The 144,179-nt window shown below is 38.8% G+C and overlaps 1 long non-coding RNA gene across 1 annotated transcript; it reads right to left on the reverse strand.

The window, feature by feature from the left end:
* Positions 1–12,974: 12,974 nt before the first annotated feature.
* Positions 12,975–54,753, reverse strand: LOC132769966 (uncharacterized). The gene is made up of 4 exons (XR_010909572.1): positions 54,674–54,753; positions 30,041–30,086; positions 18,467–18,609; positions 12,975–15,045 (listed from the first exon to the last, which is right to left on the reverse strand). It is a non-coding gene; the product is annotated as an uncharacterized lncRNA (long non-coding RNA).
* Between the last annotated feature and the right edge of the window lie 89,426 nt (positions 54,754–144,179).

The raw sequence follows: 144,179 nt of genomic DNA on the forward strand, positions 1-144,179 counted from the left end.
AAGAATCCCTGTGCATCTGCAAAGTGTTTAGCTTTTTCACTAGGTGTAAATCTTTTTTCTTAGCAGCACAGTTGGGATCTCTTTACCATATTTGGAAGGCTTTCCATTTCTTATCAATTAATTGTTGGATCTCATTATCATTTTCATCAGACCAGTCTTGATGTTTCTTAGTTTGGTATCTAATGGTTTCTTCACAGGCTGTAATTAACCTGTTGTCTCTCCAGCAGTTACCACCGTTTGCCATGACGTGAGAAACACATCATGGTGGTCTCTGGCATGTATAATTACATAAGCTAAGATGTGCCAGTGCTTTGACTGGGGGAGCATCCATGATGTTTTAAGCTTATTTTTCTGGTGGAAGAGCATGTTGGTGATTACAAAGTAGGATGCTATTCACATTGCTGTTTCCAACCTCATCCTTTCCTTTAGTCCCTGGCCACAGGTCAAAATCTCATCCAACTCTTGCATTAAAATCACCCAGGATGATGATCTTGTCCTCCTCAAGTATCTCCACTAGGATGGTATCCAGCTGACAGTGAAAGTTTACCTTGATATATTCACCAGCATCTAGTGTTGGTGCATAGGTACTTATGATAGTTGCCTGCTAATTTTTTGGCAAGATTGATTTGCCATTAATGCCAATGGGTGCTTCGGACAGATGCTTCACAAGGTCATTTCTGATAGCAAAGTCAACTCTGTGTGTTCTCTGTTCTTGTTCAGGGAGTCCCTTCCAGAAGAAGGTATAGCCTCCTTTTTGTTCCTTCAGCTGTTCCTCTTCTGCTATCTGGGTCTCTTGGAGCGCTGCTATATTGATGTTAAATCGCCTTGGCTCCCTTGCAATAATAGCAGTCCTGTGTTCAGGGCATTCATTGTCTGTGTTATCCATGTTCCAAAGTTCATTTTTCTTTTTTGACTCCTCTGGACATGGCAGTCCAGTCAGGAATAAGAGAGACAGACTACATTTAGGGCACCTTTTCTAGTCCCCTCCTCATATGGGGTGAGCATTCAATTAAAAAAACCCTATATTTATATTATTTCTTGGTTGCAGCTTTCTACAATAGCTGTAACCAAAGGCACCACATAACACTTTGAAAGCCATTTTTATTATAAAGCATCATATATGGTAATAAACAAATCAATGTATATGTACTCGATCAGTTCATAGCAGTCTACACTATTTATTGAGAAGTCCCAATAAACAGTGATAATGGGTTTAAACAAACCAGTAAGACTTTGTGTCACTATGCCAACCTAGCTGTTTGAAAACATGCAAGTGTGAGTAGATCAATAGGTACTGCTCTGGTGGGAAGGTAACGGCGCTCCATGCAGTCATGCCAGCCACATGACATTGGAGGTGTCTGCGGACAACGCCAGCTCTTCAGCTTAGAAATGGAGATGAGAACCAACCCCCCGAGTCGGGCATGACTGGATTTAAGTCAGGGGAAAAACTTTATGTTTACCTACCCGAAAACTCAAGAAGGAAAGAGCAAAATGATAGGGGGATTTTTTTCAGATATTGAAAGGAAAGGGTGAAATTAAGGTCCCATGGGGGAGCTTTCTCTCCCCCAGATAGCACTGATATGAACAATTTGTGGCCCTGTCTGATCTCATGTGATAGGTTAATTTGCAAAGCCATCTGACAGCAACCTGTTGAGAGGTCTGCAGGTGCAGTCTCCTCTTTTTGAGCTTCCCACTAGATGAGAAGGAATAGGGAGGGAGAGAGAAAGAAACAACGGAGAAGGAAAGGGAGCTGGCTTGCTTAATTTTGGCTCTGGACCCACCAATCATTGACATAAGCCCAATGGGACCTGTTGATTCTAATGTAAGTGGAGCTAGGTGTTCGTTTCATGCTTTGATCTAGACTTTGAAGGAGCTAGCTGTGGAGTTAAATGTATTTTTTTGGTTTTTTTTTTCATGTCAGGAGCAACTTGAGAAACTGCAAGCCACTTCTGGTGTTTTGGGGGAAAATGTTGAATATTTTGATTAGCTTATTGAGCATTTAGATTGAAACCCAAATAAAGATCTACCTTTCCTCTGAAATGGAAGCCAGCAGACACCACTGTTTGAACTCTGGCATGTGATCGCTAATAGATTGCACACACCCCAAATATGTGGTCTGCAGAGGAGGGAAAGGATGTCCATGCCTTCTTTGGCATTTGCCAGGCATTTCCCACTATCAGATTCCACTAACAAGGAGAGAGAACCAAGATAACAAGTGTTCTAGCTGGGTTGAGTTGTGAAACTGACAAGATTGGGTTATCTGATTAGATGAGATTATGAAACTGACTAGAGATCAAACTTTCCCAGGTGAAATTATGACACCTCCATGTACAAATCTGTTTACTTAGACATTGTTTTATAACCATGCTTGCTTGAAACTCAACTCAACTGAAACCCTCTTTCTATATGCTGTAGGTACTTGTTGCTATTTTAAAGTCAGCATTAAATTATTTATATTGCAGCTAAACTGCTACAAAAGTTTGTTGTTGTTCATTCATTCAGTCGTCTCCGACTCTTCGTGACCTCATGGACCAGCCCACGCCAGAGCTCCCTGTCAGCTGTCACCACCCCCAGCTCCTTCAAGGTCAGTCCAGTCACTTCAAGGATGTCATCCACCCATCTTGCCCTTGGTCAGCCCCTCTTCCTTTTACCTTCTACTTTCCCCAGCATAATTGTCTTCTCTAGGCTTTGCTGTCTCCTCATGATGTGGCCAAAGTACTTCAACTTTGTCTCTAGTATCCTTCCTTCCAATGAGCAGCCGGGCTTTATTTTCTGGAGGATGGACTGGTTGGATCTTCTCGCAGTCCAAGGCACTCTCAGAACTTTCCTCCAACACCACAGTTCAAAAGCATCTATCTTCCTTCTCTCAGCCTTCCCTAGGGTCCAGCTCTCACATCCGTAGGTTACTACAGGGAATATCATGGCTTTGACTAGGCGGATCTTTGTTGCCAGTCTGATGTCTCTACTCTTTACTATTTTATCGAGACTGGACATTGCTCTCCTCCCAAGAAGTAAGCGTCTTCTGATTTCCTGGCCACAGTCTGCATCTGCAGTAATCTTTGCACCTAGAAATACAAAGTCTGTCACAGCCTCCACATTTTCTCCCTCTATTTTCCAGTTGTCAATCATTCTTGTTGCCATGCTACAAAAGTGCCAACTGTATAATGGAAGGAGGATATGCATTTTTTTTAAACTCTAAAGTGAATGAGAGGCAGAGAAAGAAGAGAAAAGAACACTTTCCACATATGTAACCATTATGGAGACAAGATACAGCAAGCTGCACAATCCTATCTATATGTCCTTTCACCCACCTGTCTGTCTCTTGATCTATAAATATCATGTTAGATATCTGTGATGTGCCCCCAGTGGTGCAGCAGCTTAAACTGCTGAGCTGCTGAACTTGCTGACCAAAAGGTTGGTGGATCAAATCTGGGGAGCAGGGTGAGCTCCTGCTGTTAGCCCCAGCTTCTGCCAACTTAGCAGTTCGAAAACATGCAAATGTGAGTAGATTAATCGGTATTGCTTTGGTGGGAAGGTAACGGCGCTCCATGCCATCATGCCAGCCACATGACCTTGGAGTTGTCTAAGGACAACACCTGCTCTTCAGCTTAGAAATGGAGATGAGCCCCACGCCCCAGAGTTGGACATGACTAGACTTAATGTCATGGGGAAATCTTTACCTTTAACTTTATCTATGTTGTGTCTCATCAGCTATCATTCTTTCTGAAATGTATTCATGTCAAAGAACAACACCTCCATTTGAAAGCCACCTAAGATGAACCACTGGCTATGTGTTTAAACTATTTCCTCGGCTTCAACATATATGATATCTGAGGCCACAGACTGAAGAAACTGGCCGCGGTTCCTACTTGCAAAGATTACAGTGTAAATATCAAAATAAAGACATTTGCTACAAATATTTCTGCCCCAACTCCCTACGTTTCCAGCCTGATGTTGTTCCTGCGGGAGGGATATTATTATTTTATACACAGGAACCAGAACAAGACAATGTGCACTGGATACATTAATCTCCTGTTTGTGTAAATTCTTGGATCACAGTGTGCCAGGAGTTGCTTTAAACTGGTTCCGCTGCTTTTGTTTTGTGTCTGCTGTCCACAGAAAATTGAAGTTGTCTTCTTGTCCATATTTCACAGATGCTTTATATTTGTAGGGGGCAAAAGCATCAAAAAGAAATAGCTATGTTATTTTTGGACCCCCCTCCCCAAGACAATGGCACCATGCTCCCTCTGCTGGCTCAACAGTAACAACAAATCAATGAAACCTCGGTTCTCACAATAGATATTGAATATGCTTGTTTTGGAAGCAATCCTTTTAGTATTGAAACCTTTAACTGATTTAACAAATCTGTGAAGAATCCCCTTTGGATTCTTCATATAAGGCAGTGTTTCTCAACCTTCCTGATGCCACAAGCCCTTAATACAGTTCCTCATGTTGTGGTGATCCCCAAACATAAAATTATTTTCGTTGCTACTTCATAGCTGTAATTTTGCTACTGTTCTGAATTGTAATGTAAACATCTGATATGCAGGTTGTATTTTCATTGACTGGACCAAATTTGGGATAGATTTTGTCATTTGGGAGTTAACGTTGCTGGGATTTTTAGTTCACCTACAATTAAGAGCATTCTGAACCCCATCAGTGATAGAATTGGACCAAACTTCCCACACAGAACCCTTATGACCAAGAGAATATACTGGAAGGGTTTGCTGGGCAGTGACCTTGAATTTTGGAGTTGTAGTTCACCTATATCCAGAGAGCATTGTGGACTCAAACAGTGGTTGGTTTGGACCAAACTTGGCACAAATACTCAATATGCCCAAATGTGAACACTCATGGAGTTTGGGGAAAATAAACTTGATATTTGGGAGTTGTAGTTGGGTGAAACCTCTTCTCAATGAACACTTGTTGAGTCATCAAAAGTCAACCGTCCATATGCACAGATTCTGCATTTATGGAGTCTATCATCCAAGGTTTGAGAATATTAAAAAGAATCCAACTTGCAAACCTTAATTTTGCCATATAAGGGCAAAATTTATATAAGGGACAACATTTTACTATGCCATTGTACATTAGATACAAGGGCCTATTCTACAGACACCATTTAAATACAAAGAGAGTATGACCTCTTCTCCTCTAAAAGGAAAAACCGTGTATGCAGATTTTGATAATTATTGGGGCAAGTCTAATTTGGCTAATCACTATGATTTTTTAAATCAGGTGATAGTCTGAATACCTGAAACGATGGAATACCATAGCAGTTTAAAAGGTACACACAGTGTGTTGTTAGCTTTTGACTAGGTTAGAAGCAGGTTTACCTCTTTTAATAAAGTATGTTCCTGTTCATTTATAGGGGATATGCTTAAATTAATCTGGTGAAGAATTCCTCAGCACCTAGCTTTACTGTGTGCATATGTTTGTGGAGATTATCTGTAACTCCTTAATGGCTTTTTATCAAGCTATGTCTGTTAGAAGGCAAGAAAAGGGATTGTCAAGGACATTGTAACCTGAGCAGAATACATGAATGATAAAAAATGACATATTCCCATTATGCTCAAATGATGGGCAAAGGGAACCCCCCCCCCCCCAAGTATTTGTCCCCATTTACCCATTACCCTTTTTCTAGCAAAAATAGGTGAATTGCATTTAGTGGAAGGGGGACAAACTCATCTTTTAAAGGGATCTCTGCAGGCTATGGGGTGAGGGAAACACACTGTCAATATTGTCCCCCAATAAGAATTCTCTTTCCAATAATACCAATAATATTTCCCATCAGTCCCCAAACTTCCAACAATGCAAGGAGTGAGAAACTGAACATCATTCATACTTCTTATATCTGCTGTATTTGCATTCCCTTAGTAGTGTTTCCTGCCCCTTTTTATTTAGATGGCTATAATAAGTTTCCAAAGGGGGTAGACAGATTCAGTCAAGGTAGCTATGACACTAGAAGCCCCTGGTGGTGCAATAGGCTAAACCCTTTTGCTGACAGGACTGAAGACTGACAGGTCGGAGGTTCGAATCCAGGGAGAGCACAGATGAGCTCCCTCTGTCAGCTCCAGCTCTCCATGTGGGGACATGAGAGAAGCCTCCAATAAGGGTGACAAAACATGAAAACATCTGGGCATCCCCTGGACAACATCTTTGCAGATGGCCAATTCTCTCACACCAGAAGCGACTTGCAGTTTCTCAAGTTGCTCCTGACATGAAAAAAAAAAGAAAGCTATGGCACTGACTTTTCAACATTTGAACATGACTGTTGATAATGTGCCTTGACAATCTCTTGCTGGGATGGGGCTTGTAGGCACTGTTTTACAGAGCATTCCTTCCTGGAGGGATTAACGCAGAAGGTAGTGCTGGGGAACTCTTATTTGAACTCTTGGCCATTGGCCTGTGGCATCCTTCAGGGCTTTATCTTGTCCCTCCTTTAACATTTTCATGAAACCACTGGGAGAGGTCATCCAGAGTTTTGGAGTGTGGTGCCATCTATATGCAGGTAAAACCCAACTCTAGTACTCCTTCTCACCTAAAGCTAAAGAAGCTGTCCTGGTCTTAAACCAGTGTCTGTCATCAGCAATGGACTGGATGAGGGCAAACAAATCGAACCTTAATCCAGACAAGACAGAAGTGCTCCCAGTCAGTCAGTAGGTAAATCAGGGAATAGGAATCCAGCCTGTGTTAGATAGGGTTACACTTCTCTTGGAGACAGGTTCACAATTTGAGGGTACTCCTGGACTTGGTATCTTAGAGCCAAAAGAAATACTATGTATTCCACCATCAACAATGTCTATGTCCCCAGCATTTTGCCATAAAGTGGTCAGAATGATCAGTTGCAAATTGGTTTCCATTTATCTTTCTGTTCATAATTTCCTTTTATGCAATGATAATGTTAAAGAAATAAAGTTATATTTAATTTGTTATTTAAATGATTTTATTTTTACTTAATTAGCATTCTCTCCAAAGGAACATATAACAAAATTAGGTTTATGGTGGATAATTTTATTCCTTTTAAAATATAGTTGAAGCTTTTAGTTACTTTGATCGTTATGGCAATATAGCCTCACTGAGTTGTGGGAAAGATCATACTGTTCAAATGCTGGTTTGTGTTGTATCTTGAGTAGTAATATTTTGATATTTAAAAAGTAACTAAAAGGTAATTGGGTTGCTTTAAGTTTTTCGGACTGTATGGCCATGTTCCAGAAGCATTATCTCCTAACATTGTGATGTCCTCACAACCTCTGAGGATGCCTGCCATAGATGCAGGTGAGATGTCAGGAGACAATGCCTCTGGAACATGGCCATACAGCCCGAAGAACTTATAGCAGCCCAGTGATTTTGGCCATTAAAGCCTTCGACAATACGTTAAATATTTTGATTACTTTTTCAAAATAGAAAAGTACAGTGGTATGCACTGGGATTTGCTTCCATCCCCCCGTAGATACCAAAATCCATGTATTCTCAAGTCCCATTATATATGACAGTGTAGCAAAATGGTATCCTAATATCCTATAGCAAAATTAAGGTTCACTTTTTTTTGGTGTAAAATACAGTTTCAAGCTGTGGATGGTTGTATTCATGGATGCAGGGTCCATGGATATGGTGAGCCAATTGTAAACCAAAATTGTAGCTAGCTATTTTTGTGCTTTGGAAACATAATTGCAAGCACTTTTAAGAAGGAACTTTTCAAGCTTGCATAAAAGGTTTCTAAATAATTTCCTTCCTCCCTTCAAAAGATAAACATCCTCTTCCAAATGCTTTTTGTTTGATGGACATCTAAAATCTATATAATATACTCAGCTTGAAACTCCTGAAAGCAATTAGAGGGATAGTCTCCCATTACATCTCTTTGATCATAGAGATTAGTTGAAATGCCTCGTGGGTACCTTTTGCTCATCTTCCTGCCAATGGAACACTGTTAGTAAAGACAAACAGTAAACATCTTGCTCCTGTCTGTATTATTCAAGTTAAGTGTTTATGGGAATCAGCTGCTGTTTTGAGTCTGTTAACTCCTGCTGCCTGTTCCAATGATTTGCAAACATTTGGGCAAAGCATACAGATATCTTTTAGGGGTCAGAATCATACATCACTTCAGATATTGTTGACCCACATGTCCCAGCAAGTCTACCTAGCATGGTCAGTGTTGAGGCATACTGGGAACTGGATTCCACCAACATCTTGAAGATCACATGATTGCCATTGCTCTTACACCTATTGGAGTTCCCATACTTTGAAATTTGCTGCTAGTATCTATCTGAAAGTGCTCCCTGGTGGTGCAGTGGGTTAACTGCTCAGCTGCTGAACTTGCTGACTGAAAGGTTGGTGGTTCAAATCCGGGGAGCAGGGTGAGCTCCAGCTGTTAGCCCCAGCTTCTGCCAAACTAGCAGTTCAAAAACAGGCAAATGTGAGTAGATTAATAGGTACTGCTTCTGCAGGAAGGTAACGGCTCTCCATGTGGCCACATGACCTTGGAGGTGTCTATGGACAACACCAGCTCTTTGGCTTAGAAATGGATATGAGCACCACCCCCTACCAGAGTTGGCCATGGCTAGACTTAATGTCAGGGGAAAACTTTACCTTTACTTTATTTATCTCAAATAAAGACAAGTTAGATTTGCGACTTTGGTGAACCAACCTGCAGTTTCGCCTGTATGATAATGTTTGACATTTCTTTACATTCAGTTCATGAATAGATTTATGACCCCCTACCAAAAAAAAAAAAGGAACCAAGTCAAATTCCTTAACATAATGGTATCTACAGGGTAAATTATAGTTATTTCAATGTGAATATGTGGGCCCTGTTGTTTCTGCTTTTACTGTAGGCATTAAAGGTTAAGAGCACCTCAGAACAAAGCTGTGGAAATTCTGCTACATAACAGCAAACGTGGTAAAATATATAGGAATTCAAAGCCACACTTTTTTTTTAATCAGCTGCACACTTTAACATTTTTATATAGGCAAGTTGTAACACCCTTTTAATGAAAAAGCTGTCAATAATAGATAATTTCACTAAAAATTGAAAATAAAATTCTCAACTGTTCCTAGTTATGATATTTAATGGATTGGTTACACTCACTAAAAGAAGGAAGGGAGGATGATGGGGAAAAAGGAAGACAATAGCACAAAATCAATAATTTATAGTTAGGCGGAAATTCATTCCCACCTTTAACTCTTCTAAATTTTTGTTCACATTTAAAATGGATTAAAATGAATAAAGGCTCTGAGAGATGGAGACTTGAAGTCATTTATTTTTTTCAGGTCTCAGTTTGTCTTGAGAAAAAGTTCTCAATATCTTTCTTTTTTGTTAATTCAAAGCATTATATTCTACATCAGACTTGTCCATTTGCAATTATTTATTTATTTATTTATTTATTTATTTATTTACTGCATTTGTTGACCGCCGTTCTCAGCCCTAGGGCGACTCACGGCGGTGTATAACATATAAAAACAGTTTACAATAAGGGAATATCACAACAATAATATCAACATAACAATCAATAGTACAATTACACTAAATCATCCACGCCATCTCATCGTAGAATCATAAACCAATCTCGTTATCCATATTCCGTTCCAGTCATCATTGCTAATTGTTGTAGCACTTAGTCGAACGCCTTCTCAAATAACCATGTCTTTAGTCTTTTGCGGAATGTCATAAGGGAGGGCGCCTGTCTGATGTCTACAGGGAGGGTGTTCCACAGCCGGGGGGCCACCACCGAGAAGGCCCTATCCCTCGTCCCCGCCAGGCGTGCCTGAGAGGCAGGCAGGATCGAGAGAAGGGCCTCCCCAGATGATCTCAAGGTCCTCGTGGGCTCATAGGCCGAGATGCGGTCAGAAAGGTATTTTGGGCCGGAACCGTTTAGGGCTTTATAGGCCAAGACCAGCACCTTAAATTGGGCCGGGTAGCAAATCGGCAGCCAGTGGAGCTGGAACAACAAGGGCGTTGTGTGCTCCCTGCGTCCCGCTCCTGTTAGTAACATGGCTGCCGCGCGCTGGACTAGCTGAAGCTTTCGGGTTGTCTTCAAGGGCAGCCCCACGTAGAGAGCGTTGCAGTAGTCAAGGCGGGATGTGACCAGAGCGTGTACTACCGTGGCCAAGTCAGACTTCCCGATGTCTAGTGAATTACTCATTCACTAGACATCTAGCAAAAAGTCAGAGAGTAAATTTAAAGTAGTAACCTAAATTCCTTGACTTGGTCACTCCACATTGCTGTCCAAAGCAATTGCATGGGGATTCTCCAGAAAAGAAGACTCCACCACAGTTCAAGGAAGTGCATTCCACTGTCTATAGTTCTCAGTTGTCAAGTCAGATGCTGAATTCCCTTGAGTTCTGCAGAATTCACTCTCAGATAGTGGATATGAGACTGCAGTTACAAAGAAAATGCTGAAATCCTATTTGACTGAGGTCGGAGGCTTCTGATGGCTCTGTGTCATGTCTAAATGACGTGACGGAGTTTTGGAGCAGGGAGTGGGGAATTTCCCCTCCAGAGCTGCGTGCATAATTTAGATCAATAGTCCCCAACCCCTTAATACATTCCTCATGTTGTGGTGACCCCCAACCATAAAATTATTTCCATTGCTACTTCACAACTGTAATTTTGCTACTGTTATGAATCATACTGTAAATATCTGATATGCAGGATGCATTTTCATTCACTGGACCAAATCTAGCACAAATTTGTTTAAACTAGAAGACTGGTGAGATTGATTTTGTCATTTGGGAGTTGTAGTTACTGGGATTTATAGTTGACCTACAATCAAAGAGCATTCTGAACTCCACCAACGATGAAACTGAACCAAGCTTGGCACACAGAACTCCCATGACCAACAGAAAATACTGGAAGGGTTCAGTCGGCATTGACCTTGAGTTTTGGAGTTGTAGTTCATTTACACCCAGAGAGCACTGTGGACTAAAACAATGATGGATCTGGATCAAACTTGGCATGAATACTCAATATGCCCAAATGTGTACACTGCTGGAGTTGGGGAAAATAGACCTTGCCATTTGGGAGTTGTTGCTGGAATTTATAGTTCACCTACAATCAAAGAGCCTTCTGAACCCCACCAATGATAGAATTGGGCCAAACTTCCCACACAAACCCCCCATGACCAACAGATGTTCTGATGGTCTTTGGTGACCCCTCTGACACCCCCTTGCAACCCCCCAGGGGCCCTGACCCCCAGGGTGAGAAACACTGATTTAGATAATTTAGATCAGTGGTTCTCAACCTGTGGGTCCCCAGGTGTTTTGGCCTACAACTACCAGAAATCTCAGCCAGTTTACCAGCTGTTAGAATTTCTGGGAGTTGAAGGCCAAAAATATCTGGGGACCCCACGTTGAGAATCACTGATTTAGATCATTCATTAGGGAAGTTCCTTTGCTTTTCGCATAGGAAAACTGCATCTAGGAATAGGAAGATGGTCCTTCTATCCTTCCTCCACAGGCTGCTTGAGCCTGCAGAAGCAGAATGTCTGTGAACACTACTCCTGGAATTGTACATGGCGATCCCAGGAGCAGTCTCAATAGGTTCCACACTGCCAATGATCTGAACCTTACTGAAACTTCTGGATCTTTGCAAATGTTTCTAAAATCAGGTTAAGGTGTATTATCATAAAGTATTGTTTTAAGGATGGCTCATGATAATGCACCTCTACACTACAATAAATGGTAGTGTAGGCCTTGGGTAGCAAGATGTAGCGAATGGTGACTGGTGCTTCTCTCCTCACTGAAAGTCACAGTGCTGCTGGTGCTGTAGTTGTCTCAGTTCCAACCCTTATCAGGCTTCTAAATACACTTTACTGTTGTGCCCATACTCTGTCCCCAGAGGCGGCTCAACACGGTAGGCAAATTACGCTTTTGCGTATAGCGTGCGTCTCGGGGGGGTGCACTCTTGAGGAGCTCTTGAGGTGCCCCTGCCCCGAAGAACACCAAGAGGCAGCTCGCTCTCCCTCCCTCCTTCCCTCACAAGTGCCCATTGGGCCTCTCCTCCTCCTCCTCACAGGACAAGGGAGACAAAAACGCCAGTGTGCGTCCCTGTCCAGGTGTTAGGAAGTGCGTGGAGAAGGAGGGGCGATGCAGGGTGCGCACTTCCTAATGCCGGGAAAGGGACGTGCAGCAGTGTTGCCGAGCACGCAGGAAAAGAGGCATGCACGAGGCCTCTTTTCCTGCATGCCCAGCAACGCCGCTGCGCATCCCTTTCCTGGCGTTAGGAAGTGCACGCCCTGCATTGCCCCTCCTTCTCCGCGCACTTCTTAACACTGGGAGAAGGACGCACGCTGGCATTTTTTCCTCCCTTGGCCTGTGGGACTTGCTGCGCACGCCTCCCATTGGGCCGAGCCCTGCTGGCCCTGCCCCCTTTCACCCTGTGAGCCTCCAGAGGTAAGCAGAACGCGCTCGGACCCAAAATGGCCGTGGCGGGGCTTTGCCTTTTGCACAGCTCTCAGGCCGGGATAACAAGGGCTTGCTCTTTCAGGACCGAATTTCCCTTCTGAGTGGTCAATTTCTCTCACTTCCTGCTGTCTCACCCCTGTTCCTAACTAGGAATTGGATGTTTTGGACTGCCTGTAGTCTTTTTTAATGGGTGGGTTGTTGATTTGATCTTCGAGATGTGAAATAAGAGGGATTTGGGCAGTGTTGGCCCTTTTGCAATTGGCTGGTCACTATCTGAAACCATAGTGTTTTTTGAATGGATTGGAATATTGGGTTGCTGTGAGTTTGGCCATGTTCTAGAAGCATTCTCTCCTGATGTTTCACCCATATCTGTGGCAGGCATCCTCAGAGGTATACACATGCCCCTATATATATATATATGGTGGGGAGGGGGGCGCCAAAATACTGTTTGCTTACCATTGAAAATTACCTAGGGCTGCCTCTGCCTGTCCCACCAAGTCCCTCCTTCCTCCTCCTCCTCCTCCTCCTCCTCCTCCTCCTCCTCCTCCTCCTCCTTTCTAGGGCTGCTCATTTTTTTTTATACTTACTTTTGCTGTTTGTCTCCTGAAGTAAACATAGCCAGTGCATTCTTACACAAAGTCAAAACTTTTGGAAAGAGCAACAAAGTCACTATGCACAGAGAATGGATAGTGGTAGATTGGAGTGGAAGCTGGAGACTGCAAGCAGCTCATGACCAGGGAGCTACAAAGATGGGGATACAATGGAACTTATCTGCTTAGGTCACCTTGCTAACCTTTTAAAAAAGGTTTCATAAAATATGCTCTTTCTATAGCTGACCATCCTTCAGCATACAACAACGTCCACCCCTCCCTCAACTTTACATTCTCCTCTATTACTGGAATGCAATACAATCCTCATATCTATGGGGGATACATAGCTGGGCAAACTATGGAAATGAGAAACTGCAGATAATAGTGAATCTTATTTTAAGAAATGACTTTTGGTAGAAGCATACCATAGAATCGCACTGGATAACCTAGAAAATGCCTAGAGAGTACACCTCTAGCATTTTTAGATATCCCAGAGCAACCCCATGGTCAATATCCAGCAGAAGCATATCATGAAATCCTGCTGAAAGACCTAGAAAATTTCTAGAGATAACTTTTTAAAATTCAATTAAGTAAAATTACAGGCACTAGTTCCACAAATACATTTATAGTGAGGGTCAAGTTAACATATCTGTCTATGCCCCTTCCTTCTTATTTTTTTGATAGTGCAGAATTGAGCTATTAGTCTAGGCAATTTTTCCTTGTTATTCTAGAAATCTTCATTGAGGTCAGCATCAGTATAAAGTATGTTACCATTCAATACCATTTCCACTTGTTACTTATTACAGTTATGAGCTCGGGTGTTTGCGTGTGTTTAATCCAACTGCCTCAGAACTACTTCAGCTTCTGTCTTAATTTAATTGTTGGAAAAGCATAACAGATGATTTAAGTAAGTGAAAGTTCTCCACTTCCCTTCCTCCCAGCTTTAAAAGCCTGCCTAACAGGCTTTGCCAGTTTTTACCCTCAAAGGCTGGCAATCTCTCCACTTAAGTGGAGACAGCCTAATCCAAATAGTTGGCTCCCCTAGCAGAAGGCGTTCTACTGATCTGTGAATTTGAAACTCTCCTGTCTCTTCTATCAGATCATCGACTGGTTCATTTCCAGTATCTCTCTTTTCCTTTCTTCACCCGTGTTTGGCAGTGGCAAAATATCTGAAGAAATCACATGCTGTGTTTCCAGTTCAGTTGTTTCTAGCTTGCTGAAGTAATCCTTGATTGATTATACAACCTTTCTTCACTAGTGTGCAAGATTTCTACCTAGAATGCAACTGGGAAAAGGAATCTTTCCCTTGGAATTGATAAGGGGAAGAGGTAACCTGTTTGTACATGTTATTTGCACACTTGATTTGAGGAACATGTACTATTTAGATGATTTCAGCAGTCTTGAATGCTAGAGTGAGACCACTTAGGTGTAAAACATATAGGACATCAGAAACAAATCATGACCATTGGTGTAATGGAATCAGGGTCATAGGGTCCAAGTGCTAGTGCTTTTGCTTAGCAGGATCACTAGAAACATACCCCCACCACCCCAAGCCTTACTATAACTTGAGCCTTCACTGTAGCTGGAGGTATTTTCCCAGCAACACTGTATTCTTTGTTGTTGTTCATTCGTTCAGTCATCTCCGACTCTTCATGACCTCATGGACCAGCCCACGCCAGAGCTCCCTGTCGGCCGTCACCACCCCCAGCTCCTTCAAGGTCAGACCAGTCACTTCAAGGATGCCATCCATCCATCTTGCCATCCATCCATCTGTATTCTTATGGGCTATTTATTCATCTAGTAGCACAAAATATTTTGGAGGTTGTTTGGTTATGAATGGACTGTAAGACTCATTAATTTTATTAATGGATTATAGGACTCATTAACTTTATAAGATAATTGCTTCTGCTAGAACTAATTTGGTAATATGGATCAATGAAGGTTGTTGCATCTTTGGACTCTTCAAGTGGCTTTGCTGTGACAGGTATTATGAGGGCCTTCCCCTCAAAATTCACCATTGTACTAGGGCTCAAGGCAGATTTGTAGCCTGTGCCTGTAATAGGACAAAAGAACAAAGTTGATTTCTTTTTGTATATGGTTACTCCTTTGTTGAAGGAGATTATGTGGCCCTCCAGATGTGGTTGAACCACAACTCCATTCCTAGCATTTAGAAAATTGTAAGGAATGCTGGAAGTTGAAATTCTACGCCATCTGGATGACTGCACAGTTCCTACACCTGCATCATAAAATATGCTCAAAAAGTTTCACAATTACAAAAACTTCAAACTCAAACAGCTTCACATAAAAAGATTTATTTATTTATTTATTTCGTGTCAAAAGCATGGCAAAAATAAACAAGTATAAAATGGATAAAATAGAGGGAACACAAGCAGCTAAATAATTTTAGACTAAAAATGGGTAACAGCAACCACATTATCTATTGCTTTAAATAGTTCTTCCTCTTGCATGAGGCAAGGCATTGTGGACAAGCATACAGATGTGGAGTTTTTTGTTCTGTTCCACAGTCTCACAAGGTGGAGGATTCTTCTAGATAGTGCCATTTTGCCAGGTTATCTTTTGAACTGCCCACTTAACTTCCGAGTCTATTCAGTAACTTCTACATTGCCCATTCTTGGTTTGCCCCTAGAGGAAGGCCCTTGTGGGGCTCATCCAGTTGGAATTGCCTGATTTTGCTGCCCACAGGGATACTCTTTCTGTTGCTGGAGGGACATTAAGAGGGGTGGTGATTCTCAAGAAACTTTTCCTTGATTTAAGTCTACTGGGAGGAGGATGGTAGCCATGCAGTGGGTGGCTTTCACAGTGGTCTGCATAATGAAAATTATTAGACTTTTTTTTGTACAGTATTAAAACTATGGTGTTATATAGGGATTTGAGGTGGAGTTCTAGGTTTTAGTCCACAATGAACTATAAAGCTCTCTGTGTGACTTTAAACCAGACAATGTTTCTCAAATTCGACCTATGCAGGGGTGGGAAGGGAAACCAGGCTGTTTTTCTGTACCAGGGGCCCACCAGGGGAAGCACAATCTGCAAAAAATGCCCCAAACAGAGAACAAAGCAAAGCAAAACTAGAAATGATCATAAGACTTGTTTTTGAAACAACAGGAATTATTTTTAACATGTTAAACAATTGCTGCAAACACTGTAATTAGGTGTGTGCAATTTGGCTAAAGGGCAACCCATTTTTAGGATCTGAATTTCGTTGGATACCCAGATCGGTTTTCTGGGAGTCTCCTGAAAATTGGCTAATAGGGAAATATGTTTTTGGCTATGCAACCGAAAAATCTGAGAAGATCTGGCCCACTGGCAGGAATGGAGAACTCATGAGGCTCCCCTTTCTATTCCTGGGATTGTTTCCTTTCTTCCTTACAAGGGTTTGAAGAACATGGTTAAAGAAGCACCCCTCCTGGGACCCTTTCCTATCTTTCTTTCAAGGGAGTCTGGGTTTGAAGAATGGGGTTAAGAAAGCATGCACCACATGCTCCTGAACAGAAGGGAAGAAGCCATGTCTGGTGGCCACGTGGACCATTTTGGGGGAAAAAAAGTGGCAGGTGACCTTTTACAATCCCAGCCATCCGAACATGCTGAACAAGCCGGATTGGCTGAAGAGAACCATCCAATTTGAATCCGTGCACAAGCCTAACTGTAATGTATATAAAAGGTGAATTGATTTTCAAGAAAAGGACGTTCACCTTTTTAGACCATGAAAAGAGCTGCCTGAGGTGTCTGGAGTAAGGCTGCCATTTTCCTTGGTTAGTCAGATTTTATCTAGATCCTAGGCATTTTATTTGGTACCCTGTTTGGGTTACAACTTAGCCCAGATTTTAAAGGTAATTCTATAGCCCTTCTCTGAGCCAAGAAATAAGGGGGAAATACAGTACTGTCATTTAGCAAGGTTTCTAGTGCTGCCTTTTAATATTTACTTAATGAGTAAAATGTCACAGAATCTCTGAGATGTAAACTGACCCACTCATGGGTGAACATTGTAGTTTGCAAGGAAGGGCTAGTCTGTTTGCAGAGAGCAAAAGTCAGTTTTTAAAGAACTGTCAGAATAGTCAAACAGTAAGAAGCTTGTCAAGATAAGGTAAATGCTTGCTATGGAACTGAGATTTCTGTAAGTAGGTTCATGCAGAAATAGTTTAATTTCCAAAAGGAAATGAAGTTCTTTCTTCCAGTGACCTCAGAGCAGTATCTTACTTATTTCTTCTCCTCCCCACAACAATACAGCAACACAATTCCGCATTTCCTTGTCTCAGGTATGATATAGTCTTTTGAATTGTTTTATTGAGATGGACAATCAACTAAGTTAAAAGAGCCTATTTATATTTAGATCTGTTAAGATTTTATTCCACTTTCTACTGCAGTGTAGTGCATCATGCTCAACATGATATCACCACATTATAATAGCCGGTTTAGTCATACTGGTTTCTAGGTTTTGTTCAGGCTTGACTTGCTCTTGGATCCATTTATTTGTCTTTTGAGCAGTCCATAGTAACTACAGAACTCTTTTCCTGCACCACATATCCAACAAGTTGAATTCTTCCCTATCAGCTTTTTTCGCTGTCCATCTTTCACAATATTTATAGAAACTAGAAATACCATGGCATGGACAATTCTTTCTTTAGTATTCAATTATACATCTTTACACATCAGAACTAGGTTTTTATATGTCTGTGTAGAGAGGGCCTGAGGTAGATTTAATGCAGTTTGACACCATGTTTACTCCCATGCCTGAATGATATGAAATCATGGGAAATGTAGTTTTACAGTCTTTAGCCTCCTCTGCCAAAGTGTGCTGATGCCTCACCAAAATACAATTCAGCCATGGTATTTAAAATGGTATCACACTGCATTGATTCTATAGTGTAGATGCCCTTAAGCCAAGTCGGTTCTTTTTATGTTTTTAAACTGCATTGAAATCAAAGAGATGAATGTGCTTCACTTTGATTTGCAGGAGGCAGTGTCTCCCAAAATTTGGTGTTTATAGGACACTACTGAACCTGTTCCCAGAGATGATTTGCAGCAGTGAAAAGACTGTGCGTTTGAAATGGAGTGCTGAATTATGTCTTCACTCTTGGCTGGTGAGATGTGCCAGCACGGATGGAAAATTTGCAGTTGGCCCTGTGCCTGCAAGTCATATGAACTAGCTTTAAGACTCAACTCTACCAAGGCTTAACCAACCAAATATATTTTCCTGGTTCTTAAGCAGTCATCTTCCCTAGTTATCCTGTGTTTCTTAATTTCCATAGTGTTTAAATCACCCTTCTCTAGTCGGTGCTTGCCAGATATGCTGTTTTGAGATGATGGGAGTTGCAACCCACCACAATAGGAGAGATGTCAGGTGGAGAAAAATCTGAGATAGCATTCCTATTCCTTGTCATCTTCTTTTCAAATAGCTGAAAATCATGTTTTTAAAAGTTGCATTTAAAACTCAATTCCACTCCAAAAATGCTCACCTTCGCATGAGTGTATATTTCTGCAGTGATGCAAAACTTCCTTCCCATCTCACTGTGTGGACTGCTCCAGCGCATATGCACATTTAAAAAGCCCCCAAAAGCTAACTGGGCTGTCAAAAATGTAACCATGGACACATAGGTAGCTAAAGGGAAGCAGAATTGGAAAGCAATTAGAATTCTCTGTAACCATTCCTTTCTTTAGATCTTTATAATATTAAACAGAGCTTGAATTTAGAGTTGGGTGAAGAGAATAAGAAACCTGCTTGTGTAGATCTCTGCATGAGTGCATATGAGATCCAGCCACATCTTGGAGACATATATTTATTTATTTATTTATTTATTTATTTAAAAAACTTCCACCAGATGTCCTCCATCCACCCTCCATCTTGATCCACTTCAAAAGAAGTTGTGAGGATGGTGGGGAAGCATTTCTTGAGACTGACAGGTCTGTATGTGGACTTGCTGTCAGGTCCTGGGATTTTTTGCCCCACTTTTAAAACCTGCATGTTGATGCTATCTGAAAGTGCCCAATATAATATAATTAATTTTAGTTAATTACAATTTCAGGGCTGTGGCCTCACTCAGGCTGAGAATGACAATCACCTGATTCAGTGGGATTTGTACTGTGCCTCATGCTGTAGAATTAAAAAAATACTACTGTTTGTAAAATAATAGTAACAAAAATAACTATTATTATAAATAGCAATTTTTTTATAGAAGTGATAAAGAATTGCTTTGCAAACATTATTTCATTTATGAATTCAAATGTAGTATTTATACCCCTAGATCGAAAAGCAAGTTGAACCATTTAAAACAACGAAATAAAATAAAATAAAATAAAAGACATAACCTAAAATGTATCTGCCAAATAGTGCCGGAGCCTCCCCAAACTACAATTCCCATGACTCCATAGCAGTAACCCATGGCAGTTAAAGTGGTGTCAAACTGTGTTAATTCTATAGTGTAGATGCATCCTAGATTTACTTTAAGAACTCTTTATTGTGGTTTCTGCCCTTTAACAGTTTTTTCTCTTTGTTCCACAAGGACTAGAAATAAAAAAAAATCACAGAAAGAAAAAAAATCCAGGTTGCAAAGAATATCCTGCAGAAGTGTTTGGGTCTTTGGGGTGCATATTTAAGGAGAACTACAGCATATGGTTTTCCTCTTCTGCTGCTTAATAGTTTGGTCTCTGGTGAATCTGCATACAAAAAATGTCTTCCTCTTGCTGGAGTTCACAAATGAAAGGCTTTTCATTCTCTGATTGCAGGCTAGTTTGCCAAGAAACAAATTTGCACTGGAGAACATCAGTTTAATTTATATATGGGACACAGATGTCATGGAAGCCCGTCCTCTTCTCAGGCTTTTTTGGAAAGCACTAGGGCTGACCCAGCCCAGGAGAGTTCACATGGCAGAGGCAAACTTGGCCAGGAAGCAAAGCCAATAGTCACTGCAAACCCCTGAACCAAAACATTCCTTTGGTGCTTGAATTTCCCTATAATTTGTGCGGATTCCCTTTTTGTCAATGAAGCTAGCAGTGGATAACTGGCTTAGTGCAGTCAGACAAAACAACTGTTCTATTCATTCAGTAATTAGATGATAGCAGTAATGCATGCTTTATGGTTTCCGTTCTTCATTCTTTCCTTGCTTTGAAAGTCTTTGGAGACAAATGCTGGGGTGTTTGGCAAAAGGGAGTCTGTTGTTGAAAAATATCCTGCCCTTACAAAAAAACCTATTTAGGGTTGCTAATACATTCTGTTCTATAAAGCTAAACATTAGCTCAGCGTAGAAGGGGGGGAAAGAGAGAAAGAAATCAGACGAAGGAGAAAAACAATCTGCAACCTTTATGTGTATGAATCTTTGCTTCTCCTTGATTAAATTATGGGAGCAAGCTCTTATTCTTTTCCTTTAAAAATCATCAGCATATGCCCTAATTTAGAAAACATCTAAATTAGGATATGCTAAATGTAAATAATTCAGAATGAAGCTAAGCCAAACCAGTCTTACTATACATGGCAAGGGGATGCGGAAAGGAGTGGAGTGGGGTTGAATGGATTGCCTTACACGATAATCCTATACATGTCTCTTTAGAATTATGTTCCCTTGAATTTCATTGGAAGTGGGTATAGAATAGTCGTTTTCACACTCCACATTCCATTGAGCTTTTATCACAGGAAAGAATGACACTGAAAATGATTCTTGATATGCAAGATTTCAGGTTGAAACCGCTGTTTGTTTACTTTTAAAATATATAGAAAAATGAAATGGAAATAGAAAACGTGAGATGAGGACATTCTCTTTGACAATTATATATTTCTATGCATGCATATAGATTATTTTTATGCATGTACACTGAACATATTTCTATGCATTCCAACCAATATATGACAGTCAGGAACACAAATGGTCACCCTTGGCCAACTTGTACACTGCCATATAATCCAGATTATCAAAGCAGAAAATTCACATTATCGGTTTAGAACTGGATTATATGAATACATTGCCAGATAATCTAGTTCAAATCAGATAATCTGGATTTAATATGGCAGTGTAGAAGTGGCCTTTGTTTTCTTATAGCACCATCCCAACTTTTTGTGCACTGCAGATGTTTTGAACTACAATACCATTGGCCCCAGTTTCATATGACCTGGGATTGGCAAATATGACAACTAAATTTTGAAAGATTTGGTGGATACTAGTTTGGGGAATCATGGTTAATGGAGAATTATATCTGGAAAGGACTAGGAAAAATGAAAATTGTGATATGTAGGAGAGCTGGAGAGTGTCTGCCCTTGCAGATATTGCTGTATTCTAATTCTAGTAAGACTAAGCATCTGGCCAATAGTAAGGTATGATAAGAGTCAAAGTTCAGCAAAACCTGGAAGGCCACAGCTTCCTTATCCCTCAGAGAGGCTGAATAAAAGGAAATTGAGGAGACATCCTTGAATATGAAACTATAATTTATAGATCTGGAATTCTCTTATTGGCAACAGGCAGGACCTAACATTCTGAGAAGGGAGTAGGACATTGGTTAGATGAATTATCCTTTTAGCAATCATGAATGTAAAGATTGCAGATCATTTGCAAAACCAAACTGGCTTTATTAAACAATCTGTTTCTATAGTTGTAGAAGAGTAGATTTGCACATTACATTATTTATTCTCCTGTGGAAGATACCTGCTGTGAAGAGACTGAAGCTGAATGAGCTCCAAAAGGAAAAATATCTTCTTGGAAGGAAACACATTATCAGGAAACGGTATCCCTCCATTCCTCCATGGGATACGTTCATCCTCTGCTACTATGAATAATTATAAGTCTTTAGCAAATTTCCTTTTAGAGGAAGGAGAAAAGAATGATATAAGACTTACTATCATTCTACAGTGTGCTGCTGAACTGAAATTTGATTGGAGTCTCAATTGAAATGTTAACTTTTTTATGAACTGGGGATCTTGGAAATTCTTCTGAAGCAGGCTTTTATTTATAATATTGTCACCAGCATTTCCATGATATCGTCCAATGTTTTCCTGAGATTTATAACTTAGCTATAAAGGTACATTCTGGACTGAAATTTGGCACCTTTGTGCTTCTTGTAACCAAAGTAAGAAATCTTATGGCAAATGCAAAAGCAAATATATCTGAAGGCAAAAAAATCTAGACACTGTTATAGATCAGTCGTAGGCTGGACCTAGGTGCTCCATCGGGTCCACAAGGGTATCCCATCCTGCATTGCATGTCAGAGACTTTGTCCAGTGTGACCAGAGATGCTGGCAAATGGGTAAACAATATCCTTGCAGAGCAGATCGCAACAGTTATCCACATATATCTGCTCTTTATTCCTATATTGCAGGGCAGAGGAAGCTGTGGCTAGCCAGATATTGTTGGACTTTACTGCCTACCAGCCCCAGCAAGCTGGAGAAATCATAAGACATGATGATAATTCAGGAACAACTGGATATGCCTATGCTACATAGTAGGCCTGGGTAACAACGCAAAAATTTGTTTCTAAAATCGATTTGTATTTGGGGGTTTTTTTTGTTTCGATATTTAAAATAATTACAAAATTTTCCCTTAAAAAAGTTTGGTATTTACGAAATTTCGTTAATATTTACAAAACATTTTGTAAAGATGGCGCCCTTTTTTTCCCAATATTTTTTAAATATTTTTTAAATTTAATTATTAATTTAGTAGAATAGGGAGGAGAAATTATTATTGAGGGAAGGCAGGCACTCACTCTGGCGGGCCCTCTCGCTCGCCGCTCGCTCGCCGCTCGCCCTCTCGCTTGCCCTCTCGCCCTTTCGCTAGGATGGGTTCCTTCCAGGAGGGGCTCTTTTTCCCAGGCTGCCAAACTACAACTCCCAGGATGCTACAGCATTGAGCCAATGTGGTGCCAAACCTCATCCAGGCTGCAGTGTAGATGGCTGCAGGATGGAGGGGTTTCCTTCCTCGAATTGAGAGAGAGAGAGAGAGAGAGAGAGAGAGAGAAGAGGAAGCAAGTGAGACGTTTCCAAGGCTCTGCTGATCTGCTTCTGCCATGGCTGAGAAAGAAGGGCACAATGGGGGCTGCCTTTCCAACCAGGAGGGAAAGAAAGGGGAGCCTTCTTTGGAAGAGAGCTCAGAACCCCCCTGCGAAAGGTGAGAGAGAGAGAAAGAAGAGAAAAGGAAAGAAAGAGAAGGAGACCTCCCTCTCGCCCTCTCGCTCGCCCTCTCGCTCGCCCTCTCGCTCGCTTGCTCAGCCGGCGCTGAGAGAGGAGAGCTCCCAGCAAGCATCGCCAGGCGGCCATCTTACGTATTTACGAAATGGACGGAAATACAAAATTTTTTGGCGCCTGCCGTTTCGATATTTAAAAACACTTCCAGGTTTAAAAATAAGTTTTGTAATCGTTTTGTAATTCAAAAATTAACGAATTTTTTAACGAATTACGAATTAACGAAACGAATTGCCCAGCCCTACTACATAGTATGGAAATGGTATTTCTTAGAAATCAGCTATTTACACAAAAGGAAGAGCAGACATATTCAATGGAAGCCAATGATCTTCTTTTTCATTTTTGCATATTATGAAGCCCAGGAGATGCCGTCTTCATAACTGTTAAAAGAAACACTGTGGTTATTGAAAATTGGTGTTTTCCTTTCTTGCATATCCTAAATCTATATGGAGATTCCCATATTTAGGCTTTATTTCCTCCATTCTTTGATTTATTCTTTGTGTTCTTTCTTTTATTTATTTCCCTCACATATTTATTTCGGATGGAGGAAAGTAGCACATACACTCCCCTGAGTCCTACAAGCCAGCTTTAGGGACTTCTGTGAACACGGTTAGGGCTTCTGTGCTATCTAGGATGAAGTCCCAAGATAACATTTTCCCTTATTTCTCTTTAAAAGGGTCAATCCTCTTATTCCCAAAATTCTACTCAATATGTCTCTTTTCTCACCTACTGCAACAAAGAAGTCTGGAATTTTCCTGTCAAATGAGACATAACTCATTTCGTATCATATGCAAGGGAAGAAGTTTGCTCAATGCAAGGTGAGGGAAAAATAGACATGCTTTATAGAGAATATCTCAATGTAGAAAAGGGGGAAAGAGAACACAAAATATTTTCTAGTGTAAAATTTTAAGAAAATATGGATTAAATATTCTTATGTAGGGAAGGTCAATTTGTGGTTGCCCATATATGATGTTGGCAGGAAGGGAACTGTACTTAATCAATAGTGTGTGTGTGTGTGTGTGTCTGTGTGTGGAGTGGACAGTCTGGATAAAGATTCAGAGAAAATCTGTCTCCAATTACTAATTCTGAAAAATTCCCAAGCCATGGATAATGGATAACAAGAGTAAAAAAAAAAAATTATCTCCATTTTCATTCATGAAATGTTTGCTGTGGGTGATGTCACAAGTATCTACCAGTTCAAAATCCCCTTCTGTGAAAATCTTAAAGTTGTAACAGATTTGTTGGGTTCTAGGCATTATAATAAGGAAATGTATTTCCCCCCAGCTGTATGGTTTACAGGCTGCTCTTAGCCCCTTGACTTCCTGTTCTACTTGCCTGTTCACTTCCTTGCTGCCAATGCTCCACAGCACTTTCTGGCTTCAGGCTGAAAGTGAGCTCATACTTTCATCTTGGAGCCTTCTTTTTTCAACTCAATGTTTTCATCATCCGCTGTTTCCTCAGATCTTTCGTTTGCAGCTGACTGCCTGTTTCACTAAGTTTCCACCAGTGCTGCCAACATTTCCAGTTCCTTTCTGATCTTAAACACTGCACTGTTTTCTTCTTTAGTTCCTTCTTTCCTCACCTTTAGGATTTCTTCTCCTCTTCCCTCGTGTTTTTGTACTTAATATTTCTCTGGATTCTTTGTTCTAAGATCATGCATAGAATGTACCCATTTGCCTTGCTTTCTCAACTCACTGTACCCAAGTTTCTCTCTTTTTGATGTCTTTCTTGCAACCTTATCCCATGAGCAAGAGGAAAGTGGGGGGAAGCGTCCTTAATAGTGGAGATGCAACATACCCCAGCAAGATCCATCTTCGGGAATAGCCAGCCATGCTACAATATTTTCCTGCTTTCCTCTGCTTCTGAATGCTTCCTTCAATCAGGAGTTGTGGGAACACCTGACTCTTGAAAAGGGTCTTTTCTCTGTCTTCACACACTGGTGAGATGGATTGTGTGTCGTGGGAAGACATCCATTGGATTCTGTTACACCAGCATTAGCAAATGGAGAAAATTTAGTGTGGTATAAGATCCTTGCTCTGTTATTTCCTCATCTAAATTTCATGTGATGCCTTCACTTTAGTGAACATGATACTCTCTTTCTCCCAACAGAAATGTATTACTTTTATTGTTTTCTGAACAATTCAAACATTTGCAAACATGGTACATTGACTCCTTCTGACCAAGAAGCCAAGTTAAAGCTACCTTGGTATAAACACCATACTTTCCATGATTGATTATCTGGTTTAAAAAAGGGCAACATTCAATCCATACAGTACATAGCATGAGTGGGTTCCTGAAGTTGGTGTTCTCTCTTTGAAGAAAGTTCCTCAAACAGAATGGGACTGAATAATGGAAATGCAGCTGGAGACTTTTTTAATTCCACAAATTCATTCATTCAGGTAGAATATCAGAAGTAGAGAGATTGATATTAACCTAGAAAATAGTTTGTTGTTTTGCATTAATCAATTCATTACTATATGTCTTAGATCCAGATTATCTTAGAGATTATACAAACCTGCTAGAGCTTTAAGATCTTCAGGGGAATGTTTCTGCCACATCCTTCCACCATAACAGGCTTGTTTTTTTTTGGGGGGGGGGGGGGAGGGAGAGAGAGAGGCTGCTTCAGTCCTCTAAAATCCCCTTCCATTGGAAGCTGGCTTGTCCTTTTCCCTGCTTTCCTTTTGCTGGTAGGCAAAGACCTTTATTTGAAGCAGACCTTTAATATGTAATCACTTTCAGGGAGATTTCATATTGGGGCTATGTACTTCATTCCTATTTTTCATTTTGTATTCCTTTTAAATGATTTTAATATGATGATTTTTATTGTTTTAAATTTTATTGGTTTATTTATTTATTTGTGTGTGAGCTGCCTTGAGCCCCACTCCACAAGAAAGATAGCAAATAAATGAGACTACTAGAATTACTACCAGATTAATTAATTTTGAAACACATTTACCGAGAATGGCATGAAAACTGTCAGCATTGACCCCTAGTGGTAAGTTTTGTTATTGAACCCCTCAAAAACCTTAATGTATTTTTGGAATTGTCTTCCCTAGTCTGGCCTTTTCCAGATTTCTTGGACTACATATACCTGACTATAGATTTTATAGGGCAGTTTATTTAGAAACGGCATGGCCACAGAAGACTCAATTATTTGTACAGTTTTAAGGCTCTGGTAATATGCATCTTGATTTATTTATTTTTTCAAAAAGCACTTTGTAATGTAAATACTTTTGATATTGTGCTAATTCAACAATTGTGAGATACATTTCAAAGCTTTTTTGCTTCTGTAATGAGTCAAAGGCATGCACCAGTGGGAAGTTCTGGAAAATATTATTGCCTTGATTAAAACGAAATGTTCAATTAATAGGAAAATGGCTTGTTGCAGGTAAGGGGTATCACAGGAAGTGAGCAGGAGGATCAGGGGAAGAAAGGGTCACATTTTTCTGTCCTCAATGTCGCTAAGCATATAAAAATATTTTTGGCACTATAAAATAATTGTGCTCCTATCACTCTTTTCAGAACCAAGAGAGCAACATCTACACCGCATGTATTGTCTGCAAGGGTTCAAGATCCCAAGTTCAGTCTTTGCCATTTCCAGTTTTCAGCGATGCTCTTCAACCATGGAAAATGCAAAATCTTGTATTTGTTGTTCTGCAAGATTAGTGAGTGTTGCTAATCAGCATATGTATTTGCTAGATGTAAACCAGTTATTCCCATCTCTGCCAGTAAGAGCCTGATAACAAAACAAAAAAAAATCCTTTAGGCTTCTTTTTGGGAAAGGGCAACGAATTAGCACATAAAACCACTTGTTCCCAAGCTCTGTATGAATGTATGAATAAAATACAAGATAAAATACTCCCATGGAAGATGCTAAAGACTTTGTTTCTGTCTGGGGAAAATACAAGAAACATTGTTGGGTAGGTTGGAACTCATTTCTCTCCCCACTCCCTCAAGTCATCAAAATACCAGATAGTTTTATTTTCTCCAAACATAGTCTTCAAACTTGTTTAGTTTGAAAACCATTAAGATGCTAAGAAGGTCAATAAAGTTACTGCAGAAGATGGCACATTATAGTATAGGGGTTTCCCCCCAGTCTTTCTCCATTTCCAAGGGTGCATGAAATGCTATGGAGTCACAGGAGGTGTAATTTTAGAAGCTTTTTCTGTTAAAGCATGCTGGTTCCTCACAAAATTATGACTCCCATGATTTCATAGTACTGATCCAAAATAGCTAACCTGGTGTCAAACTGCATTCATTTTACAGTGTAGATTCATCCCTGAACAGAAAACAATTTAATTGTTATCACCTCTTCCATCCACTTCCATTTGTTTCATTCTTCATCTTTTCTAACCGAATGCAATCTTTTAGCTGAACTTTCCTTAATGACTCAAAATTGCATGGAGAAGAGCTGACTTTTAAAAGAATTATTTTCCACCCATTTTTCTTAGAGACTTCAGGTTTGTGTGTGTGTGTGTGTTCACTTACTAAATTAAATGTTTTTTCCATGTTGCACCAGTGCAGAGGAAGCCGCATGGTGATGCTTCCCCACGTGTGATGGGGAAGCTTCATTGCAGGAGAGGATGTGGGACTGCCCCGTTGCCCTGCAGATTTGTCAAAGAGCCTGGTAAATCACCCTGCTGCCCTTCATCAATGTGATGAGGTCCTTAAGGTGCATCTATATTGTAGAGTTAATGCAGTTTGACACACCTTTAACTGCCTTGGCTGAATGCTATGAAATTATGGGAGTTATCATTTTACAAGTTCTTTAGCTTCCTCTTCATTAATTCTACAGTGTAGATTAGATGCTCCCCTGCTTCTAAATATCCAGGATCCTTCCCCCTTCCCCTCTTTTCTTGTGTCCCCAGCACAATGGATATCATTTCTATGTACCAAGGAAAGTCTGATGCTATTTGGTGTCCACCAGGCATCACTAGGATATGAGGGGGGCAAGGTGTAGGTGGCAGGTGAGCAGCAGTGAATTGGTTTTTTGTGCCAGTCATCAATGCAGCCTCCATGTAGCTACTAGGCCAGGTCAGGGGCTGTTGCTGTAACTGCCATGCAACTCCTGAGCCAGATTGTGGGATGACTATGTAGATACCCCCAAAGCATCATGATAACTGCCTTGTCTAGTGCTGAGGTCCAGGTTTTAATACGCTCTAGCATAGTAAGACAAGAATTATATGACTCTGGAGACAAGGTTTGATTTGTCAGGCTGGATCTACACTGGTCTATACCCCATGATCTGATACCAGATTATCTAGCAGTGTCGTTTCAGATAATCCAGTTCAAATCAGATAATCAGAGATCAGATCCTAGAATATAAGGCAGTGTAGATCCAGCCTTAGAGCTTGGTCCTAGTGGTTGAAAGTCCAAATAGAAGACCGGTAACAAAGGAAATAAAATGCTGGAACTTTGTTAAAAATTCCAGTCTCAGATCTTTCCCAACCTACCAAAGTAAAGAATCATTCCACACCATTCCACTTTTTCTATTATGGCATTGGGGCTTTTAAAATTCCATCTCTCTTGCTTTCACTCCTTCTATGGTCTCCCTCCTCAAAGTGGCTTTATTTTTGTTTGTTTTTGACTTCTCAATAGTGCCAAGGCTTTGTTATCCATCTTTCTATGTAACCCATATTCAGACCCTAATGTTGTCTGGGCTACAGCTCAGTTTCTCTAATCAGAATATACCAAAGTGTACTTGTTGGTATCTTCCCTGGTTCCTTCCCAGATTGTTCCCATTTAGTGGAACTAAAAAGTCTGAGTTCCTGCCTTGAAGCACTGTCTTAAACTGCAGTCAGATGTACAATCTTCCTAATCAGGCCTGGGAACCAGGCTGCAATTAAGCCTGCCTGGAAAAGAGCAGAAGAGCAAACAAAAATTATTAAACCATCACTCAGAAATCCTGTTTCTAATTTGAAAAAGGAAACGATGCATTAATCAAACCCAAGCTCTCAGCTCAGAGGCACATTTTAAAAATATCCTGAAACAACAAGAGGAAATCTTAGCAGTATTTAGAGAAAACATCTCCTGATTGGTTCGGATGTGTAGAGAAGTGAATTTGGACATGAAATGAGGTTTGGTGTTGTATTCTTAGCTTTAGTTGCCTCCAAGCAAAATAAAGTGAATGCCACTTGCAATCGAGGCACATGACAACAATCAAGGAGATGCCTGGGTTTTATTAAAGGAAAAGCAGCTTTCCTCCTTGATTCGAAACTGATGTGTAGCTTTTTCAAAGAGGAAAATGCACTGGGTTGAGTCCAAACTAAGGCCGTGTCTATATGAGCCTATTAAATGCTGTGGGAGCCCACATGACATACAGCTAGATACGCAGCAGAAGTGCTGCATTCAACTGTTAATTCAGTGCAAGGAGAAACTCCAAAACATCCAGTAAGCCCCAGAACGGTTTTGGTATTTTGGAGACAGTGCAATCCAGTGTCCATACATGAAATAAGACTCACTGTTGTGTCATCAGCCACAATAGGCTCTCCCAAAGATTGTCACCAGCAAGCTTCTGTGAGGGAGCTGTTGTGGCCAGTAACACATGGCAGTGGCCTCAATGTGCTCTCCTCTTGGTGAGTCATCTGGATGCCCAACGGTCTTCAAGCACACTACTGGGCTTCATCAGGGCAGGTCAGGAGCAGTTTATCAAAGAATGGGCAGGTGTAGGTCAAGCATCCTCATTGTTCCAAATGTGGAACAAACCAGATTCAGAATGCCAGTTCATGCTGTGTGTGTGTGTGTGTGGGTGGGTGGGTGGGGGGACCTCATTGGAAGCTTGCATTTGGCCATAATCCCAACCACACCCACGCCCTTCCCTTTCTGCTCCCCCTCCAATTTTACCCTCAAAAGAAAAGGAAAGCCTGGATACCTGGTTACCTGGTGATCCCCAGCATTTGTCTCCATAGCCTCCATACCTGCAAAGGAAAATCAATATCTTTGCAGCTGCTTTTTTAACCTGGGTGTAAATCATATTAAATGGTTTACCCCAGGTTAATCTGCATTAACCTGAGTGCAGGCTAATGCACCATCAACACTGCATTTTCTGGCAACGTAGATTGGCCCTTAGAGAAGATTCACTGAAATCAATGAGACCTTTTTATCATTCCACAGTGTTTTAGGCACTGGATTTTATACCCTTCAGCTGTCCCAGTTTGGCACAGGCAGTCCTGACACATTGCCCTTCATATCCCTTTTTAGTTGCTTTAAAAATGCCCCATTTACTCTCTCCCCAATTTGTCCTCGGCTTACTTGAGGTGCTGTATTCTGAGTTCAAAATTGGAAAGTAGTTTGCACTCAGTTAACTTAGGAGTGGGGAGAGAAGAGGAGAAGAGGGAAATTTTGTCCTTCCTGTTAGACTCAGGCAAAAGCAAACTTCCGCAGCCTCTTCTAGCTTGTCTGATCTTCCTTATTAACAACATTTGCCATCATGGCCTCATTCTTTTGTGAAGTGGCCACACGCATCCTAGTTCTCATCTGTAAAATGCTGGCAGGTATGGGGTTGAAGATGCCAAGTAGTAGAAAATATCCTTTAAACAAATGAGTTGGTTCATCCAATAGGGTAGGAGAATGTATGGCCTTCCAGATTACCTTGGACTGTGACCTCCCCAAGTCTAATTAGCTAGCATAACAAAGTAAACAAGGATAATGATGGTTTCAGCTCAAGAACATTCAGAGGGTAACCCATTTTTCATTGCACCAGAGATTCATAATGGCTTAGATGGTTTTTCTGGTTAATAATGGCACCTAAAGGGACCCTTCTGAATAAAAGCAGCATACCTTTGAATACCAGTTAATGAGTTCAGAAAATCTGAATTTGAAGAAAAATATTACTTTGGACTACAATACCTAGTATGTCCAGCTGGCTGGTGGACAGATTCTAGGAGTTGCAAGCCAGAACAGTAGTGTTCCCAAGGTCTGGGGTTTGTCCTTTCATGAAGTTCTAGAGCTCTTTGGCTCAGGATTATAAATGTCCCTTCCTACCTGTATATTCTGCCTTTCTCCTGGTAAGAAGACTAGAAGGTAGGAATTTGCCATGACAGTTCAAGTGGAATATGGTACTAAAATTGTGTAGTGTGAATGGGCTGATGGAAAACTCATTGTTCTCATCCTTGGCTTGAGCCAGCAATTGTTCAAAAACAAACAAACAAGGCAGGAACGTGTCTGTTGACATACCTGATAGATCTTTATCTAGTTTCAAAATCTATGGCATACACCTGCATCTTGGAGTAAGTCCCATCAAGCTACTTGAAATTTGATTCTGATTAGATGCTTAGAATGTGCTACTATGAGTCTCCTCCTCTGAGAGAAGTATACCATGCTTGGCTGATGTTCAGGCTCTTTTTTCATTCCTTAAGTGTTTCATTTTTCTGATGAATTTGTGCAAGCAGGGATATTTGTCTCTCAGCACTCTGAACTCTGCCAGGTGCTTCATCTGAAATTGAAAATCACGTTTCTCTTCAGAGATAGTTTCACGTGGACCTTCTTTGCTGAAACCTTCTAGCCAATGTCAGCCTGTATCCCAAGATTACACTTTCTTTGCATTTCTTATTTACTTCTTTTGCATCCTGTGCCTGTAGCTATGAATCAGGATAAACATATCTCTTATCTGGGTTGCAAATCAAAGGCTGGAAATTATATCTGTCACTGTTCATGCCATATTTCTGCCCCAACATTAACTACCTGGTTGAAAGCCATATCTGACATCATGTTGGGTGTGTTCCTGCATAATTTAAATGTTGAGAGAGGAAAAGTTGAGTTCTGCAAATTTCCCCTGATTTAATTACATGCTTCCTTAGTCACCGGTATCTACTCCTTATGTACAATCCAGTTTGTACCTTATGTTATGAGTTAGTTTGGGGTAAGTCAAACAATATATTGGGGATTAGATAGTTAGAACTGGTCACACATGCTGCTATTGTTATGATAGCCTTGAACACATAAAGACTGGAATAACATGTGCAATTTAAAGTGATTTAAAAAAAAATACATGCATTTCCTCTGGCCTTAGCAGTACAAAGTAGTTGCTTCAAATACAAGGCAAAGAGATATTCTCAGTTTTTCCTTGTATATCATGGGAATTAAAGTGTCAGTTTCAAAAATCAGTGAGCTTTTTAAGAAAGGAAAGGGCAAAAATTGTGTTTTCTATTATCAAATGTGCATAGATGGAGCTAAATGTGGCATTACACTGAGAAGACATTAGTGAACCTTCTTCCCTTTCCTTTCCCTTACAACCCTCAGTGGCATCTGAAAAAACTCAATGAAAACACTGTGCAGGGGCTGGGAATGGATGAGGAGTTTTTCCTTTTTCTCTCCACTGGATTCTACTGTTCTACCAGTGAAAATCTACCACTGGATCATGTCCATAGGTTTGGATCTCCATGTAATCAAATTTAGAATAAATCCATTTAAAACTGATCACGTCTTATAAATGAAATTCCATATGGAGCCCACCATAAAGCTTGAAAAACTAGGATATATTTTCATAAATAGGCTATTGGGAGGTTAAAGAGAGCAAGCAAGAAATTGCTATATCTAACAAAAAACAGTTATTGAAGAAACCTTTTATATTTTCTTCCATAACTGGTAACCCTGACCATCTTTCTTCCTTGCTTCCTTTAAACCCCCTCAAAATTATGACTAATGACTTCATCAAATGGGGGGAATTTAGTGTCCTGGGATGCTAATAGATGGAGCCCCACAATGACCATCATACTTATTTATTTATTTATTTATTTTAGTTGATACATCCCATCAATTAACAAACTTTTACCATACAAGTCTTATATCAATATACATTATCCCAAAAGTAAATTTACTTTACATGACACTTTATACATTCCTTAGATGTGTATCACCCATTACCCATACCATTCCCCATTCCCCCCTCTCTCCTAGAACAGCAATTCTAAATGATGTCATTGCATCGATTTAACTGTGTGGAAAGCCTGGTTCACAATGATATATCTATCATCTCCATCTATTTTGTCGATTAGAATAAATTTCCTGTATCAGTCTTGTTTTGTATGACTATTTATATACTGTTTTTCCTTTGATTAATGAAATCATTGATTATATATTCCGATAGATAAGCCCACCAAGTTTCCAAATCCCATCTTGTATTTGTCTCTCCATCCTCAGGATATCATAGCCTGTATTGCAGCTGTCATATATTTTAGGATTTCTGTCCAAGTATTGTTACCTTCTTTTGCCTGTATAGTGAGAGATATGAATCTGGCTTTATCCCACTTTAATTCTTTCCCTATTATTTTTTCCATTGCATTTCTTATTTTACAATAATAGTTCTGAATTTTTCTACAATGAATGAACCTTTCCCCCCAATAATTATGCCAACACTTGTTGGAAACATTTTTCATTATGTGAGCTAATTGAAGGGGGGTTCTGTACCATTTAAGAGATTATTTTCCTTTGAATGTCTTTGATCCTCATATGCTTAATTTTCTTGCTAAAGTTTTTTTTTACTTGTTTCCAGTTCTCTATAAGGGTTGTTTTTGTGTAGTAAGATAAGGTGATTAGTTCCTTGTACAATAACCCAATAATTCCTTTATCTTTTTCTGCTTTCCTTTTAAGTATTCCTTCTAGAGGAGTTTCTGCTACCTCTCTTCTTTTCATGGCCTGAGCTCTACTAGACAGGCCTAACCACACTATCTAGTTCCCTTGTCCAACTTTGTCTTTTATCTTGTCCCAATCTGTTATTTCTCCATTGGGTTCCATGAGATCCCCTACCTTTTTGATACCATTTTCATTTATAGTCCTTATTAGGTTCCTGAATGTCTTGGTACTGGCCATCATATGACATGTGACTTCTTCCAGCTGGGGTGAAAATGTTGCCAGATGCTTTCCTCACAATACGGGAGGCTTCCTGTGTTGTGCTGGTTCCACTGGAGCCATTACGAGGCCAGCATGATGGGAGCTGCGTGCGGGGCAACAGTTTCACCCCACTCCCCCTCTCCTTTCTCAGAGAAACAGGATGCTTCACCTGGCCTTTGTGATGACGCCCTAAGTAGTGATTGTCCATACCATTATTTAACAATAACTATTTCATGTTAATGATCACTACTTATGACCTCATCATATTAGCTATGAACTATCTCTCGAACTGGTCATTGACCGTAATCAAATGAACTTGAAGCATCCAGGAGGAAAGAGGGAGCAGCAGGGTGAATTTGTCACCCTGTGCTTAGCCTTCTCTCTGTGATGCTTTCCTCATTACTTGGGGAAAGCATCACCCTCCTGGATAGGCCCTGTGCTGGCTCCATTGGAATCAGCACAACATGGGAAGGCTCCCGTGTTGAGAGGGAAGCATCATACAATGGTTTCCCTCTAATTGGAGAAGGGGCTTCCACAGGAATCTCCCTTACATTGTCTGATGGGCAGCATGCCCACCAGTTCTCCAGCTGGAGTGGAAGAAGTGGACTTCTCCAGCTGGAGTAGAAGAGTGGACTTCTCAAAGTAAATGCGATGAGGTGGTTTGTCACAATTTTGGCACTATTGTGATGATGATTATAACCTCCACCCCACCACCTCCAATTTAATTTACTAGGGAAAATGAAGGCAATTCTTCTGGCAATTGATATTTCCATCAGGTCAAGGGATAGGATCAGCCCAGGAAGTGTTACTAATTTATTGATACTGGATTCTTTATTTATTTAATTTGATACTGGATTCTTTATTTACTTAATTTGTATCATACCTTTCTCCTGACATGGGATTCAAAGGGGCTTTTGCAAAAATGACTTTGCAAGAGCATGGGAATTTCTGCAGTTATTGATATGATTCTTTATAACTGCTTGCTATGGTGAGCCCTGGCAGTGGAATCTAGTTCTAAGGAGTGAATCCTCTTTAATCATTTTTCCAACAATCCTGCCATCTAATAGAAAGGTACCTGTAGGGGAAAGGGGTGAAAAATAATAATAATTTATTTATAACTTGCCCTATCTCCCTGAGGGAATTCTATATTATATTTAATCTCTATAAATAAAGAGATTAAATAATCTCCAACAGATGTAGCAAAGGAGGTGGGGGTTGATAGTGGCATCATAGCAAAATGTGACAAGATCATGATGAAAAGTGGAATAACTTGTGCCAATTGCTGAAATGCAGCAAAAAGGTATCGTAATGTGATCATTGTAATAAGATTGTTTCTTACATTTATGATTCATTAATATACATATATATCTGTGCAGGATGGTAAATTTCATTGAGAAAATATACAGGAATGAACAAAAAGAATGAGTAGCTCAAATGTATGTGTATATGTAGCACATTTTGCAAAGTCCACAAATTCAAGCATAAAGACAAATTCAAATTCAAAGACAAAAAAATGGCAGATTCACCTGTGTATCAAGGCTGTACAAAAGTTCAGAAGGGGATGATTTTTCAGGCATGAGTAATGAATCCTATACTTATTCCATCTTCTTGTTTGTGAGAAATAGATTTCATTGTGTGCTAACAGTGTGATGCGATCTCCGGGATTAGTTAAAATCATATTTGTTAGATATGATTTTTGCTTTTGTTTTTGTTTTGGCATTTCCTTTTCCAAACACCAGTTGAATCGTTTCCCAAATCAAATCAAAGCTGGGAAAGTGTTACATTTGTTGAAAATCAAGCTCTGTTATTACAATTTTCCTTTCAGAAGTTCACATGTACTATTAACAGCGCTCAGGTGCAATTCATAACAAATGCTTCGAAAGACATCTGCATAGCTCTAGCTATCTGCAGTTTCTTAATCAGAATCCATCTGACAAATGTTAACATGTCAAGTTTCACCACACCCTGCCAAACAGATTACTACAATCAGAGATTCCTTGGGTCTTTTTCTCAATCTGATAAAAACTATATTATTCCTTTGCGTGACAGTTCTGCTAAACCTTTATTTGTTCTCTGTTTTCATAGGTGTGTCAGGAGGCATCTTTTGCAAGAGGCAAATATAGAGCCAGGCATTATGCTAGCCAGATTTATTGAGAATGTGACAATGTAACCTCCTTTTTTTGGCCTGGGATTTGAGATTTCTATTTTCTTTTAGTCTTTTTATCTCTCTATATAATAAAAGTTAACGCATGTATGTACAGAACCCCCATGACCAACAGAAAGTATTGGAGGGGGTTGAAGGTGGGATTTGACCCTGGGTTCCGGGAGTTAAAGAACACTCCAGAGAACACTCTGAACTCAACTGATGATGGATCTGAACCAAACATCGCACAGAAATGTGAGACATAAAATTTGGAAGAGAAAACAAAAAAACAAAATTTCTAGTTTTTCTTTTATAATGTCCTCTGAAACATCAGATATTTTGCCAGAGGAGATGCCATGTGTATACTTGTTAAATCTGAAACCATATGGAATGTTGTGTTTCTAAATTAGCTGGTTGGAATTACCATTGATAATGTTGCCTTGTATCATAGAAGAGAAGTCCCAATAAGGAGTATTCAATGCTTAATTGAAATTATTGATAGATACGGATCTGTGGCAGGATTTAATAAATAAAGAGAAATCCATGTTCTTAACCAAAAATCTATCAATATTGAAAAACTGGAAGATATATCAGCTTATAAGGCTGTAACAAAAGTAAAATATTTAGGATTATGGATTGCTAATAAAAATAACAATTTATACCAAAATAATTATGAAAAAGAATGCAAAGAGGTAAGAAAAAAGACCTGGAAAGATGGTAAAGAATCTGACTAACCTGGATGGGGATAATAGCTGTGATTAAAAAAATGATGGTTTTACCAAAAATGTTCTTATTTCAACATCTACAAGTAATTAAGGTAGCGAAGGCCTTTGAACAATGGAGGAGGGATTGGTTCAGTTCATATGGAATGGGAAAAAACTAAAATTGCATACAGGAACTTAATAGATGCTAAAGACAGAGGGACTTAGCGCTCCCAGATCTTATGTACTACTATGAAGTGGCAGGCTTTAACTAGATAAAGGAATGGATGAGAATAGAAAATTGTGCTGTATTTAACTTAGAAGGATACAATTTAAGATTTGGATGGCATGAATATTTATGATATGAAAAAGAAAAAGCCAATAAAGATTTTAATAAACACATTATAAGAGATACAAGAAGGGGATGGAGCAAAAAACACTTCTATGGTTGTAATCTCTGGAGGCAGTGTTTAATCCAGTAATTAATGAGGAAAAGAGAACCTATAGGAAGCACCTAAGCAAAGAAAAAGGGCAATGGAAACTACAAGGGAGAGAAGAATTAGAGATAAATTACTGGTTTCATTACTACACAACAGATGTATGAAATATACTAAAGTAAGATTTTCCCATGGAAAATTGGAACTGGATAACATTTTGGAGAAGATGAATACAGGACTAATTTCCAGATTATACAGAGACATTTTAGAGTACAATTTAGAAGATTATCAAATAAAAAAAGTAATGATTTCATGGGCTAAAAATTTAGGGAAAATAATGATTTGGAAAAATGGGAATATTTATGGGAAATTAGCAATAACTGAATCCATCAGAGAAAGCATGTACAAAATGTTCTATAGAAGCTATATAACTCCCGAAGTGATAGGCAAAATAGATAAACCTTATCGGGGGGTGGGGGGGGGGGATGCTGGAGATGCACAATAAAACTTGGTGGACTTGTAGGCTGGTACAAACTTTTTTTGGGAAAAGGTAGTCAAGGTAACAAACAAAATAAATACTAAAATGGTTAAGAAAAACCCAAAAATGTGCCTTTTAGGTTTGTTTGGTGAAAAAGTCAGTAAAGAAGACATGGAAATTTGTCAACACCGTTTTGTAGCAGCAAGATTAATAATAGCAAAATCATGGAAGGAGGAAAAAAGAGCTCTTTATAAAAGACTTTGAGGACAATTATCAGACTATATTCAAATGACCAAGCTGTCCAATGGCATTACAGGAGGAAATAATGGCGACTTGTATTTGAATATTTAGAAAAGAAGACAAAGGTAGACTTTAAAATAGCAGCAAGGGGAAGTTATTAATTTATAGATGAGGAAATATTTTAATGTGATAGTAGTTTCAAATTTAAATTGTATAAATTGTGGCACCTGTACCCTAATCCTTTAGCCTTCTAGACTAGCACCTTATATCTCTACCCCATAGTAATAATGCATAAGACCACGTTTGCTAGTAGGCTTTTGTTTGGCCTGTGGGGGGAGAGTGATTGGGAAACTATGTTTTAATCTGTTTTATTGCATTTGTATGTTTTAACTGTTTTATAATTTGATAAGTTATATTTATTATTTGTATGTATAATGAGGCATTGAATTTTGCCATAATGTGTAAGCCGCTCTGAGTCCCCTTCAGGGTGAAAAGAGCGGGGTATAAATATAGTTGTTAATAATAATAATAAATTGAGTGGTGTCGGAAGTTATGGTTCCCAGGTGAGGGGCGGAGTGAGTGTGGTAGGCAGATGAATTTGTATTATGTGCATTCGATATATTAATTTTATTTTATTTTACATTCTGTATATCACCTTTACACAATAAACATTAAAAACATTTTTAATGAAACCATATGGAAGGTTCTACTTCCAAAATTAGCTGGCTGGAATTACCAATGATAATGTTGCCTTCTATCAATTGTCTTCAAATAATATGTGTTTTCAATAACAGCACCCACCACCCAGCACTATGAACATATATTCTGGCAGGGACAGAGGGTTGTTGCAGTCCAGGAACAAATGGAAACAGAAGGCTATATTATACCCTATGGTGAGCTTTCCCCATGCTTGGTCACACACCATCTTCCACCTTTACTGAATGTAGATGGGGTTTTGTGCTGAGTGTGCTGAAAGCTGTGCAATCTGTTTATGTATTACTCATGTCCAACTCAATGAATATATATACTTCACTATCATTTCAAGTACCTGGATAATTTAGAGGTGCCTTGAGAAACGTGCGTGTCCATAACCAAGCTGTTAATCAATGTGTAAAGACCTTAAACTTTATTCCTAAAAATCTTCAACAGCATGTAAAATAAATATTATTGTTCTTAGGTGCTGTCAAGTTGGCTTTAGCTTCTGGAGATCGTAGGAATGAGAGTTCTTCAATTGGCCCTGTCATATACAACCTAGCTCATGTTTTGAAACTTAGGGATATGGCTTCTTTGACTGAGTTAGTTCAGTTGTACTGTGGTCTTCCTTTTTCCATACTGCCTTCCAGTTCACAAAATTCCACTATACATTTCTTGATGTATTTTGTTTCGTTCATGGACAAGGCATAAGACTGTGCAATGATGGAGGTATTTGTCTTCTAAAATCCCAGAAAATATGGAAAAATTGACATATTTCTCCCTATCCATTGGTTCTGGTGAGGATCGAAAGAGCAGCTTAGTCAACTTTCAGGAGCTAACACTGACATAATGTAGTGTTAAAGCGATAGGCCTGTTGTTGTTGTTCATTCATTCAGTCATCTCCGACTCTTCGTGACCTCATGGACCAGTCCACGCCAGAGCTCCCTGTCGGCTGTCACCACCCCCAGCTCCTTCAAGGTCAGTCCAGTCACTTCAAGGATGCCATCCATCCATCTTGCCCTTGGTCGGCCCCTCTTCCTTTTGCCTTCCACTTTCCCCAGCATCATTGTCTTCTCTAGAGAAGTGATAGGCCTAGACAGGTGCCATTTAGAGTACAGTAGATTTACCAACTCAGCAAGACATCGTGTCAATTTAGTTCAATGGCCTAAATCCAATTCCAACCAGAGTAGACACACTGAAACATTAGGATGTTGGTTAAGCTTTATGTAAGCTCCATTGATTCAACAAGTTTGCTTTAGTTGGGACTAGTTGCTGAATTTATGCAAATAGATCTATTTTAATAATGACTTAGTCTGGCTCCAATGCACTTTCTCTCATTTTCTTTACACAAATACCTGAGCTACAAGAACCTAATCCATTAGCAGGTGAGAAACTACTTTTGAAAGTTCTACAGTTTCAAAAGGAGCTTTCTGTATCAGCATAAGTGGCCATGACCCAAGACAAACATATCTAAAGCCAATATCAGCAACATTTGGTTGGTACTAAATGTTTAAACCTTCAATCCTGTACATGCATATATGAGAGTACACAGCTCATGAGAAACTGTGAGATCAATTCCTATCTAAAGATGCATGCGATCCACTGGAAAAGTAAGTCAGATGCTGGCTCCTCTCCCCTTTTCCCTGCATCACCTTCACTGCATTTTCCCTCTTGCTTCTTCATCGAGTGGCATTACATATCAATTTACATATCTGAAGCTCGTTTAAAATATATGAAAGAGGCAAGGAAGCTCTGTGGACCACGGCATATCTCTCTAGCAGCATTAACCACTGTGCAGAAAGGCTGCTAATTCTGTTTCAATGATACCGCTGACAGGCTGGTTGCGCAGGCTGCCTTTGATCTGCCTTTTACATTCATTTACCTTAATAAGAGCTGGCTTTATAGGACCAATTAAAATTACAGCCCTTCCTAGTTATCTCTACCAAGCACAGTGGAATTACAGTGGAGTTTAGAAAATGTTTTCACTTAACATGGAAGTTATACCTTCTTGGCTTGCAGTGGAAACTTGAATTTATAAAGTGCATTTTCATATTTTAGCTCTCCTTGCATAAGAAAGTTTTCAGGTTTGCAGATTAGGAGCTTCTAACCAATATAGCTCCTATGTTTCATAAATCCTCATAGCTAGAGTTCTGTCCAAGTAGACTGGATGGGTCACACTTTGCAGTGCAATCTAGCCTTTCTTCTCCTTCTGTGGTTTGGCTATAAACTCCTTATTAGCTGAGCCTTTACTCACCCTTTTGCCAAGATTGTCCTGAGAGAATGGCATTATAAATACCAAATAAGGATAAACTATTTTTTTAAGGTAACTGAATTGTCAAGAAATTTTGGTGCGGCAATGATTTAATCTATATTTTTTGTGATTTTTCTGGAATGGCCTTCTTTCTCTCCCTTTACATTCTCTGATATACCCAGGACTCCTCCATGGCAGTTCTGATTCTGGAATTCCCCTCCCAAAGAAGTTATTCTGGCACTCTCCTTACTGTCATTTCATTTGTTTGATGGGCTTTTGAGAAGTGATATTTTAGGGAGCAGGCTTTTTATACATGCTTCTTTTTAAAAAATCTTGTTTATGTTTTAAAAAATGTTTTCCATTATTTGATAGTTGAATTGCTTATATACCTTTGTGTACTGTGAATTTTATTTATGCTTGTTTTGAATTCTTTGTAAGTCACCTCGAGTCCAGAATACTACTACTACTACTACTATTACTACTACTACTACTACTACTAATAATAATAATAATAGGCTAAGTCAACCCAGATTGTGTCCCTATCCTTTGTTAAAATCTTTAAGAGTCTGTGTTCATCATGATTCAATGTGTAATACTTAACTATTTAGAATCTGGTAATTTCTTCATAACAATATATTTTTCTCTAGGCATAAAGACAAATGAATAAATAGATTAGATAAATTAAGGACCTGATCTCATGAAGGGAAGGGGGGCTTCATGTTAGCATAGTGTTATGTCCTGTTCTGTTAGAAAGCAAATAGTATCATTTCTTAGATTCCATTACACATTGTTATTTCTTACATTTTCTCCTGAAGTCATCCATTTTCAGATTTATCATACAAGTGAGTGCAGTGTCTATCCACTTAAAAAAAAACTTTTGGGATGCATATAACTTCATTCCTTTTATGGTCTAACTGTAAACTATGATCACTTTTATAGTTGTGCATATATATGGCTCATATATATGGCTACATTCATGCTCTTAGCCATTTGATTTACTCTCCTCCTGCACAAGAAAGTACTGCTAAAATTAGTTAAATATTGAGTCTTTTCCATAAATCCAATGCTTCACTCATGATTTTACTCTACTGGTTCACTTTCCTCCTAAACATTGGGATAGGAATGGAGAAGACAAAAGCAAAAGATTGTTTTGTGTTTCTGTGTAGATCATCAGGATTAAGGTGATATATGTAACAGGCTAGATTTTGGCTAGGTTTTATTTGCTTCCATATAAACTATGTTGTTGTTCTGAACTATTTAAAGCTGGTATTTTAAGTACCGTGCACCAAGAATCTAAAGATATCATTTTAGGAGTGGTTTGATATGCCTTTGCAGTGGAATAATTGAATTTTGTGTATAACATAGTTTTTTTTAAAAAAAGAAAAGCTTTCTGAGTTGGATTTTAAAACAATATTTAAAGTGTTATTTTCGATTCCTATTTCTATGTACAAGTAGTCCACAAATTACTAACAAAGTAGGTTCTGTAGGTTTGTTGTGAAGTTGGAACATGTACATTTTTAAAGTGTAACTCCATGTGTGTGCGTGTGTGTGTGTGCGTGCGTGCATCCAAAGTGTGTGTGGAGATATATATAATATATGGAGATATATATATAATATATGTGTGGAGATATTATATATATAAAGCTTTGGATAGCATAGGGAGGGTTAACACCCAAGTGGTGTTTATTTTGCTATCTGTGCCCCTGTTCAGAAGATTTCACCTCACTTTCTGTCCCTATAATAATCAGATTTTGAAAAATGTGGCTTGTGGAAAAAAGGATTGGTGATAAAACTTCTGTTGAGACACCTTTTCCCCATGATACTCATTCAGGAGCAAATTACCCTTCCAAGGGGTAGATTTCTCTCACTTCCTGTTGTCTCACCCCAGCTTCCCCCATTGCTAGTAAGGCAACATGGGAAGGCACCTGTGTTGCTGTGGTGGTGGTGTGCCCTACTTTCTCTCCTCTTTCAGCTAGAAGCCTGGCCGGAAATGCCTGTGCATCCTCTAATGGGCTCTGTGCTAAAAGTGGAGCGAAAGCAGCATACGATGGGCAAATAAGCCCATGTGATGAGGTGGTTAGTAGCCATTGTTATATCCATTATCAGTTATGATTGTGCATTTAGGATATGTCTGAAAGATCCATTTTCTATCGGCTTATTTTTTTTGGAGGGGGGGGGGGGCTTCCCATGCTCCCCTTCCCCTAATTTAAGGCATTTAAGCTGTATTACTCTAGAGGAGAGGCACTCAGCTGTAGGCAGGCACATGCTTTAACGATGCTTCTTACCTCTTTCTTACTCTAGAGGAGATGCTCGACCTGCATGCCACACATTCACTCTCTTTCCAAGGCAGGGAGGCAAGTTCTCATTCTTACTCTAGAGGAGCCACTAGGCTACAGGCAGACATGCACACTTTTTGGGTCTGCATGCCACACACACAATCTGTCCAAGGCATAGAACACCATGTGCTCATGGAAAACAGGCGAGGAGTTGGGATCAGCTCCTGCTTGCTTTTGTGTTGAGCTGATTTTCGTACTGAGAAGGCTTTCCCATTACATGCTCCCAAAGGTAACGAAAGTAACAAAAGAATGGATGAAACGAAGGAAAATGGTTGCACACCCTATTCTCAGCGAGTTTCTGCACTCCTTTAAAATGTTTTAATTTATTGTAAGCAGACTTGGCTACCATTCTAGGACAAATGAATAAAACATCCAAGTTAGAAGCCATCACAAGTTCACGTGGTAGCAAATTCCACAGTTTATGCATTGAGTGAGGAAGAAGTGCCTTTTACCTGTTCCAGATCTGCCACTCAGGATTAGATTTTCAAAATTCATATTATGATGATTGTTAAACAGTCTCCCTCATATGTCTTCCTTCTTATCAAAATCATAGTTAAGAAGTATGTACATTGTAGTCTCTCCAACTCCCAACAGGGGTACATACAAGCAATGCCATTTGTCATTAGCATTGCTTGTGAATTTGGCCCAGAGTAGCAATTACCTAAACAACCACTCACCAGCTTTAAATTAATTTTCGCTGTATTGATGTACATCCAAAATTGTCAAACAGTGTTGAGAAAAAGTAATATGTAGTAAGATTGAGGTAGCATAGGGTTTGTTTTTGTATCAATATTAGGCTGAATAAGAAACAATGCTACAGTTTTTGGAGATTTTGGTTTGCCTCTAGGTTGTGAAATGCCTATGTGTATGTCATCAGCTCAAAAACATGCCCGTCAGTATTGTTGTCATGATTTAGGCTGACAACAATAATGCGGTTTCCCAAGACCTAAGTGCAGGGTGATCCTTCTGACACTATTAGGGATCATTAGCCCCAAAGAGGTTGAAGAAAAATTATTTTATACTCTCTTAGGTCCCTCGGCGGTAGGACATTCTGGAGTAGGAGTAAGGCTGTGTTTCCTTATAAGGAGAAGAAAATATTGGAAGGTGACAGTTGAGGCAAGCTGGCGGGCTTCTAAACCAATCTTGCCAGTTTTGAAAACAGCGTCATATTTTCAAAAGCAAATAGCACATCCTTGGGACTCTGCCTACCCCCCAAGCCCTATAATCTACCCTTTGCTCAGCATCCAGCAAACCATCCACAAACCATCCCTCTCCTTTTCTGGACAATTTCCAACAACCCAAACTGTTTTCCTTTGCTACCACCTCAGTGGGTGACGTATCTGGCAGAAAGTAGCCACAGGCCATCAAAAGCTGATGAACAAGCATCTTCTAGCAATAAAAAAGATAATAAAAATCACAGAGATGCTTATCTTTTTACCTGACACTACACAATAGTGTTCTCATTAAAAATACATATATTATGCCTGTATCTTGAGGCATGTCTTCTGTTCCTTATTTCCTACCAGTTGAACAGAAGGATTCTAAGGACTATTGTGATGGTTGGTTGGTTGATTTGCTTCACATTTTTATATTCTATGTCTTTCATGTAGAAGAACACTTGAAATAAATATTTCTCTTGTTTTAAATTTCTTCCAAATTCTTACAAAATAATTGTTAAATTCTTCATTTATTTTCATGTTACCTGAATACCAAAAGTGCAATGAAATGCTACTTTGGGTGTCAATGCAAAAAGCATTTTATAAATCACATAAGAAACAAATGAAAAATACATAACACAGAAAGGTCTGATCATTTTAGAAAAATATCAACATATGGTACATCTACACTGACCACTTAGGGCAGTGTGCAGATGGATCATCCCCACAGTGACTAAACGCTACACAGGGCTGATTCAGTTTAACCTGGGGCATGGCTCCCTTAATGCAGCTTTGCTCTGGTTTAGGCTAACTTGGGGAAATTCAAATCCTGATATAGGATTTGGATTCTCTCTTGAGTTAGGGGCAGTCAAGACAGCTTTACTTGGGTGGTACAGAGCATGGGATGGCAGTCACTTGTCATCTTTTCCACCCATGCTTGTTGTGACACCCCATCTTCCTTCTGTGGGGTGTCTGGCAGACTGCCTACTTGGTGAATCGAATGGACAGAGGAGAGGGAGACTTCCCCCCACCTCATTAGCGACACAAGCCAGAAGGATAGGTGGTGGTGTCATGGCTCATGATAGCCATTACATGTGGGAAGGAGGGCCCCATACAGTGCTGCCCATCGGAGGGGAATTGTGTCTGGCTGGACAGTTGGGACTCCCCGCCACCTATGAGGCAGTTTAGGGAGTACCAATTGGAACCATATTTTTGATTTATGTAGAATCTCCCATAGGTTCAAAACACAATAGCAGTTATTGGAAGAAGGAGTGGAATTTAATTTATTAAAAGTCACCAAGGTGTTCTACTTTCTTGGGAGATAATGCTATGTGGTCCCATCTAAATTAGCTTGCTTTCTTAAAAGCTTCACCCCAGAGATTTCACTGGGAGTAGAGTTTGCTCCTGCATGAAGAATGCAAGAGAGGACACAATTTTTTTGGCATATGCAGCAAAATACCTTTGAGTAGAATTCTCTAGCTCTTCAGTATTTCTGTTCACTTATCCACATCATGGTCTTGAAGATTACTTAGTTTTAACTAAGTATTTAATATAGTATTTCAGCTAATGTTTAAGAACCATTTTCAGAGATGAAATAACTAACTTCATTACAAAAAGCAGAGAAGAAGACAAGATTACTTTTAGATTTCCTTCCCCATTTTCCCATAAAAAATCAATTCTAACAAAATAAGTTATTCCTCTGGACTGAAATATCTCATGTTAGCTTAACAGATTCAGAGCATGAGAATTGTGTCTGAATGCTTAAAAATATTTTATCAAAGCAGCAGTAGTAGTTAAGAAAAATAAGTTTTCTACTAGCAGTAACTAGTACTGAGAGAGAGGGAAAAATTGACATTAAATTGGTGGAACTCCTGTTGATTCAAGAAGGATCAAGGCATCTTTTCTTCTGTATAATAAAGATAGGTCATGCCTAGTTTTCATGATACTCTGTTGCAAGCAGAAACTTCTTTCTTCTGATCTATATTTCAATCCCATGACCAAAACATTCTAAACAAGTGAAGCCCAAGGCCACGCAGTTATGGCTTGTGGTTGCTTAATGTGATCCTTGTGATTTGGGCACTGAACAGTGAGCCTTAACAACATGAATTATTGGCATGACAAAGATGTTCCCAAAATATGAATAGGCAGTAGATAGTGCCTAAGATGGCACTCTGTTTATATTGTTAGATATCCATGGAAGATATTCACTCAACCAGATCCTCATGACCCAGTCTGTATGCACGCTATACAGCCCATGATAAATTTTCAGACTGCAACATTATAATCTTCAAGCAAAATGCTTAGCCAAAGTAATATATTACTGCTGGAAGTCTCAGCTTTTGAGATAATCAGTGTTACATGGCTTGATAATCTATATGCCTGCTCATTCTTCAGCCACTGTTGATGAACACCTTTAGAGACCATGTTCTCCTTTTGTTGACTCTTTATATTAGAATTAGTTTTGGTACAAAGAGGACTTCAAACAGGGGACACTTTCCATTAGAAGACTGCCCTCTGATAGTCCTTCTAATAAAAGAATATGCAAAAGTAATCCATATTGCTATCCCAAATCCTGATTAGTTGCAAATGAACAACAACAGCAACTGTATGTAACATTGACTACATTTATCTTGAAAAGGCCTGTACTGTAGATTTCTGAATACCATGAATACTTTTTCATTTGGATTTAATCCTGTGAAAAGTGAAAATCTATTTTTCCACTGTCTTCATTGGTAATTGTTTTCCTGGGTTGCATATAAGAGTCTTTCCCAGGGCAGATCCAGACAGCACTTTCACCTGGGAGCAATCACATTTTTAAAATGCAATTGCAACCGGGTTGACGTCCATACATGCCCCAGAAAGCACATGCTTTTTGGGGGGTGGGGTGTCCACATGCTCTGCCAGGGTTCCTGGCAGGGCACTGGGACACAAAACAAAACCTCCTAGAAAAGCCTTTAAAAAGGAAAATAACTTACCTGGCTGCCATTCCCCCTTTTCCGGAACTCTCCTGGCCTGTAGAAATAATGTGTCAGGAGAAAGGGTCTGTCATTTCTACGTGTCAGGAGACAGCCGGAGAAGGGTTAATGGTGGCGGAGTAAGTTATTTTCCTTTTTAAAGGCTTTTTAATGTGATTTTGGGAGAGTGTTAGAGCTCTCTCGTTTATTCCAGACTCAGGGAGCCTGAAAAATGTGAGAGGGCTGTGGGGATGGCCCCCTCAGAAATCCCATACCTTTGGAGGCGGCGGTCCAGATTCCGTCCACAGCTGGAAAGACCCAGGTATTTCAAGAAGACACGGGTCTTTCCAGCTGACAAATTACTTTGGAACAAAGCAGGGCTTTCCTGCTTTGTCCCAAAAGCAGCCATTTTTATGTGGGCCATCATTTGGATGCCCTGTGTGAAAATGTGGGAGCTCATGCTTCTAAGGAGCTGTCTGGATGCACCCCCAGTCTAACTGTTGATGCTAGAGAATAAACCCAGGTCTACTCTATCATTGAGGCACATGCTTTCCTCAGCTAGAGCACACTGATCCCAACAAGCTAATGATACAGCATGAAGTCAGAGGTTACGTTCTTGTGTTGCATTTTTGTAGCCTATAATAAGTTTTTATAGGTAGAACAATGATAATTTTAAACACTCTTAAAATTATTAAAAACAAACACAGAATATTAGAAAAAGTGTTCAGAAGATGGTATTCTGAACTCTATAATTGGTGCAAAAATTCAAGCAAATGTTCCTTTTGAAAAAATTATCCTAGTCTTTCTGAACACATCGTGCAATATCACATTCTTTTTTGGGGGGGGGGGTGATGGGGGGCTCACACCATAATACTCTGAATACATTTTCAGACTTTAAAATAGTGTGCAATGATTTCTCCCTTATGGAAATGGCAACAATATATGCAGAAGGCTGTTCATTAAACCTTAAGGTAAAGAATAAAACACATTTCCATGAAGGAGTACAGACTGTGTGTCTCCTCTGAAACTGGATGCAAACGCCCTGAGAACAAAGTAGCTGCTGTTTGTAGACACAAAGTCCTCAGAGTGAAATTGTTGAAAACAGATCATGTATTAGTCAGGAGCTGCATGGACCTTTAGAACAAATAGTTTTATTCAGCCAGGTTTCTCATACTGCACCTAGTCTGATATCAATTTAGGACACTGGGCATGTACTCCTTGGAAATGCAATTTCTTTCTTATAAACTCTTCTTTTCCCATTCATATCAAACCTATCACTTTGTGACAAATTTGCAGAGGAAGAAAAATTTGCCAACAATCAACAAAGGACCACTGGCCATGCTGGATCCACTCTGGTTCTAAAACAAGTACAGGAGACTTTTGCTCCACAATATGATGTTGGATTAAAATAATTGTTAAATTCTTCATTTACTTTCATGGTACCTGAATACCAAAAGTGCAATAAAATACCACTTTGGGTGTCAATGCAAAAAGCATTTTATAAATTACATAAGAAAAAAAAATAAAAAATACATAACACACTGGCCATGCTGTTTGGAGATGAATGAGAGTGGTCAGAGACTTAGGCTGGATCCAGATTGCTAAATAATGCAGTTTGAACATTATACAATGCAGTTGGAATTGCATTATTTGGCAGTGTAGCTTCAGCCAGAGTGAAGGCTGATTGGTAGGAAAGATATGGGTAAGATCTGAACAGGGTTTTGAGAGCTTGCGGAAGCCAGACGCAGTTGGTACTGGGTGCAGGGGCTCCATGCCAACAGAGGCAAGTACAGACTGCCCAGATTAGAAGTTAAGGATTTCCCCATTAGTTAGTATACAGTTATGAAGATAGTGCCTGTTCCCAGTGAACAAGATTGCAAGAGCCAATAGACTGTTAAGAAAGCTTTAAAGTACCTGTTTGTTTTCATCAATAAAGAACTTTGTTGGACTTACTTTAAGCCTCTACAGAACTTTGTTTTGGGGAGGTCCAAGGGCCTTTAATCTGAGGCAGCCCTGGCATCCCGTTGGGCACACGGAATTTATGTCCTGTCTACAGTCATATGCACAGGCCCAGCGTGCGGCAGCACACTGATCTTAATGTCCTTTTCACTTATGTGCCAGCATTTTGACAATAAAATGACATCAAGGAGCAGAATTGTCCTTCTCTTCCCCTTGTCATTCCCAAACTGGCAAAGTTATGAGGGTGTGTGGAAATATGTTTGTGGGGCCATAGAAAGGCAAGTTGGCTCCATTCAGATTATGAAGAGACAGTGCTCAACCCAAGATGCATCAACTACTTATGTTAATGTGACTATACCAGAATACTGGGTTAAGATGATAAAGTCCCTCATTTCTACAACTCATTGTAACTTGTGTTTTATTCATTGAACCCATTAATCATCACAGCATTTTTTCCATAATACAGATAATCTTGAGGCCTGACTCCGCAGGGGCGGCTCAACCCATTATGCAAAGTAAGCATTCGCAGTACAGTTGATTTTGCCCAGGGGTGCTCTTGAAGTGTTCTTGGGGGAAAATAGACCTTGACATATGCGAGTTGTAGTCACTGGGATGTATAGTTCACCTAAAATCAAAGAGCATTCTGAACTCCACCAGTGATGGAACTGAACCAAATATGGCACACTGAACTCCCACGACAAACAGAAAATATATATAAATGATTGGTTGGGGGGGGGGGGGCAAAATACTGTTTGCTTACCATTGAAAATTACCTAGGGCCACCTCTGGGCCTGAGCACCATATTCAGGGAGAGATCCTGGGGTTAAAAGGGCAAAATAAGTGACAAGAGTCCAAGGTTCAGAGCTGTGGGGCCATCACAATGGGTTTTCCAGCTCTGTTGTAGAGGTCAGGAGAAAGAAAACAACATGTTAATTCATATAGATGAACTTCCCTTGGAGAATAGAGCAACTTTCTTTCGAAAGGGCATTCTAAAGTTTGAGAATTCTTTGTCTCCTTAGGTTAAATTAGCCATCTGAAGATTTTATTAGTGAGAGGTATTGCTGTAAAACTAACACAAGGAAACATGATAGAATGTACACCCCATAATTCTTAAATCACCCAAGACAGCTCTTCTCCTAGCAATGCCAATGGTTGACAGAAAACTGAACGTCTTTTTTTTTTAACCTAAAAGCAGTTTCTGCAATACAAGGTATTCAATTTTGATGTAGTAGAACTATTTGGTCCCAGTGCAGACTTAATAAAGAAAAATAGTTCCTAAGCAGTCCTGGTTGGTATATTTTAATCCAAGATTTAAAGAAGCTACCAAGGAAGTTATTTTGCTGACATAGTTCAGAGTTTTGAATCCTTTAAAATTCAGTCTAAGGGCTTGACTATGCCATCAAAAAGCCTGGACTCATGCAAATAGACAGCTGACTGTCCCACGACATACAGTAGCTTCCGGTGAGTATTGTAGATTTTAAACTGACTTTGCTCTGCGTTCAGAAATGTTGGGGAAGATTTCAAACTTTGCTGGAAACTCAAGGGTACTCTGTGGCTTTGAGGCAGCCTGAACAGTGGGATCAGATCTGATTTGGCTCAATACACTGCCCAGAATAAACACTGATGCTATCACTCTCCCCCTGTGCTGATGAATGGATGGATTATGTCCACATAATTACTACTATCACTCTTATCTGGTCACGGAACTTTGTCAGAGCTCCTAGCCATCCCAGGCTCCTTTGTTGATGTTGGAATAGAGTGCCCATGCAACCAACAGAAACACCTGTGATGGCCTCAAATGAAGCTCCAAAGCTAGGAGCAGTAGCTACATGGAAGTGAGCCGCAAGCTATCCCAGTGGATCAGATGCACTCTAGATATCAGCCCTGGATTTGGATGTCCCAGAAGCCTATATACATCTGGATATTTTTCAAGATGTAGCTATAACATAATGTTCATTTGGAATTCAATGATTTTAATGGGAATTCTGGGAATCAATATACCATATATAGGAGGATGAAGGAGAGGAAGAGGATGATGCTCACCCTGCAGCCACATCGCCGCTGCCACTGCCGCTTTGTCCCCTTCCTCTCCTTCATCCTCTCCTGAAGCAGTGGCAGTGGCTTGGCTGCAGAGTGAGTGATGTATTCTTCCTCTCCTTCCTCCCCTTCTTTCGAAGCAGAGAAGAAGAGGACGAAGCAAAAGCAAAGGCATGGTGGTGGGAAGAGGAGGAGTAGGATGGTGGGCGGGCTTGTAAAGTCCCTCCTCCCAGAGAAGCAGCAGCAGCAGCCTTCCTTCTCTCGACTGCCCCCCCCTCCCCGGTCTTCCTCATCTCCTCCTCCACAGATACAATCCTCTGCTCTCCTCCCTTTGACTAAAATGTAAGACAAGAGAGGATTTTTCAGCCCCCCAAAAAGGGCTGAAAAATTCAGCTTATATTTGAGTATATTGAGTAAAACATTTGGTTATGTTTGTAGATATAAAAAAGTGGATAATCAGGATGAGTAAATTGACAAGACAATAAAGAATATTGTAGGGGGGCGGCGGTAATTCTCAGCTTTCTTTTCAATACAAAGTTGTAAAAATTGATGTATTTAACATTTTTTTTGAAAAGTACCACCATCACCATGTAACTATTGGTTTGTTTTACTAGGCATTCTCCATTGCCCATGTTTGGTTAAAAGGAGAAGTTTCTAAGAATTTTTGAACATTCCAAACTTCTTGTTTTGCTCTCACGGCCACTCTTGGCAAGTCATTTGTCTCTGTTTTCATCATCTCTTGTACTTAAAAGAGCCACAAAGTCAACAGTAAATCATTGTGTATTTGTTTTTTTCCTATCAAGGAGTTGAGTATAGTGGGAACCAAAATGAATGATCCATGCTTGGGACAGAAAGGAGGGAGTGGAGAAACAACAACTGGAGCCACACAGCCCAAATATTTATATGGTGTTTTACAAATTTGCTAGATGTTAGCATCTTCCAAAGAAGGGGGGAAAGGAGCATCTGGAGTTTGTCCTGCCTTTGTTTTAGGATCCTCCTTTCACATGTCTTTATTTTAGCTTTCTCTTCACTTTGGAGATTTCTGGTTGTTTGTTTTGAGGGAGCGTCCTACACACAACATAGCTTCTCATCAGTTTCAACAAATTGTCCTGATCCATGTGCACGAAGGAATGTGTCTCTGAATGCCAATGTTATAAAGATCTTTATAGATTTTTTAAAAAACACAAAAAGCAAAAAAAAGAGAGATCTTTATAGAAGATCTTCCACTGCTTCCTTGATTTTCCTTTCAGTGTAAAACAGCTTTGAGTCTTTGTTGCAATCATGGCTCATTGGTGCTGGGAGGCATATGAATAATTTTCAATATTTACAGGCAGTCCCCGAATTACAAACATATGACTTATAATTGATTTCTAGTTAAGATCAGGGCTGAGATAACAGGAAGTGAAATAAATTTGCCCCCAGAAGGAGAGTTCACTCCTGAAAGAGTTATCATGGGGAAAACATATCTCCACTGAAGTTTTATCATCAATCCTTGTTTCCAGAACAAGCCATTTTTTTCAAAATCTAATTATCACAAGGACAGAAAGTAAGGTGGAATCTCCTGAACTGGGGGGGCAGACAGCCAAACAAATTCCACAAGGCTGTTCACCTTTGCCTATGTGATCCAAAGCTTAGATAGATAGATACAGGCTCGTAGCCAGGATTTTGTTTTTTGGGGGGGGGGGGGGCTGAGTTGGGTTCGGGGGGGGGCTGAGTCTGAATGAAAGAGGGTCTACCCTAGCAAACCTTTTGTATTGTTACCCCAGTACCCCCATGCATATGGGATATATTGAGCATGGTGATCAGATCATGATATGAATAAACATAACAGTTTAAATAATGTACCAGTAAGGCCTTCTTGCGGACCAACATGAGAATTTTTTTTGGGGGGGGGGGGGCTGAAGCCCCCCAAGCCCCCCCCCCCCGGCCACATGCCTGGATAGATAGATAGAGCAGAGTTACACTTTAAAAATGTACCTGTTCTGACTTACACATAAATTCAACTTAAGAACAAAGCTACATAATTGTTCTTGTTCATAACTTGAGGCCTGCCTGTATTTGAATGATGTCTATGGATTAAAGTTATTTCTTCTTCTTTTTCTTCCTTCCTTTGTTCCTTTTTGTTGATCAATCATTCAGCTTCGAGGTGAGAAAACAATAAATTACTATTGTAGTATTCGATGACCAACTCCATCTTTCATCTATTTAATGCACTATAATCCTCCTGTTAGGATTAGGCATCATTTTCCTTATATAAATATAAAATCACAATACTGGTTAAAACAAACTGGCTGAAAAAGAACCAAACACAACATAAAGTACAGCAAAAGAACTGGAGGATCAAAAATCAATAGTAATAACATATCAGGGAAACAAAAACTATAATTAGTCACATCCCATTCAATGTAATATCATTAAAATAATTATCAGTGAGCCTAACTACAAGTACTTTTCATTTCAATATTACCACTAATGCCTTTCTAAAGTACAGTGATGCCTTGAGTTAAGAGTTTGATTTGTTCCATGACCGAACACTTAACTCAAATTGCTCTTATCTCAAAGTGAATCCGTACCAGCCCCCGGACACCCCCTCCCCATTTTATGTGTTTTTAAATAAGGAAATGTACTTTATAAATAACAAATAATGTATACATTCACATTCATATGGAACAATAAAAAAGAAATATGAACTTTAAAATGGTAGAAGCACAAAGTTGTGATAAGGAAACACAAATCACAAAGTGAAGAGGCAGAAGCGTAATTTCTTCATACAGTACTCATTCCAGTTTCCCTCCCGCTCTTGTACTCTCTCTCTTCATGAAGTCAAATGCACCAGAAATAAAATCACACAAAATTGACAAACCCAAAGTTCCTCAAAGCGGAGAAGAGCAAAGTGGAAAGCAACCTCCCAAAGTGGACAAGAGCATGAGGCACAAAGCCTGCTCCCTTTAAGTCTTAAAGCCTTGTACTCCAGCACTAGCACTCCTCCTGCACTAACTCTTAACTCAAAACACTGCTCATATGTCAAAGTGAAACCCAGGGCGAGCAATGGCTCTTAACTCAAAATACTCTTAACTTGGAACACTCTTAAATCAAAGTTCCACGTGTAAGAAGTAATAATTGAAAAAAAAATTAAACTAGGCATAATTCCTGTCATCTCAATATTTTCACATTTCTTCTCTATTACATGAATACACTAAAGCTGAAGTAATATTGAAATACAGAACTGGATCAGATTCATTTTCCTTGTTTAAAGATTGCAATTTTAGCTAAATTATGCAAATGTACCTCTATTCTCCAGTACATGCAAGATGGAAGAGGACAACATTTTGAAGTATCATTCCTAAACTTGGCATGGTATATTGGGGTTTCATCCCCATATTGCAAACTAATCTAGGAAGTTTTCATGATTGCATCAACATTTGGAAAGCTATGACTCACGATCAAATTGCTTTCATGGCTAGATTACATTTATACATGTTAGGGTGTGAATTTTATATGCAGATCAACAAGATGGGACAGATTAGGTGTGGGCATATTTATGTAAAGGATTGATATATATGGAAGTTAAACAATGAATATGTATACTATTGATACATTTAGCATTTTAAACAGATGTTTTGTGATGTTTCTACACTAAGATGCACAAGACCTTTGATCAAGATTGCTTGGGTCTTAAGTAGGATTAAAGGTTTGTGACAATGTGAGTTGAAAAGCAAGATGTCTCAGATCCTTGAATATCCATGGAAAGATGCCATATATAAATTTACTCACAGTCAATGAAACCAATTACTGTCTTGGAAAAGAAATGCAATCAATCTTGAGAGTTTTTCCTGCAAGATACTGAGCATCATATCTGTGACACAAACTGTAGAATGTGTCTGTAGATATTTCTCATAAAACCCACTAAGCAGAAAGAGACCAAACATCCTCTTGAAATATATTACAGGGCAAAAAACTAATGCATATTTTAAAACCCCATTTCTGCTCTTCTGATATCAGTCTTCAAATGTGCAGATATTCATGTGTAGGCAAGTGTGGCGACTATTAGACATGCAGCACCTGGACTTGAGAGTCAAGAATATTTGATCATTGATTTCAAAAGTGTTAGCAACAGGCAGGTGGCTTCCAACGGTATTTGGCAGGTGTCATACCCTATCATTATGTGTTTCTGTCCTTATGCAACAGTATCTGATAGTTGATACAGAGCAACAAAAACAAATCTGATAGCATCAAACATGCAGTAACATGTTCTAACTTGAATATGACACAAATCCATTTTTGTTATTTAATTGATCAGGAAGCATCCCGACAAATAAGTTACAAAATAAAGTCCAAAACAACTGGAGCACCAAAGCCTGGGAACCACAGATCTAGAGGAATATCAGAATGTTCTAAAGAATTTTCCAACTGCAAGCATTCATGATTTTGTTGACTCCTTGGTTTTATATATGGAATAGGGAAACTGCTCAGTCAATTATCACAAGCTTTTGCATGATGTGCTTTGATTTGTGAAGGTAAATATGGCTTTGATTTGAAAATCTGATTGCTTGGAGACACATTTTCTGCTGTTAAATGCCTTGACCTTTCTCTGCTCTTCTACAGTTTTTGGGCAGCATCTGATGCAAAGGAATTGCACCCTCAGTCTATGCACACATGCATACACAATCCCAGGGGTACAGGAGGGGTGATGGGTACAGTTACTTGCCATTGTTATTACTGAACTTGTGTCACTGTGGGAGAAGAATGTGAGGCCCATGAACCTAGGGCTGACAGAGCATGATTTCTGTAAGCATGGCAGTACCTGTAGGCAGAAATACATTACCTACTAGTTTGGCAGACTTCACCATCAGTTAAATGTTTCTAAATGTCCTAATTAAAAGGATCTTTCAATTAAAGTGGTTCAAACCAACATGTTTAAATTTCTGAAAGACAAATGATCAGTTAGGACAAATTGTTCTCCCCCCTCTTATTCTAGGTTTCAGGAGAACAATTTGGGTTTGACATGATTTATTTAGCCAAATAAGTATAGAAAACAATATTAACCTCCTCTCTTATAGATTTACATTGCCATGTCCCCAAGAAATATTGAAGTAATACTTGGGACTACTCCGATCTTCTTCAACATAGGCTGGATCTACACTACATTTTATGGTCAGTGTAGACATATAGAATGCAGTTCGATGCAGGTAACTGTAGATCTAGCCAGGAATATGTACCCTGGAGTAGTTGATTGGAATCTCTGTGTGGTTTTCTTTTTGTTTTCCTGTTCACTAAGCAACTATTAAGATTATATAAGATATGTGGTTATGTGTATCTTCATGGAGATTTTTTCCATTCATATTTGCTATTTCTAAATGTTGCCAGATGTCCAGGAATGGTCTGAGTAGCTCAGGAAATTGCTGTCCTGTCCATTAGTCAGGGCAATCTGGACAAGGATATTCAGGATTAGTTTTTGGATAATGTCCAACAAAAAAAATTATGTACAAACATGATTTCACAAAAAGCATACCCAATGGCTTCCAGAGGATGGACAAATTGCTGTTCAGGACTTTTGACCCTCATCTCTCTAGAAAATCTTCCTTTCTTAAAAAAAAAATCAATATTTTAAATATGTATTTGTTCTTATAATCTTCTGCGCTTCTCCCAATTCATTTAACCAAACGTTTTGCTCTTATATCTTGAAAAATGTGATTTTTTCAAGAAAGCTTTGAAACTATTGAAGAGGGCAACTATTGAAGAAATAGTGCAACTATTCTTATAGTTGCACTACTTCTTCAATAGTTGCCCTCTTCAATAGATGCAAAATGAATCTAGCCCACAACTGAACTCAAGATTGTGCTTAGCTTTATACACCATATATCCAGAGTTCAGAAAAAATTACTTTGGGACTATGGACATTATTGCATGGAAGCAGCTATCCTGCAGTGTTCTTGCAGTGCAAGATAGTGGCTACTTACTGGCATTATGCAAGCGACATTGCGCGTCTGCTCACAGTACACAACTGAGGCTGGCTCTATTCTGCCATAATTCAGTGTCAGAATGCAGATCAACTACATATAATCCATTTCAAGGCATACTTCCAAGTGTGTGGCATAAATTCACCTTCCTGCTGTGCTGCTTCTTCAAATGTTTAACTTTTTAAAAAATTAAACAATTTCAGCAAGGGGAGTGGACAGGATGCTCCCACAGAAGAAATCAGACTTCATTGCATGAATTAAGTCTTAGAACCATGTTATGATTGATGGCTTCATCACAGGGAGATGGTGGACTGACAATGGGTATTTCATGATGTTTTGAAATAGAGACCATCACCCTATGTAGGCTTTCATGGGTGATGCAGTTGTGCTATCCTAGAAATGATTATTGTTTCTGTTGACTGGGAAAATCTACTAAATAGATATTTAGTGTTTTGATAGCTATCTGGGGAAAAACACTGCTGAAGCAAGTGTGACATGAATGTTTGGTTCTTTCCCTCAAGAATGGATTAAACTTCCACGTTTTCACTACTTAATTTGACATACATCCCATTCCTCCTTAAAGAAGCACAACAAACTGACAATGCTTCTTTCAAGGAGCTTATTATTCTTACATCGACCTGATGAGTTAGGTTTAGAGTGCCACTAGTTTTGTGGTGGTGGAAAACAGGAGAAGCTATATTATGCCAGAGCAGACTATTGGTTCATTTAGCCCAGTAATCTGATTTGCATTTTACCTTCAGGATAATCTCAGTCATAAGACTGCTAACTTCTATTATGGGGAACGAGGATGCCTGAGATTTTTTGTTTGCTCCACTGAACTATGGTTTTTCAATAAAGATTTTAAAGCCCCTATTATTGATTAGCTGACCATTTGTGAAACTCTCTCTCCTTTTCCTTCTTTTTCTCTCTCCTCCTTTCTCAACTCTTACTTATCTTCTTAAAAAAATGAGAGATTCCAAAGATTGATTGGTGGCACATTAATTGCCTACAAGCAGCTTTCTGCCTAATATGATGCACCACAAGATACACAAGGGAAGTTGTCTCTATTTCTTCCATTAGAGTCTTAGTAGCAGCTTTACTGAATGACTGTGAGGATTGTCTCTGGGCCTTTCAAAAGTAAACCATTCACAGGGATGCTTTGCTTTGCTAAAAGACATGTTCTCAGCTTCAGCATGGCTACCAGCCAGCAAAGCAATTTCCTCTTTCAGCCTTCCCTTCTTTTCAAGGGGGGAAAAAAGCAAAGGGCTGAAAAATTACTAGCTAATCAGGAAGGAGCATTTCAGTCCGAAAGGTGGGATGACATTCACTCATTTTATGCAATTAATGGAAGAAATAGGATCTTCTAAGAAAAGCGACAGGGCAAGGCAATTAAAAATACCCAAAGGGGATGGAGGATAGGTTTATCTTCATGTTATCTTTAAGTGAATTGGAGAGGGGATTGGAAGCAAAAACAAAAAGTTTCATCTACACCATAAATACTTTGGCTTTCAGTATTTACAGATGTCTAATATTACTTGCCCTAAAGTGGATAGCAGACATATGCAGCCAGTTTGTATTTGTAGGGCCATAAATTCCCAGGATGCTTGCCTCTCTGATTTGGTTCTATGCTGGCAGTATCTTGAGAGAAACAACCAGAATATATTTGTGTTGAATTGTCAACATCCTTTCTCTTATTTACTTCCAAGGCAAAAGCAACAAGTTAATGTTTTCTGGATGCAGATCTGCATGGGAAATTTGCTTTTTTCATTGTACATTCCACCAATATTTAAGATGGTTTAAAATTTAAATAGAATGATTTTCCTCTTAAATCCAAATCAACTCAAATTTGCACGCTATCTTACTTGGCAAATCCAACATGTCTCCAGACACGTCAACTGTGTTTTCTTTCTCTCTCCCCTCCCCCCCCCCCCCCCCCGAGACTTCTGGTAAAAGCAGAGGCTCAGTGAATTTCTATAAACTATTCATACTTCAGCAGCACTATGTGATATTACATTGTCATGTAATTATATGAAAAATTGTATTAAAAATACAGCTGCAAATACATATACTGAACCTGGATGTTTTGAGGAGATGCAGTTAGGTTTGCAAAGGAGTTCAACTAAATCAAGCCTGGTTTTTTTTTATGGTGTTTAAGATTTCACTGAAGAATTAATAATTCCTAATATCACTTACTCTGTCCAAATGAGAAATACATGCATGCAAGTGTATGCCCTATTATTAATTTCACTCTTAGAAGTTTTAATAATTGTAGCTGGATCTTGGATTTTTTCTTTATTTAGTATATTATTGGAATTTGATCATAAATTAAAATATTTTGAAATATAGGGATTTAAATAAAATGTAATGATTTATTTATCTTATGCTGTGTTGCTACTGCCGTATTACAACTTAATGAATTAATTAACCTAATTAATTAATTAAGTATGTAATGCTGTGATATTAATATTTATTTATTTTTTATTTACCAGGAACCCCTGGTGGTGCAATGGGTTAAACCCTTGTGCCAGCTGAACTGCTGACCAAAAGGTCAGAGGTTCAAATCCAAAAAACAGGGTGAGCTCCCATCTATCAGCTCCAGCTTCCTTTGCAGGGACATGAGAGAAGCCTCCCACAAGATGACAAAACATCCGGGTGTACCCTGGACGATATTCTTGAAGACGGACAGTTCTCTCACACCAAAAGTGACTTGCAGTTTTTCAAGTTACTCCTGTCACAAAAAGTAATGATTTACCACAATCACCATCATTATTATTATTCAGCAAAGGAAGGGGGAATTACTTCTCACTGAATAATTAAGTTTTCTAGTTTCAACCTGAAATTACTATAAAATAAGTTCAACATGAGAGGTTGAAAGAGTTTCTGACAGATCCGATAGCAAGAAATAGATTCCCTTGGATTTATTCCTAGGTGGTATTATCTACAGTTTCACAGATGAAAACTGGAACTGGGTCTACACTCCCAAATTATGCAGTTTGAACTGCATTATATGGTAAGTCTAGACCCATATCAGATAGTTTGGACTGCATTGAACTACCATAATATGTCACAGGAAAAATAGTGAAGAGTCCTGTGCAACCCCCAAAATGAACATATTTATTATAGTGTTAGCTTTCATGGACTGTTACCCATGTCATCAGATGCAGTGGACTATGGTCCTCAGAAAGTATGCTATAATAAATTAATTAGTCCTTATGTTGTCCTTATAATTTTTCTTTTTATTGCTCCTCAAATGAACACTTTGTTCATTGTTAATGCTAAGTAATTATGAGTAAACACTGTGGTTTTGAACACTAGCCTGGTACATATCCCAACTACCCTAGTAAAACTGTGGCACAACAATAACAGAATTGAAATAAAACATGAAGTCAGCCACCACATTATCAACACTTTTATGTACCTGGAATTGTTAATTTCTTTGCAGTGCATGGGATCTATATTTTGTATGTTCACTGGGTTTATTTAAGGAATTTTTTAAAATAAAAGAACCCTTACACACAGCTCTAATGCATCTTCATATTAGTTCACCTCAGATTACATTCCTGTTTTCATCATTTATTTGACTAATTTGGCTGTAATATGACAGATCTTATCATGTTTCACAGACTGTGTTTTGACACCGAATGGCTGTGCAAGTCTTTACTTGCAAAATACGACATTCCATAAGCACCTTTTAAAGCTCTCACCCAGTTTATTGGTTTAGTTGTAAATATTTTTATGCCTCTCTTATGGATTTTTATGGATTTCAATGAGTTCACACATATCTGTGCATAGTAGATTTTCTTTAAAAAAATAACTTATAGGGGAAATGAAGTAATTCTTTTGATTTTCTTTTCTGGCTTTTGGATATATTATTTTTGTAAATGGAATATAAATCTTAACTGACTATTCTCCATAAGATATTGATAGATGAGAAAAAGAACTAGAAGAGAAGAAAGTTACAAAATGATCCCTCAAAGTTTATTTTAAAAAGTTTATAGCTCCAATTGGCTGCATCTTGACATTGTTTTAATTTAAAAATTAATACACCTTCTTCTTAGTAACATTGTACCACATTCAGATTCAGCTTTGTGATGACTTCATTGAGAGTCAGATTACAAGTTGGCTGTGTTTGGATGTCTTATAAGCTATATTTTATATCAGCTGTATTTATTGCTTTAGCCACAAACTATGTATCTCAAACTAACAAAACTACTACTGTTTGTTTTCCTCATATCAGATAGCTGTTTCTCCTTTCTCTCTCATTCATTTCTATTTCAGATCAGCAGCTATAGAAATAAGCCATGAAGAAGAGCAACTCAGAGTTCAGTATAGTTTCTAACTGGAGTCTATAGCTGGATAAGAATGCAGACAACAGGAAGCCGGTATTCAACAAACCACATGACTGATCATTTTAAAGTGTTTTTGAATATACATGTATGAGATATTTTTTGAAATAAATAGTTAATACTGGTCCCAAGACCCAGGTTAGTGATGGTTAATACTTTCCTACTTCTCATAATGCTATTAACATCCTCTCTCCCTAAAGATGTTATTTGGTCTTGGAAGTAATAGCTCCAGGGACATATTTTTTTTGGTCAAGGTTGTGTAAAGTCACCCTTTTCTGTAAAGCAGTGTTTCAAAGCATATTCATTCTGAAACTAACATCACATACAAAATCAAATTCTGTATAGTGACCTCATCAGATGGGATGAATTCGGCACCCAGGGACATTTTCACTCATCTAGAGGACAGATCCCCATGCTGGACATTACCTGATGTGTGTGGTGGAGGCTCCATCCCAATTGGGGTGAAAGCATCGCTGGATGCTTTCCTCCAAAATGGGAGACTTCCAATGGAACCAACATGGAGACTTTCTGTGAGGATGAGCTTTGCCTATGTAATGAGGAAAGCATCGTGGAGAGAGAGCTGCACACGAGGCAACAGATTTGCCCCACTGCTTGGACTTTTCTCCTGGATGCCAAGCAAAGTGGGATGCTTTGCCTGGACTTTATGATGAAACTATAAAGTCTCTCATTACCTTAAGATGAGTGTGTGTGTGTGTGTGGGGGGGGGGGGGGTCCATGTTACTGGATTGCAGCTTCCAGCATTCCTCACCAAGGGCTTATCACCCAGGGCTGCTGGAAATTACAATTTTTATCTTGCTAAAGATTAGCAAAAGGCATTTACAATCATGTCTAAAATGTCAGAAATAAAATTTTGTAAAGAAGCTTCTAGAATGTGTGACTTTTGTCTCTAGCAAACTTTATAATTATTGTTCTGAAGCTTTAGAACATTATTCCAAAAGTGAACTCTAGATATCAACTGTAACTCAGATTGTTTTCCCATACATAAACCAATAGTAGCTCATTTATACTGATTGTAGGAATAATTTTAGTTCCCTCTCCCCCTCCCACCCAGTTTGTGAAAATCAAACACTTTTTCTGTCACAAAGAGTTCTCAGCTGAGATTATATGGGTCGCTCCCAAAATGCAGTTTGTCTCTGTGGGCCAAGTTCACTGTTGTTTAAGACATACAAAACAGGGTGGTAGGAGAGATCAAGATAGATATTTAAGAACTTATGTGGATAAAAGGGGTTAGTTATATTGCAGAGATACACCAAGATCTGCAGAAAAAGTCCTCTATTTGAAAAATTGCTAAAAAATAGTTCCTCTTTTGGAAGGACCCCCTATTTGGAGTATTGCCCAGTCCAGGTACATTTAAAGATAAAGAAATATATTAGTAATGATGACAAGGAACCCCAAAGTTATCAACAACAGATTTCGCCTGGACAGAATAATAGATCATTCGATTACTGTGTTATAAATTTTTATTATGTTAAAAATACTGGAAATAATGTTCATTTGTGTTTTTTTATTTATTTGTATGTACAGGGCAAGTCTGCTCTGCCCAATGAGAAAAAAAAACCCAGAATGACAAGAATTTTGCAACAGTTGAACACTCTGTTTTATTGGTTACAATAATTGTAAACAGGATTGACACAGACACTTGGGTCCCAGATCCAGGCATTGACCAACCCACTTGTTAGTTGATGAGATTGATACTCCATAGGTAACAAGGGAAGTGATCACATGGACAACTTAACCCTATTGGGTGACTTTTCCCTGCTACTGCCATAATGTCATTTGCCTCTTTGAGCCAGACCAGACCTATCTCCAGTTTAAACAGGTCCATTTTTTCTATTAACAATGCCTAAGGGGCACAGTTACTCCACATCCTGGATCTAGGTCTCCTGCCAACTCCTCCCAAAGTTGTGATAAAGTTGTAATATTCTATAGCAACACAAATTCCACATCCAAGGGTCCAAACAATGTAGGCTAGCTGAGTGGACTAGTACTCAAAAGGTCAATGCCAATCAGAGCAGCCAGCAGGAGCTTATTTAGGCTGATGCCCAGCCCAGGTGAAGTCTGCAGTTTTCACTCTGGTCAGCTACATCAGCCAATGAGCTCAAACCACAAAGTTTGATCTCATTGGCTGCCTCTTCACACCCTTCCCAGAACTCACCAACTCTTTATACATATTAAGAAATGTTTGTGCAAATTGGTGTCCTTTTAAAAAGAACAAGGGACAATGTTTTTGTATAAAACATGTTAATTTATGTATGTTTCATTTAGTTGAAGTGTGCTCTTCTTTTTAGCGATGTGTAAGTGGCTACTCCTATATAGAAGGATGAGCAAAGCACTGTACATTGAGCAATCAAATGTGACTTGGTGGCCTCACACACCTACATACACAACATTTTGGCTGTCCTTTCAGTGCACTTAGTCTTTGTTTCCCCTTGTAACATCATTTGGAAAGAAAATGGCTTGCAGAGTGGTTCCAATTGCAGCTGTTTACCCTGATTGTGGGGACAGCTCTGGGAGTTCATGGCCATTTCTGAAATGTGAAGTGCTGCTGAAAAGCTTTTCCTTCTCCAGAACCTCTGGGTATTTGCCTCACCAGCTACAGGGCAAGCAAGCCTTTCAAAGCCAGCTGTAGATTTTTGAATGTGTATAAAATAAGGCAGTCGATGGAGGGACAAGAATGTATTTTTCAAATACATTTTCAGAAGCAAAACTCTGAGTTATTATAGAAATCTTTGCTTGTACATGGACATCATTCAGATTTTAAAAGGGAAAAAATCAATGCCATGGCGTCAAGACTGATAAATAGCCAATTTCTATTTACCTCTGCAAAGTAATAATGATCTCTTACTAAAGTTTTGTAAAACTGGAGATATTCTAGCTTTCATGTCATCAATATTCCATAAATTAATGTAGATATTTCTGTCATTTTGTTTGAAAATGGATTCACATAACTTAACAAAAGACAAACCCTGCTGAGTTTAACTGAAAATTGGTTCAGTATTTGTGTGGCCTTGTTTTTAAAATGGCAACACAGGAAAGTCACAATTCATGGCAGGCAGGGTTGTCATTTAGGAAGCAGCTATTGAGAGGTTTGTGCTCTATCTAAATATGAAATGAAAGTATTGGCTGGTGCTAACTTAAATATGTGTTTCTCCATAAAATTAACATTTTGTCTACGTTCATCAATTACTGCACACATTTCTGTCTTCATGAAGAGCTCACCCCAAAATACATAGGTTTGGGGCATCTTCATCAGTCTGTATAAAAGGGAAAGCTTTCCAACATTCAGAATAGAAGGAATCACTTAAAATAAGGGCCACTTGGCAACCATCCACATTTTTTTAATTTATAGTAATTGTATCACACTCTATCTCTCTCAATGCAGCTAACAATTACAATTTCACAATGTATGAATTAAAACCTAAAGTATATAAAATTAAATAGGTGATTTATTAAAAATACATAATTAAACCAACAAAATCATTGAAAATATTTTAAAAACCAGTTGAACTGGTTTGATCTTAAAAAGGTTTTAGCCTGCTACCAGAAGGACAGCAGGGAGGGACCATTCTGGCTTCCTTGGGCAGGGAGTTCAAGGGGTAGCTACTGAGAAGGAAGGTCTGCTTTCTCATTTCCACCTACTGTGTACCCCCTGGGGTGAGAAAAGTGATATACAAATGAAGTAAATGAATAAATAATACTGAGCTTGCGATGAAGGTATGACCGAAAGAAGGGTCTCTTCTGAGGATCTCAAGGCCCAGGCAAGTTTGTACCAGGAAATATGGTATACCATGTGGGTTTTTTCTCTCTGTGTAGATCTGACTTTAATATCTCAATAACCACCTCATCACATTTACCTTGGGAAGTGTCCTACGACACTTCCACTTCAGCTGGAGGACTGATAGGCTCGCTGCCCATCAGATGAAACAAGGGAGTCCCTCTCCAACTGGAGGGAAAGCATTGTATGACACTTCCCTCTCAACACAGGAGGCTTAATGTGTTGTTCTGGCTTTAATGGAGCCAGCATGGAGCCTAGCCATGGGAAAACATCACCCTGTTGCTCTTTGTTTCATCCCAGATTCCAGGCAAAGCGGGATGCTTCACCTGGCTAATACAGTATGATTTTTTGTGTGTGTCAGGAATGACTTGAGAAACGGCAAGTCACTTCTGATGTGAGAGAATTGGCTATCTGAAAGGACATTGTCCAGGGGATGCCTGGATGTTTTGATGTTTTTCCATCCTTGTGGGAGGCTTCTCTCATGTCCCTGCATAGGGAGCTGGAGCTGACAGAGGGAGCGCATCCGCACTCTCACGGATTCAAACCTGCGACCTGTTGGTCTTCAGTCCTGCTGGCACAAGGGTTTGACCCATTGCACCACCGGGGGCTTCTATACAGTATGATGCGGTCATAAGACTTTAAGGAACATCCATCAATACAACCATAAACCAGATTTACGATCCAATTATGGAGTCAGAAGAAGAAGAAATCAAGAGATACTATGCTATGTCCAAGATAAAATTGATCACACACCAAAACAGGACATGTTAATTTACTTATAGTTTGTCTCTGCTCTACTCCAGTTACTCATTGAGTGTCATAGTTTTTCTCTGCTCTACTCCAGTTACTTGTTGAGTGTCATCCAAGTTGGGACTTTCATCTTCTGGCACTATCGCTTCTTTCATTTTGGATTGTGAGTTTGTAGGGTTTTCATGATAAAATACATTTAAAGGCATTTACCAGGCCTCCCTTTGTCTTGTACAATACATATCACACCAAAATATTATCATATGGGATATATTTGCAGTTCACATTGCATTAAAGAGCAGCTCACATTTACAAATCATTTGCCTTAGTCGTTCACCCAGTTTCATTGCAATCATTGAGCAAAAGATGTTAAGCTTGCATTGGTAAGTGAGGTCGAATGCATTGTGACAGCACTGGAGGAAAAGAATTCATAAAACTTTTATGTCGGTCTTTCACAGTTTTATGTTCCAAGTAGTCCTTATAACTGGACAAAGACCAAAGAAAGACAATTCCTAAAATTAGTATGATTAATACAGATAAAGGACAAAACTTGTGGTCTTTTTGTCTTTCTTAATAATATAAAAGTTCTTTGCTTCACTTAACACATATGGGATCACATGGGTTTACATAATCTCTTTACCACCCAGCTTTTCAGGGTCATTTTGACATTTGGCTCTGTGAGATTTACCAGAGTTTGGAAAGTTTCTTTTTAAAATAATTATACAGTTAGAGTTTAAAGTTTCTAGAATAGTTATCCTTTCAGCTGCAATTTTTAAAATTACTCTTTACATTTCTGAAAGAGAATAATACTTTTCTTTTTTTAAGGAACATATTGTTACACTGGTCTATGGTCCAGGGTTAGAAGGACATTAAAGTAAATCCAAATAACACGCCAGGAATAATGGGTTTATTAGTAAGAGAATGACATGAGAATATCCCCAGAATTTTGTTTTTTAAAGAAGAAAGTTTTTAAGAACTGGTCAGGGGGTGCTTTAAAATTTTAATAGTTTTAATTGTTTTATGTAATTTAACTATTTATTTTAATAGTTCTATGTTTAATTCTGTTTTAGTGTTTATATGTTGTAAGTTTTCAATTGAAAATTGCATTATTTTTAGCATTGTTAGCTGATTTGAGCCTCCTTTAAGAGAGGAAACTAGGATATAAATAATGTAATACTCTCGTATAATAATCATTCTCATCTCTCTACCATTCAGCAGTGCATTCCAAGAACAATACACCAGCAGCATGTTTGGCTGTTTTATTAAATGATGACCATTAGTTTTGTTCGGATGAAATCAGAGTGAAAGATATACTAATCTTGGGAAAGAAATCCAAACCTGAGATAACCGACTATTATAATAAGTCTATAGGTGACATAAACACCTATGAAAAAAGTCTTTAAGGACATTTGCAAGCAGGAGCAGTATATGTTGCCCCAGAAAACATATAGCAGGCATTGCTATGTTCCTTGAAAATCAAACAATCCACAATAATGTGACTCTCCCATAAGATATATCTTCCTTGAATCTGGAGTCTCTTAAACCCTGGAAGAAACCAAGGTACATATGTGTAAGCATATTCTGAATTGGCAAGACCCACCATGACTGACACAAAGGAAAAAGTACTGTATATACTAGGGCTGGGCGGTTTCGTTTCGTTATTTCGTAATTCGTTAAAAATTCGTTATTTTTTTATAACGAAGCGATAACGAACCATTCTGGAGCAACTTAAAAACAAAACGAATTTTTAAATTCGTTTCGTAAATGCTTCGGATTCGTTATGTATTCGTTTCGTTATCGGTTTGAGGTTGTTTCGTTATTATTTCCGCACGTCTGGGGCAAGTTTTATAGTTGTTTTTTGTTTAATTAGTGAAAAAAAATTATAATATCACACCAACAGTCAACAACAGAGGGAGAGGGAAGCTTCAGAAGTTCTCCCTGTCCCATTTGGAGGTTTTTTAGCGTATTGTGCGGTCGCGTCCGCCATTAACGAATCGATTCGTTATTGTTTCGTATTTGTTTCGTTAATGTTTCGTAATTTTTTTAACATTTACAAAATTTCGTAAATATCGAACTTTTTAAAAGCAAAATTTCGGAATTCCTTTAAATATTGAAACGCAAAAACCCCCAAAAAACGAATCGATTTTAGAAACAAATTTTTCCGTTGTTACCCAGGCCTAGTATATACTCATGTATAAGCTGACCTCATGTGTAAGTCAAGGGCAGGTTTTGCAGCTTTTGATATGACCTGATAAATTGAAAGTCATTCTGTGAAGAAGGACAAGCACTAATGACACCTCGGGGAGCCAGCTGCCCCTGTCCACTACTGATATTTCCCACTAAGGCATTCAAAAAGGCCAGAAGCAGCACCATGGTGGACAGAATAGGGGGTTTGGTTCTCTAGTTCATTTTGTTGAAAGGAATTAAGGCATGGTAGTCATTGGGCCTGTGTGATCAATGAAACAAATGTTTCAATACTTACTACTAAATTAGGGTAGAAACCATAGTGAATCGTTTCTAAAGTGTTTCTAAAATATTGTAAGGGGTCCGTATTGTAACTATAACAATACAATTAATTTTTGTTACCTTTTCATTAAGTCATTGTGCCAATGAGGAAACTTCAGGGGCTCCTTTCTCCTTTATTGTTAGAGCCATCATGATGAAACTTGCTAAGTTCCCCCCAAGTTTCAGAATGTTTTGCACATCTACTGATTTTGAGGGGTTTAAAAAAGTTTTAACATTTTTTTTAAAAAAAAGCCATAGCAGCTATCCCCTTGAATGACTCTATATGACACACAGCATGTACCATAGAACTTGAATTTAGGGACTTCCTTCCCAGTCCAACACAGATTTACTATCAATTCTCTTTGCAGATTCAATAATTTATTAGAACTTTAAACTGCATGGCCAGCTGCTGCCATGGGTGGACAATAACTCTCCCCTACCTCATTGGGGCTTTCTGATGTGAACAGAATTCTGGGGAATGTAGATTAGGGCACGACCTTTTGAATTCTCTGCCACAGGAGTTCTTGCCTTCCCAGCCAACATTTCCCAGAATTCTCAGTCTCCCTCCCAGCTCACTTGCCCTCCCAAATGGCAACATGTAATCTGGGTATCCTTAATTTTAAGAGGGATGGCTTCTTTGGCTTTGCACCACTGGTACCGTTTGCTTGTGATGAAAATGAAACTGACTTCGGGAGTCTTATGAGGTTTACTGAACTTTAATGAAAAGTCATAGGAGAGTGTTTTGATTCTTAAGTTTTTTTGTGTGTGCCCCTCGCATTTCTTAATATTGCCTTGTATGTACAGGTTTTTCCAAAAAAGATCCAACATACGAGGCAGAAACCATTTTTTGCACAGTGCTAGTAGTCAATCCATTGAGCTGTGGATATTTCAATCCCTCTTTAGGGGGTTTTCTCCTTTATTTAAAATGTCTAGACTTAGATATGAGTATATAGGGAAAGTTCTGCTGATATTGTGATCCCACCAAATAAGTGTTTCCTGTAACTGCTTTGCTGTTGTGCTCATGTAATATAAAATTTGTTGTTGTTCTTATTACCAGTAATTTTCAGCACAAGATAACTCCACTCATGAAAACCTATATTTATGATAATGTCACATTGTACCAATGTATTATTTTGTTAATTTATATGAGTGTCAATTATTGACTCCAATGTGGTATTATTATTATTTTACTGAAAGGGGTATGTTTGTTTACTTTTTGGCCTGCAAATGGCACAATAATTTCTATTAACCATTTAGTTTTATCATTTATCCAGATTTGTTAAGGTACATTTGACCTGGGCAGTTTACCGGTCTAATACTATCAATTTTTCTATCTACAAAAGACTTGGAGAAATTTGTGTTTAAAAACAGATAATTGCAAGCTTGAATAATTTCTCTGGTAAATATGTTTATTGGCTGACAACTAATGTCTAGACATATCTGAAAGCCTGGTTTCCTAGTACAGTCCTAAATAGAATGTGAGCCATTTCCTTACACTTAAGCAAAAAGAGGCTTTTGATTTTGTCATTGGAATAATGTAAATTTGAAAACAAATATCCTTTATATCTTCTCATTCCCTTCCATCTGCTTCTTTCTGTATCCTGGTAGCCATTTTTTTCCTACTCCTCCCACCCTAGCTTTGCACTAAAATTTAAGAGTCAGATGTCTTTCCTATTGCCAATCTAGTTTCTGACCCTCTCTAAGCTCTTTCCTTCTGTGGCTTGTTCCAGAGACCACATCAGATACAATGCAGCTGTAGGACCTGGAGACTCATTCTGTGCAACGCAGAAGTTAACTGTGTGTGTCACTCCCACATGGCATGTTTAGGAGGGTGCTCTGTCTGTGGGTCCCAAGCCAATTCTTCCTGCCAAAAGGATATGGGAATTTTATATTTCTGGGTGGAAAGTCCCATGAAAATTGAGACATCTGGTACTTTCACATTCCATCTTTAACTTATCACTGGGTATTCTCGCTGCTCTAAAGTGTCAGAAAAGGGAGTGGCTTTGCTTTGTGTGTGTGTGCGCGCACTTTTTTACAGTGTGTATTTGAATACGTAACAGATGTGGGACGTGTGGTGTTGGGAGGTCCAACAGATGTGTGGGACTGGGAGTTTTTTGTCCCCAGGCAGAGGGATGAAAATCCATGCAGGGATGATTTTCCCCTGCATGGATTTGTCTGGGCTTCCTCTAAGGCATAGTAAGATGGTCAACACCAGCAAGTCTTTCTTTATTCAAGAAGCAGCACAGATGTATACTTGGGTCCTGTTGAGTCTTATTTGTCTGCCAAGGGCCTATCCACACCACACAATAATTGTACTGTTATTCCACTGCAACTGCTATGTTTTCATCCTATGGAAATGGATATTTGTATAACATCAAATGTGTCTCCTGAAACAGGTTCTCCCGTGGCAAACCCATCTTGACTAAGACAGTCAGATTCCTGTCTAATCCCACTTCTTATTGCATAAATCCTTTCTGCAGGTGCTTTGAGCTTGTACTATGTGATGAGAAAAAAAATCTGTACATGTCACTGGGTTGGGAGGTGGGAGATATGTGACATTTATTGTGGGATATGCTTCCTTGTCATAACACAAAAAATAACCCTTTCTCTTCCCCCTCCATGGTCCGATCTCTCTTCTCAGCTGCAAAGAGTGCATCTGTGCTGCAGAATGAATGCAGTTTGATACCACTTTAACTACCATGGCTGAATGCTATGGAAGTGAGCTCCTGAATAGACCCCTCAAATCTTAACCAATTCATTCATTTCTTTGTGGCACAGCCTACTTCAATAACTTAACGGCATTTTGAGGTACATATTTGAGGACTATCTGATTTGAAGTACAGGGGAACAAAAGAAGTTATTCAGAATAATACTGAAAGATCATAAATATAGAAAGTGTAGGGTTTGACACTAAAAGAATTAAATACAGATGCAACAACCAATCTTAAATAAAAAAATAAATGGTTAAAAAATACTTTCATGACTTAGGAAGACATTTTGGGATGGAGAAAAACATACCATGAAATAATAGGCTTTTATTTAAAATAAAAAAATGCTATCACCTTGGACTAAAAGAGATTGTTGAGTAAGAAAACCTAATTTAACCAGTGGATTAAAGGTTATTTCACAGGATATGGAATTTTGCACAAATCATGAAAATGTTAACCCTTTCCCTTAATTGGAATATATAATTCTCAAATATCACTCTCTCAAAAAGAGAGAGAAAGAATGTGCCTCTCTATATCCATTCTGCAGATCCCCCCCCCCCATTCTTGATAGTGTGTCCTAGAAATTGATGACAATCCTCTCTATGTAGTCTCATTAAGAGGGACATGACAGTTATGTTTAAATATTTGAAAGGCTATCACATTGAGGAGGGGGGCTTATGATTTTATGGTGACCACTGTAGTGCAAGCACCTATTGGGTGAAAGCAACCTCACTTTCCTTCCCTTCTTACAGGGCATTGCTAAAAGAGCACCCTGTTTTCACTTCCCAATCAACACATAGTTTTTGTTTTGAGGTGAAGACAGAAACACATTCCAAAGAGAATTCAATCCTGCAGACTTAAATGTCTGATTTGTGCTCATTGTCTTTTGTGGAGAATTCAGCATTTAACCCATATAAATTGGATACACTTCCCATCTGCCATACTAAACAATGCAGCTGAATAAGCCCTTGATAGCATGGCTGTTTTGATAGTATTTGCTGCTGTTAAGAGTTAACATGAGCACAGGGATGCATTATAGGACTTGGTTTCTGATATTGTATCTTCTGGGCTCTTTCTCTTTTGCAGTTTGTAAGGGGCCATTTGTGTTACTCTAAAATAGCACCTTCCTAAACCTTCCAATTTCATGTGGAATTACATTTTCCCATCTCTGTCTTCATTACTGGATAGCTTGTTTTATTCAGCCTTAAAAAAAAACTACCTTGAAAAGTGCCATAGAAAGTTGAGTTGATACAAGTGGTGGGAACAAGATTATATATAAATGCATACATCTTAGAAAGCTATCTGGAAGGAGAGATTATCTCTTCTTAGATCTTATTGAGATAATCAGCCTTTCTATAATTGGGTTTAAGTCATGTTAGAGACATTGGGGTCATTTTGCTATGACTTGTAGATATTGCAGAGGAAGCTGCATAGGATTCCTATATCTTATCCTGAATACAGGATAGAAAAAATGAAGTCTATAATTCCATAGTGAGGCAAGACAGGGGGAGCTTCTCCCATGAATTTTGCTCACATCCTCCACTTTTAGAACTGTCAGATTTTCAGGCGAGGCACACTGTAGTTGTAGGAAGATGGTGAATGAACAGACTATAAACAGCCTGCCTTGTATACATTCAGAGGTGGCAATGCTAGCACACTGTCATCCTAGGATACTGAAGATTTCAAAGAAATAGCCACGTTAATCCTTTCTATTACAGAACTTCCATACTATTTTCCTCCCTTTGTGTTCACTACCTAAACATATTGAGTGGAAAGATCTGAATAAAGTTTCAGCACGAGTAGACATTTCTAGGTAAAAGGAAATATTGGCTTGAATTTATTGGTGCTCCTACCTAAAGTTGATCCATTGAAACAATGGAATTTACCCATTTAACAGTTGAATGGGCTTACTCCAGTTGAGACTAACCAATGTTTTCCAGCCATTTTTAAAATCAGGATACCAAATCAGGTAGAGATTTCCATTTGGATGCAAACAAACATGATATTTTTTTCCTTATTGGCACTGAGAGATGTGCTGGACCTCATAAGTGTTGATGCAGATATAAGAAAGTGCACACAAGCAGATTTTAGTCATGATCTCTCCTTGCTCTCCTGGTGTCTTTAGATTTTCCCTCTTGAACCCCATTTCCCTTTGGGGGTCACTTGCCTGCCATGCTGATGCCCACTGAGTAATGTAAAGGTCTGTATAATGTTATAAATATGAGAACAAAGGAATGGTTTGAGTGAATTCTCATGAGGATTGCTGTCCTCTTGTGTTTCCATTTGTCTGGAAGGGTCCTGAATAACAAAGGTTGAGAATTTTTCCAGCTGAAATTTATTTCATCATTCTGTACCATACTTGATTAAGAAGGCAGGTTGGGAAGAGCAGGACAGGTCATGTACCACACATACTTTACCTGTACTCTCCAACAGAGAGGAAGAGCTTGGGGGATATATCCTATTGCACCTGATATTGACTGGTGGTCTCCAATCCAAGTACTAACCTGGGCTGACCCTCTTAGCTTCTAAGATCAAGCAGGATTTTAGGTCATTTATGCCTAAAACCAGCCACCTGCTTTTAAATATCAACAGAGGTTGAGCAAAACATGCTGCTCACAGGAAAGTGCCATCCTGATTGAAATTGAGAAAATGATGCCTGAGGAGATTGGGGAGGGGTGAGGAGGAAAATCGCCCCCCTCCATCTCCTCAGGCATCATTTTTCTCATGCCAAGAGGATGTGAGGAAAAGGATTTATGGCAGCCAGGAACTCTTTTTAGGAAGTGTTAAGGGAGAATTGGGGGCTGGGGGAAGGGGATGGGCACACTCTTGCACCTTTGGGCTCCTCTTAGCCCAAATAATTCAGAACTTTGTTAGTAGTTCTCCAAAAGCTGACAATCTGCCCAGCATAAGTGGTATAATGTCCTTGGCTCCATATATTATGTGGTAAATTTGAATGATGGAATGACTATGATATGAAATATGGAAAAAGAGCCAATTTGTCTGATAAATTCTTAAATGTCTGTATTTGTTGGATGTGGCAAATTGTGCCATAGTGGATGGTTTAAGACAACTCTAATTCTGTAAGACAGAAATGGCTTCCCTAGAGAATTGCTTAACACACTCTAATAATTGGCTACACTTTGGCCTTTGTTGTTAAAGGACAATATTTACTCTGTTGGGACAACTTCCTAGCCCTTTCTGTTTATAAATTCCATAAAAACCTTTCTGAATAGGTATAGTTGTTGTCCTCCTTCCCACCCCTCCCATAACGCCTGACTCTGCTCCACAGCTTTTAAAGAGGAAGGAAGTATCATTTTCTTCTCCCAGGACAAAGAGAGCTCTGAGCATCTAATTGCAGCATTCTGTTAGCAAATGGAACTGGCAAATCACTTCTCTGTAGCTAAAAGGTGCATGCCCAGCTTTCTTCTGCATTCCGCATAGGAGAGAAAAGGAGAGGAAAAAAGAGAAGGAGAACTGGGTTTGAGGAGGGGATCTGCTTTTTAAATTATTCCATTGCTTTGCAGAGAGGAAGTATTAATTACACGACTGCAAAATGTAGATCGGGGTGGGATTTAATTACAGGGAAGGCTTTGTGACTGTTGTCTGACCAAATTCGACAGGAAACATTCTCGGATGCCAGCAGTTTCAGGTGTTTTGTAGCCTATTTTATTCTCTAGTTCTCACCAGGTCTGAAAGATAGATCCGGTGACTCTGTCTGTTGCCCCATTGTCTGCAAATCCACAAAGCTTCTATTACTCACAGGGCAAGTACACCATTTTTAACAAGGCAGGAAGTTTAACTATAAGCATTTTTATAAGAATCATAATGTGATGGCAGTTCTATCTTGGGTTCTCCCTCACTTTCACTTCTCCTCTTGTCCTGTTGTAGCCAGATGCATGATTTTAACTCTGTCACTGCAAGTTGGTGACTATGACCTTTATACATCTACTCTATGTGGGTGGAAGAGTCTCCTATTTTCTCCATTTTTCTTGGTGCTTTGACCTGAAATCCACTAGGCAATAGCAACAAACTGAAAACTGTGGATTTTTAAAAATCTTTCCCTTCACTAAATTAGATTTACTTAATGCTTTAGAGTAATACAAAAATCTCTCTGTATCAGAGCTTGGCAACATTACATTTGGGGTCATAACACCTAAAATCCACCAAACAGTTTTAGGGATCTAACAGTCCTCCAACACTTATGTTGTCTGAGGAGACTATTGTCCAACCCCCAAAACAAACAAACAAAACAAAACAAAAACAACCTAAAAATATTTTAACACACAAGATCAAAATGGAGTTCAGCAAAATGTATTTATTTTTCACTACTACTCTTTGAACTTCAAAGTTCAGTCAAAACAGAGAAGTCTTACATTTTTCCCCCCAGAAGATGCTTCAAATTGGATTTAGATGAAGATTGGCAACAAGTGCAGGAACTATCAGCAATTTCGTTCTATGTCTATTTTTTAAAAGCAAATATTTAATTATCCCTTCCAAATCTTCTGTTATTTCAGCTAATGTACATTAGCAACATTCACAGGTCACACAATTCTTTATCCACATTTCAGGCTTTACTCTCCAGGTAAATAAAGAGAAAATACCTGTCTGCCCCAGAAAGTGACCTATACGTTTTGCGACCTGGTTCAGTGCAGTACCATAACATGGTATGTAAGCTTCTTTTCTACCTTACTTATCTTCTAGACTTGACCTGATCTTCCTTACCTCCATAGAAACTGCCTCCTCCCCTAAAACCTGAGTGAATACTATGCAAGGGTTATGTTCTTGCCATTTTCACTTCTGCAATGTCTCTTCATTTTCTTTCTTTTTATTTTTTCTCATAAATGTTAATATGTATTCCATAGTGAACTTGAAAAACGTATGCGAGGCTCCATCTACATAATACCTTTATGCCAGGAGTTCCTGGTTCAAAATGGCGAGTGGCTAGATGACGTCAGCTGAAAATGCAGGAGGAATTGCTACAAAGCTGGGAAACTGTGAAATAAAAGGGTGCACAAATATCCTGGTTCTGGCTGGAAGATGCAGATATCTGCATGTCCGTATGTGCCTGCATTCAGAAAATTCTTTATGTTGTTTTTTACACTATGCTTTTTGTTCCTAGGTTATAAACATCAATTCCTCATTGGGTCTATCATTTAAAAAAAAACATGAGGAAAGTTGATTAAACAGCAAAAACTTTGTTGTTACAAGAGGGACATTGTTAAATTGGTGGATGATGATGTCCTTCCTGCAATGACAAAGATTTTGCCATTAATCAATTTTCCTTATGTATTTATGATAGAATCAATGAGGAACCGACACTTATAACCCTAGAACATCACCCCATTCTTCCAGGAAGAAATACATCATCAGAACAATCCAGTCAGATGGCCATTCAGGCTCTAAATAACGATAACAATGAAGAAAAATGCTTCTAGTTTGAAAGTATTATTTCCTGTTTATTTGTGTCGTCCTTACTTAGAGAATAGTTGTTGTCGATTTTATGCCAAAAACCTTGTTACATGGGTGCATGACTATGTCTCTCTTGCAATGCCACTTAATAAACTTTTGCCACTTAATAAACTTTCCCCATGTTTTTATGACAAAACCAATGAGGAACCGACATTTATAACTCAGGAACAAAAATCATACCAGCTATGCGCATATCCACATTAGCACATTAGCACATTTTTCTTTTTTTAAAAAAAATAAAAATAAAAACATTGGGATTTCCAGCAGACATCCTGCAGCAATCTTGCAAGCTTCTAAAATGCAAGACAAAGCTGCAAGTGCAGGTGTTAGAGGCAGAAGTCCCGGGGCCTATTGGTCTGTGTGCGGACCTGCTCCCAGGTCCCAGGTTATTTTTTGTTTGTTTGTTTTGTTTGTCCCTGTAACAAATCCCACAATTTGGCAGTGTCTGGAAGCACCCTGAAGAATATGATATTTCTCAGTCCCAATATAAAATGATCTGCTTTGTGTTAGCATAGTTTAAGTATCACAGCATGCATGCACGTGGACTGCAGGACTATGAATAACCGATGGAAAGCAGTTACAGTACCAAAGCCCCTTCTACACTGCCATATAATCCAGATTTTCAAAGCAAATAATCCACATTATCTGCTTTGAACTGGATTATATGAATCTACACTACTGTATAATCCAGTTTAAAGTGGATAATTTGGATTTTATATGGCAGTGTAGAAAGGGCCTGAGAACTCAAAAGCATCATAAATACTGTTTTCTAACTTTTCAACATGTGAGTTGAAAAGAATGGAGTGTTGGGTTTTATTCATTTTTTTTCCTCTGAAAGATGCTAAAGGAGATGACTGGTATAATATAAACAATTGAATGCTGAACCAGATAGCTGATCCATCTAGGGCTGGATTTATACTGCTGGAGCAGTCTTCACAGGGGAGAGGTAAGGAAATCACATGTTTTTTGCGAGTGTAGGGATATACAGTGATGCAAATATGTCCATTTTCTGGCTGGAATCGGGATAAAGGGGACCTTTTTACCCTTTGTTTTTTGTCTGTTGCAGCGAATCAGTATGGCTTTACCACTGGTGTCATGTAGCTATCCCCCCCCCCCTCCCCGGTTTAACTTGGGAAATCTCATGTTTTAGGTGCTGTGTAGATGAACCCTCAGTGCTTGGGTCAGAAAATCCAAGTGGTGTTTCCAATGGTGGAAAGTAATCAATGAACCAGTTTCTACTTTAATTGACCACTTGTTGCCTCTGACACTTGTGATAGTTTACTTAAACCCTGCTAAAAGGAAGAGCTCATCCCTGGGGCATCCTCTGTATGGCAGCAGGTTGATATAGGCAGATGGGAATGTCATGAGTCTCTTTTAGGATGTGCACTCTGATCTCTCTATGTCCTGGATTATGCCCTCATTTATCAAAAAATATACTGCATAGATTGCAAGTCACTTTTTTGTCAAGCCATTGTCTTCTCCTTGAAATGTTCTCTGATGCCCCCCCCCACTCTTAATACACCCCTCCCTGTTGTTTCAAAGCAGCTAAGTTAGCAACTTTTTCAACTCCACTGGGGAATCTAGCCTTTTATTAAAGTGTCAGGATACCCTGATAATGGAATGGTAATGTAGAAGAAACCATTAGCAAAATGTGAAGGGATACATGTAACTTTCAGTCAGTGTAACAAAGGGAACCTTGTGTAGAATGCAAATGAAACTTAATGCCTGGAAACCGCCCGAGGGTTTGAAAAAACTCATTTACTAGCTGACATTAGACAGTGACCAACTCTGCAACCAATGATTATTAACAAAACATGGAACTCAAAATACACTTCATTCATTTCCCAGAGGAGTATACATACTGTACATCTTTCATTACAATTTTTCTTTCCATTTTTCTGTTCTGGCTTGCATGTTTGTCCATGACTTCTGTCTCCAGCAGCAGGCAGGCAACAAGCTGTGTGCCTGAATAATTTTAACTTCATGTTTGTGCATGTGTAGTAAGAAAGGTATTTAAGCAAGAAAAGTCATGCATGCATGTGTGTGTGTGTGTGTATTCACACAAGCATATTGTGTCCTAAAGTCCATATTGTTACTTAAACATGTCACATCCACAGCAGACCCACAGAAACAACTAGATTTACCTTTCACTTACCATTCAGCAACTGTTTCTATCATTTTAATGTCTTTCGGTAAATTTAGATATTATTATATGAAGGAGAAAGGAGAAGCCTAGGGAACCCACCAAATATGTAAGAACCACTACTGTTTTTTTTCCTGTTTTTCTCCAAACTGATACACATTTCAGTAGTACAATATGTTTTTGGAGGGAATGAGTAGATTTTGCAACACAAAGATATAGTGTATGATATAGTCAGTGGGAGTTGAGTCAGCTTCTCAAGCCATATCTTCTGATATGCAACAAGAATGCATTGCAGCATTAGCAGATGGAAAAGACCTCGTGTACTATATGAGTAAAAAGCTGATATAAGGAATATTAGATGAAGACATGATTTGGCATCCTGCCCTCCTGCCAGATCCAGGTATATAAAGGGCAAAAGACCCCATTAAAGCAATAAAGGCAAAGGAAATAGTCATAAATGAACTCACTTTTAAAAGCTTATTAAAACATTCACAAAGTAGAAGTTAAATGCAACAGGCTAAAAAGAGATATTTAATTTGTGTCAGTTGTAGCTAATCTTGAAACAATGAATTTCTAGTAGGACATAACTTCTAAGGGACAAATCCACTATTGTTCTGAAGATTTACCTAAATGCCAGTTTGCCAAACTGCACAGCAGTGTGATCATAAGGGAGGACTATACTTCTGAAGTACAATCACATTAAATTACTTTTTAAGGCCCCTTCTATACTGGCATATAATCCAGATTATTAAAACAGAAAATCCACATTATCTGCTTTGAACTAGATTATATGAGTTTACACTGCCATATAATCCAATTCAAAGCAGATAATCTGGATTTTATATGGTGGTGTAGAAGGGCCCTTACGAGTGTGGTAGATCTCCAGAGAAATTCTTTTCCTTCTATCATCATGGAAGAAATGTATGGCGTTCAACTGTCACACAGCAGGGCTGGAAGACACTTTTAAACCAATATCACACTCCAGAACTCAGTTTATAAGCAAAGCAGTTTATTAAAGAATAAATGTAAGCATCAGCAAAAAATGGTAAAAGATCAAAGAGTCAATATAAGATTTACTCCTTAAAAGACAGAGAACTTGAGGAAACATCAAACCAATAATCCATAGTCCAGGATACATGCAAGATCTTTAAACTGGAGCCTTTAGCAAAACACAGCAACCCAGGAGATCAAAAGTACACAGCAGCCTTAATGTAAATCTAGAAGTACAGGAGACCAAGAAACAATTTGACACTTGGAGCATGAGTCCATGAATAAACACATAGAAAAGCTTGAGACTTAAGTCCATGAATCCCATATGCATGGGAAAACTTGAGAGAGGGAACCTGAAGTATACACATCAAATCCAGACATTGACTCCTCTGACATACAATAGAATCAGATCTCCTTTATACCTTAAAAAAACCCCATGGTGTTTCCCCTGAGAACTTTCTGCAGGGTCTCTTCTCATTAGCAGGCACTGGGAATGGTACCTCCCTTTATTTTCTGGTCTCCGTTGACAAATTGCTCTTCTATCTATCTCGGGAAAAACAGGGGAAGACCTAGAGGGAGACACACATTCTGATCAGAGAATGACCTTGGTTCTCTTGGGAAGCCTGACTCAGGCCCAGAAATCTCAGACTCAGGCTCTAACTGCAAATCCATTGCTGACCTGTAATCCCCAGAACCCCCAGCCACATCAGGTACAAAACCAGACTCCTGTGAACCCTCAGGTGCTGGCACAATTACACGCTGAATCACAACATCAACATGGATGAAAAAATTAGCTTGCTCAAAGAAAATCCAAGTACCATGAAATATTCTGTGAGTGTCAATGATATCAGGCTCTTCAAATAGTCAGATGCCTTGTTATATAGCATATAGTCATGCTCATCATCATCATCATCATCATCATCATCACCACCATCATCTCACTTGTATTCAGCCTTTTCCCCAATACTGGAGAAAGTTAAAACAAAATAAAACAGTCAAAACACATACAAAGTAATAATTTTTAAAAATATTGAGAATTATTTAAATACAGTTTAATAATCCATACAATTTAAAGTCAATTCAAACCAATCAATTAAAAGCATTAATATGAGAAAAAATATATTAAAAGTATTGGCAGCCGATTTCTAGAAACTTGTCAGAATCAAAAAGTTTTAATTTGCTGCAATGTAGATGCAACCTCACTTGTTCCCACCAGACAATTTGTGGTGGTGTTTAGCTATCACGCCTCCCTCCCAAAGCTTTATGATCTTCAATAAGACTTCAAGGAATAGTTATGATTTTTCCTTAATTTTGTAAAACATTTTCCACTCTTTCAAAGCTTCTCAATGTTGAAGCCTCTGGAAGAACCTAGCAGCAACTGTACTCTGAACAATATCAAAGTTAAACCCTTTAATAAACGTATAAAATTGATATTTCTTGTGTAACTTGTATTGCTTGTATATTGTATCAATTACTAAACTTGCATAAAATGTATCCTGAAGTCAGCAGCTTCCCAGTGCATCCTGTTTGCATAAGCTCCTGAGAATAGAGACCACTATACAATTAAAGAAAGGTCCCTCCAGCAATCTCCCAAGTCAGATAATATAAAATCCCCTTGTGTATGTATGTGAGACAGATGATCCTTTTGTCACCAAGTTGACCTTGGGATGTTTACCTATTTGAGTAAGGTTGGAGGCATGCCAGATATGAAGGTTAAACAGATATGAATATATTAGTGTTTTGAATAGGCAGCCAAGCCCCTAGTAATTTGGGAATGTCACTGATTGTCTTTTGGGTCTTGTCTTGCTATATTCTATTATTACTATTATTGACCAGAATCTGAATGGCCATCTGTCAGGAGTGCTTTGGTTGTGCTTCCCCCTTATGGCATAAGGGGCTGCTCTTGGAGGTCTCTTCCCTCCCTCCCTCCCCTCCCCTCCCTCCCTTCCCTCCCATCGCTTTCTCTTCTGTGCTTGGTGTCACCGCCAAAGGAATCCTCGCTTGGCAGGGAGGCAGGAAGGTGAGCAGGACACTTAAGCCCGCAGAGAGAGAGAGAGAAAAATGACTGCGGGAGAAAGAAAATACTTCCATCGGGAGGAGGAGGATGAGCCTGGCTAGTCAAGGCCACCCCTGAGCATCAACAGAGTGCCTCAGAGGAGTCGTGCATTTTGGTGGGGACAGCTTTATAGCCCTTGAGGCCTTTTAGGAAGGGAAAGGAAGAGACACCCCTGAAGAATTACTGGCAGTCTTCAACCTATGAACAAGATCCATTTTCTAGGTTTGCTCTTCAGTTGCATTTGTATCTCAGCCCCCTTCCACACACCTGAATAAAATCCCACATTACTAACTTTCACATGGAATATATGGCAGTGTAGACTCAGATAACCCAGGGCCCTTCTGCACAGCCCTATAACCCAGAATATCAAGACACAATAACCCACAATATCTTCTTTAAAGTGAGTTATCAGAGGGCGCTTCCACCCAGCCCTATATCCCAGATTATCAAGGCAGAAAATCCCACATTATTTGAGTGTAGACTCACCCAGCTCAAAGCAGATATTGTGAGATTTTCTACCTTGATATTCTGGGTTATAGGACTGTGTGGAAGGAAGGAAAGAAAGAGGTAGAGAGGGACAAGCAGAGAAAGGAAAAATAAAAGACATGAAAGGAAGAAAAGAGGGAGGAGGAAAGGAGAGAAAGAAAGGAGATAAAGAGGGAAGAAAAGGTTGCTCAAAGTGACACGTGGCAGGTACAGCTAGTATGTTATATTTTCCTAGAATTTCTCTCATTACATGAATTCATCCTTCACACAGGAATTAGAAAAGTAAATTCTGCTGTCCAATTCTAGAATATCATCTATAGTCTTTTGCCCATGGCATCAAGGACTGAATGTAATGATCCAAATCGGAAGGGTATTGCTAGAGCTGACAAGGTCAAAGCTAATTTTCCATGTAATGTACAGATTCAATAGGACTTACTGAACCAGCAAAATAATGCCCTGTTCTGTGTTCCTCAAACAAAGATATTCAGCCTGTAGCTTATGATTTCTGCTGCCATGAGTGTAATTATGGCTTTGTGCTGATAACATTCAGACTGCTTTTAATTTAGCAGGAAAGGCAGTGTACAGATTAGCCTAAGGATATATGTGAAAAGTGCCTGTTTATTTTCACCCAACCTCCAAATTTGGGGAAAAAAAACATAACAAATGCATACTTTGGAAAGTAAATGTGAAGCATTTATTTTGCCTACCATTTTCTGAACTTCATGTAGAATTAATATATTCACTACAGAGACAATATTGTTAGGGTTGTATGCTTAATGGCATTGGGCAAAGTGCAGCCTGAGTGCTCCCATGTGTGTGTGGGCACCAATTTTAAAAAGTCAAAACATTTTGTCCACAAATACCCCTTAGTTTGTGTACTGACATTTTCACATTTCTGCCACCAAGGCCATTCTAGGTCCGGGGGAAGACCTTTTAAAAATAAGAAGTGAAGAGGAAATGACTCCTACTCACTTTTCTTTAAGAAAGACTGTCTTGGGCCTTTAATGCTTAGTAAGAACATAGTAATGTTCCTACAGGGTATATTGTAAACTCCCATGCCCTTTAAAGCAATTTTGGGGAATATTTATTAATTTTGTTTTTGCAGTAGCTGTGACCCTCTGGGAGGGAGCAATGCAACCAAGGGCCCTTCCATACAGCCATATAACTCAGAATATCAAGGTGGAAAAGCCCACAATATCTGCTTTGAACTGGGATATCTGAGTCCTCATTGTCATATATTCCAGTTCAAAGCAGATAAGATGGGAATTTATTCAGCTGTGTGGAAGGGGCCCTCGTCTTCAACATTTAGCTACTCCTGGCTTAAAGCATTATAAAATATCTATGTTCATAGTACTGCTTTTGACAACTCAAGGGTTTCTAGATGTATTATACTACGGGACCTTTCACACAGCAATAAAACCTAGAATATCAAGACAGAAAATCCCACAATATCTTCCTTGAACTTGGTTATCTGAGTCCACACTGCCATATATTCCAGTTCAAAGCAGAAAATGTGGGATTTTATTCATCTATGTGAAAGGGGCCTACAACTTCCAACAATTCTGGCCAAGATAAATACTGAATCCTGTGATTCAGCACAACTGGAGGTTGAGGAGAGATGCCATAAGAGCTATATATTTCTTTAACACCACTATACTGTAAAAAATCAATGCTATTATTTCAAGACACAGCAACAACAGCACTAATCTATTCCTTCCACAAGACTCATGAGTATAGAGATCCATTTAAATCCTTAGTTCAATGCAAAAGGTTTGTGAATAAATCTGTTAGCAACAACATTCAGTGTTTGCAGTGAATTATGTAGAAAATGCTTCAGCTGTACTTCATAAAAAGAAAAATCAGCCTGGTTAGCAAGCCTTGCAAATACTTACTTAATTAGCAGTAAATTTTATTTTTATTATGTATATATATCTGGGATCATGTAAAAATTTCTTGAGTAAAAAGGGGTCAAACCTTTTTATCAGACAGAAAGGGGCCGTTACCAGAAAAAGTTTAATAAGCCCTGGTTTAGGGTACCTAGGAAGTGATGACTGTAGGACAATATGATTTTAGCCTTGTTTTACTGGACCACTCAGGCCCAAACTAGGCAGTTCTTGGATACAGAAGCCTTGCAGTATACAAAGAAAGCTACTGGCCTGCTGCAACCTCCTCATGTAGCCAACAGCTCTAAGTATGATGGAGCAAGACAGTAGGGAACATTATGACATGGATGCATTCTATTAGATTTTAGACTGTGGAAGGAGGTGGAAATAAGACACATCACTGATAGATTTGGTGACAGCCACGTGTTTATTGTCTAGACTGGTCCTCAGCCTGAAGCACAACTGTTTATTCCTTTGTGGGAAAAGTTGGAGACTGACAGTACCCGGAAGCTCTCTGAAACTCAACCTCGCTTCATACAAATTGCCTTCCTATTTCCTTTGTGCTCATTTCACTCCATCACCGCTGTGTTTTATTCAAGGGTCATTGCATAATTAAATGTGAACACTTCATTGTCAACAGTGATTACCAATTTCAAATATTATAAGAGGAAGCTTCTTATTATATGGATTGTGAAAGAGTCCAAACAAATAAATGCAAAAATTAGGTTTTGTACAGTTTTTTTTTAAGTACAGAGGATTACTTTCAGCCATTTATATCCTCAATGAGTTAGTTAAGCAAACTATCCTGTTGCAAACTCAGAAAATGAAGTCTTTTCCTTATGACCCATTAGCAAAAAAGAAAAAAAAAAAGGAAAGAAGCGGGGGGGGGGGGGGAAGCAAGTATGAACTCCCATTCATCATTCTTCACAAATATGTGGACCTGTTTTTCATCAGCGGACTGTTGGCATGCAATCCAGAACAGCCCCACTATCTTTTTTGCATGTGTATAAGGTGCTAGCAGCAAACAGGCTCATTAAAATGTCTGTTTCCGGCATGAAGACAAAAGTCATATGAAAAAGGGGGAGGGAATGGAAGTTGTAAAACAATGCAGAACTATTAAATTCTTTCTTTGCAAGGGGAAAGAAAGTCTTAAAGTGTGATGAAAAAATATTGATTCCATTTTATGTGAGAGTAATGAGTTGGCCTGAAAGGCATTGCTCACTCGAAAACATTTACTTTTTTCTTTTGTATTATGTCTTTTATTCTTAACATTTTTTAAAGAAAGGGAATTGACAAAAGCCATTGCATTTGCTCCCCATCTTGCACTTTGCAAATCAGCATCTGTTATAGTCATTCTTGTAGTCAAGTATTTCCTATGCACTTTCAATCCAGCACAAACACTCAGATCAAAACCACACCAGATTTAGTGTTGATTTCTGCAAAAGTGTGCTGAAAAAAAAAATACTTTAGATTTAAGTGTTGCCAACTAACGACTGTGATTTTTCCTGTGGCACCCCAGGGGAAAATAAAAATCTGGAGGGACATTTCATTGGTTTGAATTGCAAAATGCTAACGTTTTGGTTTTGAAGTGAAAATGTGTCATTGTGGAAATTTTCTGGATAGTTTTCAGTGTATTCTTCCGGACAAGCTCAGATGTTACATTTCTAAGAAGAATCACAGATGTGAGAATCACTCACTTACAGAAATATAATCCCCACTCCAAAATACTGTGAGTGAATATTTCAGTCTTCTTGGGGATTCATTATAGACTGCAGAGTGGCCATCCACAAGAAAATTGTTTCTGGTAAATGTATAAAATGTAGAAGAGCATGAGCTCATTCACAAAGCTGAATACACACACACACACGCATACACACACTAGTATATATACACACAATAGTCTCAATAGGGACTATGGATATTTCTCCTCTTACAAAGATTTAGTGAGCCATTTATCCAGTGGTCTCAATACTAGGCACTATTCTGCATGAAGAAAGTTTGTGACACTTATACTATCAGCTCATATCCTTATGGCATCAATTAAAGTTGTTTTAAAAATGAAAGTTGTTATCAAAAAGCATGCTATATACTGCTTTGTACAGGGTGAGGCAGCATAACTTCCTTTTTTCAAAACTTAATAAAACCCATTGTATGAATCAGATATGTTTTTTATAATGTAGGCACATACCTAAAGTTTTATTTTACATAGTTTTGAAGATTAAATTAGGTAGGTGACATCCCCCATTCTCCATTCTTCATACACTGAGTAAACCGATTTCTGGTGTTTGTCATGACTCTTGCCAGCATAGCAGGCGTTATGTTGGCAATTTCTTCCTGGATGTTGGTCTTCAAATCTTGTAGGGTCCTTGGATGGTTCACATAAACACGGGATTTCAAAAAAACCCATAGAAAAAGGGGCCAAATCTGGAGAGCGGGCCGGCCACTCCAAAACCACTCAAAAAGTAGGCCTCAACGGCAAAAGCATGCTCCTCAGTATTCCAACACATGATGGTGACTGAACTTTGTCAGGACAAAACTTTATACTCCTGCCTCTCGAACAAGACCACTAGCACTCCGGTATGTCTTCAACTGACTGAATGGTGCACATTTTAAAAAAGGAAGTTATGCTGCCTCACCCTGTACAGTGCAAAGTGGTGCACTGCTCAGCAATGGGAATGCACTGGGTGATCTTGGGCAAGTCACATCCTCAGCCTCAGAGGAAAGAAAAGACAACAAATCTTGCTAAAAAAATCCCATGGAATATTTGCCTTAGGGTCACCATAAATTGGAAGGAATTTGAAGATACACACAACAATGAAGTACTCTGGGGATTTTGAATGGCATATGAATTAATTTTAAAACATAACTTTCCAAGCATTGTGGGAAATACTACATTTGTCAATTTTTCCATAAGCAAGTATTATTGAAGATTGTGGTGTACTATATGTTCTCATGCTGTGAGATATGCAATCTGGCATAGCCATGGTTTCACTTAAGACCTCATCAGACAGCTGATAGGCACCATTTCCACGCATTTAGGAAACAGAGTCCCAGAGGAGTCACATGGAGACCATCACATGATGTAAGGTGGGATTCTGTGTGACTCTTTTTCCTAAGTGCATGGAGCTGAGCAGCCATCTTCAGGAGTTGGTGTTTATTTATTTATTTACAGCATTTTACCCCACCCTTCTCAACCCCCCCACCCCCCCAGGGGGGACTCAGAGTGGCTAACAAAGGCAGCAATTCGATGCCACAAATCAAAACCATAAATACATACAGAGTTAAAACAATAGCAATTAATTATAACCAAATTATCATAACAGTCATTAAAACAATACTCAGTCCACAAACCCATTGATAGAATAATAAAACCGTACCGTCATATATGCTTAGAGTGTTGCCCAACTCTAAGCATCAGAAATCAGGGGAAAGGTGCAGTAAGTACATGGGATGACTGGCCATTCCAGAATATGGGGAAATATGGGAGGGTACAGTTTAAGATGGCTCTCAGTTTTCCCCTGCTTTCCCCATTTCCCCCCTGCTTCATCTGATGAGGTACTTAAGCTCCAAAAATATTTATCTCCTAGAAGTATTTGTGGACCTCTCTAGGGACCGCTTCACATTGTGGTCCTTAATGTGGGTGACAGTGGGGGAATTCACTAGGTAGCATGATGAATTCGTGGGGCAGTAGGAAAACAGTCATCCAATGCCTTGCATCACTCACATCTCTGCTTTCCCCATCATATGGGGGAAAGTGTCACCACCCGGCTTCCCTCCACACTGGCCCCGTTGTAGGCTATGAGAACACTGATAGCCATACATGTTCTTAGGGCTGTGTCCTGCTTCCAGGACTGAGCCAGGATAGAGTCCCACCAGAAGTAGCCTGGTGCCATGTGAAGGGCTCCAGCAGGCTTTTTCCTGGCTCCGTCCTGGAGACATCTTAGGACAGAATTAGAAGTCCATGTGATAACAAAATAAATAAGACTCATTGTTATCCATGTTTTCAGATATCCATGGGGTGCGTGTCGGAACCCAGATGCCTTAAAGAGACAGACTCAAGAGTATGTCCAAAAGAGTAGTTTATTAATACAAAACAAAAAGGACTCAGAGACACTTACTTCAGTGTCCCTGGTCAAAACTCAAAAGTAGCAGCAAGTTTTAGCTCAAAAAGCAAACTAAAGCAATAGTCAGGATTATCCAGAGAAAACATCCGGATTAAACTGAAGTGCTTCCAAAGTCATGCAAAACAACACAGCAAATGAAGGACGAACAAACAAAGAGCCGTGAAGAAAGAGCCGTGAAGAAAGAGCCGTAGTCAAATGAAGTCTGAGGTCAAAGAAAGCCAAGTCTGAAGTTGCGAGGTTCCAAAGTCCACATAGGCAGCATCGTCGTCAAAAGCAGTTTGAAGTCAAGGAAGGGGAAATCCGCACACGAGAATCCAAGCCAAGTTGTAACATGAATGGAAGCAGCAACCTGCAGATCCAGGACCCAAGCCCAACACAAAATAGCAGTGGCAAGACCCAAGGCACGAAACCAACATTTTGCCTTCTGCAAAGTTATTCAATTTCAATGCCTACTTTTATCTTACACCTCATCATCTGATGATGGACTGACCTCCATCCCGTCGTTATCTCTTACAGCTGACTTTGCTTCTGCACCTGAACGTCTACGCCCATCCCTCCAACTCTTCCACCTCTTGTCAAGACTTAGTTCTCCCCAAGACTCCACAGTATCTCCCGATTGCCAATCCCCATCATCAGAAAACCCCACAAACGTGTCACTAGACGTTGGCTGAGTGCATACATCTTTAACCTCTTGCACATTGGTCCAATCCAGTGTGTCATCCCCATCCCCATCACTCCCAGACCCATCACTCCCAGAGAAACTCATGAAAGACTCTTCGTCTGTGGGAGCAGTAAGTATATTCCAAATCTTCTTCCTCTGTCACTCCTCATCTGATTCCTGCTCCTGAGTAACCCTCTTAGTTCCCCTATTAACATCCACAGTATCTCCTTCCTCCTCCTCACTCATTGACACTTCACTCTCAGAAAACCCTTCAAAGGAATCTTCGTCGGTAGGTGAGATAAGTATCTCCCGGAGATGCTCATGACAATGTTTTAAGGCTTTGTACAGTTTTTATATTTTTTACATTTTTATACTATATGTTATTGTTTTTAATAGAATTTCTTGATTGTTTTTACTGTTTAATTGTTATGGCATCGAATTGTTGCCAATTTGTGAACTCCTCTGAGGCACCTCTGGGCTGAGAGGGGTGGTATATATAGTAAATAAATAAACAAACAAACAACTGTAAGTTTGTGCAGTACATCTGGAATTCCTTAACATTGCTAGCACAATCCTTTGTCATTTTTCATCCTCAGTTCATCTATTAATTAAATAACTTACCTGATTCCTTCATTATTTGATTTCTTCACCATCCTGCTTCACATCAGGAAGGCTGAATCTCACCTACTGTCAGATCTCATTGCCCTCAAGTTCTGTTTCATGCTCGGGTAGCTGCCTAATTGGATTACTATAATGTGTTATAGAGGGAACTGCCCTTGAAGATGACCCACAAGCTTCATCTAGTGCAGACTGCAGCAATCAGACCAGTAACTGGCAGAGCCAGTCAGACTCACATTACACCAATTCTGAAAGAGGTGCTGTGCCTGCTTCACTATTTCCAAGATGAACTCAAGAGAGAGATGTAAACTTTGACTTATTTAATCCTTGCATGAAATCACAATTAATTGCAAATTGTTTCTCTCCAGCAGGCAACATTGTGAGACTTAGCAAGTATTTTTCTTTTTGTTTGTGAAAAGAATTCATGTACAAAGCTTAGTATTTTGCAGAAAATGCATTATTTTCAATAGGAAAATATCTGATCAAATACAACCACAGGTTTTCTTGTACACTCCCATATTTTGTATGAATTGTATGGGTAATTTTTTCACATCTGACAAGTTCTTGATGGAATATCTCAATGTTTTCTCAATGATAAATATTTATGAGTAACCTTTACATCACTTATTCAAGATGGCAGTGTGTTCCTTTAAATCCCTAAATGATCTGGGGATGCAAATCAAATGTGCCATGAAATCAGATGGTGCCAGTTTCCCCATTTTCCAGAGAACACCCCCACAATGCTATGCATTTTACCATGGAATCTGTAACAGGGAAAGAAGGAGCCCCCCACTTGAAATTTACGGAGATATTTATGGATATGTCAGTTAAGATTGTTTAGTTTCCAAAGTAATGGGACCACGATGAAAGAGACGTGAATGAATGAGAAAGGAGAAAGACAGGTATATTCTTACATATACAAACCCATATGTGTATATTTGTACCACTGTTCCTTGTTGGGAAATGTCCAATGTTTTAGATATCATTTTCTGCTGTAATCTGCCAACAACAGTCCAGAAAAAGTGCTCATGTTGGCCATACAGCAAAATACAACCAAATCTACCAGGAGCAATATCTTTATTGGTCAACCAAAATGGAGAAAAAGCCTCATGCAAGCTTTCAAAGTGCCACTGACAATATTATTAGGCAAAATATTAGAGTCACAAGCCTATATCCCATCTCAGATATTACTCTGTCAGCTAAGATGGCCTAGATCAGTGTTTCTCAAACTTTGACCATCCAGAAGTTTTGAACTTCAGTTCCCTATATTCCTTACTGTTAGCTAAGCTGACTGGACTTCTGGGAGTTGAAGTCCAAAACAGATGGCAATCCAAAGCTCCAATGGGGGCTTTGTACAACATTTCAAGTCAAAACTTCACCCACTACTATGAAGAGTAGCAGCAATGCTAGAATGAATAAATTTCATCACAAGAAACCTATTTTGAAAGGGATAAGCTGTACTTGAATGTATGTATTTCAAATGGAAATTTTATTCACTGAATCTGTTCTTTCTGGGATTTCAGCAGTTATGGTTATGAGGTCTAGAAAGGTAGTCTTGTTAGCATTACTGGTATGGGGATTAGGATGGTTGGACTCTGCAGGTACTACTTTATTCTACTTTTTCATACGCAAAGCTCCAATGTTTAAATTCAGAAATATGTTTAATATCCAGAATAGAAAATATTTTAATTAATAAACAAATAATCTAAACTTATGTTTATTAAAGATTTTCAAGCATTTTCTTCAGCAGATCACACACTGATTTTTATACTCTATATATTAGACTGACGTTAAAGAGGAACCTTGATAATTTTTGATGCATAAATTAAGCATTAGATTGATTTCTCCTGTTTGAAAACATTGGGCTATTTGACCAAATTAAGAATCTGGTTGTTTTTATCTTAAGGTACCATGATGATGGAGGCATCTAAAATGTGAGATTACCATGTTTGAACAGACCATGTGTGTGATACCACATCCTGACTGAAGGAAAGCCTGACTGTATATTTTAAAATTATGTGGCCAACCTCTGAGTTGCCTTAATATTTACTCACCAGATGAACTCTGCATGAATTCTTGTGATTGCATGAGCCCACAGCAGGTAATGTGCAAAAAGTCTGCTCAGCAAGGCCTTCTCAACAGGAGTTGCCAAGAGCAAAATGGAGCATGACCAAGAGGTCAAGGGACATATGCTAAGTACTACTTACATCTGGCCCTATTGACTGAAAGCTGTGATAAGATCTGTAGACCTCCATGTACGTCACAAAATTATTGTTTCCATGTTTAACAGGAACTTTCCTTAGTTATGATGTAGGAATCTTGCGGATTTCTCTTATACTTTCTTTTTGCAAGTGGACATATAATTCCTATTATGCAAAGCTTATAGAAAGATGTACACCTTTGGAGTCAATGGTCATTTTCCCTATCTGGGTGGACTTCTGAGATTTGTGTACAGAGAAAGAGCATTCTGTGTGATGGATAGTCTCAATTTTTAGATTTCAGAGATTTTTTTTCTTTTTCATCCACCACCATCCTGATTTTTGACCCCATTCATTGATTGCCATTGCAGTTTCTTTCTTTTTCCCAGTGCCAGACTTACTCAGAATAAGACAGAGACCTCAAATGGCAGTGTTGGGACCAATAACAGCTTTATACAGTTTCCCCTCAATTGTCTACATTAGTTGGGCTGACCCTAGATCAACCATGATGGTAGCCAAATCTAGTGGGTCCAACCATCTCCAGCCCTGGTACAAGATCCTTTGTATATTCCCATTAGCAGTATTGAAGTAAGTGTCAGTTGCCAATGAAGTCAAATTCTGTACATGGAACTAGGGCAGGAGATACCATCCAGACCTTTATCTCCAACAACAATAGAATGCAATCTTGTTAGGCAATTATGAGGGCATAATGTAATTATGCACATGTGACTGGTTAAAATGTATAAGCCATGTGTAGTCTCCAGTTTAAGACATAGGAAGGGACTGTTACTGATAGTTCTCCTGTCTTTTGAGAAGCAGCTGCCTGATGGTCCTACTGATTTTACTAGCCATTGAAGAGAAGATCAAGTCACTTTGATATTTTCTGTCTTTCCTTTTACTTCCCTTTTCTTGTTTCTCTTTCTTTTCTTGTTTTTCTCTTCTTTTGCTCCTTCTCCCCAAATATGTAGTCATTTTGGAAAAAAAATAAATACAATGTTTGAAAAAGTGCTGGGAAATAGTGCAGAACATGGCAGGCAGAGTGCTAACTGAGATCACTTTCAGGGAACATGTAAACCCCTTATTATAGCATTTTCATTGCATTACCAGTCACTTTCTGGGCACAATTCAGAGTTACTATGATTTGCATGACTTTTGATTGGATCTAGCATACCTGAAGAACTATATTCTTCTATATATGCCTGGTCAGGCTTTGAGATTTTTCTTATCATGCCATTATCTGGTAGTGGCACCCAATAAGGCCTTCTTAAGTATATTCCCAGACTTAAGAACCTCCTTCCAATTGAGGCTTTCCTGACCCTCTTCCCACTGTCTATTGTATTGGCAGGCAAGCATGTTATTATTCATGCAGGCATTTCTCAGTTAATTGGTTGCTGAGGAAAGCGTCTTCCTTTTATTGATCAAGTAGGGTGTGCATTTTCTTTATTTTGTGTTTATTGATATGCATTCAGTTATATTTTAATTGTATTATGTTTTAATATATGAACTTAGTTTATTCTCCGACTTTAGTGGCATAAATCTACTTGTTGGACTTAAATAGAGTAGATTCAATTGAAATAATTGAATTTTTGTGCTGATTTAACAAATTTCTATTGATTCAATGAGCCTACTACTCTTTTTGGCAGTAGCAATTGGATTTTGGTCACTGATTCCATTACACATTACTTTGTGATGAATTAATCAAAGTAAATAAGCAAATATCTTCCAATCCCTTTTTAGGCAAAAAAACATAGCCTGCCAGAATTTGTGGGTGACTCTCTTCTACTTCTTTCATCAGAAATAAATCCAAGTTTACTTGTTGAATTAACATTTCAAGCATAGTGGGATGTCTGTCTTGCAAATGACCAATGGTGACCAGAATACGAGATTTGTTTGGCGCGTCAGCTGCAAATTATGTATCAACTCAACACATTTCACATCCTACCTAGGTACAATTAGAATAGGAAAAGCTTTCCTGCTGACATTAACAGATGTTGTTTGAGATCATTTTGCTGCACTCAGACCGGAGGCAATCAGAAGTGAATAAAATTGCTTCTCCAAAATGCAGACATTTATTCTGCCAGTCAAGCTGTGGACATAATATCAGGAAAGGGATTTCTGTAGAAGTTATCATCATCTACAAAGCTCTCAGCATTATGTGGTTTGTGGCAATCGTTTAGCCAGTTGTAAGCCCCCCCCCCCCCACATTTTAAGGCAAATGTGATATTTGTCATTAGTTCTTTCAAATGTAACCAGGTTATACTAATCACTTTGATCATCACATATGGGCAACCAGTCCCCAAATAAGTACACTTGTGCATAATGAAAATAATCCTGTTGGGGAATTACATGTGTGTAATCTGAAATTATGTAATCATATCTGTGTGGAGTCCATGACTGCAGTGTAGTCCCTAGTTTGGGAGACTTTCACAGTTACTATGTGTTCCCTAATCTCATTTTACCAGGAAGCAGTTGCTGCAATTGATGGGGCTTTGTTCCTCTGTTGCTCAGGGCTATCCTCCATTCACACTGCTTCTTAAACTGTGAGTCCTGACCCCAAATGGGGTCCCCTTAGCTCAATGTTGGAGGCCTTAAAAACTGGAAACAGTAAAATGTAATTTTAGACATTTACACAAATTAGTTGTGCAGTTTTTACCGTGGACGCTGCAGAAAGTGTTTCAGCTGTAGTTCATAAAAAAGAAAACCAGCCAGTTTTGCAAGACTTGGAAAGGCTGATTTGTTATCAGTAAATGTTTGATTTTTTTATCCCTATTTTATATACTTATATCCCCAGGGTGACATAATTAATTTTTTTTTGCCCAAAAGGGGTCATAAATGGAAAAGTTTAAGAAGTCCTGCTCTAAAACATGAGCAATTTCTGGTACAAGAGGTAATTGTTACAGGGGTAGTATTTTTGTCTGATTGATAGACCCCCATCAATCACAGTGGTCACTTCCCAATAAGTAGGAATTAGGGAGTCAGGCCAGAATGTCCTGTTTAGCTCCATAATTATGATGGTTAAGCATCCATAACTGCTCAGTAGGAGTCTGGTCAATATTTTAACTAATTCTCGCAGTGATAGGAAACATATTGGTGGAAGGTTGTGGTTCTGTTCTTGTCATCTGTATTAACTGCAAAGTGCAAACAACCAGCAACACACAAGATAGAGAGTAAAATCCCCAGGTCTTCAGATATTCTAAAAGTTCTAAAAATCTGAGACACCAAAACAAACCAAGAGGTACTGGGCATTCTTAGGGCCCTCCCATACAGTCATATAACCCAGAATATAAAGACAGATAATCCACAATATCTGTTATGAACTGAGTTATCTGAGTCCGCACCACCATATAATCTAGTTCAAAGCAGATAATATGGGATGTTAATATGGAAGGGGCCCTAGATCACCACAGAATGCTGGTTGTCATGGGGAAAGGGGGATAGGGAGCAAGGGGAATGGAGCACATGGTGAAGGTGCCATTGCTACCTTTGTTTCTAGATGTTCTTAAGAAAGCAACAAAATATAATTTGACTATTCTTCCAATTTCAATTTGCTATGAAGGAAAACTCTAAAATGTTTTGGATGAAGACTTTTTAATCTATTCACTGTGCTCACTACTTTACTATTTGTTCAGCACATCTGGTTCTCAGTTTAAAGACATGGGTGGGGGAGGATATATAATATTGGCAAAACATTCTGCCTATGAGAAGAAATACAAAAAAGCACACATGCAAAAACCCTGAATGCTTTGTTTTCCCCCAATGAACTGCCTGTGTCTATATCTAGGTTAGGGTTCATGCTGAAGAAACTGATAGTGAAACATTTCAGTGTTTCAGAGAAAAGTAATAAGTAAGAATACAGTATATTTTGATTTAAATGTTTTGAAAAACTTAGGAAACAGTGAGATTTCTCCCTAGATGATTGGTAAATAATAAAATCATTCTTGGTTAACATTTCTCTGAACATGTATGATATCAAAATATGTTTTATCAATTCTGTCCCACCTCAGGTTTGTTATTGATTTTATTAGGAAATAACTGCTATTCTTAACTTGAAAGAAAATTTCTGCTTGGCTACAGTTCTAGCAATCCATCAAACCTGGGCATGAATAAATTCTACTTCTTAATTATCTGGTGTTATAATTTTATAAGATTGCTAGGAAATAATTGCTACTGGGTGCAAACTATCCCTAATGACAAGAGTCTACAACATTCACACATGAAGAAAAAGAACTGTCATATAGGTTTGGTTGACTCTCGTTGGGCAAATCTACATGGGGAGATATATTTCTCTTGTTAGTTACTGCTACCATTTGTATTGTTTTGTTTTAATTTGAATCACACTGTTTTGTTAATTATCTTTGCAGGAATGCACATTACTTATAGGAAAATGTTTAATTTGTTTCGAAAGCACATAGCCTGGTTTCAGTTATCTCAAAGAAGGAGTGATTATAACTCTGAGATGACCTTGTGGGTGTGCTACTGTCCATTTAGCTTGATGTAATCCTTATTTAGAATTTAAAAAAAATCAGTTTCCTTTTAAATGTTTATTTTACAACGAGGGCTATCCTTTTGGAGTTTTGTTCAATACCAACAAAAACAGGTCTACTCACAGGTAAGTTCCTTTGCTTTCCATGAAAGTTATTCACAGTTAGAGCCTTACATTTGTGTCCACTCAAGTTACATTCAGTCCAATCAAACTGTTATGAAACAAAATGAAACCCAAAGCAGAAGTCACATTGGGGTTATGTTTAGTGACAAAAGTGAACCAGCTAAACCAATTTTGACTGAAAATAGTGGTACCTCCCCCTGTTTGAATTTTTTCTCTAAGATCTTTGATCAACTATATATTTAAGGAATGTCTCCTGACATGAGCCCCTTGAATCCTTCTTTACCAAGCAGGAACTGCTGTGAATTACAGAAGTTTGTATTGTTGAATGGTGCAGAGAAAATTGACCATCCCACCCCATCCAACCAGTATAACAATCAGAAGCAGGATCCCTATTACAATTCTCTTCACATCAGACAAGATGAATATGTGAAAATATCAGCATTCTGTGGCCCAGTTGATAGGAAAACAGACTTCCATCATATCTGACTCTTCCCAACCAATGAAGATTGGGAGAGTTTTATGATTGTAGAAATAGTGTATTGATCATAGGGATCATTAATATAAACAAGTTACAGATATGTAATTCTATGTGTCTGTAATCATGAATTTCTACCATTTTAAATTTTCTATCTTGTGGTTACAAGGAGTTGGTGAGAAGTCTGTTAGACATGCAGCCTTTAGGCATCCTAGCTTCAACTTTCATTATAGCTGCAAGAAATGACAGGTTTCTGGCTTTTTGAGAATCAGCTTTCTGGTAAAATACACTTCTTTCAACTGTTTCCTTTCCCCAAGTGGAAGCCATTTAAGTAAGATTTGTTTGCTTGTAGGATTCTATAAGGGTCTTCTGTCTTGTATATCCTCTGTTTCTTTGAACAGTGCTGCAAGAAAAAAAAAGAGAGGAAGTATGTGTACAACTGCAGGAAAGTGTTCACATGAGCCAATAATGCATTCTCTTCTTAAGGCAGAAGAACTCCCACACATGGTTTCAGTTTTGCTCTTCCTTCCACCTATCTTTTGAAATTCTGTTGGGAATGGTCCAGTTGGTGCTATAGGACATATGGCTTCAATTTTTCCAGTAAATATAAGTTGCAGATATACTGCAGATCAGATATGCAAATAATGCACCATTAAAAAAAATGCTTTTTAAATCTGGGATTCATTGAAGGACTGCATTATGCATCCTTCTCCCTCTTGTTCCTTTCTGGAAGGTTTCGTATGGCTTCCTGGATTTTGGAGACATTCTTTTTCCTCCCCCTTTGATGCCAAACTATTTTATGTACGTTCTGAGACAATCAACTTGGCCATCTCTACCTTTTTTCTTTGGATGCAATTTCCTCCTGATTTTAAATTTGTCACTGGGGAAACCTTTTTCTTCCCTTAAGCCAAACAGCTGTTTTTTATTTCACTTCATTTTATATTTTTTTTTGTTCTTTTCCTCTTTCACTAAAGAGGTCAGGTTCCTTTTTTGGAGTGCATTCTGTTCTCCTTCTTCATATCAAAATAATAAAATACAGATTATAAATGGAATGAGATTTGTTTCAGTTATTTTAAATTCTGACTTTCCTGCCATCTTTTCTTCCCTCTGATATGGGGCTTTGCCTTTAGTTATAATCATCATTTCCACTTTGGAAAAGCCCATTATGAAAAGCAAACAAGTTGCTCAGATCTATACAGTTTCAAATTTAAAATAATGTATTTAGTTATATTTTTAAACCTCAGGCTTGTAAGTCACATTAAAGCATGAAGGGTGTAGCATAAGGGGCCTCAAACTAAGGCCAGTGGTCTGGATGTGGCCCTCCAAGATCATTTCCCTGGCCCCCATCCTAAATTTTAGACTTAGGGTTGCCCTAAGGACTTGACGGCACACAGCAGCAGCAACAACCCTAATCAATGTGACTATTTCATCAGCCACAATAAGGTCCACACTTCCCATTAAAATATTGGTAAGTTTATGTTGGTTAAAATTGTTCTACATTTTAAACATTGTATTGTTCTTTGATATATATATATATATTGCACTACAAATAAGATATGTACAGTGTGCACAGGAATTCATTCATTTTTTTCAAACTATAGTCAGGTCGCCCAACAGTCTGAGGGACCATGAACTGGCCCTCTACTTAAGAAGTTCAAGAATCCCAGGTGCAGCAAATATCTGAACCAGATTTTTGTGCAGAACACCCATGTTTTGCTTCTTCCTTTAATTCCTGTATTCTCTCAATAAGAAAGAGGTAAGTGGTTCATGGAATTTCCATTATGGCTTCCTGAGTAGACCAGCATAATCAGGAGCCATCTTTCGGGATTATGGCATTTTTTTCAATATTTTAATGGATTTCCTGGAACAATACAACATGCTTAACTATAACCATCACCTTTTTGGAGGTGGGAATGTGGCCACATTGGTTCATGCCTTAGTTACCTCCCAATCAGACTACTGCAAAGTGCTCTATATGATGCTACCCTTGAAAAAGAGGTTGGAACTACTAAATCTGTGCAAAGTTTTGGAGGTCCATTTCGTAATTCTGAGATCTGACTGATTTGTTAATATAAATCTCCAAATTATTAATTGGAATGGCACCCCTCCGAAGCATTACAAAACTTAATTCGGATATATTGTTGAAGACTTTCATGGCCGGAATCACTGGGTTGTTAATTTGGATATTTGGATGATTCATTAATATAAATCTCCAAATTACTAATTGGAACAAGATCTTTCAGAAGCATTACAAAATTGAACATTTTGGAGAAATTAGTAAACATTTGTTGTTTTGAAACGCTTCAAGCTATTTTAAAAAATATTTTTAAAGTCCTAACAATCGATAGATGAAAGAATCTTTCTAAAACTTAGCAGGATTTATGCTCTACTTAAGTTGTTTCATTGCACAGAAATTCAATAACTTTGGGCCAAGACATGTAAAAAGAAAATCTCCTCCCATATTAGCTTGTCAGAACTTTAAGATCTTCAGAGAGGGCCCTTTTGTATTGGTTACACATAACAGGTCTTTCTTTGTAGCAGCGTCTGAACTGAAACAGTGATATTACTAGAGTTGGTGTTACCCATTGCGATAACTCATGGTGTCAAGCCCATGGACCCCCCCCCCCTCCAATATCAGACCATTCAACTATTTTGGAGATGAAATACTGGAAACTTTGACAAACTCAGCAACTATAAAAAGCCAACAGAGGTAAAAAACAACAGTTGTATAACTCGAAGCCTCGTTGTCATGGGGTAATAATGACAGCTGTTTGACCAGAGTGCATGACCATTAGAAGATTTAAAAAGTAAATTTGCAAAGGGTTTTAGTCCTTGAGCTATAATAAGGCACAACATGTAAGCTAATGCTAGCGTTATTAAAATGTGTTAGTGGGTATATCTAATGACATAGATAATTGAGAAATTACACATTTCTTCTGAAACACTGCACAGAAAATTTAAAGACAGTAAATTGCAAGACAGGTAGGAAACATATTTGTTAAAAATGTAAAAATGTAATACAATTGTCTGGTTGATACTGACACGATAAATAAATAAATAAATAAGGTAGGAATCATGAATACAAAGCAATCAGAAGCTCACAACTCTAGAATATGCATTCACAGGTACCACCTGCCAGGATTCCAGTCATCATTGTAATGTACCATGTTGTGTTCTACTAACTTTTGGATAATTTCTTTCTTTGAACAACTGTTGTATGTGTGTATGTGGGAGAAAGGAGGAGGAAATATTGATACACACATTGGTAATTAAATATAAAAGGAATGCCGAATTGATTTTTGTCTCTGAAAATGTATGCACACCCTGAATTATACAATTTTGGAATAGTGGAGAGAAAAGCACTTAATGTTTGATAATAATTAATGTAATATACCTATAGTCATTCTGCAAATGGCCTTGTGTTGAACGGTTTGAAATGTCAGCTTCAAGATGTCTATGCCTTTTCTAAATAGTGGATAGGAACTCTAAGGGCACTGAGGATTGAGAAGGTGTTTCATTAAATAAACTAAGCCAACCTCCTTCTCTGGACCTTTGTCATGTGTGTGTGTATGTACACAAACACACACACACACACACACACACTAAAAAGACCAGTGTTTCTTGTTTTACACTCCCCTCTGCCATAAATTTTTGGCAAACACTATTGCATATCAGCTAATGCCATCTATATGCAAATACACAAATATATACATTGCAAATATGAAATTGCTACATGAAAAAAACAGGAGGATTTTTTATCCCCACGTTCACAGCTATATTTCAGAGAAAGGAACGGACAAAACCACTTCTGGGTATGTCTTGCCTAAGAAAATCCAATGAGGTCTTCATAAACTGGCAAGCGGCTTGGAAGCACATACAAATACACACCTGTACCATCCCCCAAGCATCCTCTCAGGCATATTGGAATTGCCCACACTCACTTTCATGTTTATCATTTATTTGTCTCTTCCATGATACCTTTAATTTTCCATTTCACAGAATCATAGAATCATGGAGTTGGACGAGACCTTTTGGGCCATCCTGCCCAACCTCCTGCCAAGAAGCAGGAAAATCGCATTCAAAGACATTTGCTAATGCCTTCTTCCTCCATGACATACCATTTTGAAAATTCAACCTCTTGACTTCCTCTAAGAGCTTAGAGAAGTTACTAATCTCCTGGTAACTGGCCAATTCCATAGGGTTGGTTTGGGAAATGTAATCTTTCCAAAGCCCTGTCTGCCAGCATTTTGAGATCAATTTTTGTTCCTAGCTTTTATCCTCCCTCCCTCCCTCCCCCCCTCTCCATAATATGTTATTTTATTTATTCTACATTATTTTGTATGTTTGAATAGGACAGAGTAGAGCCTTAGTTTTTAAGGAGAGAAATAGATTGCAACACCTGTCCTGGCAGCATGACATTGGTGTATGCCATGTGGCCATTGGGGCAGGTCATAAAAATGTTTTTTGGGAAAAAATTGTGGTGGACAAACATTGTGAAGTTTAAGCATCGAGGTTCAGCTTTGGCAACCCCAGGAGGGGGAAGTTGTCCTTCAGGCAGACCAGCTGTTCCACCAAGATGGAGTCCAACAAGCTCTGGTGCAGCATCCTCTGCATGCCCCTCATCTTGTTCATTGTCAGCTGGGGACTCAGAGGGACTCGGGGAGGGTAACAAGTTCTATTAGTTCCCCTTTGTAATGGAAAAACTAATTATAATGGAGTTTTATTGTCTATGTTTATTAGGGTTGATATTGTGGCAAGGGCAGTCAGGAGTTGGTTACATCTGATTGGTCGTTGGGTTACCATGGATACGTAGACTTTGCAATAGAAATGTATCCATTTTAGAGTGGCTAGCAAGAAAAGGAGCAGAGCTAGATAAAAATAGAAGGGAACATTTTAAAAGCAGGGAGTCTCTAGCTAGGAGCTAGAGAGAAGAGGATCGGCGATTAAGTTTGTAGCTTCCATTGTTATACTGAAGTCAAGAAAAAGTTAATATAAGTCTAAACTATTAGTTAAGTAAAACGGAGAGACAGAGATTCCTTTGGGGAATAAAATTTCAGTCAAACTATTGACGGAAGAGAGTGACTAAAAGTCATAAGCTAGCCAGCCAATAGGCTGAAGAGAAATATATTTTGAAAGAGAAGAAAGCGGCTTAGCAGAGTAGAAACAAATTAACTGTTTGAAAGTTATGTAATAACAATTTTATGTATTTTAAAGGAGTGAAAGACAGTTGCAATAATATCCAAGTGGAACTGAAGTAAAGTACTTTGTAACAGACAAGCTTATGTACAAAATAATTCATAAACATTTCTTTGTTTCAACAAATATGTTAAAGTCTTGTGTCAAGTTAAGGATTAAAGTTACATTGTTGGAAATCAGTCTGTGACTACATTGATGTAACCTGTGAGGAGAAGTTGGAAGCTACATATTGACTCCAGGTTTGGATTACACATTGAAGAAATATACACAGACATATAAAGATTGCATCCTGTAACAAACACATATTAATAAAGGCGCCACAGAGATAGTGTGTTCCAAGCATGAACTGCAAGTCACTGAGCTTGTGAGGTTCACTTCCTCATTCTCCCCATAATGCCTCATCGCCTCATGTGTGCTCAATGTAGACAGAATGGGATATCCAAGGTTTTGGTATACGGCCCCTTGGTATATTGCCCGCCCTGTATGTCATTTTTTGTTACACCCCCCTTTCAGATTCCAAGACATTATCCTACTGTGTTAGCATTACAGGCAAATCCAGCACTACAGAAATGGGAACTGGCAAGTGGGACTGAGAGGGTCTAATCTCAACAGTTCTACTGGTATTAGCATCACCACCTCCACCACCCAAAAGTCTATGTCACATTTTTCAGGGTACTCCCCTTTCTCCCCCCCCCCCCCCCGGAAACCTTGGGTGGACCCAGGTGATGTACAACTCAACCCATTGCCACTGGAACTCTTCATGTTTGTTGTACCTCTGAAAATGGTTGACACAACTTTGGTCAGAGTGTAACAACTTGTGTTTCTGTTGTTCTCTGACAGAGAAGGTAGTAACAGCAGGCAGTAACCCTATGCCCAAAAATGCAGCTGTGTCCAAGGCAGCTATTAATGCTATAATAATAAACTAAAAATAGTATCAAAGTAGTAGTTGGGGTTACCCCTTTGTGCAGGTTAGTGTGTCAAATGCAGCAGCCCAGCCACAGATTGTGTCCAGTGCTCAAACCAGCTACTAATGCTATAATATCAAACTCAAAATAATACCAAAGTAGTAGTTGGGGTTGCCCCTTTGTGCAAGTGACTAATGCAGCCAGCCAGCAATAACTCAAAAGGCTAAAGATAGCCAATAGTCACTACCAGCCAGACACCAATGGTCTCCTCCTTCTCCATATCTTCTCCAGCCAAGCGAATAGTCTGTCTCCTTTCTCTGTCGCCCTTCTTCTCCCTTCGTTCTCTGATGTGCCTGTGTGCCTTGAGCTCTATCTCCCCCCTCAATCCCTTCCAAAGTGCAAAAGGAGCCTGCTCTGACTTGCTCTTGAATTTAAAGGCATAATGGCTGCCACTCCACCTCTCCCTCCCTCAGCCCTGATAGGCTGAGAGGTATGCCAACATGTCTGGCTTCACCTCTTAGCAGGGCTCGGTTGCTCTGTGATTTCTTCACCGTGACTGTAGCAGCAATAGCAACAGATATGATTTTTCTCCTCTACGTAGCATTTCTGAAATAAAGAAAATCTTATATAAAAATGAGTTGCATTTTAATGGAAATTTTGGAAGGTCCACTAAGGTCTGCTGTCCAAACATTTCTGGGTGCAAGTATTTAAGATGTATATCAAACTCCACTTGATGGACCTCCAGACCATATTAAAGAAAATAAAGTAGATCCCTGAAGCCCATTCATCCCTATTTCAGATATTTATGTGATATGTAGTTTAGAACTATCTGCTTCTCTCTGAGGGCCCTTCCAAACATTACTATATACCGTGAGGAATTGGGATATTATATCCCAGTTCATCCTGGAATTTAATACCCACCCCCACCCCAAACCCTGGTATTTCCCGGGAGGGGTGGCTCCATGCCCTCCTGTGAGCATGGAGTCAGCCCCCAGCACCCTATTTCCCCAAAAACCTATGTGGGGGGACTAGCTACATGCTCCTCCCCCTTCCAACATCCTGATCTTTCCACAGAGGGGCCTGAGCATGCAACCAGACCTCTCACATAAGTTTTGGGGGAAATGGAGGGGCTGGGAGGGTAATGTGGGAGTGCCATTCTGCTCCTGCAGGTTCCAAGACCCAGACGAATTGCAATTGCTGTGGGGATTGACACTCAAAATCATGAAAGCATTCCTGGGAGTCAATCCTCACAGGGCCACACCTGGAAAGATCTGGACCTTAAATTAAAGTCTGGATCTTTCCAGGTCATTTATTAATCCAGAATAAAGCAGAAAATCTTGGTTTACTTTGGATTAATTTATGTTTACCTGAGGTGTCATTTGGATGTTTCAGGTAAACCTGGGACAAGTCCTACCTTTTGGGCCTGCCTGGATGGGCCCTGTGGAAAATAAGCTGATTTTAATTGCATTTTTATTGCATAAATAAGTAGTTGACCAAGTTAAGTGACAGTAATATAAGGTAGGAGGAGAGTGTGGTGGGAACCAATTGTTTATATCTTATGTCTTCCTTCGGATGTGTCATTGCAAACTAATTGCTGGTTGAAAATGAAACAAAGATGCCTGTGTATCGTGGAGGGGAGTGGGAATCTAGAGGAACCCATTCTGCCAACTGTAGCATCAACAACCTTGACTGTTGGAGGAGCGCATGAGAAGCAGCATAATAAGAGAGTTGCAGAGCACATGCTTTGCATGCAGAAGGCAAACTGAACTACAGCCCCTAGAATCCCTCGGGGGGGGGGGGTACTCCTTTCCAGCTCTGGCAGAATGTGCCACCATCCACCCTGACATTCCCATTATTTTTGTCAATGGAGCAGATAGCAGGTGATGGAAAAGACTGGAAACCCTGGAAAACTTCTGACAGCCAAAAGTTGGGGTTGATAGGCAAAAGCAATGTGATTTGTTACAAGGCAGTTTGCTACAGTTCTGCTATGGAATTGGAGAGCATGAAGACTTGTTTAAGCATTTTCTTCTGAGTAAACTGAAAGTCATCACCATGACTACTCGTGACCTTTTGTTCTGCAACATGTTGCAATTGTTTTCTACTTCTATATTTTTGCAGACATGACTCCTAATGAATGTTACCCCTGAAGCAGCTGCACAATTGTGCAGAATGCTTAGGAGGAATCAGTGTGGTTAGCCAGAAGTGTGTGTGTGTGTGTGTGTGTGTGTTTGTGTATTTATTTATATATTTAGTATTCAACTATGACACTTACAATTTACCATTCTTTTCCCCTCCCCTAACAAAGTATATTCAGTAAGGAGGAAGATGGAAGAGAAAACTTTCTCAAACTTGTTTCACAGACTTCAGCATTGACATCAATAGCCAAGAATTGTTCACACTGAATTCTTTGCAAATAACTTACAGTTAACCACATAAGATGCAGCAGGATTAAACTAAAGCTTCTTTTGATACCTACTGTGTTATGCTTTCCAAAGCAATTTGGTGGCAGAGACAAATTGTTAAAAGTGCAAGCAAATTCACATTTATCCCAAGTGATGGCAGATCCTGGGGCAGTGAGCATGGGAAATAGTGAATTCCTATTTGTGCTGCTTCCAACTCCTTGCCATGTTTCTTCATCCAAGCCAAAACGACATTGCTCAATATTCCACAGTGGCCAGTGAAAGGATGAATGGAATTTAGTTCTCTTTTGTATGCTCTGTGAGGAAAGAGAAAAGGGCACAGTAAAGCTTTTATTGACCCAACTCCAAATCCAGTGTGTCTAACTAGGAAATTGTTCATTCAGATGGAAGCCAAAAAAGCATCTATGCTTTAGCGTGGCTGAGGCAGCAAAATCGATTCAGAAAACAGTGTCTGTGTTGGGTATATTTTTAAAGGAGGGAAATGTAAGTTTAACACAGTCCATAATAATAATAATAATGTGCAGGATAAAGCATTTAAAAAACTGGTGAGGACAATAATTCCCACCCCTTTTTCTAACCTCAAAGCCAAACCTTGCAAACCAGAAAACAATATCTTCAGGGGCTATTCGTACACTTAACAGTCATCTCAAGAGGCAAGGAAAACAGTACCCCATTTGCTTCATAAATGTGATTCATAACTTTCTTCAGGGTTTGGACTTCAGCCCAGCTCATGTTTGGCAAACTGTTTTTCTTGGGTTAACTCAGTGAGCACAACCTGTGACCCACCAAATTGAAACTTACCCATTTTGTATGTGTGACAGCTCATAAGTCGATATATCTTTTGGTTTTGTTGCCTGTCTGGAAGGGCAAAACATTGCTGCTATGGGGGGGATGTCAACACTTTTGGGATGGGAGAAAGTGGGCTTTTAGAGCTCCTGGGGAAGTAGGATTCCTACTTCCCCAGGAATCACAGCTGCCATTCTATGTTTAGTTTGGCAGGTGACAACTTGTACAGGTTTGTTCAAAGCTGGCTACCTCAGTGCTAAGGTAGATATCAACAAAGCACCTTACTAGTCTGCTAAAAAGAGAAGGCATGTGTTTATATCTTATCCTCTAATTTGTAGCATTTGCAGTTCTTTAGATTTTCGCACCATGCTATATTTTCTTCCTACACAGGAGTGGCCTGAAATGGCCAGGAACAGTGCAGGAGTTTGGTAGCAGTATGTGAGTACGTTCTCTTAGATTTGATGGTGGGGAATATAGCATGCAGCCATTTTTGGGACAACAACTTAACATCTAGAGTAGCCTTCTGTTTCCGGATTAAACTGACTTATATTCCATGTTGGTATTCTGGTGTCTATTAAATTAGTTTACTGCTCTATTCAGTTCAGTTGAATGCATTTGTTTAATATTTATTTATTTATTTATTTATTTTATTATTTACGAGAGATAGGGCCTTTTCTGTGGTGGCCCCGCGGCTTTGGAATGCCCTCCCTATTGAAATAAGATCAGCCACCTCGCTAATGGCATTTCGGAAAAAACTGAAAACTTGGATGTTCCAGCAAGTTTTCGGCTAACCCGATGTGATGATGTTTTGATTATGGATTAGCAATCTCGGACAACGAATTGGATTGTGACTTTAATTATGAGATGTTCTGGTCTGTATTGGTGGCCCAATACTATGTATGTATATGTATGTATTTTATATTTTAATTTTATATTTTAAATTGGAATATTGTAGTTTTAAATATGCTGTAAACCGCAATGAGTCGCCGTATAGGCTGAGATATTAGCGGTATACAAGTGTACCAAATAAATAAATAAATAAATAAATAAATATATGCCGCCACTCCCCTAGGGCTCGGAGTGGCTTTCAAAACAAACTGGCATCTAACACAAATTAAAACAACAGATCAAAGGTCAAAATATGTCTTACAAGTCCCGCAGAAGGCTGATAAGTCCCGCAAGGCACAAACTTCTGGTGGCAGAGTGTTCCAGAGTAATGGTGACACTACTGTAAAGGCTCTGCATCTAGTTACTGTTAGACGCAAGGTTTTAAAACTGGGAACTTCCAATAAATCTTGGTCCTCAAAGTGGAGAGATCTCTGGGGTTGGTAGGAGGTGAGGCGGTTCCTCAGGTACATCGGCCCAAGACCATATAAGGCCTTAAAGGTAAGTACCATCACTTTAAAAGTGATCTGGTGCTCAATTGGTAACCAATGCAGCTGCAGTAAGATCGGTGTTATGTGGCATCTCATTGGAGCTCTCGCAAGAAGCCGAGCAGCTGCATTTTGTACTAACTTGAGCTTCCGTATCACCAGTAGAGGAAGGCCAATGTAGAGGGCGTTACAGTAGTCCAGTCTTGAGATGACCATGGCCTGGATCACTGTAGCTAGGTCATCCCTGGACAGATAGGGGGCCAGCCGTATAGCCTGCAACAGATGAAAAAAGGCGGTTCTGCTAACGACGGAGACCTGAGCCTCCATCGTCAGCAGAGGGTCCAAAAGGACTCCCAGACTCTTTACCAATGATGACGGGTGTAGCGCCTCATCATCCAGGGTAGGCAGCTGGATATCCTCACTGCCCAGTCGACCCAGCCATAGGATCTCCATCTTTGCTGGGTTTACCCTCAACCTGCTAGCTCGCAGCCATTCAGTAACAGCCTCAAGGCATTGATGAAAATTATCGGGTACAGTCTGGCCGGCCTTCCATCTTCAACATAAGCTGAGTGTCATCAGAGTACTGGTAACACTCAAGCCCAAAACCTCAAACCAGCTGAGCAAGTAGCCGCATATAGATGTTAAATAACAGAGGGGAGAGAATGCCCCCCTTAGGAATCCCACAAGGTAGAGGGGACCTCTCAGACACCAGGCCTCCCCTCTCCACTCGCTGTCCACAGTTGTGAAGAAAGGAGGACAGCCAATTTAAATCTGTCCCCCTGACTCCAGCAACAGCAAGGCGATGGATCAAAATATTGTAATCGACTGTGTCAAATGCTGCTGTAAGATCCAATAAGACAAGGAGCGCCGACCCGCCTTGGTCAAGCTGGCATCGAAGGTGATCCATGATGGAGACTAATACAGTCTCTGTCCCATGCCCCACACGGAAGCAAAAACGGTATTTCTACAAAATGGTATTTCAACAATTAATAAAATATCTATAAGACTGAGAATACAGCTATACAAAATATGTCTAAAAATAGCCCATTGTGTATGAGACAGACATTTTATGTTATAGCATTATTCTTACTCTTATATAAGCTCAAAGAGAGTCCATCCCTCAATGATAGACCACAATTTCTACATCAAAGTTTGGAAAAGTTACTTTTTGGAGTACAGCATCTAGATTCCACCGGCCAGTACTAATATTTCCAAGTACAAGTTGAGAAAGTTATTGAGAAGGCCATTAATGATGCTGTCAGCAAGTGGGAAAGACTGAAGAAGCAAGAAGAAGGAAATGGAGGTGGAACTGTCATTATTTGAATTGCAGAGCAAAGGGAAAATGTGATTGCGAACAATCACCAAAAACTCCATGGGTAGCCCTTATATGCTTTTGGTCCAATACATTCTGCACTTAAGCAGAGGACAGGATAGCATCATCCTTCATACTGTTCTGCTTATTTCAATCACTAGTTAAATATTAATTAAACAAGATGGTATAAGGTCTGAAAAGTAAGCTCTATGAGGAATGTTTGAGGAGCTGCTTGCATTTAATGCTTATATTGTCTTGTTAATTTTGTGTTTATGCTGTTTTCTTTGTATGTATTGATTATGTTACTTGGAAACTGCTCTGAGTCCCCTTGGGGAGATAGTGCGATATATAAATAAAGTTTTGTTGTTCTTGTTTCACGTGCTAAAGAAAAAATTGACAGGAAATATAGTAGCCATCTTTAGATATTTGGAAGACTTTCAAATAGTAAATGGAATAAGCTTTCAGAGAAAACAACTAAACAATAAAAAGCCAACTAGAGCAAGGCATCGATGTTGTTGGAGCTCCATTTCAGAATGGCTGAGGGCTCAGAAGGAGAAGGCACCACTAATCTTGGTACCCACTACCTGAGGCTGCTCCCTCCTTCTGCATGACAGCAGAGCTTGCCCAAGGGTGAAAGAAATGGTAGAGGGGGTTAGGAAAGAGAAAAAGTGGGTGAAGGGCCCATCCAGGCATGCCCAAAACATGGGACCTCTCCCGAGTTTTCCAGAGACATCCAAATGACACCTCAGGTCAACCCAAATTAATCCAGAGTAAACTGGGATTTCCCAGTTTACTCCAGATACATAAAACACCTGGGAAGATCTGGACCTCAATGTAAGATCCAGTTATTACCAGGTATGGGCCCAGTGGGGATGGATATCTGGAACTGCTTTTGTGATCGCAGAGATCAGTCCCCACAGTGATCCCAGTTATTTGGGTTCCTGGAGCCCAAAAGAGTGGAATGGCACCCCATCTTCCCCTACCAGTCCCCCATTTGCTATGAAAACCTACTTGAAGGGGCCTTGATGCATGTTCAGACCCCTCTGTGGAAAGTGTAAAGCTCCTGGTACATCAAAATGAAGTGTTGAGAGGTTGGGGGGGGGGGGGGGATGGCTGGCTCCTTGCCCTTCCTAGGGAAAGCCTTGGGTTTGGGATGGGGGTGGGGACTAAATGTCTGGAAGGGCCCATAGTCAGTTACTTGAGAATGTCAAACCCTGAAGCCAGTCATAATTTTAATAAAGTGTTTAAATTTTGGAAAGGATAGCTTTCAGCTTCAATTAAAACAAGCAAGAGTTTATATGTTTTTGCCATTCCGCTTCCTCCTCACTTTAGTAAAACTCATTTGTTTCTAGCCAAAATATTCTTGTTTACTTGCCCAATGTTTTCAGTTCAGGTCTTGCTTAGTGTGGTTTTCGAGACTCTAGAGTTCCAAGTCTTAACTCTGTTCTGTCTTGCTATTGCTTAGTCTTTTGAGGATATTTTGCTATTATTTTATGTGAAATAATATAATCCAGTATCAGAAGATAATTTAGTAGTACTTTGATTTCTAAGAAAGTAAAGGATCTGTTGCTTCCTTTCCACCCCCACCTCATAATTGACTTCATAGGACAGACACTCTACTCCCTTTTACATTAAATCCCACAGTAGTTTACTCCTTATGTACAGGACCAGCATGTAATATAGTAATTTTATTCAGGATTTAGGGAGGAAAAGCTACAAAACTGTCAAGGAAATATTTGGAAGAAAAACAGTGGAGTTGCATTATACTTTTAATTTAAATACATGGGAAGTCCAAATACAATTGTTGTTGAAATTCCCTCTGCAATCCATCTGCCTGGCCACAGGAAATAGATTCAGGATATGCCCTGTCTTTGTTAGACCATGGTTGCCATTGTGGCCATGAAGTTGGACCATGGTTGTCATTGTGGCCTTGGTGTGTGTTCTGAATTCTGCCACAACCACAGTTATAAGGTTTTTAGCACAATCTCTGAGACTACCTCAGAGAAAGCTGGGCAGCAAGACCTGTGGTTCACCAGTTCTGTCTCTTTGATCCAACACAAAGTACAAGCCTTCAAAACTGTACCTGGATGAATGGATATCCTCATGAGGAAAAGGGGATTAATAAGGATGATGGCAACTCCCCTTGTCATGTCATGAATTTCAGCTGCCTCTTGTTGCTACTTTGAAAACCTGGTAACCCTAGTATCTAATATGTGGGAAACTGCTAATAAAAGCTTATGCAAATAAAAATATGTTTAAAGTATAATTGAATGCAAAAATCAGCACCTGACTATTTCATGACCTCTGACTCTGCAGGCTGCCAAAAGTAAAAGCTTCGCAGATGAACTGGTTTAAGCTGATCAAAATCAGGAACCACTAAATTAATTTTCTGCTTTTTCCATTAATAACTTTGCACTCCATCTCAGGTAAATAAATTAAACTCTTGTCTTAGAAACACGCATATTAACTGGACTCAATTATAACATCATGGTCTATGGATTACAAGAATAGCAAAAGATTGGAAGAGGTGCATTCCATTTTTTGTACTATTTACATAACATGTGGTAATTTTTTTTGGGGGGGGGGGGGAAGAATATTAAGAGGGCTTTAGAAAATCTCTGCCAAGTGAAATAGCTCCCAAATTCTTCAGAGATTCATTAGAGAACAATACCAGCTCCATTTAAACCAAAGAGCAGTTCAGAATGCATGAATTCAGCTGAATGTTATCTTTAGACAGTTTGGTGTAATTATTTAATTAATGAAAATGAAGTATTGTGGCACTGAGGGATCTGAATGAGTGTTGAAGCGCACTGAGGATGCCTCTCAGAGCAGATCCATTTCAGGGTAATTCACATTTTTAAATAACGAAATGGGGAGTTTTCATGGCTGTCCCCCTCTGTTCCTCTCTCAGTTTTCAGCCAGGATTCAACCAAAGAAAACTGTCTTCTGCCAGATAGCAGGAATGTTGGTTGCTGAGGAAACAGGTTGATTGAGGTAAAAAAGGCCTTTAAAATAAAGATGGCTCCCTTCCAACTTTTTTCCCTTGTGGCAAGAAAACAGTACTGAGGATTCTGTAATCAATAAACCTGTTGTTTGCTGTGTGGGTTTCATTCAGACTTTGTATGCCAAGCGGATGAAAATAAGACATCTGTGGTATTATTGTAAGCATTTTGGAAAAAGCAAAAATGCACTGAATTTGAATTTGAAATAATTATTTTTTAGGAGAAAATAAAATAGCTGGAGGAATCTGAATGCTTTGGCTTTGAACTAAAATTGACAGGACTTTTATTGGATCAGACATTTCCCTCCACAATATGGTTGTAAACCTAGCCAGGCATTGGCAGGTCAATGCCTAGAGTAGATGTTGCCTAAGAATTTCAGCTTAAGTTGTGATGTATGCATGCACAATAACCATACAGTTTAGTCTTCAGATTTCTTTTTAATGTTGTTAAGATGCAATGATGCGTTTTCCTCCCCATCAACTCCCTCAGATTTGCAGAATTTCCAATTTAGGACTTCCTGTCCACAAAATAACATTAACATTCATGCAATATTATTTTATTGAAGCTGTGTATTACAGTATCTGTACTACTGAAACACCTTATGCTTTTGCACATAATGTTACATTTGCAAAGGATGGGATTGCCTTTCATTGACCACAGACATAGCACAATATATTTTTGCAATGAGAGGATTTACATTAGTATTAACAACAATAGCAACTTTTACTTCTCCCCCTTTCCTTTCCTTCTGGTATTTCAGCTGTTGCCTTCAATTAAGCCATATAAACACATAAATCAGGGGCAGGGAAAGCATGGCTTTCAGATGTATATTCTGTAGCCCCAAAGCTACTCAGAGATTGCTGAAGCCCACAGACTCACTTTTTTAGCATAAAGACATGGACGTTTTGTTTCCCTTGCCTCCCCTGAATTCCTTCTAATTGTGAAAATTTGGCGACACTTTAGAACCTGAGGATTGGTGTGGGGAATGAATGGTTTCCACCACCCCACAAATTGCCCACCCTGATATAAAACACCAAACTTCATATGTCCCAGGGCCAGCACAAATGTTCAGCACAGGGTGTAGGCAAGTGTATTTGTTATCCTACACTGTAGATACTGGGCCCTTCTGCTCAACTCACTACACAATAAGTGGATTATGCATTTAAAAGGAATGTATGCAATCAAGAAGAAATTTTAATTAATCACCAATAGAACTGGCTCTGTGGAAATAATGTGGCCTGACAGTTTAAGGTTTGATCAGCACATCATGGAGATTAAGAACACTTTTTGACTTGAACAGACAGAGCCCCAGAGAGAGTCAGTTCAGTCTGAAATACTTTAGAAAAGCTAGTGTGCACAGATCACACAATGTCATTGTTTCTCCTAATGCTGCCATTCTGTTGGGAGCCAATGCAGGGCTCTTTTAACTTCCGAGAACCTTTCCAATATCATGCTGTCTTGGTCAACACTGAAGCAACAGAGATTACAAGACATCAAACTACAATCTTTTTATCCCATGCTCTGTGTGTATAAAACAAGGAGTCAGCTTCGCTTTGAAGTCCTAATTGACTGTCTGTATCAATCAGTGCCTAATCCCTTTCCTTCATGCATTTAGGTCTCCACAGTAACTGAGCCTGGTTCTCTATATCACATATAGGAAAGTACTTTAAAGTGTGTACACACAGAGACACACATACACAGAATACACAGAGACACATTTAGTCACTGAGCCAAACTGTTGAAAGTTAAGATGCAGACAGCATCATTCCCTGTCCTTGTGCTCAGTAGCCAAGTACAATGGTTGAAATCATCAACTTGTTTAAGCTGGTAGTTTCTTGGCAAGGCTTCCAATAGGCTAAAGCAGAGGACAATACAAAGGGAAAGTATAAAAATGATGTTTAACATTTTTTCAGAGTCTAAAAGGGCCCTTCCACACAAGCCCAAAGCCCATGATGGGTTTTGGGTTAATCTGAGGTATTGAAATAATGCCTTGGGTTAATCCAGATTAATCCAGAGTAAACTGGGATTTCCCAATTTATTCAGGATTTTAAAAATCACCTGAAATGTTCCAGACTTTACTGCAAGTTCCAGATCTTTTCAGGTGTTGGGCCTGTGAGGATTGACTACTGGAACCACATTACGCAATCCCAGTGGTCAATTCCCACAGCCAACCCAGTTATTTGGGCTCCTGAAGCCCGAAGGAGCAGGAGCACAACCCCTCCTGCTCAGACCCCTATTTCCCCCATTTTAGCTGAGTGGCCTGCCGGCAGTGCAGGTACCTCTGTAGAGTCCTCCTGATGCTCGAAAATGACACATCAGGAGGTTGGAGGGAGGAAGACCCACCTCCTGATGTGTCATTTGCAAGCATTGGAAGGACTTTATGGAGGGGCTTGCACTTCCAACAGACCTCTTGGGTATTTTTTTTTGGGGGGGGGGGGGGGCTTGGGTTGACCTGGGATGGCATCTAGTCACCCCTGAGGGAAACACCAGGGTTGTTTCCCTCAGGGAATTTTAGCTAAGTGTAGAAGAGCCCAAATTATGGGAAAAGAGATTCCACTTAAATATTAGGATGAAGCTTTCAGTGGTGGAATATGTTCCCTTGGAGTGTGGTGGAGTCTTCTTCTTCTGTTGGGAGTGTTTTGATTGTGTGTTCCTGAATTCCAGGGGGTTGGATTGGATAGTCTTTGTGGTTTCTTTGAACTTTGATTTAGTGATCCTATGGAAGCATTCATGTCCAATTTAGCTCAGTTAAATAGGAATGTAAACTTTTTCTTCTAAATATGGTGGGCAAAGCGGGTCTACATGTGGCTCTCTATTTTTTGCGATTTCAAATTCTCGCAAAAACAGGGGTGAATTGATTATTTTACAAGCTTTCAAGAATTTGGATTTGCCTTTTCGATGCATTGCAGGGATGAAATTATTTGGTAATTTCATTCTTGAAGATAACAATTGTTAATTTTAACCCTTCCTGCTGTAAAAAGATCTTTTAAAACTATTGAAGTTTTTGAAGCCTGTTTGTACCTACTCTGTGCAAAATTTGCACATGGTAGGTTTTGCACAGAAACAGAATTTTTCATGCAAAAAAAAAAAAAGATTTATGCACAAAAGTATAATTTTCAGCACAGAAAATCCAGCTTCCTTTACAAAAACGTTTTGTTGGTGTGAAGGATAAATAATAAAATGTGAGCTTTCTCTCCAGTGCACCATTTTTCTCATCAGAATTTGCTAATGCTGATTTTTCCATTCCTAATAAGGTTTAGGCCCTTTCATTAATATTGAATATAAAAGCATGTCTGCTTTTAAAATTTGCAAGCAGACTTCCTTCCACTATCCCCACCCCCAATTTTGGGAATCAGTATCCCCAGGAGCAAGGATCAGGAACCTAACCTCACTGAATAGTTTTCATTTTCACAAGAGACACACACAACAGTCATTTTATCAGTACAGTGACAACACATGGGCCTGCTCCAAAGCAAACCTGTTTATAATCACATTGATTTCAATTGGGGAGGGAGGGCTGAAATTCTATGTGCCCTTACTTAGTCTTCACTGAACTCAGTACTGGCTATGTGATTATGTGACTATGTGACTCATGGTCCTCAAAAGCAATGTTTTTAAGCTCCAGACCTAGTAAGGAAGCCATGGATGCTAATACATCTAATCATTATCTCCCCCCCCCCCCCAATAATGTGTAATAGTTGGTACCATTCTGCACAAAATTCTCTTACTTTTTGAAAATAAAGTACAGTGAATTGAGGATTTAAGTTAAGGTCACATTCCTGGCTTTCTTCATGGTCCAGACATCATAACACTATTCTCTAGTAATCTGCAAGTCAGGAATAGGTAGGAGACTGATTGTACTTACTGGAGCTACTTAAGATTGTGAATGTGTCATGAAATCTATATAGTAACATGGTAGCTGCAAGGGAGAGTTTCCTTTGCTCTTAATACTGGAGTTACAACCCTGGGTCAGTGTTCTTTATCCATATTTTGTATCTTAAAGTAACTCACTGGCTAAAACCCAAAATTCCTCAAATAAGCTTCAGGCTTATTCTAATCCAGGTCGTATTCCTGTGTTCCAGATTCCATATTTCCTTTGCTATCTTTAATCATGCTTGATTTGCTTCTTGCTCTGTTTCTGGTGAGCATTAGATCAATTATGTAGTTTCCTGTAGTTATTAGTTCTTGGAACATTTCTATTTTACCCCCACAAAGAAGCCTTTCCCAACACACAGTGATATAGATTTTTACTCCAAGTCATTAAAATGGGTATGGATATGATTCAACTAAAGTTAAGCCATTTCAAATCATATTGACTTTAAAGAGAAAGGATTTAAATATGTGATCCACTCTGCAATTCTTGTAAAGCCTGCTTTGAGGCAAGTCCCTTTGAGCTGGGGGGGGGGTCCCGAAAAATAACTTTTCCCCACTCTTCGTAGGACAATTTTGAAGTTCATGGGGCCATAATTTCACCGAGGATCCACCACAGGATCATCCATAGGCCACAACTGCTCTGATGAATGAAGTTGGACCTTGTTTATTTTCCTGAAGGAAAAAAAACCCACATTTTTTCAGAAGGTCCATTGGGAGGGCTGCGGGAATTGCAAAAAAAAAAAAAAAGAGTCTCAGGTACTGTAGGCAACCCTTACCTAAGAAAATGTTGGTCCTGTGAACTTCTTCTAAGCATCAATGGCTTTACAAGCTTGAGCCCCCAGTGTTAGTACAATACACTATATTCAGATAGCAATGATTTGGTGCAGAAAAATATGTTTTGGACTCTGAGAGAGAGATGACTGAATATCATTCTGAGACTGACTTGCTTCCCCACCATCACCACTAAGAATGTGGGTTAACTCTGAGCTCCTTTGACTCTGCCTCCCTCCATGAAATACTGTAATATAGCTCTTTGGGAAAGGATAAAGAATTAAAAATGTTTTGTCAGTAATGAGCCAGTAAAATATCAGTTCAACGGTTTGAAAAGTTAGTATTAAAAATAATCATTGGAGTCATAGTTCAATTTTTAAGAAACAACATTTTAGGATCTCATCACATGAAAGTGGGGGAAGCAGGGAAAAGTAGAGAGAACTGTCTTTCCCTGCTTCTACCTGGCTTCTCCTGTTGAGAATGGAGTAGCACCCGACTCCTGACAGTACTGTTTTTCTTCCATTTCTCTGCACTGCTGCAACAGAATCCCATAGGCAACCACCAGAAGTGATCATGTGCCATGTGATGGCGTCTGTGGGAATCTGTTTTGGCAGTGCAGAGAAATGGAGAGAAGTCTGTGTCTGATGAGGTCCTTAATCTCTAGGTTTTACAAGAGTATCAAAACATATCTAAGTAGTACGTGCACAATCCTCAATGTTTATAGTATTAACTTTAAAACTGCACCACAAAGTTATTCTCATGAAGGGCACATCTACACCAACCGCTTACTGTGGAATGAGCATGGATCATCTCTGTGACAGCCAAATTTTACACAGTGCTGATCTGGGGTAACATTGGGCAAGGGCACTTTAACATGTTCCTACCCTACTTTAACCACAGTTGGAGGCAAATCTGAATTCTGGCAGATAATTCAGAATATTAACCAACTTCAGGTTTGTGAAACAGTTGAGCTGGTTCTACAATGTTTTAACAACAACAACAATTTTATTTCTTATCCACCTCTCCCCATGGCTCAAGGCAGATCACAGCACAGTAAAAAACACAAATACTATACAAATTCTACAAACACACATATTAAAATGCAGTTCCACCAAAGATATATATCAAGCATTTCTATAAAATACACATTAATCCCTGCAATACTGTGTTCCCCAAGCTCAGGAAATCCAGAGACACAAGATGGCAGTTCCTATCCCTTCCTGTCTCTGGCCACGATATGGTTGCTATAATCACAGAATATAATGTATGTAAAATATTGGCACCACTTAGAAAAAATACTATGTGACTATAGATATCATTATGAAGAAATGTATGTACTTTTCATGAGTTTTCATGGCCATACAGCCCAGAAAACTCACAACAACCCAAACGTATGCACTTTTCAGATACCAGTCTTAATGCAAAGACTGTTGAGGAAAAGATCTTGAGGGCAAAAGACATAAGGAGTTTGCTTCAAATATGTCCCACAGCTGGCAGTTGCAGCCCTGGAAGACTGAAGGGCATTGGCTCATGTTTGGCCTCATGAAACACCTAATCTCCTTGTACCAGCTTAGTTGTAGTGTAGAGTTGCAGAAATGATTAATGGAAACATGGAGCATGGCCAAGAAAGAACATTATTACAGCTATCCATTCCAATCTAATTCATAAAACAAAGTACCCCAGTGCACTCAGCATGCCCAGAACCTCTGATAAAACAATATAACGTCAAAGGAGCATTTCATAACTGGCACTGTGTAAGCAGAGTTTTCATAAATTTGTTAGATCCACTGAGACTGAGCCACTGGTTGTAGTCATGGCAGCATTTCCTTTGTCAAAAGGTGCAAGATTTTGCCCATACAGTTTGTGCTTTCCTTAAATCTATTGCACTGAAAATAAATGGAATAGATTTTGGAATTATTTTGGCTACATTGAATCATATTTACACACATGCACAGATTGCATGTTTCTCCCCTTGCCCAAAAATATGGCTAGATGATCAGCCACTGTGGTTTCATATTTCACTGCAGAGCATGTGCTCAACCTAGTTTTGGAAATTGTTCAATGACCTATCTTAGATGCAAGTAAATAAGTGCAGAGTCTATTTTCAAGCCTTTCCAATAATGTATTTTAAATGCAATGTTATGGAGTGGTTAGAAAATTAGATAAGGATCAGAGAGAATCAAATTCAACATTTACTCAGAACACAAAAGTCATGAGGTCATATTACATCTGTCATCATATTTCTGCTTTACCTTGTTGTTGTGTACCTTCATGTAGTTTCTAACTTAAGGTGACGCTGTCACTGGGTTTTCCTGGTATTGCCTCCTTCTGAGGCAGGAAGTATGTAACTTGTTCAAAGTTTCTCAGTGGGTTCACTTGGTCATGTGAAGTTTTAATCCCTGGTCTCTCATAGTTGCAGTCCCATGCTTAAATCACTATACCACACAGGCATCCTTGCTTACCTATATTACATGACCTCAAAAATGGGAAGAACTGACAGTCAAAGTAAAGAGAAATAGAAAATGCAAGGAACTGAACCAGACTATCCTTATGATCAAACAAACAGAATGAATGATAAAGAGAATATATGACTGTTCCCAGAGGGAGGGAGGTAAAAGGGAGAGGGAGGGGGAGCAGATGAGGAGAAGCAGCAGAAAAGGAATGGATATAAGTAAGAGAAGAGTATGGAATGTAATAAGGTGTTGACAACAGGCAACATCAGAGGGGGACAAGCATATAAACCCCTATGAACCATTACAGAGATTAAGATCCTCCGGGGAGGCCCTGCTCTCCATCCCACCATTGTCACAGGTGCAACTGGTGAGGATGAGAGACAGGGCCTTCTCTGTGATTGCCCCCCAGCTATGGAACTCCCTTCCTGGTGAGATTAGATTGGCCCCCTCCCTCCTGTCCTTCAGAAGGAAGGTAAAAACATGGCTGTGGGACCAAGCTTTCAGGACAGGGCAATAAGGCAGCAATAGGAAATTTTACCAGGCCAATTTAGATTTGACACAGATGACCAATGATGGTTTAAATGGTATATTTTAATATTTTGATAAATATTTTTAATGTTTATGCATACTCATATGAATTATTGTCCTGGCATTGAATGTTTGCCGTATATATGCTGTGCTCTGCCCTGAATCCCCTTCGGGGTGAGAAGAACGGAATATACATGTTTTAAATAAATAATAAATAAATATGTTAATTTCTCCCATTTTTGTATATGTTGTTTTTGTTGTTTTCTAAAAACTCTTGTGATGAAACATAGATATGTTGTGTTCTACTTGTATGATTCAACTTCTTAAAAAAATCACATGAGCTCAAGGAGGAGTGACCAATATTTTTCTTCATTTTCTCCTTTGAGAAAATGAAGGACAATTTTTATCACTCCTCCTTAAGCTCATGGAAGAATTGATGAGATTTGAATGTAAGCAAACTTGAATAAATAGTCCAGTAACAGGCAAAATGTGAAACCAATGTTTTTTTTAATTTCCTGTATCATCGGAGGAGATATGTTTACAAGAAAATGAAGTAAAACTTGGACTTCATCTACATCAGGTGAAGTACTCAGGATTACTCTGCTCCAGTACTGCCCTGAATAGAACATGGAAAGTCCACACATACCAGCATGGAAACCCTGAAGCCCTTTTGCAATTCAAATGGCTGACTAGGCAACAGTGCAGTGTTCTTCCTGGGAGTCATGGTGACTACCATGGTTTTGCCAGCCAGAAGCAGTTCCTGGTTGAACATTTCTGACAAAAACACCACCGGTGAGGTCACAACAGGGTACCCATCCATGTGATCACCAGAAATGAGGTCAACTGTGATCTTTTGCTAGGGAGTGTTTTCTGCTTGGTGAAATAAATAGTGGTGGGCCTTTTTGACATGTAGATACTGGATTGCCCCAGGTCCAGCCTAGCTCAGCCCAGTTGTCCACACATCAGAAACACTGGTGTTGCTCAGGAATTTCCAGAAAGCTCACAGGTAACCTGCCATTCTTCTTGTGATGGATTAATGGCTGAAAGCAGTCCTTCTGCTGTGGAACTAGCCAAGCAGCATGTGGACTGCTTACAGCAGGTTTGGGGTGAATATATTGCATTTGGTCCATGTTACAAAGGGAGGATTTCTATTGCTTTTCAGTACTAATATTGATAGGCATAGATATGTATTTTAACCTGCTAAATTAGCAGGTTAAGAAGACACAGCTTTGTATGGCATAGGGACCAAGTTAGGTTGAACTGAAAGATTTCACCATAATCTTTCAGATTCAGACTTCATTCTGCAGCCTGTGTCTATGGCAAAGACTTGTTCTTTGTAGGACCTTCAAAACTCTCTTATTTTAAGAACTATCTGTGTTACCATGTTCTTCATCTCCGTGAAGTTGCCTCTGACTCCAGACCTCTAGGTCTGATATTAGTGAAAGGCAAGCAACCTCTGCACGTGTGATTCCTTTCTCCATGTCACATATTCTTGTTAATCTAGTAGTCTGACAATTGACATGTAGAATAAGCAACTCTGACAAAGTCTCTATAACAAAGTTTTCTAGATAAATGCTATATAAAAGCTACTTCAATCATCTTAAGCAATGCTAAATTCCACTGATCCCAAACTAGTTCATTAAGTAAGCATCTGGAGGAGGAAAATTCACTTAGGATCACTTTCAAAACACTCTCATTCTCTGAGACTGATGTTATTCGCCCTCTAAATTTTTTCCAGAGAATCTTGCAGATGTCACTATTGAACTGTTACATTCCAGTGTTTTCCCTTGTTGTTTGCCTGGACTTTTAATGACCTTTTCAGGGTTGCATTTTCCCTAGTTTTGAGCTCTGCATAACACAGTTTGCAATACAATATTTAATCTCATTTAGGAAAAATGGTCTTTGATGGTGGTAAGAACATGACGGATGAAAGTCCCATTTCCTTCACGCCCACTCTTCCTTGAGCCAAATTATTTTGTTCATTTCTTTTGCTAATTAATAAAGCAATCCTCTACATATCTCTGCAGAACTGAACCTCCAGTTGAGTTGAGGGATGCTTCAATGAGGAGAATCATAGCTGGACAAAACTATAGTTTCTTCTTAGTAAACAGCTGAATAAAATCCCACATGATCTCCTTTGAACTGGAATATCTGGCAGTGTGGACTCAGATGACCCAGTTCAAAGCAGATATTGTGGGATTTTCTGTCTTGATATTCTAGGTTATATGGCTATGTGGAAGTGCCCTGAGTCTGTCTTGAAGGAAACACTTGAAATGAGGCCAAAGAGGTTGATCTTGGGTTAATGGTGGAATATATACTCCATTAAGAACTGGTGTTATGAAATGAGTAAGGTTTTATAATTAAAGAATAGCAATTTGAACTGGATCTTGAACCATATCAAGAACCAGTACAGTTCAGTCAGAAGTGGAGTTAAATAACAAAATCTCGTGATCTCATTAATAATTTGACCACCACATCCTACACTTCATTTTCTCAATCAGTTTCAAAAGTAGACCATGCATAGTATGCTACGATAGTGTAAACTGGGAAATACCAGATCATAGGCCACTCAAACCTGGGGCTTATCTATACTGGCTGCTTAATCCAAAGCTAATGTGACTGGCCCTAAATGTGGCTACACATTCAGTGCCCAACCTGCAGTGGTAAGTGGGGCAGAGTCTATAGCTGAGCTGAAAGTGATTCAGCATGACCAAACTGTCACCTTACCTTTCCTGTAGCTGCTCCAATACCCATACTTTCAACCAGGTTTTATAGGTCCCTTTGCAGATATATCCTGGAAATAGTCTAATAGTGGCAAAGGGGGTGACATAGATTCAATCCATCCTGTTTTCCTACTGCTTGTAATTGAGGAGAAAAGGAAATGGTGGCACAGCTTATTTGGACAGCAGAACAGTTCTCATTGGAGCTGGTCTCCTTCCACAGTCTTATCTGGAGCATTCATCAACTTTCATAAATATGAGATTAAAGTGGTTCACCCCTGTTGACTTCATGTTAGGGAGTAGAAGTCTTTGGACATCCAGAAGTGTCATTTTGCCCACTTTGGGTTTTGGGCTCATGTGGATGAGCCCTGAGCCCATCCTTATCTGAGATGGAATGACTTGAGCTATTAGCAAAAATGAGAAAATGATTTATTGTGCTACCTATGCCTCTAGTGATAGTAGGAGATTTATGAGAATCCAAGCTGTGAACTTTTTTTTCAGAGAAAGTACAGTTTCATCTAGAATACCATGAATATCACCATCCAGTAAAGATAACCTCCCACTAAAAGCACTTCAGTCTTGTTGGATCAGAAGCTTAGTCGTTTTTTTTTTTTTGCCTTACCTGGTCCATTTATGCAGCCTTATCTACTACAGAGGAAAATGAGAAACAGAGTTATAGGATTAATGTGACAATGTATTTTAAAGCAACGAATAGCTGCAGGGAGGCGTTTGATGTATTCAATAAGCAGAGAACATGCTTGATCCCAGAAGAACATCAAATTCAGAATCCATGGGTTAAGAAACATGCCTTAGGCACTACTTTTTGAGTTGAAGTGTTCAAGTAAGAGTGGAATCAATTTAAAACCTGAAGATTTTCTTGGTTCAAGGAATATTCTTTTAGGATGCCATGTGTAGTGACTCTACTGCCAGTGAGGCCTATTTTAGGCCTATTTTAGGCCTAGAAAATGGTAGGCCCAAGGAGTCGGCGGCCATCTTAGAAGAAGGTGCTGAGGGACTCCATTTTGGTGGCTCATTTTCCAGGAGCCACCAAAAATCATCACATCATCCGGGTGTCCCCTGGGCAACGTCCTTGCAGACTGCCAGTTCTCTCACACCAGAAGCAACTTGCAATTTCTCAAGTCGCTCCTGACACGACATTTTTTTTCCAGGAGGGGGCATGTGTATTTAAATCAGCCTTTGGAGGGAAAATGAGAGAGGGATTTCATTGGCCAAGTCAGAGGAGGCGGAGTCTGGCTTGCCAAGAGGAAAAAACTGCTTTTAAAAAGAAGTTTTTGAGATCCTTGAGAGGAGTAGGAGTTTGAGTTTTGAAGAAAAAGGGTGTTTAGGAGTGGAGTGGTGTTAGGGATAGAAGTAAAGACCTAAGTCTGGCCAGAATTTTGCTAGCCAGGTAGCTGAAGCAGATTTGCAGCTAATAGGAGATTAGCTGGGTAGTAGCAGGGTAGTATCAGGTTAGGTCTATCTGGGCTACTGAAGACTCTCTAGCAGAGACACTGTCCTGTTAGGTTTCTTGTTTTGTTTTGGAGGGAGAGAAGATTCTCTTTAGTAAGAAAGATAGAACCATTCATGTAATCATCATGCTTTTAAGACACAACTTTCTGAAACAGCCAAGATATTAACTGCAATTGTTCCTGTTCTAATTAATAAACTTTGTTGATTATTGTTCATCAAAACCTGACTCAAGTGTGCCTATATGCTTGAAGATTTCAAAAGTAACTTTAAACAGTGTTAAAAAAAAACTAATGGTGGCAGCATACCTTTGAAGAAATAGCTTTAAAAAGGGAACCTCAGTAATACAAGTCTTAGGGCTGATACAATCACACTCTTTCACCTCATATAAGCCAAGGGCTTAGCAGCACTGTGGAGTGGGTGTGTGGCAGTGATCTTTCAAAGGGTTTTGTATTCGGCCAGGCAGAGAGTTGCCAGCTTTCTGTATATCCTATCAGCTTTTTTTATTTTTGGGATTTTTTATAGTTTTTCAAATTATTACATAAAAGGGGAAAAAGGAGGAGGGAGGAAATTCAGGAAAAATCAGGGTAAATTTTGGGTAGGGTATAAGGGAAAGGGAAAAGAGAAAAAGAAAAAAGAAAAAAGGAAGGCAAAGGGAAGGAAAGAAGGTGGATGGGAAAAAGAGGTCAAGATCAGGGGAGGGGGTTGGGTGGGATTTAAGGTAGAAAAAAAGAGAAAAAAAGGGAGGGGAAGGTTGACTTCCCAATCTTCTTCTCGACGTCTTCGCCTTCTACTTCTTTTTGTTTGCTTCTTCTTCCTTATTGCGGCTCATCCTTTCAGATATATTAAATTTAAATTAATAATATTATTCTTTATTATTTTATGTTATCCTTCACTATATCTCTAAGAAGAGAAGTTTAAGTAATTTATATTCTTTAAAGTTCTTCATGAAGTCTTCAAACTGTTTCCAATCCATTTGTCTTATAGGTGTACCAGTATAGTCTTTCAAATAGGTTAGTTTATCCATGTCTTTTATATCCCGTGTTTTATCTAACCAATCTTCTATTGTACTCAGTTCTTTCATTTCCCATTTTCTGGCGTAAACAATTCTGGCAGCTGCCATAAAGTAAGAGAATGTCTTGATTAAAATCTAAGTTAATATCTTGATCTGTAATGCCCAGCAAAAAGTATTCTGGTTTCATCTGGATCTTGATATTCAGTATTCTCTGGGATATTTCCTGGATCTTCTTCCAATAATTTTTTGCCTTAGGGCAGGTCCACCATAGATGGTAGAATGTTCCCATCTGAGTCTCACACTTCCAGTACCTTTTTGAGGCTTTCTTATATATAATACTTAGTTTTTGTGGGGTCATATACCATCTGTATATTATCTTGTAGTGGGTTTTTTTTAGCTCTGTTGCGTATGTATATTTCTTCTTCTTATTCCATAATTGTTCCCATTCTTTGTAATTTATAGATCTTCCTATATTAACAGCCCATTTGACCATACATTCTTTTATCTGTTCTGTTTCTGTGGCCCATTCCAGTAGTATGATATATATATATTGGTGATGTTTTTCTTATGTCTTTGGATTATAGTGTCCCAAAATCTATCGTTCTCGCAGAATCCCTGCTCCTAATCCTTTTTGAAGTATTCTTGTAATTGTGCGTATTGAAACCAGGAAACATTCTTAAATTCTTGTGCAATTTCCTCTTGGGATTTCAGGACATGTTTACCTTCTTTTTTCCCTTATAATGTCTCTGTAGGTAGGCCATTTTATCCATCCAAGCAATCTTCTTTGTCCTGCTTCAAGCGGTGAAATCCATAAAGGAATCTTGGGATATAGTCGGTCTTTATGTTTCTCCCATATTCTTAAAAGGGCGGCTCTAACAAAATGATTTCTAAAATTCTTCTCAATTTTAACTTTGCCATACCATAAATATTTCCCAGCATAAGTTCCCTTCTTGTGATACCGTGCCACTACCATAGAGATTTTCTAAGGGTTGTTGTTGAGAGTGCGCCATCATGCATGTGTGGGTTTTTTAAATTTTAAAATTGCATTAAACAGTATGCAGTATAGAGTTTTGTACATTTAAATCATTTTCCTATTGTATGGCATTTGAAAAATCATTTAACCTCTTTCTGAAATTTAATTGCACACTTCATTATTTCATTCTCTTACCAAATTTGCAAAATAGAGCATAGTGACTTCAGGGATGCACCATGAAAGGATGCATCATGTCTGATTTCCCAGTAAAGCCTCCGTAATTCAAGAACATGTGCCATCTATCTAAAATGTTTAAAAGGAAACATAATTGTAAATCAAAGAAAGAGGCATAAAACAAAAGTCTAAGAAATAAAAAAAATTCTGTGCTGGAATGCCAAGTAATGGTTTCTTTTTTCAATAGCTAGAGCAGCAATAAAAAGTTAACAATGGTCCCTTCCAAACTGCTGAATAAAATCCCACATTATCTGCTTTAAACTTGGATATATGGCAGTGTGGACTCAGATATTCCAGTTCAAAGCACATATTGTGGGTTATTAAGGCTTGATATTCTGGGTTATATGGCTGTGTGGAAGGTTCCCAATGAAGATAAGTTCCTAAACTAGTTTGTTTGCACTGAAAAACTTCAATTCCCCACCCATCCCAAGCAAGTGTAGGAATACACAAGAGTTTTTTTTAATCACCATCCCTAGTTAGAAATGAAATGAATAGTTCCAGCCTAATTTAAAATACCATAGAGCAATAAAATTCTCTAGTGTACATAACAGTTACGTAAATTACTGTAGTTGTGGGACTCTGCAAAATGTAGTAGAAAGAATCTGGTCAAAGCACATCCTTCCTGTATCCCTGTAATCTACACAACAGCTAAGTAGACTCTGAGAAGTTCCTTATACCTGTGAGACTTGCACAAAAAACATAAATTATCAGACACAGCTAATCCTATCAATCCATAGTGAGTAAGAAACACTGACAGAGATTTGTCTTATTTACAACTTTTAAAGATAGCAGATTTAGTTAGATGTTTAGCAAACTCTGCTTTGATTCAGATGAGTATATTCAAGTGCCTTGGCACTTTAATGTTCGATACTAAAGGAGTATTTATCTGTTTGCTTACCAGTACATCCCACTCTACTGACATGGGACTAAAAGACCCCATCTGATGGCCAGATAACAAACTCTCACAAAAGAAAGTGCTCAATTTGCATCAGTGCTTTGTGGTCTCTGTAATTACCATCCATTCCTGTATAATCACCTGCACAGTGAAACTTGTTTCTTCAATACTGATTTGAAATTGCATTAAATGGTCAGTGTAGATAGGACCATATTGATTTACAGTAAAGTTGTAACATGATATAACTAAAAGTCTGAAGATAAAAAAGTTAAAATACTATTAACCTGGCATATTAACATTAATATTCAAAGTATAAAATCATTTGAAATACATCACAATAAAATAAAGACATAGCATACAACCTCTATAAAAAATACTCTCTACAATTAATTATTACTTAATTATTATCATTCAAAATGGAATTAAGATTCAGAATTTGATGCAAATAAACAGAAAGTTATGTAGAACAGAGGCACAGTAAGTGGAAAGGAAGAGTTTATTTCCCAAGATGAACTCTGGTTGTGGGATCACAGGCATTATTGTGGGACCATGGGCAGGTATGGTAATGAAGGTGACCATCCTGGTATGTTCCTGGGATCATTGATCAAACAAATGCTGCAGGATCACGGGATCTTGCAGGAATATCCTTTCTCTCTCTTAGAATATTGCAGATTAAAGTCCATCATGGCCTCCCTAATTGTGAACCTAATCAAATATGTAGATTTTAATGGGCTATCTGTGACATATTGCTGTTACAGACTTTTTTTTCTTTCTGACCTAGTCTTAAGTCTCTGGTGTCTTAGACCAGTTTCTGTGGCTCCAGTACTACAACAGGGTATGGACATTTCTGCTTCTCTTGAGCATTTGCTTGTGATATTCCATTTTGATTTTCAGAAGGGCACAGAGTGTCAGGTTTAGAGCACTGAAACAGAAAAGTCTTCATCAACTTGAAACATATAAAATAAAAATTTCAGTACGGTTGACAGATTTCAGTAGGGAAAAGAGCATCTACATTACTGCCTGCTTTCCGTGGCTGTGTTTTTCCACTAATAGCTTGATCTGTGGACATTAACTAGTAATCCTTTTTATCTCTATGTTGTGAAAAGTTTCACCTGCTTATTACTGCCTGGCAAATTGACTCTCTGAAAAGCAAAGGCAGGCTGGCTTTTTTTTTTGCAAAACATTTCTCCAGATTAGAAAGTGAATATATTTCACTCCTGAGCTAAAATTTCTTTATTCTGTTCCAGTCCCCTTTTTATTGTCGAAAGCAAACCCTGACAATTGTGATGGTTTTTGCCAAATGAAGTGTTGCAATTTGCAGTGTTGCCAGCACCCCTACTACCTCCCAGCCCCTCAATATGAAACCACCCAACAGTATTAAGTTGTGGTCAGATTGCCATTTGAACACAGGCTGCAAGATGTTGCTGTCTTGGCATGCTAAGCTCCAGCTGCAATTCTGATCAAAGAGCAGCTGAAATTAATGGGACTGTGAGACCACAACTGTAAGAACAGTCAGGTGTTTTTATAAGTGAAAAGAGGCCTCCGATGTAATAGTGAAAAGAAACAGATGAAACAAGACAAGCCTCACTGGATATGTTTATGAACGGACCTGGAATTGTCGGCCCTTCCCTATTTAGTGCAATAAAGTAATATGATGTTTAAAACACTGGAGCTGTTTGATGAGGCAGGTCTGTATATGATACAGTGTTTTATTGCAGACTAGCAGCCCTGGAAGTCATTTGACTTGCCTCACTTTTACAGCAGGTAAGCAGGAAGCGCAGTACTAACCAAATATTCTTGGGCAATCCAAATATCTGGGGAAGACAGTTTCCTATTGAAAAGCTCAGGGCCCTTCCACACAGCCATATAACCCAGAATATCAGGGCAGATAATCCACAATATCTGCTTTGAAATGGAATATCTGAGTCCATACTGCCATATAATCCAGTTCAATGTGGATTTTATATAACTGTGTGGAAGGGGCCTAAGAGTAGACTCAAAACCAGGAATATTCAAAGCAGAATCTACAAAGGGGGATATCACTTCTGAAATCTTAAAAATGGAAATAAGAGCAAGGGGGATATCACTTCGGAATCTGGTCCCCATAAATGATATGCCTGTGCAAACATGGCTAAAGATCTATCCTTTATTTAACTAGGTTCAGTATGATTAGAATCTGGTGCTGTAGAGCAGGGCTTCTTAAACTTTTTCCACTCACGACCACTTTCTGCTCAAGAAATTTTTATGTGATCCCAGATATATAGAGATATAAAATAGATATAAAAATTAAACATTTGCTAATAATAAATCCACATTTGCAAGGCTTACTAAACAGGCTGATTTTCTTTTTAACAAAGTACAACTGAAGCATTTTCTGCAGAGTCCACTGTAAACGCTGCATGCTGTTGCTAAATTATTTATGTAAATGTCTAGGTAATGTTAAAAAACCTTTTACTTTTGCAAAATATTTCATGACCTTAACATAGAAGTAAAGGGGTCCCCATTTGGGATTGGGACCCACATTTTAAAAAGCAGTGCAGTAGTGGATCTGATTTCTCTTCTTTGCTTCCCTGGTATCCTAGAGTTCATCTACACTATAGAATTAATGGATTTGGCACTATTTTAATTACCAAAGTTTAATGCTATGTATAGAGGACCATGGCCACCTAATTCACGATATCCTACCACTTGGCACCAAATATAGCAAAGATACACCCCAACAACCTGGGCGCAGAATAAATCCACTATCAAATTAATTCGCTACAAATCAGGGTTTTCCCGGTTTGTAGCGAATTAATTCGGGACTGTCCAGAAAGTTGTCCGGACAGCCCCTCCTTTATTGTGGGAGGTACCGCAATAAAGGTCCTGTCTGGACGGGCCCTGGGGTATAGGGCTATGTGGGAGGGCCCTGAGTTTTCTGAGTTCACACTCAGATAATGTGAGATTTTCTGCCTTTATATTCTGGGATTTAGGGCTGTGTGGAAGGGCCCCTTGTTAGCTGAGGCCCCTTCCACACAGTTGAATAAAATCCCGCATTATCTGCTTTGAACTTGAATATATGGCAGTGTGGACTCAGATAACCCAGTTCAAAGCAGATATTTTGGGATTTTCTGCCTTGATATTCTGGGTTATATGACTGTGTGGAAGGACCCTGAGAGTCTACTGCATTTACATAAGACTCTGCTTTCTCCTCTCTCTTTGGCCACTTCTACACTGCCATATAATCCAGATTATCATTCACACTATCTATTGTGATCTGGAATATCTGAGTCTACACTGCCATATAATCCAGCTCAAAGCAAATATTCTGGATTTTATAGGGCAGTGTAGAAGTGGCCAGAGAGAGAGGAGAAGGGGCCACATTTTTTCCACATTTTATTGTGTTACAACCCGGAATTGAAGTAGATTTAACTGAAGTTGTAACTAGTTGGTGTACATGAGATAACTGCGGAGCCTTATATTCTGGAGCACCAGAATTTGGTCTGTCTTCAATATGACATTCTTTCAAATGTTTTAAAATGGCAATCATTTCTCCTCTGGATGTTCTCTTCTCCAGATGAAACATATCTCCCTATGCCATTCCTCATAGGGCGTAGTTTGCAGAAGTTTTATCATTTCAGTTTCCTCCTTCTGGACAATATCATTTTATTTTATTTATGTATTTATTTACTTCACTTGTGTATCACTTTTCTCCCCCCAGCCAGGGACTTAAAGTGGCTTCCAACATAATTATGGAAAAATTGAATAACTCACATACAGAAACCTAACATAATGATAATAACATATAATTATCAATTAAATCATAAAACACAAATATCATTCTTGAAATCTAGATCTCAGAACTGGACACACTATTCCAGGTGAGGTCTGACCAGAATAGTAAAATAGTTTATACACCTTTGAACCAAGCCTGAATATAAAATTCAAATAATGTTTTTCAGTGCTTGGCTGATTTTAAATGGGTGGGCATTAAGAGTACACAAATTCAGTTGGACCAATAGCTTTTAATATTTTTAAAACCCCTGACCAGAAAAGATACTTTGGGACCTTCTGAATACAGATATATACGTGATTCTTTTTCAGGACACTCTCTCCAAAATGTAGGGAGGAGGATGGCGTATATTATTCACTTGTGTATCTCTGAAAACAAGTAAGAGAGAGAAAGGTTTGCATAAAATCTGCATATACTATTTTCTATGCAGAGAAAATTTTGTGACCAGGATCACTTCATATCACACAGTTATACGCCTAGGATTCTAATTGAGCAGTCATTGCTGTGTTGTGTGGGTTCCTGGGGTTCCCATTTAGAATTCTAAATAGCCCACCATAAACTGCAAACCTCAAGAATTCACAGGATGGAATTGAATAGTCTTTCTGTTGAATCTGCAGTCCAAGTGTTTACAGGCAATGGCCTTCAAGAACCCTTTACCTGCCTTTCTCTTTTTTATCCCCTTCTATAAATGGGACTTGAATTGGAGAGGTTAAAATACCCTTAAATATAAGGAAGTCTTATTTGACATGACTCTGCTACTCTGGAAACAAACTGATGGTTTTATACTGTTTGCTCCTTTTTCAGAATACACTTTTTGGCAACTTCTATGGGACATTCAGATATTTCCTTGCACATGTCATTGAATGGATCCAGTCTGTAAGTTTTGATATGGATCAACATTGTCTTTAAAGCACAAAGCAGAGAAGCAACCACTAGATGGCATTTTGTATAAAACCAGAATTACCGTAACACTTTTATAACCACTGAAATGGTTGCACAAGTGCTAATACTAAAGATTTGAAAGCCAGTTACTTAGCACGAATGGGAATAACATTATAGTGCAAATATTGTTCATTGACACAGTGTATCATGGTCGTAAATTAAAGAGGCCCCACCCTCAATGCAAAAGTTCTATTACTCATTTGAAACTGTTCTGTAATCAAATTAACATTAAGACTTGGAAGAATTATGCAGATGAATACCTAATCCAGGCAATTTTTCTTTTGAAACTTGTTAATGGTTCACTGTGAGTTTTATACAACTTGTTAATATGCTTAGGCTAGCAGGCCAGCATTTTAGGTCCCTTTCTACATTGCCATATATCCCAGGATCTGATCCCAGATTATCTGCTTTACACTGGATTATATGAATTTCTGATGCCAAATAATCTGGGATAAGCAGATAATCTGAGATCAGATCCTGGGATATAGGGGCAGTGTGGAAGGGGCCATAGTCCCTTTCTACACAGCTGAATAAAATCCCACATTATCTGTTTTGACCTGGGCTATATGGCAGTATGGACTCAGAAAACCCAGTTCAAAGCAGATATTGTCAATTATCTGCCTTGATATTCTGGATTATATGGCTGTGTGGAAGGACCCAGAATCATTCCAGAAAGATTCCTGAAAAAGGGTAAAATTTATAGAAATGACTTTGTAGTGACAGTAGGATGTATTCCAAATTGTTGAGGTACATATCTCCATCTTTACAGTTTAAATTGAAAAAGAAAAGAAAAATGAAGTCATGGATATATTTGATATGTTGCAGGATTAGTAGTTTCCTGTTTGTTTTATTGTTTGTTCAGCACTTAGACACACACACACTCTCTCTGTCTATGTATAAAACCTTTGCTAACTTGTCATATAAGGAAATGTATTACACATTGGCTAGGATGTAAAACTACTTTTTAAACCCCCTTTATATTAATTCTCAGTTCTAATTAACAATGTATTTCGTTTGCACAAAAAATGAGTTGTCTACAATATATCATTAGTGGCACACTAGTGCAAGAGGTGGGTTTGTTCAGATAGTAGTTATGTGTTCCATTTGTGTTGAAGTAGATAATAGACTCATAGATTTGGAAGAGGCCTCTATGGGATCCTAAGATTTGTAATTCTGTGAGATTCCACTACTCTTTGACAGAGAAGATAAAAGTCATTGTAATACTACAACTCCATGATCACATAGCATTGAGCCATGACAGTTAAAGTGGTGTCAAACTGCATTCGTTTTACAGTGAAAATGCATACCTCCCCCCCCCCCCCAAAAAAAAAAAAATAAACATAAATTGGCAAGGAATAATACTGGAGTGTTATCCACCTGCCATCTCCAGCCTATCACTTGCAGAACACAAAGCTTGCTTGTTTATCTTTGTATACTCCGTTAGGTATACAAAAATAAACAACTATAGCACATGTTCATCAAGCAGAAATGCAAGGATTTAAGAAATGTTTTCTTATCTAGTCTTGCTTCTGCACCTGAATGGGGGCGGGGGCATAGAATGGAAAGTTCTAAATCTTGAACCTTGTCAGTTACTTCATACCAAAGTATGTGGCATCCAGGTGTCTGAGTGTCAAAGATCATTCTTTACTTGTGTACTCCAGAAGGTTGCAGGCCAATGTGTGAAACAGGCTGGATGACCTGGTAAAAGTCATTCAACACGGTTACCGTTTCAGCGACCCCCAGGTCAAAGGTTGCATTGCTTTTGGTGTCTTACAAATTTTGATAGATTAAATGCCTGCCTCCTGTGGTTAACAAATAAGCCGAGGCATGTTGAAAGAACAAATACGCATTTGAACTTTTAACTAATTGAAATAAGAAACTGAAGTGATCACCCTGGATCAGTTAAAGTGAGGATCAGTTTATGCACTCAGCCAAACCAATGTGTTCCTAAATTTGGGTCAAGTTGGGTTACAATTGGCAAAGTTCCCATGCTGGCTTTGGCAGGAGTTGAAATATAACAAATATCTGGAAAACCAATATAGAAATCACTGCAACTTCATGCTGGGAGGGCATATTATATTTGCTTTCTCTCCTATAGAATGCAATAATCAATCACCCTGCAAATAGAAAAACAGTCAATAAAATTTGGACTGAACTCTTAAGAGAGGAAAACGGCAAGGTAACTTTTTTCTCCATGGGGAGAATTTAACACCTCCTTGAACTTAAATAAATTATAACAAAAGTATTGCCACTTAATACTAATTATTATAAACCATTTTTACATTGAACTCATTTTTAAATTTAACTAACCGATATAATGTTCCCACCATTTTGCCATTCTGTCTGTAAAATTACCATAGTTTGAAAGCTGCTCTGAGACCCCCTTTGAGGGTGGGAAGGGTGGGTGGAAGTACAGTAAATAAATAAATCTCACAAAAACAAACAAACAATAACCATCAGAACAACCAAAAAAGCAAAAGCAAGAACCAAACTGTATTATGTGGCTTTAATCCTCATGGGTTTAAATGTCCAGATGGGACATTTTGTCTCCTGGACTCACATTTTGTTTCAAAATCCAACAAGCAGAATATGTACACTGTTTTTTAGTTTTAAAAAATACTAACACTTCCATGTCTTCAGCCACTTTTCATGTTGTTAATGTTGTTAATGTTTTGCAAATAAAATGAGTGTGACAAAATCTGTTTATTTACTTTTTGGAACAATTGCTGTAACATGTTGGACCCCCCCTCCCCAAATAATAAAATAAAACATGAAAAGATAATTTTATGGTGGTCCAAGAAGCAGAAGAATCATTGTCTGGTTGTATTGTTTGGTTGTATTCAGGAGAAACACTGGAATACTCAGGTCCCTTCCACACAGGTGTTTAAAATCCACATTGCATTTGATTATATGGCAGTATGGACTCAGAAAACCCAGTTCAATGCAAATATTGTGGATTATCTGCCTTGATATTCTGGGTTCTAATACTGTGTGGAAGAGCAGTTCCAACTCTGATGTTCCAACTCTGATGTTAATTCTATCACTAACTGTCAGGATCGTTGGATTCCAATGAGGTCAGAAAATATCCACAATGTTTTTTATCCAAGTTCATGAGTAGATCACACATATTCATGAAGGATGGGGCCATGCAATGATGCACACACACTAATTTTTAATGGAAATTTCAAGTAAATATGCAACTCTATCAACAGTTCTGGGTCAGAAGTAGTTGTCAGATTATAATAACCATCATCCCTACCCAACATAGGCCAAAGTGAGAAATGATTGAAGTTGAAGCTGGGGGTTTATTTCTATGTATTCTAGATAAACAACTCAAAAACTGTCCAATTACATCTGTATGGTACTGAACTGAGAATTTGTTTTTGAGCCAAGGACAGAAAATGGGATGGAAGAGAGGACAGAATGACTTGTCCTGTAAGAAGGCATAGCTGACTTTCTAGTTGGTACAATACTAAAGGTTTTTACGGCCCTTTTATACTGACATAGAATCCAGATTATCAAAGCAGATAATCCACATTATCAGGGGCCCCTCCACACAGCCATATAACCCAGAATATCAAGGCAGAAAATCCCACAATACCTGCTTTGAACCGGGTTATCGAGTCCACACTGCTATATATTCCAGTTCAAAGCAAATAATGTGAGATTTTATTCAGCTGTATTGACTGTGTACTGCATCGATTCTTAAATATACGATACTGTATATAATGTACTATGAAGATATCTAATTCCTCCAGTTCCCCCTATTTATATATACTTCTGGGAACAGAGATCACTAAACAATTGGAAAGGTCTCCCAAACGAGATAATATCAGTTCCTTTGTGAATGTATGTGACACAGATCTTTTGTGTATGTATTTATCACCAGGGATGGGTTATGCTGTTTATCTGTTTAAATGTGACTGGAGGCTTATAGTTCCCATGGAAGGGAAGGTTAAAACAAATATGAATACATCAGCCTTCTAACAGCGCAACCAAGCCTCTGGTCACCCAGGATTACTACCTTTTGTTTTCTGTATTCACAAAATGCACTGAAATTGATCAAGGAATCATCTGCATATCCATCTCATCCTCCTCTTCAGTTTCATGCTCTCCAAGGGGGCCTCTCTGCAACAGAGTAGACATTTAAACCTACCAATAATCAGCTGTTCTTCTTCCCACCATGAGGATCTCCTCCTCCTGTCAGTGACATCAAATAAAACTCTGGCCAATCCCTGTGTGAATGCGAGCTGGCCTGCTTCTCAGCCAATCAGGAGGAGGTGCAGGACGTTTGAATAGCTGTCAAAAGGAAGGGGAGGTTGGTAGTGCCCTTGCCCACTTGTGGTGATTTCAAATTAGCATGGGAGAGCATTTAGCCACCACTCCCACCCCACCCCACACCTTGGAAAAATTTCAGGATTGGGGGATGCTGTGTGGCATCAATTCTGAGAGGAACTGGGGTTGACAAACCCAGTTCCTCTTAGGATTTTGGCCTATCTGAAAGGGCCTTCAGCCTCAGAGAAAGGGAATTGCAAACCTTTTCAGAAAAACCCTGCCAAGAAAACCCTGTGACAGATTCTCTTTAACCATGACATAGATTGGAAATTGCAACATTTTGTTTCTTTTTCAAATAAATTTGAGCTGTCAAAGCCTTGGTCTGGTTTTTCTATTATTATTAAGAAATCATCCGCAAACAGAGTCACTTTCACTTTCTCCTTCCCCATCCTAAATCCTGATATTCTACTGTTATTTGTAATTCTATCTACCAGATATTCTATAGCTATTATAAATAACATCAGTGATAACAGGCACCCCTGTTTTATCCCTCTTTCAATGTCTATTACTCTGGAGAATCCCTCATTAACTTTCACTTTTGCTAATCCTTTTTAATACATTTCTCTTATAACCTCTATGAATTCTTGTCCCATTCCCAAATTTTCCATCCTTTTAAATAGAAAGTTATGATTCACTGTATAAAAAGCTTTGTACATCCAATTTAACAAATGCTATTTTTTTCTTAGTTTTCTGTGCCATGATATTAAGCAGATTCCTAATTGGGTGACTAATATTTCTCCCCTTTATAAATACATACTGATCTTCCCCAATCACTTTTGGTAATGAATCCTTTAGCCTATTTGCTAGTATCTTCGCAAATATTTTGTAATCCTGGTTCATTAAGCTGATTTGTCTATAGAAATTTACTTCTCTGGGATTCTTCCCTGGTTTGATAATAGTTATTATTTCTACTTCCCTCCAACACTCAGGTACTTTACCCCCTCTTACTATATTATTGAAGACTATTGCCAATTCTGGGATTAGTACTTCCTTCATTTTTTTGTAAAACTCTGCAGTATATCCATGAACTTCAGGCGATTTTGCTGTTTTTAACTTCATTATCACATCGTCAATCTCTTGGTATGAAATGACACTATGTATTTTTTTTTTGTCCTCTTCCTCCATTTTTACCCGAACCCAGTCATCACATAGTGAATTATTTTCTCCCTTATATTATTTCTGGAAAAATATCAGCAAATATATTCCTTATACTTTTATTGTCCTTTACCAATTTTTTATTGTATATTTCTTTCACCCTTTGCTTTTTCTTTTTCTTTTTAAAATAATTTGCCAGGCACCTAACTGAGTTAGTATTTGCTCTTTGGAAATCATTTTTCACCATTATTTCATTTTTTCCATCTTCTGTCAGTTTCTGGTAAACGCTAGAAGAGTAACCATGTCTGCAATATTTTGGAATGTCTTTGGTTTTATATTCAGTATTCTGTTAATAATCTAAAATGTTTTAATGTTTGTTTATAATTAACCACCTATTGAATCTTAAGTAATGCCACATTGTAGCTTGATTTTCAGGTATGTTCTTACTTTCTTAGATTCACCACAAGGACAGCAAAGATGATGGGACTGTTTCTTTTGCTCTCTATCTCTGAATGTTTATGAGTGTATGTGTTTGTATATGAGATTTAGCAGTATTAAGAAAAACCTTCTACTTCATTGTACCATCATATTAGTCTTGTTATAAAATTTAGAAATGTCTTAATGAGTTTCATTTGTATCTCATTCAGTTTATTAAATTTAACTAAATAAGAAAACAATAATATGAAAATAAACTAATAATATGTTTTTATAAGATGACAAGGCATGCCATAGCAAGCATCAGTTTGGAAGAGACATGTGCTTATATGCAAGACACGAAGGGGAATCTCTCTTCTAAATAGTACTCATATGTTCCTGCTGAAACTATAGATTACTCACATGTAAAAAAGTTTATTTAATTCAACTACTCCATGTCCAAAACTCCCCACTAAGTCATATAAAATCCTTTTTAAAGCACAGATAAAGATTTAGGCTTAGCTTTGCAAATTGCCATTTCTCATAAATCCCAATTCACAAGATAAACTAATAATTATTGACTACTCTTTTCTTATTATACTGGAATATAATAATTGTTCCCCACACAATTCACTGGGATATAACAATCCCCCACATACACACAATTTACTGCTTAAGAACTTATAAATGAAGTGCGCATTCTTTCATAATCCCAAGTTTTGTTGTACAGCTAGCACATACATATTGGGTTGCTCATGCAAACTGAAAGGCAGTGTTCAGCTTTTCTTTTCATTATGTAATGTAAAGTTGTGAAAATACCTATTTCTTCTTAGATTCGATTTTTACTTCATGGAATAACTAGTTAGGTGAATAAACTAACCCACTTGACCTCTCTGTAAGTGGAAAGGGGTCAGAACTTATGTAATGAAGAATAATAACATAGTAATACTGGCTTTGAGACTCTATTGCACTTGTCAATCAATAATCTCCATTCACCAACCAACGTTTTCATAAATAGTAAACTTTTCTAAAATAGTAAAGTTCCTAGAATACACATTATCATGGTTTGATTCTGTATGTGTTTAAAATTTACAGTCCAAAAACATCTGGAACACTCTCATCTTCTTCCTATCTAGTACACTGAAAGGAACTGGGCCTCACTTATAAAGTATATGTTTTGTATGCAGATCCATTGGCATCTCCTTGGTAAACATGCTCTGAAAATAATTTCTACTCTGGGTCTTGGAAAGTCACTGGGCTAACTAAAAGAACGAGCTTGGGTCGTTCTTTCTTTGCTGCTGTTCATTCCATCATTTCCTTAGAAAATGTTCTCTTTACTAGAGACTGTTCACCAGACATAGGTAGATGAGATGTAGAAACAGACTTTGTCAAATGTACATCTATCATAGAGGTGCACAATTGGCTCTCCACATTTGCAGGTTTGATTATCCATGGATTTGATTAATATATTCTCTCTAGAGGTTCTCTAATGCAATTCTATGATCAACTTCTGGCCTTCTCTCAGGTAAAAAAGTGGCTTTTTCATTTTTGTAGAAATTACAATATCAAATCCTGATTCAGCCATCATCCGCTGAAATTCTGTTGGGATCTTACTTGTGTGTAAGATCCCAACAGAATTTCAGCTGATGATGGCTGAATCAGGATTTGATATTATATTGGTATTGGCATTTTTCTCCAATGCAGAATGTCTGTATTTAGTTCAAGGTTGAAGAAGCAGTCTATTATACATGCAGATGTGCAGACACCTGTACATTTGGTTCTGCATTCAGTTGTACATTCAATTGAACAATGTTGCTATTGAATACAAGTATCAAGAAAATACAGCACAATTAATATATGACTCTACATATAGAGACATATAATAGACCACCCTAGTGTAGGATCCTGACTACTATTTAGCACAAGAGTATACACACTGAAATTGAGGGCTTATGGAAGAAAGGCAATTTGTGTAATGCACATCTGCCATATTTCATATTTATCTGGAAAACCAAGTGCTATTTAATACCCTTGTAAATGGGTCACACTCTCATAGGTGCTTATCAGTGCATATATTAATACCTAACTTTTTTGGTATTTATACAGCCACAACTCCAAAGCAATATGAGATTATTTATTTATTATTATTATCTTCATTTCTCAATGAATTTTAATCTTCATTTTAATTGCGTATTTATTCTATTTTAATAGTGTTTTATTTGTTTGTTTTAATGTTGTACTCTGCTTCTAGCGAGGTAACATAAAAATGCAACATGAAACATTTACTGTTAAATGGAATCCTAATTAGGAGCCACATACTCCTGGAACGATTCCATCAGCGCTGCCTCCGGAAAATCCTGCAAATCTCTTGGGAAGACAAGCGGACAAATGTCAGCGTGCTGGAATAAGCAAAGACCACCAGCATTGAAGTGATGCTCCTACACCACCAACTCCGCTGGACCGGCCACGTTGTCCGGATGCCCGACCACCATCTCCCAAAGCAGCTGCTCTATTCTGAACTCAAGAACGTAAAACGGAATGTTGGTGGACAGGAAAAGAGATTTAAAGATGGGCTCAAAGCCAACCTTAAAAACTCAGCATAGACACTGAGAACTGGGAAGCCCTGCAGATCTTTTTGCCGGAGGAGGATCACAAAAGTCATTTCTGTAGTATGTAATAAGTAATAGATATGATTTGAGTAGATGACTACAGAGTATACCTGTTGAGATTTCTTTTCTATCATTTTGAGACTAAAGGACAGCTGAGTTACAAGAATAACCATAGCATAAGTGCTGGGAGAACTAGCTGATTCTTGCTTCTAATTAACAATTTGTTTTTGTTTCGAGAAAGGAAATATTGGCTAGTAAAACTGAGTGGTGAATGTCAGTTATGCAATATTATGATATTGCTGGAAAATCTGTTTCCTGAGACATTTCTTTTATTAGGAAGGAGTACATAACATTTAAGAGATCAGTTAGATTGAAGTATTTTCTCCTACATCGGCACCACTAACAGTTTAAAATTTGAGGCATCTTTGTGTGCCTTTGTTGAGGAGTGATGCTTAAACAGTTTTGAAAATAGCAATTTTAAACACTGGCTGTATTATATACTCTGGCCATGTTGGATTAATTAAAGATAACAGGATTGCTTTAATCCACTTCCTTAATCCTCTTTTAACCCATAACCGATTATGAAAATGTATGCCTGGAGTGAAGATTGGTGTGCTACCTATTTTGGATGGTATCTCAAGTCTTAAGAGTCATCTTCAAGAGATGCTGTGGTTGTATCTCTTCACAGCAGAGCCTATTCTGAACAGGGATTTAGACTAGATAGTCTCCTTGGCTCCTTTAATCTCTGTAGGTCATCCTATTTCTTTAGATCATAAACATTCATTGTGTTGCCTTTGTGGTGGTGAAGCCACCCTCCCTTGGGGAGCTCATGTGTTAATTTGGGAGGAGGAAGTCACAGATAGGTGCCATGAGTCTGGTGCATATGCTATGTGTGTTTACCTTGCTGATGTGACTTCTCCTTTCCCTGTTTCAGATACAGTTGGGCTGGCAGTGTGGTCAAATATTAGCAATTATGCTGGACCAATTCACCAGTGTTCTTTTCATTCTTTGCTGCTGTTCATTCCATCATTTTCTTAGAAAATGTTCTCTTTACTAGAGACTGTTCACCAGACACAGGTAGATGAGATGTAGAGACAGACTTTGTCAAATGTTCATCTAGCTTTTCCCATGTAGAAGGTAAAATGTATTTCCAACAGCATTTTACACAATTACTTATCCACATGTTTGTATAGTGATTTGTAAGAGCTCACAGAATTGAACAAGCACTTTAAAAATAAAAGAATAGTTGTAACTTTGAATAGCGAATTATACCAAATTTTACACAAACATATTCAACACTCAAAAAACTATTTTCCATTACTGCTAACAAATTCAGAAACAAGCATTCATATCAAACATAAAAGATATACACATAATACCCTGATGATAAGCACTTTTGATTATAATGACGAGGGATTTATAGAAAATATCTAAACACTGGAATGTCCTAATTGTTGCTTTCTTACAAAGTTATTTTACATCCCAGAACAGAATGCTAACACATCATAGGCTACTGGCTCATTAAATTAGTGGAATAAGTGGGAAGAGTGTATCCGATATCTCTCTCTTTCTTTTTTCTTTTTTTTAAACCTCTCCAATAAATGTTTCATGACTTGGCCACCCTCTGTTCCCATGCAAATGACAACAATGTGGAAGAAAATGAAACATATGTGTTCCAGCTTGGATTCAAACTTAATTCAACTATGTCCCTGGCAAAGTCTGAGCCTTAGTGATTGCATTTATATGTATATATTTTACATCTGCCACCCTGTCACAAAGTATGCAGTAATTGTCAGACTGGAATCTCTCAGTTTTTGGCATTGCCACATTATCCAATTGGTCAGAGGCTGAGAAAAATACATATTTTAGAAATTTAAGTTTTGCTAAAGAACAAATGTTTTAGATTGTGAGAAAGAGCTTTTTACAAATTGATCTTCAAGGGCTGATGTAGACTAGCGGCTAAGCTCATGAGCTGAGCTTGGGAGGAAGTTCTGTTTCAAATCTTGTCTCAACTATGAATGCAGTAGAGCAAGCCAGTATCTTTCAGACTTGGCATACATGCTGGAGTTGATTTGCTTACTTTTGAAGATAAACTACCATGTGGGTAACTTCTATCTGTATTTAATATATTTATTGTATTTCATGTTACCTAATAGAATTTTCTGGGCACTCCAGAAAACCGAGGGTTAAAAAAATAATCAAAGTTTAGATAAGTTACTTTTTTGAACTACATCTCTAAGAATTCCCAACAAAAGGGGCAAAGGGTGAGGGATTCTGGAATCTACAATCTGAAAATTGTCATTTCTCCTAACTGCACACAATGCTTCAATATGATTATTGCTCTTTTTGAACTACATCATTTGCTATATGGCCTGCTGGATTCACAATATTTGAAAACTGTCGTTTCCAACTTCACATTTGGCAGAGCTGGTTTAAAATTGTTCATAAAGAGGCATATTGCAAAAAATAATTCCTAATTTATGGCTAATCTGAGATGCAAAACCCCCATATTGGAATCTTTTTTCAAATACAAAGAAAGATACAAAAGATACAAAAAAGAATAATTCAACACTACTTAACAAAATTGATTTCAGCGCTTTCATCATTTTTGTGCACATAACTTCAAAACAAGTGTCCCCAAGTATGCCTTCCCGCAACCTCTAACTGTGCATAGTGAAATTTGCCTCAGAAATGTAATGTGATGATGATTTGCACAATGTTATTTTAAGTTCTTCATTAACAACTCCATAGAATTAGGAGTACTCGGTCAAATAAGCATGCCACGTGGAAACACCCAAATATCACTTTATTATTATTTGGCTTATGAATAGCAGGAAGAGCCCAGTCATTAAGGATAGCTTGAAGCCAGTTATTAAAGGCAATCAAGTCTTCAACCACATGTTTTATGACTTTGCAGCTGTATGTCTCTGAGTATAGTTTGGCCTCCCAAAGATGCTACATCTTCCTTTTCGTTGAGGGGTTAGATAGCTAATTAATTCCACAGGATTTGGGTTTGCTGTGTTTTGTTTCATTCTTTCAGTCCCTAAAATGTCAACACCACTTAGAAGACATTTCAGGCATTCAGAATTCACATGGCCCTCCAGCTGCATGAATGATGAGCTGTTAAAGCACCATAAAATGTGTTGGTGGGTGTTAGCTAACCATTTGCAGGTGCACATTATCCCAGTAAACCTTTCAAATTATGTGAATGTTGCGTGCTGTGTTTGCAGACCACAACAAATTCATCCAAACAATTTGCACAGTGTTGTTGGTGTTCTGTGAATGCACCCATTTTTTGTTGAGGTTAAAATTAAGAGGACAGAAGAAAAAGGAAATGCAGTATTCTCTTTTTGATAAGTGAGTCTGCTCTAATGATGTGTTAGCATGTTCAAATAATGCTTGGGAAAGGGTTGGCAGACAGCTGAAGTCCTGCTTATGGATTTAGTGTCAATTTGCATTCCTCTTTCAAGCATAAGAGGGTACATTAAATGACAATTCAGTAGCAGAATGCATACTTGACATACAGAAGGCCCCTGGTCTAATCTTTGCCTTTGCAATCAAAAGAGCCAGGAGACTTAGGATGAGAAACCCTTCAGAATAGCTTCTGCTAGCCAGAGTACATAATACTGGATAAGATTGTTTGGGGTGTTTATCTTGCTTGTCAAACGTGGCCAGAGCAGAAACGCACCAAAAATAGCTGGCCTGGATCTACCATTAGGGTTAACTTCTGAATCTTCAAGAACTGCTAATGAAGCTGTAGGAGATACAAAAAAAGTTCAAAAGTAATCTTGGATCAGCTCTGTGACAGTGAAACACTGCACAGGGCTGATCTGAATTAATCGGGACAAAAAATGTCCTAAGGTCCTATGGTGGAATCTATACCACTTCGATATCGTAGAATGTTTTGTCCTGATTTAATTGGAGCAGCCCTCC

This window comes from Anolis sagrei, chromosome 3 (assembly GCF_037176765.1).
Source record: "Anolis sagrei isolate rAnoSag1 chromosome 3, rAnoSag1.mat, whole genome shotgun sequence".
Classification (NCBI taxonomy): Eukaryota; Metazoa; Chordata; class Lepidosauria; order Squamata; family Dactyloidae; genus Anolis; species Anolis sagrei.